General features: G+C 36.6%; 13 protein-coding genes, 1 long non-coding RNA gene and 1 pseudogene across 15 annotated transcripts; 11 read left to right on the top strand and 4 right to left on the bottom strand.

Annotated features, from left to right (window-relative positions):
• Positions 1-5,367: 5,367 nt before the first annotated feature.
• LOC137711167 (NAC domain-containing protein 100) lies at positions 5,368-7,477 on the top strand. The gene is made up of 3 exons (XM_068450375.2): positions 5,368-5,935; positions 6,059-6,336; positions 6,610-7,477. Exons 1-3 carry the CDS (start codon positions 5,746-5,748, stop codon positions 7,225-7,227), a joined length of 1,086 nt encoding a protein of 361 aa, XP_068306476.2. The 5' UTR covers positions 5,368-5,745; the 3' UTR covers positions 7,228-7,477.
• Positions 7,478-34,258: 26,781 nt separating this feature from the next.
• Positions 34,259-36,171, bottom strand: LOC148696117 (uncharacterized). The gene is made up of 5 exons (XR_015963250.1): positions 36,029-36,171; positions 35,791-35,934; positions 35,529-35,690; positions 35,354-35,427; positions 34,259-34,441 (listed from the first exon to the last, which is right to left on the bottom strand). It is a non-coding gene; the product is annotated as an uncharacterized LOC148696117 (long non-coding RNA).
• A 6,064-nt stretch (positions 36,172-42,235) lies between these two features.
• On the top strand, positions 42,236-44,289 carry LOC137710215 (transcription factor MYB106-like). Its single transcript, XM_068449155.2, has 3 exons — positions 42,236-42,502; positions 42,710-42,839; positions 43,306-44,289. The coding sequence occupies exons 1-3, from the start codon at positions 42,367-42,369 to the stop codon at positions 44,009-44,011; spliced, it is 972 nt and encodes a 323-aa protein (XP_068305256.2). The 5' UTR covers positions 42,236-42,366; the 3' UTR covers positions 44,012-44,289.
• A 6,615-nt stretch (positions 44,290-50,904) lies between these two features.
• LOC137710216 (uncharacterized) lies at positions 50,905-51,354 on the bottom strand. The gene has a single exon (XM_068449156.2). It carries the CDS (start codon positions 51,352-51,354, stop codon positions 50,905-50,907), a length of 450 nt encoding a protein of 149 aa, XP_068305257.2.
• An 8,458-nt stretch (positions 51,355-59,812) lies between these two features.
• Positions 59,813-61,623, top strand: LOC137710217 (transcription factor MYB106-like). The gene is made up of 3 exons (XM_068449157.2): positions 59,813-60,042; positions 60,240-60,369; positions 60,706-61,623. Exons 1-3 carry the CDS (start codon positions 59,910-59,912, stop codon positions 61,421-61,423), a joined length of 981 nt encoding a protein of 326 aa, XP_068305258.2. The 5' UTR covers positions 59,813-59,909; the 3' UTR covers positions 61,424-61,623.
• A 2,569-nt stretch (positions 61,624-64,192) lies between these two features.
• LOC137710331 (DNAJ heat shock N-terminal domain-containing protein) lies at positions 64,193-70,778 on the top strand. The gene is made up of 20 exons (XM_068449279.2): positions 64,193-64,726; positions 64,835-64,904; positions 65,036-65,078; positions 65,477-65,554; positions 65,687-65,771; positions 65,897-65,979; positions 66,279-66,336; positions 66,608-66,718; positions 67,115-67,172; positions 67,381-67,477; positions 67,724-67,759; positions 67,900-68,036; positions 68,264-68,334; positions 68,421-68,474; positions 68,775-68,917; positions 69,176-69,316; positions 69,410-69,643; positions 69,774-69,833; positions 69,916-70,167; positions 70,277-70,778. Exons 1-20 carry the CDS (start codon positions 64,582-64,584, stop codon positions 70,403-70,405), a joined length of 2,085 nt encoding a protein of 694 aa, XP_068305380.2. The 5' UTR covers positions 64,193-64,581; the 3' UTR covers positions 70,406-70,778.
• Positions 70,779-71,682: 904 nt separating this feature from the next.
• LOC137710356 (ribulose-phosphate 3-epimerase, chloroplastic) lies at positions 71,683-75,064 on the top strand. Its single transcript, XM_068449309.2, has 10 exons — positions 71,683-72,054; positions 72,487-72,601; positions 72,808-72,948; positions 73,033-73,146; positions 73,472-73,550; positions 73,885-73,994; positions 74,115-74,171; positions 74,376-74,445; positions 74,540-74,633; positions 74,858-75,064. The coding sequence occupies exons 1-9, from the start codon at positions 71,936-71,938 to the stop codon at positions 74,587-74,589; spliced, it is 855 nt and encodes a 284-aa protein (XP_068305410.1). The 5' UTR covers positions 71,683-71,935; the 3' UTR covers positions 74,590-74,633; positions 74,858-75,064.
• Positions 75,065-76,468: 1,404 nt separating this feature from the next.
• On the bottom strand, positions 76,469-78,474 carry LOC137710218 (putative pentatricopeptide repeat-containing protein At1g74400 pseudogene; annotated as a pseudogene).
• A 107-nt stretch (positions 78,475-78,581) lies between these two features.
• Positions 78,582-80,742, top strand: LOC137711704 (pentatricopeptide repeat-containing protein At5g66520). The gene has a single exon (XM_068450966.2). It carries the CDS (start codon positions 78,601-78,603, stop codon positions 80,287-80,289), a length of 1,689 nt encoding a protein of 562 aa, XP_068307067.2. The 5' UTR covers positions 78,582-78,600; the 3' UTR covers positions 80,290-80,742.
• A 332-nt stretch (positions 80,743-81,074) lies between these two features.
• Positions 81,075-84,208, top strand: LOC137710945 (protein NEN1). The gene is made up of 6 exons (XM_068450115.2): positions 81,075-81,549; positions 81,930-82,087; positions 82,257-82,303; positions 82,396-82,459; positions 82,823-83,553; positions 83,737-84,208. Exons 1-6 carry the CDS (start codon positions 81,267-81,269, stop codon positions 83,969-83,971), a joined length of 1,518 nt encoding a protein of 505 aa, XP_068306216.2. The 5' UTR covers positions 81,075-81,266; the 3' UTR covers positions 83,972-84,208.
• A 4,235-nt stretch (positions 84,209-88,443) lies between these two features.
• LOC137710905 (two-component response regulator-like APRR1) lies at positions 88,444-93,135 on the top strand. The gene is made up of 6 exons (XM_068450063.2): positions 88,444-89,141; positions 89,652-89,813; positions 89,916-90,049; positions 90,505-90,660; positions 91,352-91,442; positions 91,679-93,135. The coding sequence occupies exons 1-6, from the start codon at positions 88,946-88,948 to the stop codon at positions 92,629-92,631; spliced, it is 1,692 nt and encodes a 563-aa protein (XP_068306164.2). The 5' UTR covers positions 88,444-88,945; the 3' UTR covers positions 92,632-93,135.
• A 1,971-nt stretch (positions 93,136-95,106) lies between these two features.
• On the top strand, positions 95,107-97,377 carry LOC137711567 (pentatricopeptide repeat-containing protein At5g61370, mitochondrial-like). Its single transcript, XM_068450820.2, has one exon. The coding sequence runs from the start codon at positions 95,635-95,637 to the stop codon at positions 97,138-97,140; it is 1,506 nt and encodes a 501-aa protein (XP_068306921.2). The 5' UTR covers positions 95,107-95,634; the 3' UTR covers positions 97,141-97,377.
• Positions 97,378-98,893: 1,516 nt separating this feature from the next.
• LOC137710483 (putative xyloglucan 6-xylosyltransferase 5) lies at positions 98,894-100,804 on the top strand. The gene has a single exon (XM_068449515.2). The coding sequence runs from the start codon at positions 99,174-99,176 to the stop codon at positions 100,554-100,556; it is 1,383 nt and encodes a 460-aa protein (XP_068305616.2). The 5' UTR covers positions 98,894-99,173; the 3' UTR covers positions 100,557-100,804.
• A 1,670-nt stretch (positions 100,805-102,474) lies between these two features.
• On the top strand, positions 102,475-103,909 carry LOC137711577 (uncharacterized). Its single transcript, XM_068450828.2, has 2 exons — positions 102,475-103,121; positions 103,373-103,909. The coding sequence occupies exons 1-2, from the start codon at positions 102,588-102,590 to the stop codon at positions 103,460-103,462; spliced, it is 624 nt and encodes a 207-aa protein (XP_068306929.2). The 5' UTR covers positions 102,475-102,587; the 3' UTR covers positions 103,463-103,909.
• Positions 103,910-104,934: 1,025 nt separating this feature from the next.
• On the bottom strand, positions 104,935-110,842 carry LOC137711657 (uncharacterized). 2 transcript variants are annotated; one of them, XM_068450912.2, is made up of 18 exons: positions 110,557-110,842; positions 109,616-109,717; positions 108,712-108,794; positions 108,481-108,565; positions 108,292-108,378; positions 107,984-108,045; positions 107,661-107,854; positions 107,508-107,568; positions 106,998-107,175; positions 106,757-106,795; positions 106,579-106,640; positions 106,397-106,433; positions 106,246-106,295; positions 106,100-106,166; positions 105,913-105,988; positions 105,722-105,801; positions 105,564-105,632; positions 104,935-105,349 (listed from the first exon to the last, which is right to left on the bottom strand). In XM_068450912.2, the coding sequence occupies exons 1-18, from the start codon at positions 110,629-110,631 to the stop codon at positions 105,290-105,292; spliced, it is 1,467 nt and encodes a 488-aa protein (XP_068307013.2). In that variant the 5' UTR covers positions 110,632-110,842; the 3' UTR covers positions 104,935-105,289. The 2 variants fall into 2 exon arrangements, with proteins under 2 accessions (XP_068307013.2, XP_088551536.1); XM_088695410.1 differs by lacking the exon at positions 108,712-108,794 and having other exon boundaries at positions 110,557-110,839.
• Between the last annotated feature and the right edge of the window lie 9,179 nt (positions 110,843-120,021).

Below are 120,021 nucleotides of genomic sequence, written 5' to 3'. Positions count from 1 at the left end.
GTTGCTAACTGATATTTTTCAATGAGTTGTACATTTAAAAGTTTATTTTTTCAATTAGCATTTGTTAATTGCATGAGTTTTATTTCTTTTCCTTTGTCTCTTGCCTCTTTTTCTCAACTACTTCCCTAGCCCCTACTTAAATATGATTTATTTACATAATTAAATAAGCTGCCAGTACTACATAATAATATTTTAAGACTGTCTGTTTAACAACTTAATTACAATATTTAATTTGTGGCTTTCAAACAAAATATTTTAGTTTGTGGAATGTTTATTCTTCTTCTTTATTTGCTTCAACTTTTGCATACAGAAGCAGACACGTCTGCAATAGCTTACTTCATATCAGATTCTTGCGGGTCTTGCTTTCTGGTCATCAAAATCTGCTGAATATAATGTGAAAACAACACATTATTTTGCGTAATGATCTTCTCTTGATTACTTTACTAGCTTGCTTCTATTTGACTGTCGGTCGGTCAGTAAGTTGATATAAGGATGGCTTAGACTAATTAGCTGCTGCTCAGTTAATTTAATTTCTTCAAGATGATTTGTTCGTTAAACTAATGAATAGCGAGTCAAATGAAAATTGTCAAGCATCATAATCTCTCCCTAATACGAGGAATTTGGATCAAACCAAATCATCTTAGAAATCTATATAACACTACAATTTTTTATCTTTCTAATTACTAGCCAACTTTTTTTTTTCCTTCTTTTTTCTCATTTTGTAAGGGATGACAACAGGATTACGAGAGTATATTTATGAATCGGACAAGGAATATATATACAGGGGAAATGTTGTACTGCACTTAGGTCATTCTCACACACTCTTTCACGTGCATCAATGACAAATCAAACACACAGGATGACGTGGATATGTAGGCGAACACGCATACTCTTATACCATAAAAGAAGTTGAGGTTGCACTTCAAAAACAAAGGAATTATCTTGCCTCTGCAATGGATAAGGATGGGTTCCTCCTTAAGTCACTCAGATCCGATTTGATGGAACTTCAAGTCTATAGATTAAATTCCTTTCATATTATAAAGCACTTTTTAAAAATCATCTTTGTAAAAAATTAATAAAATTTGAGATCATTTAGTCATCAAACTGTATAAAAACTAATGGATGTATTCTATTTGCTACAATTGATTGACTAAACAATCTCAGTTTTAATTAATGTTTTGTGAAGATGATCTTTACAGAGAGCTAGATTTATTATATTAATGGTTTCAATTATAAATATAAAATTCTATGAATCAGTCACTAAACGAATTGAGAGGAAACTCTTCAATCTTGAAAATCCCATCATTGCTAAAAAAACAAATTGACAATAAAAGAAATTATAAACTCCTGCAAGATTTTTATCCATCAACCCCGGCATGATCTCCACATCCTCACAAGTAGTTGGGTGCATTATATACAAAACAAAATTTCTATCCATCAATCCACAACTCCTTTAATTTCTGCCTTAATATTAGCCAACACGGACTGCTTATTAATTCTGAATCCACTACTTTTAAAATTAGATGAATCCAATGATCAGAAAATGGCAAGTTTGAACCACAATTTAGGTCAGCTTCAACATATATATATATATATATATATATATATATATATATATATAATCACTGCAATCACATTCCAAGTTAGGCAGATCGAGCCATGAAATAGTCAATCATCCACAGCTTGACAGCTTCAAAATAGAACCGCTGATAGTATAAATGGAGATCTTCATCTTCATACCTCTCAAAGCAAAAGTTTACTTGCATATATATTGGTCTTTAATAATTTCAATCAATTCAGCCGACCTTTGCCTAACTCAATATTTCTTATATGGTGATATAATTCTCTCATCCTGGCTTCTGGACCAACCCGTCCTTGCCACATATGTGTTTCTTTTCACTACCACATGTTGCAACGAAGGCAACCGGACCCACGTAAACAGTCAAACCCTGGAGATGATTAATTAAACGAATCCAGTTTTATTATTCTTGTTCTAAAATTAGGGCAACAATTTTCAAAAGAGAGAGATACCTTATTCGTGGTTGGTTTTGTGATCAGGTGCGGCAGTGTCCATTCTTTCATTCTTGGCACATACGTGGCATGATGTGCACACCCATGATTGGTCCATTTTTTGAGGTGACCTACATGATTGAAATACCACGGACAAGCTAAGGGCATGCGTGTCCAGTCGTGGTTGGAAGTTTGGAATTGTTTCCTGAAAAGGAAAGGCCAGTTTCGCTAATCGTGCAAAAGTTGAAAGTGAACGTGGGCGTGCATGCATTCGATATACAGATTGAGATTTTTATTTTTTGAGAAGAGAAAAATAAATAAATAGTCTGGGGAAACAAATACTTCAGAGACTTCCTAAAAAAATAATAATCCAATAATTGGAAATATTTTAGCACCTCAAAATAATGCTCAATCTCTCATTTCTCACTTATTTTGTTTGTTAGAAAAAACCGTAAGATTACTATTTAGAAGTGTTAACGACAAGTTACATTATAATTCTACAAATTAAATGATTATAGGTATGTTGGATTCGTCTAATTAGTCAACTGTAGAAAGTAAAACAAAGATATATAGGCCTTTTAAGTTGATTAAGATTGAAATTGACAAAGAATGCGAGTTAATTAAGAGTCCCTCAACATGAGTGATCAAACAATTACATAAATCCAGATGGCCTCCAGAGTCAAACTCCATTAACCAATTGGTTTTAGGTAGACAACATGAAATTATCATGATATTTTTGCTGATTTGATTTCAACCTTAGAAAGGCCATAATATTTGACCTAGTCTTAAATTAAATATGGTGATTAATAGTTAAGAAACGAATAAGTCAATTTCACTTCCTGAATTGCCATCAAAATGGGGAACTAGATCCTCTCCTGAGCTCAGGATGGGGATCCTTCTGAGCAGCCCATCCGGGCCGTTGAATTTTGATTCAACGGTTCCAAACAGGGGGCCCTCTAAAAATTATAATAATTGCAGCCGTTGGATCAAGTTTGAAAAGCCCGGATGGGTTGCTCATGAGGATCCCCATCCTAAGCTCAGGAGAGGATCCAATTCCTCAAAATGGAGCTATATTTGAGCTAAATTGTAGACTGTTTGCAAGTATTATGTAGTGATCCCTATCAAATAGGGAAATGTTTTGGGGAGTGTGCAAGGAACACGGGGTGGTATTTCACATGTCATTATATAAATAGAGGAAAGCTTTATTTAAAGTTTACCACCACTTGTGTAATGACATGTGGTGTACCATCCCATGTTCTAGACACTTTAAAAAATCTCTGTAAAATATGTGATCATATTAAATTAACATACATGCATCACTTGTACAAATTAATTAAGCATTATTCAAGATTTTTATGAAATAAAGTCAAATCAGAATTCAAAAAGCAGGTTTTCATTTAACCATAAAGGAAAAATTACAAACGTTTAAAGGTTCATATAGTTGAAATTGCACTAATCTTCTTAAGAGAGAGGACAAATTAGCTTAATTAGATACATTAACAAATTCATTCAAAAATTTCTTTCACCTAACCACTAACCACTTAATGGCTTTAATCACTTCAACTTTTACATGCATCACCCTTGCAACAAGTTGGAACTTTGATTAATTAATATTATTGTTGCCAAGGAGACATCGTATAGTAGTTGTTTTTTTAACGAGAAAACTGTCATAATATGATCAATCTATCATTAATTAAGGGAGCAACTTGATCATATTTTACACGAACTCACTTAAATATGAATCTGAAATCTCGTTCGACACTAATACATTAGTATCTTTAGGCAATGAACTAGTTGGCAAATAAATTAGGATTTTGATTACAAATAATGCAATTTAATATTTAACAGATTAAAAATCATTCACGTCTTGACTACATGGCTCAAATTTGAATTCTGATATTTGACTTAACCTAATTGTTATCATTTTCAGTGATAATTGCATGAAAGTTCTTGCAGTGTCTGTTTCGGCCGGAACATATTCCCTCTGGATCCGAACCATCCGGATCCTCCAGACCTCATAATTTTGGTCGTTCCCGTAAAATCGTGCGGCTGAGGTCACTCTTCCTCTTCAACTTTTCATCATCTCTTTCCCTTCAACATCGTTGCCTTCTTCTTCAACGGCGATCAACGAAGCAAAACTGTAGAAGGAGAAAGAAGAAGAAGAAAATGGAAAGGGGATGGGGAGGGGGAGAGGGAAGTGAGTGATTGTAGGGAGGTCCGCATTATACGGATGGTTCGGATCCGAAGAACTATTCCCGTTTCGACCTTATCTTCATCTGTTTTTTTTTATTTTAATTTTTTTAATTATATATATATATATATATATATATATATATATATATATATATGCTTTGGAAAAAAAGGGTCATAGAGGTCCTTTTTGCGTGAATATAGTGTGCTTTGTCTAATTTTTGAGAGCTGGACACAGCAAAACTTTTGTAATCTTCTATGCATTCACACAGCTGGTATCACTATATTTGCATAAAATATGTATTTATTTTTGTGAATGCCCTAATTTTATTTCAGCAAAAATAGATTATATTCCAATCTTCTTCTAAGTGCTTCACACTTTATTTATTTATTTTTGTCACTCTCTTTGTGACGTGTGCTGATGATTCAGGTATGCAAATATGGAACTGGATGCTCTTCTGAGCTCAGGATAGGGATCCTCCAGAGCAGCCCATACGGACTGTTGAAATTTGATCAAACGGCTCCAAACAAGAGGTCCCTCTAAAAGTTATAATAATTATAACCGTTGGATCAAGTTTGAACGCCTCGGATGGGCTGTTCATCCTTAGCTCAGGAGAGGATCCAGTTCTTGCAAATACAAACAAACATCCAGTAACATCCGAGTCCTATCCACTCATCACAATGAATATAATTGGTTGAATTAAAATATAGTACAATTTATTAAAAAAACATACAATTGAAATTTTAATAACTTTTTAATTTGCCAAGTAAATTAATATTAAAATCAAAATAAAGTATTCACAAAACTGAAACATTGTAAATTGGTGAATCAAAACAGAGTTTTAAACTGTTAGATTTTTGAACTTTTGATAAAATAAAAAAATGAAAATCTTGACCTTTCATTATTCGGTGCAGACTATACACCGTATGTCTGGAGCATAGTAAAATTTTTGTAAACTACAAAACCAAAACATATTAAATTGGTGGTAATGAAATCAAAACTACATGCATAGTATTTGAATGGGTTGTTTGTTTAAATGGTCCAATTTTTAAGATGGGGGTAGAATTATTGCAGAAAAAGTTAAAGAGAAGCTAAAACGGCCTACCTAAGTTGCCTTCCATTCCACGTTTCTTGCTCTTCAAAAGCACCAGTATTTAGGGGCTTCTGCTTCCCATAGTGCTTTTCTTTCTCTTAACATCTGAATCCATCTTTCAGCTTATACAACAACTTGTTCCCATGGCTTCTTTTCTTTTATTCCTCTGTATCCAATTACCCGTTCCCTTTCCTTAAGCTTTATTTCTCTTTTGCTCCTTAGAAAAGCACGTTTTGCATGAGTCTTTTCTGGTTCTGCTTTCTATATAAGGTGTTTTAAGATCTGGGAGTTGAAGCTGTTGGTTGGAAGAAGCCATAGAAGTTTGAGAGTTTGTGAGGAGTCTACCGAGGGTGGATTGCGAAAATACTTACTTTTCAATCGGAACCAAGATTTCGAATCAAGGGTTTTAGAGAAGAATCATTGGGGTTTTAGGGTATCATAAAAGGAAGAAATGGAAAACGTTCCAGCTGGGATTGTTGAGGAGGATGATCAGATCGATTTGCCGCCGGGATTTCGATTCCATCCAACCAATGAAGAGCTTATTTCTCACTACTTGCACAAGAAGGTGATCGATACCAGCTTCTCTTGTAAAGCAATTGGGGAGGTGGACTTGAACAAGTCGGAGCCTTGGGAATTGCCTTGTAAGCTTCCTAGAACAAAACCTCTAATTTTGTTTTGTTTCTATAACACAATCCTTTTTTTATCAAATTTGTTTGGATTTTGTTTGTTTCGATTTGATTTACTTTTTATTTTTTCAAATGAAGGGAAAGCGAAAATGGGAGAAAAGGAGTGGTACTTTTTTTGTGTGAGAGACAGAAAGTACCCAACTGGTCTGAGGACAAACAGGGCGACAGAAGCCGGATACTGGAAAGCTACAGGGAAGGATAAGGAGATTTACAGAGGAAAATCTCTGGTTGGGATGAAGAAAACCTTGGTTTTCTACAAAGGAAGAGCTCCCAAAGGAGAAAAAAGTAACTGGGTGATGCATGAATATAGATTGGATGGTAAATTCTCTGTCCACAACCTCCCCAAAACTGCAAAGGTATGGTCATTCCCCTGTTTTCCCCTATTTTCTCCTGTTTTATGGAGTTGGATCTCCCTGCAACGGGGATGTCACTGTGACGGTATCTCAATTCGAGCATGTGTTGTTGTATTCGAAAATTAAAACGCATGGCAGTATATAATTGACTTGGAATAGTACCGTAGTAACATCCCTGGTGTAGGTAAGTTTCTCTCTGGATTTTGCTTTTTTTAATTTGTTCATGTATTTTGATGGTAATGGTATTTGTGCCTTTTTTTGTCTTGCACTTCGCAGAATGAATGGGTGATCTGCAGGGTTTTTGAAAAGAATTCTGGTGGCAAGAAAACCCATTTTTCTGGATTTGTGAGTTTGGGTTCTCTCGGAAATGAAATCGGTCCTTCTGGCTTACCGCCATTGATGGATTCTTCGCCCTATAGCGCCGCCAAGGCCAAACCTGCTTCCGAGTCCCATTACGTGCCCTGCTTCTCCAACCCTGATCCCACTGATGTTCAAGGAAACCAAGGGAATATTGTTGATTACATGAACAACAATACTCTCTTTGGTGTTTCTTCAAACACTTCAAACTCTTTCCCAATAATCCCATTTCCCAATTCATTCTACTCTGCTGATAATGCTCCGATTTCACCGAATTTTCAGTTCCCGTGTTCAAATTTACTGCAAGATCAGTCCATCCTGCGGGCCTTGTTTGAAAACAATGCAGCGAACATGAGGCAGCCTAGCTTCAAAACAGAGAGAAAAATGGTGAGTGTGTCCCAAGAAACCGGCCTCACAAGCGATATGAACACTGAAATCTCTTCAGTCATGTCAAATCTTAACATGGCAAGAAGGCCATTTGGTGTTCAAGATCCTCCAGCTGCAGCAGCAGGGCTGGATAATTTTTGGAATTATTAATAATTTCAAACCAGCAAAATAAGGCTAATATATAGTTTTATTATTAAAAAAAAAAAAATGCAGCTTCAGCTAGTATTATTGGTGTGAGTTGATAGTGTACAGATATTCTGAATTTAAAGTGAATATTGAATGAAAGTGAAGCATATAATTATGTAATGCAAGAAATTATATGGTGTATTTGTTTTTCTATTTAATTTTTGTGTAAAAACAATGTTGGTGACATATGAGAATTAGATTCAGTTGGTGGTAATGATTTTATTCGTGTATTTTAGTCATTAAAAGTTTGTATCCTTTCTTAAAGTTTTCTGGATTTTAATGAACGCTTACATCACGATTTTATAATCTAATTTTTTTTTTAAACTACAGAAGAAATATTTCAATTTGAACACAAATAAATGAGCATACTACCTTAATTAACTTCGCTACGTCAAATCAAGATTTGAACTTAAATATAAATAAATAAGTATACTGCCCTAATTCGCTACATCGAATCTCCCTAATGAGTTTTAGTATTCTATTCCATGAGTTTATAGTGGGGACTCAGGTAAGTATGCTATTGACAATTTCATTGTCTTTCTTTCAAACTCTCCTTCTCTCTATCACACACACATGTGCATGTCACACTCAAACACAACCATGGTATTTATAAAATTAAAATGTTAGTTAACCAGGTAAAATCATTGGACTAAGGCTTGACATAAAGTAATTCTGTCATTTTATAAATTATAACTTTCTTTGATTAATTAACTTTGACTTGCATGCTATAAAATTTGAATTCATATATTTTGTGATGTTGAAATGTCAAAAATCCTAATCCTCTATTTTATTGACCATGTTTTCTAAACAACTTCATTAGAAAATAAAGCATAATCAGTTCATAAACAAAATTTGGGATGCTTATATATAGGGTAGTGCTATCACACATGTCTCAATTTTCGATCGTCGAATCGAATGAAATAAAGAAGATTAATGGCAAAAAATTAACAAGGGTGTGTGGAAGGTAAAATTGTGTGTCAATAGAATAGTACTACTCTCTCTCTCTCTCTCTCTCTCTCTCTCTCTCTCTCTCTCTCTCTCTCTCTATATATATATATATATATATATATATTCACACAACCATTTTTACCTCCCACATATCTTTGTTAAGTTTTTGCTATTGATTTCTTCAACTCATTCGATAGTTGAAAATTGAGAAGAATGTGTGAAAAGTAAAAAAGAGTGTCGATAGCACTACCTAATATATTATTGTTGAACTGCTAATTTGAAACACACATTTTAAACAAAAAATCCTCTAATACGTAATTTAGGTTGATAATGTCACAACAAAGGATAAAGTACGATATTTAGTCAAAATGATCTCTGAGATTGAGATAACTTTTTACTTGTCCTTGATAAAGAAAATTGATAGATAGAATGGTCCATGAATTTGTCTAACGTGAATCATTATGGTTTTTTCATGAAAAATCTGTCAATATCTTTATTAAGTGATTGGTTTGATAAAAATTATCCTTAAAAAGGTGGTCACGTGGTCGTTCATGTGACAATTTAACGAGAATATTTACAGATTTTTCATGAAATGACCATAATGATTTATGGTGAACAAAGTAAGAAGTTACCTCAATCTCATGAACTATTTTAGCTAAGAAGGCAATAACCATGTCAAATTGTTTGATGAAAGAACAATAATCCTCTTAATTAGTCGGTGATTAAGAGATGTTGAATTATTAATTCCATGACTATTTGACTAATCAAATTTCTTACTTTCTTGCTCAAGAGATATTGAACCAAACTGCAGGAAATATGCAATTAAATGAAGTATTGAATTGACAAATATTGCAAGAGAACAAACTTACTCACTACCCTTAATTGTTATGGATTACCACCAAGTCATAGTAGTGAGATTTAATTTACCCGCACCTGAACCTTGAAATTTAAATTCACCGAATGCACATAATGTAATGGTAGCTCACTCCCAAATTAGAGACGATGAACAAATTTATTCTATGAATTAAAATCATGGAAGTCTAGTGGAAAATGGACATTGAAGAAACTATTGTGGATTCGTTTGGATGTGCTTTTAGAATGACTGAAAAATGGACATTGGAGAAACTATTGTGGACTTGTTTGGATGTGCTTTTAGAATGACTGAAAGTGTTTTTAGAAAAAATTGTTTTAGGTTTGCAAGAAGCATTAGTTATGTGCTTCTTCCAAGAAGCACTTTAAGTATTTTTTCAGAATTCACTTGTATTTTTACTAAAGATTAGTTCTAAAAACATTTTCATCAAAAACACTTTTAGTCATTTTAAAAGCAAATCCAAACAAGCTCTGTAGCTCATTTAGAAGTGCTTTTGAAATGATTAAAAGTGCTTTTTGTGGAAATGCTTTTGAAACTAATTCTTAGTTAAAATCCAAGTGGATCTTTAAAAAACACTTTAAGTACTTTTTATAAGAAACACATATTTGATATTTTTTCAAAAAATCATTTAAAGTGATTTAAATATTTTGAAATCCAACATCAATTTCACCAAACACACTTTTAATTATTTTAAAATTACATCCGAACCATCCCTTTAATTATAGGAAAATAAAAAGGAAAACAGCTGTCCAGATTCATCAAGTTCATATCTCAGGATAAGAATTCTAAAAATCCAGAAAAGTCTTGTTACAAATATACTTTTTGGTAACAAAATCTTATTATAATAATATGAAGGAAATCTACGTCTTATGTAAATATTTATTATCTTTCGTTTTCGTGGAGTCTTTCAACCGCAGAATTCGTTAATATTGGACTAATCTTCAAATCTGTCTTTTCAAATATTTTATGAATTGTGATGCATGCAATCAGTTTATCAAGCTGTAAACCCTGACGTATTAATGTACGAACGTTTACCATTATTATTTATTTATTATTAAGTAATATTTTTGTAACATGTGAAGTTTTATTTTTATCACTTACGCACGAGCAAATCTCCAACCACGAATGAATTTGAGTCCTGCACGACAAGTTTCATTCTCATCAGTAAATTTGTATTTTTATATATAAAAAATGGAGCTATTCCCAAAAGTAATCATCCAATAGAATCAGGTTCCCCCATATACTGAACAATATTTTCTCAGGCTACCCCTTCATCGACACAATGTTATTATCATACTTTCAAAGTGTCATATAAACTCATTATCCAAATATATTAATCAACACGGAGTGGTTCAGTAGTTGATGGTGAATTTCAGGCTCATATTCTATACGGCACGTCTTGAGTCGATTTTTGACTCTGGTGAATCACACGATAGTAGCCAAGAAAAGCTGAAATGTATCTGTGAGTTTTTTTTGTCCCAAAAAAGTGGATTGGTATGATGAAACCACGATCTAACTCTTTATTTATTTATTTATTTTAAAAGGCCTATTGAATTGGATTATTATCATTCATGCGGTTAACCATTTAATTTATATATACACATCAAGTATTGAGCTCCTATAAGAAATATAATCTTTAGGGCCTATTTGATGGGCTGGTTGAGATAGATTGTAACAAATTAAAATGGAATTGTCTGATCCGTTGTTTGTTATGTCAAAATGTGAGATGGATGAGATTGGACATAATGAGTTATGAATATGGAGTAGGTTATCTAACCTATGGATATGCACAGGTTACAAGTCTTGCCTAACCAATCCCAGCAAATCCAATCATATCCCTAAGGCCAAATCTCATCCAGCATACTAAACAGGCTCTTAAAGAACAAGAAATTTAAATTACAATTAATTACACTTGTGGGGCAAGATATCGCAACTAGAATTGTATGTGTATATGTGTGTATTTTGTTTTCTAGATCTAGACGTGGATCTAGCCACAAAGATTGAGGCTTTGGTAAGGTTTGCGACGAGATTAGGCTAAGGATTAATATATTATTGGAGATATTTTCAAATATAGAATCGCATGTAGCATATTCCAGTTAAAATTAGCATACTTATACCAATTAAAAAAAAGGAACCTTGGCATCTCTTCGTATCCTTAATGTGTATTAAGGGAAAGATTTCTATATTTTTATGTTAGTTAACCTAGTTTTTTTAGATCGAATATATTTGATTGTTAATTATTAATTAGTTTGTCTACCCAAACATTTGATAATTGAACCTTGTGAAATGAACCCATATTTCTAGGGCATTTTGTACCATGCCACCTAGGCACTATTTTCTAATCGTGTACATCATGATGGGGTGGTGGTTTTTTCTTCATGAAAGTATTTTGGATGCGTTTGTTGTATCGAACTATCTCGAATTGGACTTGCTCTAGGGACTAAGCTGAATTGGCTTAGAATAGACTAAGTTAGACTAACTTAATAAAACATTTGGTACAGTGTCGGACTAAGAAACGAGACTAACTTCTAATTCTAGTTCAATTCCTAGCCTTCCAATTAAATTAACAAATTTCCTCTATCTTTGCACAAAATTTTCCACAAATTTCTTGAAGATTTCAATATTCAAACAAGAACAAATTTTTGCATAAGATGATAATGAAGCAGGGATCAAAAACATTGACAAACATTTCTATCATTGTCGTTCGCTGGAAACCTCAATATTCAAATTGATGGAGAGATTAGCCAATCTTGAGTGGCATCTCTTCTGCGCAGGACAATCAGTTACCCAGATTTGGTTCAGACAAGGAAATGGCAGGGCATTGTCAATTTGTCACATATACTCTTCAACACCGATAGTGATTGCAAACACAAATCTGTGATTATTTTCCTCCAAATCAATTATTTTCTCCATTTCAGAGCATTCGGATACACTTAAGCGGCCGAGATTGGGCGCCGAAATCAGCAACTTCACGAAGCTGCAGACAAAAAGAAGAACAAAAATTGAATTTAATATCCATTAAGATTTAGAATCCAGTCGTTCAATTTCTGCTTCTGCAAAGTTATAAACTTTTGATTGAATTTGTTTTGAATCAGAAAAAGAAGAAGAGGTGGAAGAGATAACCTTGAGTCGAAGATAGGCAGGACTGGAGAAAGAGAGCTTGTTCTTTGCCGTCGATCGAGCGAGGCGAGGAGTCGAGCGGGACGACGCGAGAGAGAGGTAGTCTTAGCAGTCCGCTGGTATTTGGGGGGCTTCACTAAGACCAGCTAGAGAGCCCCTTAGTCCATGCGAGTGAAGTTTAATCCCGCTAAAGCTAGTCCATTCCTTTAACAAACATGAGACTACACTAATTCTTAATCCAGTTTAATCCAGTGAGACCTAGTGAAGGCAAACAAATAGATTTTGTAAAAACCGTATTTAAATTTAAGGGCTTAAATAAGATTAGTTTTTTATTATAACCTGGATGGTTTTATAAATCTGATTTTAAGTTCAAAATTTATAATTCATTACCACATCATGTTCAATGCATTTGCCCATGTTTATTACTTTTGAATTTTTCCATCTAGAATTCAGTACTTAATCAAATCAAATTCAGCAATTTAAATTGGAAAATTTTAAATGAACATTATTAATGAGAAACTATATATAGCATACAGATACAATCAACTATAAAATATTTATAAGTACATAAATATATATATATATATATATATGTTCATGTGGATAGCAGTATAGGTACACAAAGTATATACATAGGTGCAATATATCAGTACATAAATATATACAGGTTCATAGTGTAGGTACTCAACTATATGTGAAAATAGAAGTGTAGAGATAAAAAGAGGATCTTAGATTGGTTCAAAGAAAAAAAAAAAAAAAAAAAAAAAGATCTTAGACAAAAATATTGCAATGTAAATCATTACTATGGTACCGGTATACACGTTAATGTAATTATTTATCGAATTTGAATACAAATTAAAGTAAAAATCTTCTTTCATTTCATACTCAATTTTTTTTTTTTTTAACAAATGATATTATCTACATTAAAGGGGAGGGAGGGGGGGGGGGTGGGCTAAGCCTTACAATGTGCTAACAATAATGAGGTTCAAATTCGTCTTTAGCGATAATCGAACCTAAAACCTCTTACTTACAAGTGAAAAAGAATACTACTAGACTATAATACTAAATGATTTTTTTTATACACAAAACTATACAAAACAAGTCAATGACACTAGTAGCTAGATTTTAGGTGGTATATAGAAAAAGTTGAGTTGGATATAAAGGCAAATGACCAAAATCAATATTTAATCTTATCCCTAACTTTTGTGAAAAAATTGATCTTAATTAAGGATTATTAGCCTCTTGCCACACAATCACCTATGTGATTTGGATAGTTTGATATCTTCTTTGGAGTTTCTATCCCTTTACCTATTGTTGACCCTAAAAATTACAAAGCCTACGAGGCACGTAGGCCGAGTAACTAATAAATTAACTACGTCATTCGGTTGAATGCGGGGCGTGCCAACTCGTCGGCTGAGCTCGGCCGAGGAGTAAAATTTGTTGATGTTGCGTTGAGTGCGTTGCTGACTTCTTTATCTTGCGACTGCGGCTGAGGAAGGAACAAATCTCGGCCTTTGGATTCTCGAGCCTGAAGACAAGGTTGCTAGTTCTGCGAAGTTCACAAATCGCCGGCGCCGGATTCGGTCACAGTGATTATATTTGTGTGAATATAAGCACATTGAATCGACACCAGACTGTACGGACACAAGTATTCAAAGGTGATGTATGTCTTGATGGTGAATGTGGTTCGCCCGTCAGAATGCCGAACTTTGAAAATCACTTGTGAGTATCCAATCATAAAATCACTCGGCGTTCAATGCGCCGAATGTCGTAACTCGTAACACCTTATTTCGCTGAGAAGGCTAATAAGATGACCTCTGTCAATAAGGATTTGGAAACCTTTCTCAACGGAGACTTGGATAGGTAACCAGTCGGCCTCGACACAGTGTTGTTTATCCAAACTGAAGGTGCTCATCGGTCGGCTGATTCCACAGCAATAGTGCTGTTTATCCAAACTGAAGATGTGTCGGTGGGAGAAATAAAAAAAAAAAAATATCGAGATGTTGGAGAGGTTTTGCACAGAGCAATTGTGTGTTGAATTAGAGGTCTTTAAATTGCACCCTCATTTCTCTATTTATAACAGCAAAAACCCAATCCTAACCATACTCAAACTAGGACTCCTTACCCCAATCCATCTTATCTCGGCCAATCCCACTTCTATTAGGACTTTTAACTCACCCCCTTTTGAGGTCATATTCATTGTTGGTCGAGAATCCAAATTGCACTAGGACTTAACCACTTCATTCATCTGCTTCGCAATAGGGCCCATCTACTTCCTTCATCTGGAATATTCTTTTCCAAACAGGGCTTGGTCGACTTTTAGCTAGGCGGCCCATGAACCGGCTGGTTTGTAGCAATCCTCGAACAGAGCTTCTGGGCCGAGAACAATTCCATACTCGGCCCAACCTAATAATTTTAGGTCCAAACACCTATATATAATATAGATAAACTAATTTCATGCAATAAAAAACAGCCATGGGAAACAACGTTGGCAGAATATCATGGTAATTCTTGAAGAACACAGCAGGTATTTGTGTCAATCTAAAACTTGAAGCACGTCTCAGCCACTATAAGTGCATCACGTGGCATTAGGTGTTGTAAGGCCGTCTAACAGTACGATTCGGCCACTTAGTACAACGATTTAGTAGTATTCTTTTTTATTTGTAAGGAGTAGGTTTTATGTTCGATTCTCACCAAAGACGAATTTGAATCACATTATTGCTAACCCATTGTGAAGCTAAATTCACCCATTCCCCCTTAGTGCAGATAATATCATTTACTCTCCTAAATTCACCACAATCCCCCATTCCCCATCACACACTCAAAACAAAATTGTATATATAGTATTTAGATGTGTAATGGTATAAATTAATTAATTTTCTGCTTTCCATTTTGTTAAATAAAAAGTTAGTTGTCCCATATCTAAACTATGTATTAATAGAACTTTAGTTGTCGACTAAAATCTCAAGAAATTATCATTCTAACCCTGTAACTAAAAATGAACAGAAATAAAAATTATGGGCAATTTAGTAATTACAACAACATAAAATTTTAATTTTTTTTTATTAAAGCATCCGACACATGTGATATATTAAAAAAAAAAAAAAGCCTATCTCCCCTCTCTCCCAACTCCCATGTTCTCACTCACTCTCTCCCTCTCTTTCTCTCCTTCCCATTTAAAAAAATAATAATATTCAGACACACAAAGTGTGTAGGCATATGCTATTTATTATTTATCAAGTCATGATGTTAATTATATTCCTAATATTGATCAATTTTAATATGTCGTACACTTAAACAGTAAAAGTTGAATTAGTTCATATTAGCATTTGCCTACACACTTTATGTGTATGAACATATTTTTTTAGAAAATGAGAAGGAGAGAGGGGGAGAGAGAGAGAGAGAGAGAGAGAGAGATAACGTGGAGGGGGAGTGGGAGGTTTTTGTTTTTTGTTTTTTTTTATTTTTTATAAATGTTGGAGGTATTTTAACATCACCTGTAGATGATGCTTCAATAAAAACAGTAAAATTTGGACATGTGAAATTACATTATTGCCCATCGTTTTTTTTTTTTTTTTTTTTTTTGTGATAGAAGACTAAGTAATATTTTCACCATCTTTTGGTTGACAAAAATAGTTTCATTAATTAATAGAGATACAGTTACGTTGCCTACAAACTCTTGGTTTGTTGGACAAAAATTGGTCACCTCATAGACTATATCATAAATATGGTAAGGACTTCTGGAAGGAAAAAAATTGTAAAAGTGATTAGGGATGAATGGCAAAAAAAAAAAAAAAAAAGCAGTAATTTATTTGGATAGTGTTATCCACGCACTTATTTTTACTTTTCACACAACCCTCTCAATTTCTAGTTGTCCAATCAAATGATTTGAAGAATAATAACAAAAAATTAACAAACGTGTATAGAACGTAAAAATGACTACGTGAATAGTACTATTTATTTTTTTTTTGGTACATAAAATGGGTGATATATGCCCTGTTGGGTTCTCAAAATAGTAACCAGTTTGTGATGTGGTTAATGGGGGAATGAATTTGGAGACGATTTACGGTTGGTTCGGATAGGGTATGATGCGGGTCGATCTTATCCTTATTAACCTTTTATGCAAGGTCCAGTGTTTTGCTCCCAAGCTAGATAAAGAATTAGAGATAAGATGGAGGCTTTCGTACTATTTATGCTTTGGTTTACTTTTTAAGAACGGGTTTGGAGTCATTATTCTTTTCTGTTTTGTTTGAAATTTCACTGCCTTAATATTTGCAGTTCTTGTGAAATTGCGATTGGCAATTGTTCTAACGCTCACAATAGAAGGCCTAAGTTGAATGCAAAATTATAGCCCACATTTGGCTAATTTAACTGCATGAGCCAACCCAAAACCCTAGTAGGGATATGGAACATATTTGTTGGGTTTGGCATATTTGACAGTGTTGCTTTCTCTTGGTTAAAATGTCAACATATTTTTGGATGGGTTCGGTTCAATATTTTTTATTTTATTGCATAATTTCACAAAAGAAGTAACCATCTTCGTAGAAAAAAAACATAAACTAAAAAACAAAAAATAATTACAATAATAATGCAACCCAAAAATTTGATTAACCACCACCGGATGACCTAGTGGTTAGAGATGAATTCCACGCCTATATTCTACATGGCACATCCTGTGATGGATTCTTGGTTCTAGTAAATCAAAGGATGGTGAACAAGGGGTGGATGAAATGTTTTTGTAAGTCTTTCCAGTCCCCAGAAGGATAGACAGCCATGGCGAAGCCACCAACTAGTTCTTTCTTCTTCTTTTTATTTTTTATTTTTTATTTTTTTATTTTTATAAATTGATTTTTATTTTTCCATAATTCTTATTCTTGTGATCATTTAAATAAGCATAGATGGAATCACTTAATCAAATAGTGAAATGAAACCCTTTTGAATAATGTGGCTAACAATTTAATTGTGTGTCTGGAGTCTGCTTTTTAATGCTTGCAAGTATTTAATATAATTATCTTGATGTATTAAGGGATAACTTGATATAGATCTAATTTTGTGAGCCATTAGTAGAATTAGTCCACTTCATTGAAATAGGTTCAATAATTGAGATTTCATGTATGTTTATTTGTGGTTTGTACCACATTTACCCCTTAGGCTTACGAATTGTAGTAAATACACAAAATTTCTTAATTATGAGATAATTGTGGTTTAAGTTGCAGAGAACAATCCGAACTGAGGCAATCTTTCCGGATTCGCTCTGCCTTACATCCTTGCTTCCCATTGTAATTGCCATTGTAGCACGTGTGTGGCCCAGCCCATAAGGGCCATGCGGACTTGATGTCACATCCCGGCTCGGGGGGCACCACTTCCCGGGCCCGCTTCACCATCGTAGCACGATATTGTTCGCTTTGGGCCCCAACCACGCCCTCACGGTTTTGATTCTGGGAACTCACACGAGAACTTCCCGATGGGTCACCCATCCTGGGAATGCTCTCGCGCGCTACTCGCTTAACTTCGGAGTTCCCATGGAACCCGAAGCCAGTGAGCTCCCAAAAGGCCTCGTGCTAGATAGGGATGGGAATATACATTTTAAGGATCACCCCCTGGGCGATGTGGGATGTCACAATCCACCCCCCTTAGGGGCCCGACGTCCTCGTCGGCACGCACGCGACCAGGGTTAGGCTCTGATACCAAATTGTCACATCCCGGCCCGGGGGGCACCACTTCCCGGGCCCGCTCCACCACCGTAGCACGATATTGTCCGCTTTGGGCCCCAACCACACCCTCACGGTTTTGATTATGGGAACTCACATGAGAACTTCCCGATGGGTCACCCATCCTGGGAATGCTCTCGCGCGCTACTCGCTTAACTTCGGAGTTCCCATGGAACCCGAAGCCAGTGAGCTCCCAAAAGACCTCGTGCTAGGTAGGGATGGGAATATACATTTTAAGGATCACCCCCTGGGCGATGTGGGATGTCACACTTGACGTCATCCCCACCTTCCTCCCTAATCCCTTAATTGTAGGATTAGTTATAGCCATATAATCACCTCAACCCCCATTCTATTTCATCCCTCCTTTTTTCCTTCTTCCAAACAATTCCCTCTATCAATTCTCCTCTTTTTTGTCTCTTCTTTTCATGGGTGATATTTTTGTTTTTCTCTCCAAATTCGTTCCTTAATGGAGGTATATTATATAATATTTTTATTTTTATGTTCCGCCATATAGGTTCCCAGCATTTTTCTTCCAATACAATAAGTAGTTTATTTTTGTTTTGCGGGTAGATTATATCTGCTTTGTAGGTATAAAGTATTTTCTTCCTATACAATAGGTAGGTAGTTACTAGATTATATCGGTCTTGTTTTCTTCATAAATAGTAGGTAGTTACTGGATAATATTTTAGTTTGAGTATTTAAATATTCAAAATTTAAAAACTGAATAAATGATAATAAAAAAAAAATTAAAGAAATTTAAATATTTTTATCTGAAGGGGCAAAATTGATATCAAAATATGTAATTAGATAACTGGACTCGGTCCCAAAAACTATCTAAATTTTTGAACGTAGATCCAAAAGCCTCTTGTATCAAATATATGTACGTTTTGTAGTCAAATTCGTGACAAATTTTCATGATTATATTTTAGTGATTACCATTAACTGAAGTCCATTTAAAGGAACTAACCCATTTCATTTTTTGTTTCATTTTCTTTTCGAGGATTAAGACAACTCAACCATTAAAGGAATGTCTGGTACGTGCATGTCACGGTCAAAGAATGCAACAAACGACCTCAAAACATTGCGTTAATGAACTCTTCAACTGAGAATGCATGGGCAGGTAGCCACATACATATTATCATACTTCAACAACATGGATCGAGCATTAATCAATTAGTAGTTTAGCCTAATCACTAATCCCCTCAAGAACAAAGGGTTGAGTTTCTTTTCAATTTTTTTCATAATTAACTTTAGAAAATTTGGTTTAGGTCAATGAATAATTTCTTATTTCAACATATGCCAATTGTCATTTATTTACTAGCATATATAGGTCAATAGAAACAATTACTCCCAAAAATAGCTTTGCATTTCTCTTTATCGTGTAAGTGCGATTATGTCTATGTTTATGAGAGAAAGATGATATACCATCTTGAGTGTTTAAGTTGATGCTGTTATTTAGAATTAGGTTTATCCAAGTTAATTAAAGTAGTATTACTAAAAAAATAAAAAGTTAATTAAAGTAATGTGTTCCTTCCGTGCATTAAATTTGAATTTCCCTTCTCATAATTTATTAAAATAGTGTAAAATACTATTTGCGTCAAAAAACAAAAACAAAACAAAGTTTCATGTTTCGCATATTTCACTACAACTAGAGAAAAGCCCAAATCATATAATATATAAATAGCAAGGTCCATCCACTTATTGGTACATGATATCTTGGACTGGCAATACAAATTCAAATAAAAATTTAAAAATTCATTGAAAATTAAAAAAGATAAACGTGTTGTAAACTTCCTATTAAAGTATGATTGTGTAAATCATAGATTAGATTTGATTCTAGTTATCATTTCCTATGTGATCTTGTATTCCTTGGAGATAAAGGATTTCTTATCTCCCTTATTACTATAAATAAAGGCACTATGTAAGGGGGATAACAACACATTCCCATACATCCCTACAAACACATCTCTCTCTAATCTCTCCTTGCCGCCGGCCCTCTCTCTCCCTGTCAGTTAAATATAGGCCACAACACGTTATCAGCACGTTTCTATAGTTACACTTAGGAATCTGACGAGAAAGTTTTCTGCACCACAACACGTTAATCAGGTTCTTCCAAAACAACAGTTTTTATCTCGATATTTTTGCAGCCCTGATAGCATGAACATTTACCATAATGCATGACCCAACTTACGTTTTTTGAATTTTAGATTCTACATAAATTGTATATGCATTATATTCATTATTGTTAAATTATGTGAATTTGATATTGCTATGAATTGCATCAAATACATGTTCATCCATTCAAATTATATGTGCATTGAATTAATTGAAAAAGAAAATAAATTGAAAACTGTTTGGGTTCTTCTAACCCATGACTTGAACCGTGCAAGCCACCAACACCAGGCCAACAACTTGCATCAGCTTGGCAAGCCCAACCCAGCCACGGATCTCAAGGCAACAAGCCCATAACCGAACGGTGCATTTAGGCACCATAGTCCCAAATCTGGAACCCTCAGCCTGAAGCCCAATTCCCTCCCCCCCCACCCCGCGGTTAATTTTTTCGACGACAACACGACCGACAATCGTGTGATTTGGACAAAACTCATCGTTTTCACCAACAATCTTCGACATTTCACAAGAATTTTATGATTTTTAGGTAGGATTCACTCGAACCATTTTGGTCTTCACCACCCCCAACGTTGAAGCTCAACCTCTGTCGACAAATATTGGTTCTCTGATGAACCATGGCTTGCACCGACCATGGAACACCGCTTGAAGCAGCGCCGTTGACCATCTTCGATGGATCCCCACACCCAGCGCTATTGGGGTGGCCTGAAGATCCAAACCCAAGCCTTCTCATGCCTCAGATTCCTTTGGTCCATCATGCACATCACCTTTTTATTGGGCTTGCTTGTGCCTATTGCCTTAACCTACATCACCAGCCCTTTGGGCTTTGGTAATAACCCGGCCCGAGAACCAGTTGAGCCCTTATAGGCTTCTGTGTTTCTCCCATGTAGTGCGTCACACAGGATCCCAGCCTTTGTTGGTGTATATGTGTGTGCCGCACTGGATCCTAGCTTTGCTAGAGTATTTGTGCTCCCTACCACATCTGATCGGTGCCTATATGGATCTCTATTTTGGACCCTACTCTTGCAGCCTGTTTACTGCTATTAGGCCTGCAACCCAAATACTGTTTAGGGCATGATCAACGCGTGCTTAACCCAGCCCAGTTTTAGGCCTGGACCTCATGGCACTAGTTTACTCAGCCCACCCGTGGGTTTTGGTCCAAGTTTTTTGACCCCGAGTTTAAATCTCTAATTTTTTTAGGCCCTATTGGTTTTTTCTTTTTCACCCACACTTTAAATTTGGCTGGAAATCCAAATAATTAATTCAATTATAATTATAGACCTAAAGTTCTATTTGCACAATTCTTTTTGTTGCATACTTATGTTTATATATTTGTATTTGTTTGCAGGAACATATGAACCTAAAGTTCATAATTATTTCAAAACCTGAAGTTTCTAATAACATGCCTTGTTTGAAAACCTGAAGTTTTCCTTAAAAACATCACCAATGAAAACTCGAAGTTTTTCATGCAAATTTAAACCAATACATGTCTATTAGAATATGAATGTTCTATTCCTATGTGAATGTATTGATTTTTTCTCCATTACACTAACCACATCTTGTCCATCTATTTTGTGATAAGAACATGTTGAATTTGAACAAACTCGGCTTCATTGCCTTGGAGGTCTCTAAAATGAACTACCTCAAGTGGATCAAAGATGTGAAGCTCCGCCTCACTGAAAGAACTTGCGTCCCACCATTGACGATGAGACGGACAATTCGGTTGGCGAAGTTAAGAAAGCCACTGCTATGATCTTCATCCGAAGACGTATTAATGACGCCCTGCAAACCGAGTACCTTGATAAGGAAGATCCACGAGCATTATGGGTCACTTTTGGCTAATCACTTTGATCACCAAAACGACATATTCTTGCCTGAAGCAAGACATGACTGGCAGCATTTGCGCTTCCAAGACTTTAAGTCTGTGAATGAATATAATTTTGAAATTTGTCGAATTTGATCACTTCTCAAGTTTTGTAACAAAACTTTGACCGAAGAAGATCTCTTGTAAAAGACTTATTCGACATTCTCTACTACTAATATTGTCCTACAACAACAATATAGAGCTCATAACTTTACTAAGTTTTCGGATTTGATCTCTGTTTTACTTCTCGCTGAAAAGCAGAATCAGTTGTTGATGAAGAATCATCAAGCTCGAAGACCACCCAAAGGAGGAAACAGTGCCTCGAAGCGCCCTAACCTTACTCTCAAGTTCCCAAACTTCAAGAATAAGGGAAAAGCACATGAAACCATGGATGTGGATATGTGTTATCACTGTGGTTCAAATGACCATTGGTCCTGTGTTTGCTGAGCTCTTCAAAAGGTTATAGTTGAATATCATTCTCTTCGTAAGAAGACTGAATCAAACTTTATATAAGTGGACGAACTGGAAAGTACAAAGATGGAGACTTTCAAGAGGTCATTACCCCTATGGAAGATTAGAATCTTAGACATAAACTTTTTTTTTTAGTTGAATTAGACACTGGGGCCTAATTCCACAGTAATGGCTGAACCCCTCTTTGTTTTTTGATTAAATTTTGAAAATTTTTCTTTTATGTTTAGATTATTTGTTGGTGATTTGTTTTTGGATATTAAGTTTTAATTAATTACCAACCTTGAATACTTAAATTACTTTGAATTGATATTTGTTTAAAGAACTTTTATGCATGTGATCGATTCAAATTAATTTTTCATTCTAGGTATGACTAGTGGGGAAGTTAGTTGTCTAGCAGATAGTGCAACCACATACACCGTTTTGCGTAAACGCATATATTTCACTAACTTCATACCTAAGAATGCACCTCTGACAACCCTCTCAGGCCCATCCAACCTGATCGAATGATACGGTAAGGCACGTATAATGTTGTCAAATAGTACACTTTTGACCATTGATGAGGCACTCTACTCTCCGCGTTCCAGAATAGCGTTGTTGAGTTTCAAGGACATTAGAGATAATAATCACCAAGATGAAACCTATGTAGAAAACGGAGTTGAATTTGTATGCATAACTTTCTACGAAGATGGCCAGAAGCGTATTCTAGAGAAGATGGAGCGTACCCCGAGTGGTTTGTATACAAAGACCATACGCCCTATAGAGAGCCACTATGTGGCCGACCCTAACTATGGGTTGCGCAAAAAATTACACTTTGGCATGATCATTTGGGACACCCTGGATAAACAACGATGTGCCGTATCCTCAAATCATCACACGGGCATCCACGAACCCAAAATTTAGGTTCGATTTAAGGAATTGCATGTCAAACCTGCTATATGGGAAAGCTTATCATTTAGCCTTTTAATGACAAAATTTGTTCGAATCTTCCCATTTTTCTACAAAGAATTTAGGGGGACATTTGTGGACCAATTCACCATCCATGCAGACCATTTAGATATTTTATGGTTTTGGTTGATGCTTCTACACATTGGTCACACGTATGCTTGTGTTGGCTCAAGTTATCAAGCTTAGGGCTCACCACTTTGATTATCCACTCAAATATATATAATTGGATAATGTTGGAGAATTCACATCTAAAACTTTTGATAACTATTGCATGTCAGTTGGGGTTGAAGTTGAACATTCAGTACCCTATGTTCACACCTAGAACGGCTTGGCATATGTATTCATTAATCGCTTACAAATGATTGCTCGATCGTTGGTTATACGTACCAAGCTCCCGATCGCTGGTCGGGGCCATGCAATATTGAACACAGCTATATTGGTCTGGCTGAGGCTTGTTGTGACCCAACCATATAGCGTCCTTCAGTTGGTTATCGGATACGAACCCGACATATCGCATCTATGCGTTTTTGGTTGTGCAGTCTATGTGCTGATTTCACCGCTTTATGTACAACAATGGGGCCTCAACGAAGGATGGGAATTTATGTCGGATGTGATTCTCCTTCGATTATTCGTTACTTAAAACCTTTAACAGATGATCTTTTTACCACTCGTTTCGCGGATTGTCACTTCTATGAGATAATCTTCCCGTCGTTAAGGGGAGATAAGAACATCAACGTTCTTGAAGAACGACGCGAATTATCATGGACGACTCCCACTTTGTCTCATTTAGATCCTCGAACCGTTCAGTCTGAAACCGAAGTGCAGCGCATATTAAATCTACAGAGCATAACTTAGAGCATGTCATATGCTTTCACCGATCTAGTGCGAGTGACAAGATCACATATTCCAACTACGAATGTGCCTGCAAAGATGGATGTACCAAATGTATGATGGACTTCCCTCCTGGAAGCCTAGGACTCTATTTTGGCCAATCCACGTATATTAGTGGCTAGCCAATCATCTGCCCTTACATATAAGCGTGGCAGACCACTTGATTCAAAGGATTCACACCGTGAAGAGGTTATCGTGAATCTAAATGTCGCTTACTCATTCTATCCAACTTATGAAGAAATTCTAGATTACAGAAGCGTCCTTGAAGAGACGAATCCACCTCTCGAGAATCGTGAGATTTTAGTCTATTATGCTAGCTTAGATAATGTGTGGTGTAGAAATGAGATGATCATCAATGATACATTAGCATATATAGTAGCTACTGAGATCATGTTGAGCGATGACATTGAAGGAAGTTTCGTTGATGAACGTCGATGTAGAATCGATTGGTCAAACTGGAAACAAGCAATCCAAGTTGAACTCAATTCACTTGTGAAACATAAGGTGTTTGGACCTGTAACTCCTACTCTTCCACATGTGAAGCCCATTGGCTACAAAAGGGTTTTTGTTCGGAAGTGTAATGAGAAGAATGAAATTATGCGTTACAAAGCTAATCTTGTTGCGCAAGTCTTTTCATAACGCTCCGGGATTGACTATCATGAAACTTATTCACCCGTTATGGATGTGATTACTTTTCGCTATCTTATAAGTTTAGTAGTTTCCAAAAAACTAAGTATGCAACTAATTGACGTAGTAACCGCGTATCTCTATGGGGATCTTGATACGGAAATTTATATGACAGTTCCTGAATGACTTACATTGATTGGATCAAATATTTTCAAACCCCGGAACACGCTCTCAATTCGGCTTAAGCATTTACTCTATGGTTTAAAGCAATCCGGAAGAATGTGTTATAACCATGTGAGTGAGTATTTGACTAGTCAGGGATATGTGAACAACAAATTATGCCCTTGTGTGTTCATTAAGAAGTCACATTCCGGTTTTGCAATTGTTATAGTATATGTCGATGACATGAATCTCATCGGAACTCCTGAAGAGCTCACGAAGACTGTCGCGCACCTAAAGTCGGAATTTGAGATGAAAGATTTAGGAAATACTTGATAGTGTCTCGATCTCGAGATAGAGCATCATTCAGATGAAATCTTAGTTCATCAATTGAACTACACCCAGAAGGTGTTGCGCTGCTTTAACGAGGATAAAGTAAAACCTTCGAGTACTCCTATGGTCATTCTATCACTAGATACAAAATGAGATCCCTTCAGTCCGAAGGAGGATGATGAAGAGATTTTAGAGCCTGAAGTTCCTTATCTAAGTGCGATAGATGCTTTATTGTACTTAGCTCAATACACTAGACCTGGCATCTCATTTGCTGTTAATCTTTTGGCAAGATACAGTAATACACCAACACATAGACACTGAATTGGTGCTAGAGAAATCTTTTGTTACCTTAAGGGTACTACGGATTTGGGCTTGTTCTATCTCTACGGATCCTCGAGTGATGCCGCACCCTCGCTTTTCGAGTCGATTCTCGCCTTGTTGGTTATGCCGACGCAAGATACTTATATAATCCGCACAAGGCCCACTCTCAAACGGGTTATGTCTTTATCGTTAGAGGCATCACAATTTCTTGGAGGTTAACTAAACAGACCTCAGTTGCCACTTTGTCTAACTATGCTGAAATTCACACATTACATGAAGCAACTCAGGAAGGCTTTTGGTTAAGAGCAATTGTGGACCATATTTGAAGCTCCTACGATCTTGACCCACGTCGTTGTTATCTCAACGACGATCTACGAAGACAACGCAGCTTGCATTGAGCAGCTCAATAAGGGTTACATCAAAGGAGACAACACAAAACACATTGCGCCAAAGTTCTTCTTTTCACATCAATAACAAGAGCATCAAAATATTGAAGTCACGCAAATCCGGTCACAAGACAATCTGGCCGACCTTTTCACCAAATCACTACCGAAGACGACGTTTCAGAAGCTTATTCAAGGAATTGGTATGCGTAAACTTTCTGAGTTGTAACATTGCTAGTTCTCTTTGGAATTATGTCAAACTCAGGGGGAGTATCCTGAAGTATACTTGTTTGATCTTAATGTACTATTTTCCCTATGATTAGGAACATTTTTCCCACTAGGTTTTTGCTACCTAACTATGTTTTAACGAGGCACCCACCTTGAGTCGACTTCCTCAACTTCTATATGATGCCGAATCTACCTTAAGTATTTATACACTCAAGGGGTAGTGCATAAGTGATCTATAAATTTGTTTTATGATTCCTGAATGTAGTTCGTAATCTATAAGGTTCATGAACCTAAAGGTATTTTAATGCAAGTGGGATCGTTAAATTTGTTGTCTCCTCTGCTTGTAAAAGTAATGCAATTATTGCTTAGAATTATCAGAGAGACACGCTAAAGATTCACTTCCAATAATATCAATGTTGTCCCCAACTTCTTAACTTTTCCTAAATTGATTTTTGATGTGTTATCTTAAATTTTTCTTATGAACTTGTCAATCTAAAAAATTCAAATTATGAAAAAAATTAGATTTCGTCACTTATGCACCGTTAGATCAGATTTTTTATTTCAATCTCATCCATTGGTTTGTTTCTATGAAAGCATAGAAGATAAGATTTCATTTCATAACAACCATTGGTTTTGATTGTTTATGCTTTCAAATAACAAAATTATAATGCCCTCAAATTTTTATGTTGTTTATTTGTGTTTTCGGTTTAGGTCTCTAATCTACTAATGTAAAATTTCATCACTTTTTATGAACTTTTCAATCTAGAAAATTGAACACAAATCACAATATATTTTTCTTAATCAATAACACAAAAAATAGCTGCTTGTTTATGTTTTTTTTAATCAAACAAATGGTTAAAAAATAAATCTTTAAAATCATGTTTTGGAATTAGAAATAGGGCCCACCCATTTCTAAATTGAGAAAAAAAAAATGAAGATTGGGTCTTCAATTTGGTGCGGGTCCTCTGCTTTTTTAGGCTAGATGTAGTTTAATTTTTGCTACCCAATAAATGAAGTTGCTAGCCCATGTAGTGGATGTAACCCTATTTTTCGACTTATTGGGAATGAAATTTTTCATTAGAGCTACAAATGTAGTAGCCTCAAAAAGGATAAAATCCCCATTAGAGATGCTCTAACACACATTAGTTTCAGTAAGTGTGATACCTATATATAGGTATCAAACAATCTGAGTTTGATACCTATAACACTGCTGCTATACTAGCATAAACTCAATATATTGGTATCACACTCATGAGTTCAAAATGTAAATTCAATATATTAAACTCATGAATATATTTATAGCATCACACTCATTTGCAGCCCACAAAATTTCTACATGAATTCAATATAATGATATCACACTCTCCTTCTTCTTTCTTGTTTTTTTTTTTTTTTTTTTTTTTTTTTTTTTTTTTTTTTTTTTTTTTTTCAGTCTACTGTGAAAAGACTTAGGGTGGTGGTCAATGGTCTTTTTATATAGTAATGTCTTCCATAATTAATCAATACAAACAAATTACAATTGTTGCCGGCGAGATTTCATGTCATGAAAGCATTGCATAATAGGCTCATTATCAATAAAGCAAATTATTCGATAAATCAAAATTCAATTCAACTAATCATATGAATACAACTAATAATCAAGAATTCAAATTTTTTTCACCCTAAAAAATAATTTCATATCAATAATCATAAAATCATATCAATAATCAATAACCAATAACCATATTAGTGCATTACCATATGATTCTATACTAATTAAACGAAATTCGTATTAAATAATTAATTAAGGTTAGGGATTATAAATTTAGGAAATAAAAAATTTACCTTTGATTAAAGGCTGGAAGCCGGCGGCTCAGACCTCAGTGGCTAAAGAGTGGTTGGTGATGGCTGCAAAAAACCAACGGGAATCAACCTTCCTAACTTTTCCGTTCCGTTGGACGTTGGCTGCTAGGATTTAGGGGGCAAAGTTGCTCTCTCTCTCTCTCTCTCTCTCTCTCTCTCTCTCTCTCTCTCTCTCTCTCTCTGATTGGTGAATGGGAACGTTGAAACAATAAAGGGGGCACAGGGCTGAAGGGAACGAGGGAAGGGGACACGCGGTCCCCCATATAGATATATATGTATTTTTATTCAAACACCCAAAACGGCACCATTTTATTTTAAAATATAAAAAAATATTTACCAAGACTCGTTTTGGCATGGATGTTTAAAAAAAAAAAAAATTCAAATTTGCAGCTGCTGCGCACAAACAAAACACCGAAAACAGAGGGTTGCACCAATCGGTTTTCCGGTAAGGGGAGGGGCTGAACCCAACTCTCCTGCTGAACGGAGTGGCGGCCGCCACTCCTCGCTCTCATGTGGCTTCGCCACTGGCAGTGGTGGTTGATTTTCCATTTATAACTTTCTAACTGGTACGTAACCACTATATCTATGATACTAAATTTAAATAATAGCATGATGATGTAGGTGGAGGAAGTTAGCTGCATTTTCCATTTCTTCCGTCTCTGATTCTGAGTACTCGTACTATGTAGCAATACTTTTCAGTAGACGTTACATTCGTATTAAATATAGGAATAGGATTCTCTTCGAATTCTCTTTACGAGGATGTAGATGATTAATTAATCATGTTTATTTATCGTACATCGTGCGGTTAAAAATTATTAAAAATTAAAAATTAAATATAAATATATAGTACCTAATGCTGATTGCACGATGTATGATAAACAGACACGATTAATTGATTTCCGGATCCTCACAAAAAGGATTCAAAAAGGATTCGGAAAGGATCCTTGTTCTTAAATATAGATCACTCCCCCAGAATTAATCAGTCACTGATCATGTTTTCTGAGACTAACATATGCATGAGAAAGGAAAAAAAGAAAAAAAAGAGAGGCTAACAAATGCATTGAAGAATGTAAATACTGACACAAAATCAACTTCTTTAACTTGTTGGTAATTAGTACAAACTAATTAAGAAATTGATGAAGCATTGTACGAGATAGCAGCATGTATAGACACATATATTCATGTTGTGGCCAACCGCCAAGGTCCCCAATTATTTCCAGTTATGATGCGGGATAAGTTAAAGGCCATCATTACTGTAATAAATGAGTTTTTAGTCGGGTGAAAATTTATGGTGTATGGTAAAGAAAAAATCTATGATCATATATTGTTCTATAGAAGGCAACTGGCAACTGGCAACTCACAAGCGTTTTGATGTGATGCATGCGTGCATGGTTTTGTGTATATATATTTGGGGATTAGGCATCAAGCAACAATCGTAACACGAATATATTTAGGGTTTAGGCAACTAGCAACAATGGTTGAATTTTTCTAGGAGACTTGGGTTTGACAAAGTTGGTTAAAATTGTTGAGAGTTGTCCCACATCGGTGAGGGATAAGGTTTGCTATGTACTTATATGGTTTTGAGCTACTTCTCATATTGCCGATTGGTTTTATGGTGGAACCTCAATTTCATAAAAAATAATGGGCTTTACTTTTTGCACTCAAATTAAAATTTTTTTTTCCATAGATGAATTTAGTGTCCTATTGTTAATATAAATAAATAACTCACTAGCCATTTAGTACTACGGTCTAATGGTATTTTTCTTTACTTCTAAGTGAGAGGTCTGAAGTTTGATTCTCACCGAAGATGAATTTAAACCATATTATTGCTAGCCCATCGTGAAGCTCAGTCATCCCCTCTCTTGTTTAGATAATATTGTTTATTTTTAAAAAAAATCACTTTGTATATTTCATTGAACGAAAATAGGCTTTGTACGGTTTTTGTAGAATTTTGCAAAACCAATAAAAAAAAAAAAAGAAGCGTGTGTAACATGTTTGTGAAAATTAAATGCAATAATCACTACAGGAAAATGAATCATTAGGGGCAGATTAAAATGAATTATAACTTTAGATTTTTTTTAGGGTAAGATATCTCAGGAATTAACACAATTAGTTGCTGCCAATGATGAAGAGACACCGAGTTAAAACAAAAAGCATATGTAATGGTGATGGGATTTGAGAGACTTGATAGAGTTCGTGGTTATGGAGCGGGGGTAACATTGGATATGGTACCTTGGGTTGAACAAACTTAACCAGCATCTTCATCACGTCGTTAATCACGTAAGGGACGAGATTATGCTTGTTTGGAATCTTAATTTTTACAGCTTCAATCAAATTATGCTCAACAACAATGAAGAGTAGTCTCAGCAAGATCGAAAAGAGGTTCAGAATTTGAAGCAGGTTATATCTTCATTAGAGAAACGTCTTCTTCCACACTCACAACATGAGTCTTCTTCACAACAACAGTCTCCTTCTGAACGTCAATCTCCTTTTCCGCAACAGTCATCTCATCAAAATATACTTTATCAACACTTCTATATTGTATTATGTACTCTGAGACAAGTTTGATACCTTCGTTTTATGTATATATTTAATGTTAAAATTTCAATAATAATGCACTTAGCTTTAATAATATGAATTTAAATTTGGTTATTAAAATTATGAATGAAAAAATTGGTTATTAAAATCAATTATAAATAATATTGACGCTTTATTAATTTAAATTTTATTTGGAGTGAATCGCCAAATTGTAAAAAATCAAATATAATTAAATGATATATTTAAATACATATAATAAAGGAGGGGCATTATAAATCGCTCCTCATTCTATAAACATTCACATCAATATGTTTTTCACGCCAGATTAGCTTACATGGCAAAAAATGTATTAGGGACGGAATAGGTTGCCCCTATTTACTAATAGCAACGCCACTTTTAGGTGCAAATTTAATATCTGCCACTCCTAACTATAGGTGCGGAAAACCTCATTATTTGCCGCTAATTTAAACTCATAGGTGCAAATATTTTTGCCTCTACTTGTTCTCAGTTTTGTAGTGAGTTGAGTTTCTGCAAGATACTTTCATGCTCGGTAAGAAAATAATATAAATTATTTGAAATCGGTCTTATCATTTATTAAGTCACACAATCAACACTAGATCAATAATATGATACAAATATAAAAGATATTCTTATCAAGTTTGTGCACCCAATTAGCAGAAAGTCTTGAGTGACGTTGTCTTATGGAGCACACACTACTAAAGTTGTGGGATTAGAGAACATGTTTCCATGCTACTGCATTCATGAAGAAAAACTTCTTTTCCATGGAGGTAATACGTTCATTTCTTAGGATCTCTCTTCACGCTAAGTCAGGCATAATGATGAGATGCAGAAACATCAGTGTGTACCCTCAGTGACATGCATGGAAGTTTATATCGCAGTCATGGTACGATCGAACTGAAGGGTGTTAAGAAATTACGGTATATGAAAAAGGATTACAATACCATAAGATAGAGAGACTCTGAATTGCATGCAAGGATGCCCTAGTACAATAATACATAATACTATTTGATCTCGGATCTCGCCATCGGGATTATTCAGGACTGGCACTTAGCTATGCTACTGGCCTGTTAAAAGCTTAAAATTGAAAGTACTCCACAGCAGCTAGATTGTGATAGTGTGCTCTGATCTAACACTATTTCACTGTTGATTAAGAAGAGTTCCTTTGGTACTGAAAACTTGGAGATTTGAGATCATGAATCACGATATATAATTATATATGGTGCTGTGTCTGCGTGCTAGCTTAGTCAGGACATGAATAGCATTTCTTCAACCCGACCCCACTTATTTCGCATCATTTGCAAACCCGAATGATTAATATTTCTGTTATGAGTTATCACCCAAAGTGGCTCAGGAATTCATCATCAAGGTTACAGATTGGTGATAGCACACTTTTGCTACAGTGTTACACTATTAATAGTCTCTCATCCATCAAACCAAAGTGGAAATCAATGTGGTAACACGTACGTTTGCTCAGACTTGGAGTTTAGTCGTAACAATACTTGTGCGAAAAATAAAGATGATGTGGAAAAAACTTGCAGAGTTGGCCAAGTATGATACAGATCAGAACTTATGGTTCACAATGCATGCTTCTTCAATGTTGACAAAATTCTTAAATACGCTAGATAGCGTTTGAATTCGTTGTTGGGACACAAAACTCTATCACATGGTCATCAATTTATGGGTTGTTTTGATTACCATTTTATTTTTAACTATCAGTGTTGTTTAGTGACTACTTTCAATTAAAAAAATGAAAACAAATAACTAAAATCTGAAAATTATTACTTGTAAGTTTTCAAAATTTTGTGGGAATAATTTTCAAATTTATAAGAAAAATTAAAAACTGAAATGGCTATCAAATGTACATTAAAATTTCCATATAGCCTGTCCTTAGTCCTTCCCCATCAACATCAAGTACCCTCTCAATCGTTGATGGTCTTTCCAAAATTAAGCTAAATGTCCACATTGGTATGGCTGTGTATGCATTGGACATACTCACACTAACATTTTTAAACAGTAATAAAAAGGGATATGGACATATTTATCAAGAAATTAACACTTTGGTAAGAAATTGAAAAAGGTGCGGGTTGATGTCATTTGTGGTTCATAAAGTTGCTAGAAAGGGTAATTGAGTCATTTGCACTATAGATTGGTTAGTACAGAAGGTTGTTGAAAGATTCATTTACTGCATATTGTAATAGTTGCTCTATCAAAATATACAAAGCTTTCTCTCCATCTTTCTTGCTATTCAATCCTTCTGCCTTCATTGTCCTTTTCATTTCTTCATATCTTCATAGGTTAAAATGATGAGTCGATTTTACACTATATAGTATTTCCTATTCTTAGTATGTTTTGGTTATTATTTTGGTGAGATTTTGATGATTTGCTATGTGTTTTTAATGTAGGACATGCGAACTTGTTTGGAGCATAAAGTAACCAAACGGTGGAATTTTTTAGTGATTCCAATTGGAGTGGATTCCTAAATCTGTCAAATAGGTTGTGTTAAAATTTCATAATTTTATTCCGAAGCATCTGATCGTGACAGATTAATTTATGCCCATCGTGCAGTTCTGACAGATTGGACTGCAGAGCTTATTTGTGATTTTTGGGCTGGAAGATGATGGATTTTAGATTTGGGCTCTTCTTGGAACTTGAAGAGGAGGTCTTAATCTTTAATTTGATTCGTTTTGGGCCTGTTTTGGAGCCTTAAATGTCCAGAAACGTGGCTATTACTGCGTTGAGCAAATTTCCTAGTCATAATGGGAATGTAATTCTTAGTTATCCTTTTATTATTTTATTTCCTAGTTTTTAGAAAACCTTTTTCTAGGATGGTTTTAATTTGGGGTTGTATAAATAAGGTTTTTAGCCATTAGGATTCTAAACGTGACATTGAGAGAATTTAGCACAGCTTTGGAGAATTTCATACTTTTTACCTACAAGGTGTTTTCATTCTTTTTCTAGTTAATGATATTTTCTTTGATTTTTATTATGAGTATGCGTAACTAGTTCATTTTGCTAGGGCGAAGCCTTGAACCTTAGCATGAATATGTAATTTTTATTTAATTGCTTATGATTGATTGCAAGCATACTTTGAATTATATATCACCGTGATTAAAACTATCTAATTGTCTTAATGCCTCATCACCATTAGGATCTTAAGAAAAGTAATTTGATGTAATTTTGGTTGAAAGGTTCCCTGAAATTGGAGCTGGCTTCTTGTGATTAATAATTGTAATTTCACTTAAGACGAACACCATGTCTTAAGGGTTGCATGGTTTTTCAAAGGGTTTTTATAAAGCATAATGAGTCTTTCATGTTCATATTTGATCCGAACGTCCGAATGGATTGCATGTTAGATATACGTTTTATGTTGGAGGTTCCAAGTAGGATATATATTAGGAAAACCTAACCTTCAAAGTGGCATGTGTAGATCATAAGTAATTGGTTAAAAATGCATAGGATTGCTAGGTGATGGTGAAACCCTAGTACTTTTATAACTTGGTATTTAAAAAACAGTTTCCTTTTTCTTTAGCTTTAATATTGCATATTGTTTTATTTTTATTAATTAAATTCGTTTTATTAGATTAGGTGACACACCCCGTCCCGAAGGAGGGCATGCTGGCCGTCACGTGAGAGTGACGTAACCATTTGCACAGTTCGGAAGCTTTAAAATATACAACTTCTAAAATGAAACACCCGAAGGTGAGTCCTTATTTGGTCCATTCTGTCAGAACACCGTTGAACTTCCTCGTAGTCACCACACCTTTGCATTTCCTTAAACCTGGAGGGGCGCAAAACAAAGTTGAGTGGGTCAGTAAAACAATTCTTTTCCAATTCCAAACACTTCTCAAAACTTTGTAACCCCTCGCCGTAAAACAAGTATAATTTCCCAGAAAATAAACATATATACGTATGTATAGATATGTCAATCATGTTCCATGATATGCCATTCATGCTCACAATATGCCATTCATGCTTGAGAATATGCCACAATAGAATCTCAATATAAATGTAAATGCTCAAGCGTAATCACATCACAATATATAATCTGGCAGCCGGGAGTCACCTAACGTGACATGTACCGCTGCACTTAGAGCTCCACGCTCAACTCAATCACTGAATCTGCACACGAGTCGGAACCACCTAACGTGGTCTGCACGACAAGCTGGGTGTAATATATATGTATGCTCTAGTGCTACGATCACGTGAAGCTGTGCGATAAATCGCGGGTCACCTACAAGTCGGAACCACCTAATGTGATCTCTACGACAGGCTTGCACCTAACTTGGATCCAAGACGAGCATGCGGTGCTGGTGAACATACACGTGAAGGCTGTGCCCTGGCCCTGGACGGGAGCACTAACACCAGGGGTGCAGATTATGAGCTCTCTAATCCTCTCAACCTACTACTGCATAACAACATGAATACCACTTACCTGGCACTTACCTGTGCGTCCACAGCACCAATACACATATATAAATGTATGCCACTACTAATGCATGTGATGATAGTATTTCAATCGTAGCTTACCTGGGCCTCCTCAGCACCATGCAACAGTATGCATAATTATGGTAATGCACATATTAAAATATGATGCATATATGACAGGATAATTAATTCGTATTTCTTTTAAAATACGTTTCTGGGAAATACGTCAAGATATATATATACTGAAAAATAACTGCCCACTCACTGATCACATCGACGTCTCATAGGTCCCTGAACCTCCCCTAGCTTGGTTACATTCTTCCTCTGTATAATTTTCACCTATACAAAAAGTAACCAAATTGACGTTATTTAACGCACATACACCAAACATTCGTCCATAACTTTCTCATACGTTGCTCAATTTGGGTGTATGAATATACCACGGTGATCTACACGACGTCACGAACGCGTGACAATTTTCAGAACTCAATTTGGAGCTCTCACGCGCCCCCACGCGCACTGTTCACGCGCTGCCCACGCGCGCGTCTTCTTCCTCGCGTCGCCGGACTGGTTTCGCCGGAGTTGGTGTTTTGCCGGAATTTCTGGGAAAATTTCAAAGTGTCATAACTTCTTCATTTCTTAACCATTTTCGACGTACTATATATCAAATTGAAGGTATTGACGAGACGAACACATCCATACCTGTCTCGACCCCTGAATCGCCGTGGTTTCGCCGGAAAACCCCTCGAAAGCTCCGGCCAACTTTGACCACGATGATCCCGACGTCCAAACTTCTCCAACGAAGTACTCCGAGGCTCCTTGGGACCTCACTAACACATCTACAAGCTTCAAAATCCCAAAAACACGCTAGTTTAAGTTTGCATGAACAGTATCGAAATCGGAATACCTCGAATCGACACGAAAACGAAGGATTTCTCACCTGAAAATGGTATGGTTGCACTCGTACGAGCTTCACGAGTTCGATGGTGTCCTTAGTTCCTTCGATCCATCAAGGTTTGGGTGATTTGGGTGTCGTCCGTACGTTTTTGAAGAAAGAAGAAGGAAAAACGGAGCTTGGGAGAGAGAGAGAGAGAGAGACAGAAAAGAGACAGAGGGAGAAGAAAACACGGGAGAGTGAGACGGGGTGTATGAGTGTGTGTGTGGTCCTACAACACCACACAACACAAAACTACACGTAAAATAACGAACTAGGGGTAAAATTGTAATTTCAAATGTACGTTTCGATATTTCCGGGACGGGATGTCACATTAGGTCATAAAAATCAATCATCTCAAATTTCTATTTTAAAATAATTAATTGGAATTTGGTTTGCTTCAAATTATTTAATAATCCATGTGGAAAACGACCGTGCAAGATCCATTTATACTACAATAACCTTGTCATTCTTGCAAGTATCATGGAGTTTTTAGCCCGTTTGCGTGTGTGGTGAAATTCCTATCATAATACACACGTGCTAACAATGTTCTTCTATCGGTTTATACGCATTAAAAAAGTTACAATGCCGAATTAGAAGTATTATATATAATTATGTGTGCAATGTACGCAACACCATATACACTACTACTTTATATAGTGTACATAATCCTAATAGGAAACACTCATTTTAAGCTAATTAGAAGCCCTTATATATTTATTAGTTAATTAGCTTAATCTAGCTGTATAACGGTAGCAAACAGTTCTTTTCTTCACCTGAGTACAATCATTTACAGTTTGGTTCAGGTAAGATAGTGTAAATTAGCATCTAGGTTTGGTTTAAATTGGTTCCATCTCCTAAATTTATTAGTGTTGGAAAACTATTTATCTATATTATTGTTTGGGTATGAGCCTAACTCATCTGAAATAAAGTTTATTAGTTTTTGCCTCTATAAATATAGCTTATAGTTTAGTATGAGAAAGAAGTCCATCAAGTTGTAGTTTCTTTGTTTTATGTAGCCTTCTTGACAATTATGTAGTTCTTTCTTTAATAAAGTTTTATATTCCAATAGTTCGTATTCTGGTTTCAATTATTTTAATAGAATACAGAATAATTAGGTTTAGTTACCTCTAAGAACCAAATCAAATCTGCTCGAGTTGCATGTATATGCACCTCATTAGCCATAAGCACATCGCCGAATTCATTGTACTATAGTAGATTAACCCATACTTTGAGTTTAAGGGGCATATATACATATTCCACATCATCCAATTTTATTATATAAGTATTAGGCTTAAAAACCCCCCCACATATAAGGAGCATATGAGAATGTGAAAAGTTGCTTCACATCAAAAATTTATCAAACCTTCTAGTTAATTAGTTTTATAATGGATAGAAATCTCAACTCTTTCAAAATCACCCTTCGACGCCCTGTTGGTATATGGATTCGATCGAACTAAACTTAAGGAAATAAAACATGCGTCTTTAGACTTTAGGCATAATGAATCGGGAATATGGAGTTGGCAAAGTAAATATGAAGGGACCTTGTGGGACCTAGACTGATCTTGGCTTGCGCCCTGTTTAGTACTGTCGTCCTTTGCCATAAATCCATTGATGAAGACCTGAGATTCTTCAACGCCCTCCTTCCCCAACCGTTAAAGGTCAGGATCGATTCTATTTCATATATTTATTTATCGTCGATGTAGAAGGTTGGTTTGAACCAACCTATTTGTTACTATGAAGAGTGATAACGTACTGCTGTGGAAGAAGAATCCAGAGTGAGAAGTGAAAGAAGACAAAGGTGAGAAGTGAAAGAAGACAAAGGTGAACTCTGTATACTTTGTATTATATATTTGAACATCATCAACTTGTTCTTCAATAGTATTCAAAAGGCACATATCAAACAAGTGTTGGATTTGTTCAATATGAATAAACCATAAATGGTTTACTATATGTAATAGGAATGTATAAGTTGGAAATCAGTAAAGATGTGATTTGATTCTCATGTATCAAACATACATTTAGGGCTGGTTTGGTATTTCTATGCTTTGAAAAAAAACTGCTTTTATTGTGTTGTGAGAATAAGTAACCGTAAAATAAAGTAGCAGAGTGTTTGGTAAACTTTTTTGTAAAAGTGCTTTTGGAAAAGAAAAAAAAATAGTATTACGGTGTTTGGTAAACTTTTATGTAAAACAACTGTGACTGTGTGAAATGACCAAAAAGGGTATAATACTAGATGTGTCATTAATTTAATTTTCTTAACAAATAAAGGTGATTTACTAAATATACTTATTTTTAAAAGAAAAATATTTATAAACTTTATCTTAAACATATAATCCAACATTTAACAAGAAATCATAATCCAACATTCAACATATAATCCAACATTTATGCTGCTTCACGTTTTCAGTTTTTTTTCAAAGCTCATTTTTGCTGCTTCATGTTTTCAACTTTTTTCACCCAAAACTATAAAAATAAGCTGTTTTTAAGTGTTTACCAAACACCTTTTTGAGTTCAGCTTTTTTTTATGCCCACTTTTTATAAAAACACCTCAATACCAAACCAGTACTAAGTGTCTTCCATTCTAAGTAGGTTTTCATTAAGTCCTATTAATAATACATGATTATGATACTTTACTTGACAACAAAGAAACAAAATTTTTAGCTTTCCCTTATGGACGAAATTTAAAGCTTTTGGCTGGTATAAAATCACCGATCCCTGCAAATTCCCTAGACACAACAACTAAGGCTTCCCATAGAGCATTGTCGTCAAGCTAGGAGTTCGCCAAAGAGTTGGTGTTTTGTCATTCTCGGTTCTTAACAAGATCATTGCTTCCGTGGCTGCAGCTGCACCTTCTTCAGGTAAGAGTTTTATATTTGCTCTTGTCAATTATTCAGCAAGTGTTTTGATCATATAAACACTATGGCTAACAACAAGGACATCCCTATTTCACGAACAAATGGATTAGAGCTTAGGCCAAGTCAGAAAGGTTATCACGTTGAAGTAAAGGTGGTTCAGATAAGAACACATGCATGAAGGTCGCGCAACATCTGTATGATCCAATAAACTATAGAAGCAATGTTCGGCAAATGAAATTGTTAAACGCCGAAGAATTCATACACTGACACGCATGGTTCATCGAAAACGCTGTCTGGCATGATGAAGGTGAGGTATTGAACTTCTTCCACTAAGCTCCTATAAAGTGTACAGGGTTTGGTAAAAGAACTCCTCCATTTTTTAATAAATTACATATATATGAGGTGTATTACATATCCATGCAAGCTCTGGAAAGCAAATCCTTAACATGTAAGCCTACCTTGATTAGGGAAAATGTCCCCATTTGATGCATAAGAAACCTGAATTTTTAGAAATAGTTACATATGGCCATGTCTTTCACAACAAAAACAACACCCAAATCATCTATTACACTTTGAGCCAAGGACATATATAGAAGATCCTATTAATATAATGTTATCAACATATAATAACAATCTAACCACATCAGCAACAGGTTGTTTAACAAAGAGACATATGGGTCAGTTTGAGAAACTGTTAAACTGAGAGTAAATTTGATTTTCCATGCTCTTAGTGTAGAGTTATCAGAGAGACGAGCTTAATGTCTACTTCCAACAACACCGATATTATCCCTAATATGGTAATTACCTATTGCACCATCCGTCAAGTATGAGGTTTTATCACAAAATACCTTGGTATTAATTGGAGTGGGGTTTTTAGGATATTTAAACTCTTCTTTTCTTAGAGGAACGGTTGATGTCACGTGAGACTCAATTAGTGGGTTACACGTGAAAGATACACACATTGACAACCACGTGGAGCCTAGAGGACTCACCTACATGTGGGGCCAAGGGACCCACCATTATCGCAGAGGGCCAAGGGACCCACCCATCATGTGGTAGTATGGATCTGCTCCTTTACTCTGATACCATGTTTTTTTTTTTTTTTTGTCTAATACTTTAATACCATGTTGAAAATATGTGAATTGTGAGAGAATTTCTCCTGTATTGATTGGTCAATAAACAAGATGTAGAGCTATATTTATACAATCTATAATGATCTATTCTAGGCGCAACTATATACAAATTGTCAATTACAATCAATCTTAATAGCTAATTGATACGTCGCTACAATCAAGCAATCTTGCTTTCTTTCCGTTAATACTTAGTGCTTGTTTCAACTTAAAAATTTCAACAATTTACGTACAAAATCCAGATGAGCAAAATCTTCAAAACCCTAGTCTAACTAATACAACTTATATTAGATCCCAGGCCCTTTAAGGGAAAGGATCCTCATTTTTCAAAAAAAATGGGAACACCCTCTTGACCATTAGATTTGAGTTTAATGAAATTATGTGGTTGAGATTAAATCACAGACCACAGAATCTCAACTACAGGATTTCATTAAAACCAAATCTAACAATTAAAAGGATGTCTCCTTTTTTTTTTTTGAAAAATAGAAATCTCTTCTTTTAAAGGCTTCCTATCAGATCCAAAAGTACAAATCATATGTGGTCATGGTAAGCGAAATAAAGGACTTAATATTAGGCCGAATCCCTCTCTCTCCTTTATACTCGGTGAATACATTTGTTGCTTTTCTTTTCGAATATAAGAAAGGTTATTTTCAGATTTGGAACCGACATATAATACCAGTACATTGACTGAGTGGCATTAAAATCGTTAATGTAGAAGAAGTTCAATCTGCACGTGTTTTTTACAATTTCATTTAAACCCCACCATAAATTTCAGTAAATATTTCACCAAAGAAAAATGAGGAATTAGTACCGAAGTATAAGTGCAGAGAAAAAGGGTTTGATGGCTTGACCTAAAAACAGTTTAAAATGCATATATTGGATAATATAATTAAATGAGTATTTGAAAGAAAAGAAAGAAAAAGAATAATATCTATACTCCTGCTACAGTAGTATAGAAGTTTTCGTGTTCTCTCTCTTTAGCCCAAACTACAATGCAGGTTTTTTTAATGCGGATTCAAAAGCACACACGTTAATGCATATATAACAAACACACGCAAAAGGGATAAAACGCAAAGAATCCTTGGCGCTCAAAGAGTAAATAATATTCCAAAAATCTTCCCTAAACTCTAAATTACATAGCTTATATAGAAGGAAAAAAAAAAAAAAACCCAAAGCCTTAATAAGAAATAAAAATACAATAACATAAATAACATAATTTGTTACAGAAAAAGAAATAATGATTTCCCCTGCATCACTTCTTTAACTTTTTTTGTTTCTTATTTGAAAATAAAGATTAATTGCACATTCAATTCACTATAGCTAAAAGGCCGAAATCAAACTTTGGATCATCATAAATGATGATCAATTGTTTTATAACTTGGCTATAAGATTTAGGGTTGCTTTTCCCAATTAGTACGTCGTTCTAACAATACTGTAAACCTAATTGATCCATGCAATATCTTGTTAGATGCATAGTAATACTTCGTAATGTTTGGTGCGTGATTCTCTTTAGTTGAAAGCTCCATTAAAATTTTAAATGAGGTCACAATTTCCTGCACCCTAAAAATACCAAATTCACATCTACATTCGCTAACCCTAAGCGATGTATTTTAAACAGAAATTGTGACCTCATTTAAAATTTTAATGACATCGTAAACTTGAATCATTTTTTAAATGAGGTCACAATTATAATTACTTCTTAGATTTATGATTTTTTTTTAATAACCAAACTTTTTTGTTATAATTTTAAAGTTTTGGTGGGCCAAGGGTCTGCCAAGCCATTCTTTAACAGAGAATTTAACTGATAAAATAACGGACATATGATTTTGAGAGCAAAACGTAACTTTAGGTATAAAAGTGATACAAAAGAAGTAAAGTGTTAATTTTGATAAACTTAAGGGTAATAAAGTATAAATCATCCACAAATTAATTATTGGAAAATAAACTTTAAGGGTAGCTCGGTCCGATATGATGTTTTCAGCTAGAAGTGGAACACAAATTTTTACTTCTTGAACTGCATGTATATAATACTCATCAATAATCACAACGGTTCTAATCCTGGCCTCTGGCCTAGTAAATATAGTAATCCAATCTATATTAATTTTTACAGAGAGAAAGGGTAGTCTGGATAAATAGATTTCCATGTTGGTGTTAAAAAAACAAATAAATAAATAAACCCATTTGTGCCCGATATAAATAGTAATGCAATGTGGCCGTTCTAGGTCGTGCCAAAAATCCCAACACAATATCTTACAGAAAAGGAAAGTCTCTAATTGCTGGCAAATTAGCTACCACTCTAGTCTTACCATCACCATTTCCACCAAGATATAAATACTAAATCCTTCAAGCTAGACAGATGGGAAAATCTAGTTGCTATGCAGCGGCGTCAGGGATAAAGAGAGGTCCATGGACTCCTGAGGAGGACAGAAAGCTTTTAGCTTACATTCAACTACACGGCCATGGAAGCTGGCGTTCCTTGCCCCAGAAAGCTGGTACGTATGATGGGTTGAGTTTAGAGTTGTGGTTATTTTGGGTTGTACGGCCTGTAGACGTCTTTGATGTACGGTTATCTAATATCTAATAAAAATATTGTTTCCTTATAAGAAACCCTACATATCTTCCTCTTCTTTCATGAAGTAATTAATTTGTTGATCATAGCTATCCCTTCTTAACTTGGCCTTCTGTTTATGTACATACAGGTCTCAAAAGATGCGGGAAGAGCTGTAGGCTAAGGTGGAGAAACTACCTCAGACCTGATATTAAGAGGGGAAATTTCAGCTTGCACGAAGACCAAACCATCATTCAACTCCATGCACTTCTTGGCAACAGGTAAAATATATTATTAAAGTTGATATTCTCTTAAACATTCATATACAGCATATAACTTTGATTCAAAAGATTCCTTATATATGTGGTTCATGCAAGCATATATACTATTGTAGAACTTAATTTGTTGGGTCTCCTTTTGTTTTTGTTTTTGGTTTTGTAATTTTTCTTTTGTGGACAAAATTTACAAACTAAATTATCTGTCCCAATAGGAAATGAGCATATTTATCAACGCTTAAACAATAATTCATTCATCAACTTTCATGTCATTTCATTTATAAAATTTTATCTACAAATTTGGTCGTCATTACTCTATCAATAAAACTCACAACACAGAAACATTACCTTTCAGAAAATTAAAATAATGATAGTGCAAATGCTTATGGTGTATAGTTTTCCTTCACTCTTATACCGTATATAGTACTTCCATGCGAGCTAATATATATAAATATCCATGTACGGTATGTAGGTGGTCGGCCATAGCTGCCCATTTGCCAAGGAGAACAGATAACGAGGTCAAGAACTATTGGAACTCACATCTGAAGAAAAGGTTGGCAAAGATAGGGTTTGACCCTGTAACCCACAAGCCCAAGGCTGCCATTCTTGGCTCTGCAAATGGCGACCCCAAAAACTGGTCAAATCTTAGCCACATTGCTCAATGGGAAAGTGCCAGGCTTCAAGCCGAAGCAAGATCTGTCAAAGAATCCAAACTGCGTATGCATGAATCTGCGCCAGCGCCGTCGCTTTACGATGATCATCATCAGTTTGCTCCACCACTAGTTCCACAGTGCCTTGACATACTACGAGCATCCGCATGGGAAAGCCTAATATCCATGTCAAGGTCATCGTCAAGATCGGCTGCCCAAACCAATATGAACGGCCAGGGTAATGTCTCATTTGGTGATCATCACCATGTTCATGATCATGGTATTAATATGAACGCCCAAGATTATGGCTCTAATTTTGAGGCTCCAACATCTGATCAACAATTATCAAGCCTGATGGGATATGATGATGCAACGCTCATGTCATCAGTAGCCACTGGATCGATGGATATTAATGAACTGTTCGGTGAATACTGTGGTGATGAATGCAGTGAATTATTGGCGGCACTCCCCCACGATACTGGGTTTGAATTCGGGGATGCTTGGACCAGTTTGGAACAATTAATGTAAGAAGCAGTGAACAACATCATGACGACGTGAACGATCAGTAGTCAGATTTTAACTTGACGGAGGGATTAATAAACGTGTATCTAATGTTATGGTTATTTCTTATGAATAATTCTCCACCAGTATCATCTGCAAGAAATTGTAGAACTAGCTACTAAAGTTGGCGATGGTTTAGTTAGGGTTTACGAAATAATATTACGTATTGGACAATTGTAGACCATCTATTAATGATGTATAATATTGAACACCAGTTTTATAGTTGATGTGTCTCTTCCACTCTAGTTTTACTAATATAATTATGGTCAGCCTCAGCCTCATACCGCCAAGAAACAAAAAAAAAAGGAATGGAAAAAGAACATGAAAAGAAATATATAACAAAATACTTTGTTTGGACCTCCCCCTAATCTTATCAAATAAACATTTATTTATATTATTAAGGTTAGTTTTGTAAGGATGTGATGGTGAAAGAGTCCTACAATGATAAAAAGAAAAACCGTACACAATAAATGTAAAGGTAAAATATTCTTACGTCGCTGCAAGTGTTTCTTAAAGATGTTTCTCTGAAAATAAGAACTTTGGGCTACTTGTGGGCAAACACTGCTATATATACTATGTTTTTGGTTAGTTCAAATTTCTTTTAGCATTATTAAAAAACATTTTCAAACATATCCTTAATTTTCTAGAAATTTTATGAATTCCATATTTATTTTCTTATCTTCATTTAAAAGCTAGAGATCTATTGTACATCAACGTATAATACACACACACACTCTTTTAAGTGGTTCAGATTCCTTTGCTAGGTTAATTGTAATCCACCACATCCCAGGCTCGACTTCACTTTAGTACGATATTATCCTCTTTGGGCCCCGACCATGCCCTCACGGTTTTGTTTCTGGGAACTCACACGAGAACTTCCCAGTGGGTCACATGAGAAATTGGGAATGTGTGATTTGAAGCACATATACTGGGAGAAGTATTATATGACGAATCAGCTGGCAAACTAGAGTAATCATATGGATATTGTCCTTCATGTGTTTCATAATTGATCCTCCTACTTAGATTGGATCACCTCTAATCAGAGGGAGTGTTAGGGTGTGCAAAAAGTGCAGCGGCACAGGCCCCGAATTTTTTTGGGGCCCCAAAATTTTTGGTCCTCCTATATATTACTAATATAAAAAATTTTGATGGAAAAGAAAAATCATGACCATATGATTTTATCTATATTACAAGTGATTAAGTGGAGCTTAAAGTTACTATATTAATTTTTCACTTTTCTCTAGCATAAAAAAAAACTTGTGTATTACTTTCTTCCGCTTTTCTTTAGCAATACAAAACTAACTTTTTTATTACTTTCTCCACAAAGCGTACTTCCACATCTCTCTTGTAGTTGTGCTCCATTCTTTCATGGATGAACCCTAAATCATAATTTTATGGCAATTGGAGATTATTCAATTAGTAAGAGTGAGACACTGATTTTGATTAAGTTTGAATATCAATTGTTGAATTCTGTATAAATATGTTGTCCAAAAAATATTATTTTTTAAATAAACAAGGTCGTTTCATTTAATCTGCATAAAGCCACTAAAATGTTAGAAACGACCCTACCTCTCATAAATTAAAGTTTGGGGTGTCTCGGACTTCTTTTGTTTTCTCTGGTGTGTCGAGTTAGTTGTTGGGTTGTTTTCCTCATTCTTTACACCAAAAAAGAAAAACAATGAAGAACAATTTGAAACTTGAACTTTCTACATTAGAAAGAGGAATAACACTAAAGGGAGAAGGCTCTTTCGGTTATGTAAAAAAAAAAACACTATTATACTGCACTTGGTTGACCAAAATATTAGACAAAAAGCACTGTATCTTAAACATTATAATAGGAAAGAAGCATCTAAAAATTGTAAAAGCCAGTTCTACGATTGAATAAAACAAAGGGGAAACACAAAAAAGGACAGTTGTAGTAGGCAAGAAGCAAACATTTGAAGGGCTTGTATTGCTTGATTGATGTTGGTGGGAATTAGATTTGGGTTGCTCAATACTTTGAGAAATTTTTTAATAGCTGAGAACACGGACTGGTATACTAAGTGTCATAATATAAATGGTTAAATATTTTTTTCAACCATCCAACTACTGTTATTATGACAATAAACCGTGTTTCCGGTATACTGAAATATCTTCCAATACTTTTGAAGATTAATGCTAGTTTTGTGTTCATTTTGAGCTTTTGGACCACAAAAGTGTTCGTAGAGTCTTTTAACTTCTGGAACTGTCTCATACTACATCGTACACGTTATGTGGACCCTAAGCTTATATAATCACTTTAATGTCTTCATTATTTCTAGAACACGGCCATTCACAATCTAATAATTCACTGTCCATAACTCCATATCCATATTATAATAATTGGTTGGAATTAATAGATTTTAAGTAATTTAGCAGGTGAACTTGGCCCACTTAAAAGACTATATAGCATATACTGATACAATAGGACTCCACAATTTGATACATAAGCAAAAGTAATGCATTAAAATTACAAAACGAATAAAATTTATATTTACGTGTCAAACTATTTTTTACAAGTAGTAGATTTCTTAGTCCTTACACGTAATTAAGAAGCCAAGTATGTTCCATTATGGATTGAAATCTTCTTCGGGTCTCACACTCTAGTGTTTGTGGACTGAGTAAGTCGAATTGTTCCATTTAATTAAATTTTGCAATCCTCATTAGCGCATTTCATTGGCCTACCTCACATACAATCTTTCTTTTCAACACCCAAATATCTCTCTTTTAAACGTTGCGGATTATCTGATCCGTGGACTCCGGAGTTGAGATTTAGAGGTCCTCAATCCTTCCCCTATGATCATGTTATGACAAGTAAACACTGTAGGCCATGCATGAAACAGAACTTGACAAGACATAATAAGCCTAAGCATTAATGATCGTGAATTGTTTAACAATACAGGCCCAATTTGATAAAAAAAATTACATAGGCCCAAATAGTTTTTAGTTTTTAATTAAAATCTAAAATTTGGACAATTTTAAAATTTTAAATACATTAAATTTAATGATTGAGATCAAATATAAACAAATTTAATAGTAAAATAAAAGATCTAATAGTCCAAAATCAAATCCATCGGCTAAAATAATTTAAAAAAATATTTAAATCAAAATTCAACCAAAAACTCTATAAATACATATTTCATGGGGTCGGTTTAGTAATTATCATAATCTACGTAAATATTTTAAGGTTAAAATGTTATAAAAATAAATTATGATAATCTACACAAATTTTATTTTGAAAAACAAGTTACCGAAAATAAAAATTTAACCAAAATTTATTCTTTAATAGTTTCAGGTTAAAATTTACTCAAAATCATTGGAGCAAAAAAAAAATTGTTTTTAGGTTAAACTCTAAACTAGGTTTAAAAATTTAGGTTTGAACCCAAGAGATGGAAAGGGTCTAAACCGATCGCTATCCACTAATGCATGTATTCCATGCGGCACATCCTGAGTTAGATTCACGACGTTAGTGAACCACACGATGGTGAAATGCCTCTTTGAGTCTTCCTAGCCCCTAAAAGGATAGATTACCATGGTGAAGCCACCAACTGATCCCTTTTAAACAATATATATATTTATTTATTTATTTTTCATGATTCTTATTTTCGTGATCATTTAAATAAGCTTAGATGGGATCACTTAATCAGATAGTGAAAGGAAACCCTTTTGAATACTAATATTGCTAAAAATTTAATTATAAGGTAAATGTGGGTCTGATTATATAATACTTACATATATTTAATATAAAATATCATATTGTGTTATATTAAATATATGTATGTATTGAGTCAAAATTCGTGACGAATTTTCGTGATTATATTTTAGTGATTGCCATTAACTGTAGCTGTATTCCATTTAAAGGAACTAACACATTTCATTTTCTGTTTCATTTTCTTTTAGAGGATTAAGATAAGTCAACCATTAAAGGAATGTCTAGTACGTGCATGTCACGATCGAATGCAACAAACGACCCCAAAATACTGCGTTAATGAATTCAACTAGGAATGCACGGGCAGGTAGTCACATACATATTACATACTTAAGCCTAAACACTAATCACTAATCCCCTCAAGAACAAAGGGTTGAGTTTCTTTTCAATATTTTTTCATAATATAACTTTAGAAAATTTGGTTTAGGCCAATGAATAAATTCTTATTTCAAACATATGTCAATTAACATTTTATTTAGTAGCATATATAGGTCAGTAGAAACAATTTATCCCCCAAACCAGCTTTGTACTTCTCTTTATTGGGTAAGTGGGATTCTATCTGTGTTTATGAGAGATAAATGAGACACGAACTCGAGTTTTAAGTTGACACTGTTATTTAGAATTAGGTTTAGCCAAATTAATTCAAGTAGCGTGCTCCTCCAGTGCACAAAATCTAAATTTTCTTCCCATAATTTATAAAGTTAATGGAAAATACTGTTTGCGTCAAAACCAAAAAAAAAAAACAAAAAAAAAACAAAAACAAAACAAAAAAACAACAACAAAGTTGGATGTTTTCGCCCATTTTACTACAACTTAATAAAAACCCAAATCGTGTAACTAGCAAGGTCCATCCAGTTATAGGTCCATGAATATCTTGGAATATCAGTCCAAATTTAAATAAAAATTAAAAAATTCATTGAAAAATAAAAAAGATAAACATGATTTTATTTGAATTTTTAGGAACATAATAGTAATGAGAAAGGACAAGGGTAGCTTTTTGATCATAAATTTCCCAATAGGCTCCTCTTCTGATATTTTTAGTGAAAATCTTGGAAATTCGTAAATCGTATTTATTCATCGTACATCGTGTGATCAGTTTTTGTCAGATACGGTTTGTATTTAATTTTAAATAAAAATATTTAAAATAATTTATAACCGCACGATATACAATGAACATATATGATTCGCGGATCTCTAGAATCCTCACAAAGAGAATCCGGATTCATAATTTCAAGTTGAAAACTTACACAATCATAAAGTGAATCGTCCGTATAAATGGTGGTCCTTAATCCATACGGTTCATGAACCTAAAGTTATTTTAATGTACGTAGGATCGTTAAATTTGTTTTCCCCTTTGCATGCAAACGTAATGCAATTATTGCCATCCACGAAAAATAAGCTTTCAAATTAAGCATCAAATTTTCTGCCCTCTCCTGGATGCCCCCGACCATAAGTCTTTTTTTTTTTTTTCATTATGAGATTCATACTCTCAACACATCTCTTACATGTGGCAAATTTTTAAGCCTAATATGTGGACAACCTGCTTTGATACTATGACGAAAGTTGATATTCCACCATAAAATCAATAGGCAATATGAGGAGTAACCCAATTACGTATAAGCAATGCAATTTCCCTTCTTTTTCCGATGTAAGTTTCATACTCTCAACAACTATATATGGCCTTATACCACAAAGGCATGCATGCATTTTTAATTTATTTCACCTTTTATATATATGTTCTAGTTTCGACTCACTGAAGTCTCAGGACTGACCCTGAAATATGCATGTACATGCTATAATAAGGCCTTACACAGTGTTGGGGCTTATTTAAGAAGGCTTTGTTCTAGACAGAAAACATCCCAAAGGAGAAGTAGATCCTCGGGAATACTTTGTTGTTCCTCTAGCAGCTCCAAAGTGTTGGGTCGATCTTATGTTGAAATGCTCCCAGCGGTTCAGTTCTTCTGGTTGTTGTTGGCGCTTCCTAAGACTTTTGAGGTGGTGAGTTAATGTCAAAAAGGGCTTGGCATAAGAGCTTGAAGTGTGGGAGCCAAAGATCCACAAGTTTATTAAACCGTCTCCAAACAAGGGCTAGGCCAAAGGGCTCGTGGGCCGCACTAGACAAAAAAAGGCGAAAGGGCCAACCGGTCGGCCTAAACCAGCCAGCTAGCTGGCCCTGGGCGGGGTTGAAATTCAAATTTGCAACTGCTAGCTGCTGACATCAGCTAGCCCTTTTTTTTTTTTTTTTTTTTTTTATCAAAATTTGTTTTAAAAATTGTAAATATATATATATATATATATATATATATATTTTCCATATAACTTCTTAAACCATTAAACATTACATAACATTAAGTAACATGAAACAACATTAAACAATATTAAACAACGTTAAATAACATTAAACAACATAAAAATTATACAACATAAAAATAAAACATTTAACAACATAAAACTTAAACAACATTTTTAAAAACATTTAACAACAGAAAACTTAAACACCTACTTCATGCTTATTTTGGCCCAAAGATGTGCAACAAGATCCTGTCGTAGGTACTTGCTTGTGGCACGAGAATGAATTATTCTATAGCACCTCATGTACTCATTTAAAGAGATACTACCAGTTCTTGGATTGAAAGGCAAATTAGGCCTATCATATATTTTTGCACGAGCGCTTCTTGACTTATTTGGACCATATTGGTCGTCATCGAAGTCTCCATCAATATACCTATCTCGCTCATCCTCCATAATCATGTTGTGTAATATGATGCAAGACATCATGATGGAGTCCAAATTTTCTCGACTCCACCCTATTGATGGTTCACTGATGATATTCCATCGTGCATGTAGAATACCGAAAGCTCTCTCAACATCTTTCTGATATGCCTCTTGGTGTAAGGTAAACAACTTTTTGGCATCATTCATAGGGTTTAGAATTGATTGGACAAGTGTTGCCCACTTTGGGTAGATGTCATCTGCCAAGTAATACCCCATATTGTACTGACGGTCGTTCATGTAGTAGTCAAGTTGAGGTGCTTTACCCTCTGTCAGGGTGTTGAAGAGGGGTGAACGCCCAAGAATTGTAATGTCATGTTGGGATCTAAGGACTCCAAAGAAAGCATGCCAGATCTATGTGTCATACGAGGTAACCGCCTCTAACACAACAGTTAGCTGTTGGCTTTCTCAACCTTCTGCATAAGCCTTCTTGCCATCTGGTGGGACAGTTCTTCCAATCCCAATGCATGCAGTCTAATGACCCTATCATGCCTGGAAACCCATGGTCCTCAGAATTATGAAGGAAACAATCCAGATCTTCTTGATTTGGCTCGCAGAGGTACTCATCTTTGTAAAGCTGAACAATTGTGTCACAGAATTCAACAAGATTATCAAGGCATGTAGACTTAGACATACTATAGGCTTCATCCATCAAATCAGTTGGGGAGCCATAGGCCATCATTCGAAATGCAACAGTAACCTTCTGATGAGGTGAGAAACCAGGACGGCCTGTTCTGTCCTGCTTCTGTCGAAAGTATGGATTGACCTGCTGGACATGATGAAGTAAACACTCGAAGACATGACCCCTCATCCAAAAGCGACGTCTAAAATCCTCTTATGTGTACACCAAGTTGGGGTTGAAGTAGTTATTCATCATATTGGCATGTGTCATCGCTCTATTTCATGGTTTGTAAGAGCAACCAGCAACAAAGCCACCCCATTGAGGTTGTTCCTGAGTTAGCTGACACACCATGGTTGTTGCTCTGTTTTGTGTGTTGTACCATGCTTCATCTTCTTCATCAGACTCCTCATCTTCTCATCTCATATGCATCCATTTTTCTTCTAATTTGGAATTGGATAAGGACCCTCAGTTGGAATTTGAAGAGAATCCAAAGTTGGAATTCATTGCAAACTTGAGTTGAAAGAGATTGAATTCAAAGGTGTGTGAATTATAACCCAATATCCACCCTATTTATAGCCAAAAAAAATTTCAAATCCAACGGCTAGCTAACGTCACACCCTTTTAACTACATGGCACTAAGCTGAATTCATTGCAAACATATATCGTGGCACATGAAAGGAGAATGTATATGTCTTAGGTGGATAAGCTGAATTAGGTTATTGTCATGGACAATGCACGCCTAAAAAGGTGTTGGAAATTATCTCATTTGCTTATCCGGTGTGAGATCACTCCAATTATGGCTTGGACTTTGGTGCTCCCAAATTGACCAAAGTCTCCATTATCGTAGAGTTTCTATGGGCCTTGTTGACCACCGTAACCTTCCACACCTCAACCCTTTTAGCAAGCCCTGAAACCACATGTCTTGGGTCATGTGAGCTTGATAGGTGTCGGGTTTAAACGAATGTGCTCGGCATGGCGTGATATATATCTTTGTTTGGCGTGACATGATAATTAATTAAAACTTGTGTAAAACTTTGCTTAACTACTAATTTTCAAATAAATTATGATATAACTGGAATTAGCATGAGGCCGTACAACTGTAAAAAACAATGGGCCCTTAATCCACTTGGCCCTTCCGTGAAATTTTTTAGCCTTAACACACAGTAGTTTGAGCGAGTGTGATATATACAAACAACATGAGTTTGATAATTATAACATTATTGCTAAACTAGCTTGAGCTCAATATATTGGCATCACACCTATGAATTTAATATATTGCACTCATGATCAGTACATTGGTATCACTTTCAAATTTTCTGCCTTATTATAAGAGTGTGATTTTTATATCAATCCAATATATTGGTATCACACTTTTTTTTTTTTTTTTGGGTATAATGTAAAAAGCGTAAGGGCACTGGTGGTAGGTTCACCATTTATAACTTTCTGACTGGAACGTAACCACTGTATCTATGATATTAAATCATAAAATGATGATGGAGATGTAGGTAGCTAGCTGCATTTTCCCTTTCTTCCTCCTCTGATGAAGAGTTCTAATACTATGACCAATACTTTTCAGTCGACCTTATGTTCGTATTAAATATAGATCGATTCCCCAGAATTAATCAGTCTCTCCGCAATGTTTCTGAGGCTAACAAATGCATTGAAGAAAGGAAATAATGACACAAAATCTTCTTTAACTTGTTGGTAGTTAGTTAATTAAGAATTTGATGAAGCATTGCGTGAAGAATATGTATGAGATAGTAGCATGTATAGAGACATATATTCATATTCTGGCCAAACGCCAAGGTCCCCAACCATTTCCAATTATGATGCGCAATAAGTCAAAGGCCATCATGACAGTAATAAATGAATGATAGTCCAGTGAAATTTATGGTGTATGGTAAAGAAATTCTATAATCATATATTGTTGTATACTTGCATGGATGGCTACTAGCAACTGAAAGCGTTTTGATGTGATGCATGCATGCATGGTTTTGTGTATATATATTTAGGGTTTAGGCAACAAGCAACAATCGTAATATGAATATATTTAGGGTCAACTACGGTTAAATTTTGGTTGGAATTGGCTAAATAATGTGCTTTGCTTTCTGCACTCCAGTTAATTTATTTTTGCGTAGATGTCCCGTCGTTTAATTGAACGAAAATAGGTTTGGTACCAGTTTCGTAGAATTTTGCAAAACCATTAAAAACGTATGTAACATGTTTGTGAAAATTGAATGCAATGGTTCAGTTTCTGCAAGATGTTTTCATGCTCGGTAAGAAAATAATGTAAATCATTTGAAATTGGTCTTATCATTTTTTAAGTCTCATAATCAACTCTAGGTCAATAAAATGAATATCTCTATTAATTAATGAAATCCTCTTTATCAACAAAAAAAAAAAGGTGAAAAAACTAATTAGTCTTCTATTACAAAAAAAAAAAAATGATTGGCAATAATGTAATTTCATAGATCCAAATTTTACTATTTTTTATTAAAGCATCACCTACAGGTGATGTTAAAATATCTCCAATATTTAAATAAATAAAAAAACCAAAAACAAAAACCTCCCACCCCCCCCATTCTCTCTCTCCCCCTTTTATTTTCTAAAAAAATATGCTTATACACACAAAGTGTGTAGGCAAATGATAGTAAATATAAAAGCTATTCAACCTATTCTTATCAAGTTTGTGCACCCAATTAGGAGAAAGTAGGGATGACAAGGGTTCGGTTTGGGGACTGAAATGCTATATTCATCTTCATAACCACGAAAACTAACCATATCCATAACCGTCAATTAACCATCGGGTAACGGATTCCCCATCGGTTAATGGTTATAACCATATCCAAAATCATAACCGGATATTATTCATGATTTTTCCCCATATCCAAAATATACCCGAATATTCATACCCAAATCCAATTCATTCGGACGGTTATCCACGGTTATCAGTTTTAACGGTTAGAATTGTCATCCTTAAAAGAAAGTCTTGAGTGATACTGTCGTATGGGGCACACACTCCTAAAGTTGTGGGATTAGAGAACATGTTACCATGCTACTGCATTCATGAAGAAAAACTTCTTTTCAATGGAGGTAATAAGTTCTTCTCTTTGTAAATCTCTTCACATTAAGTCATATAATTAAGAGAACATGGGTGTTTACCTCGGTGATATGGAAAGCTTATAAGCATTCATGGTACGGATTGAAAGGTGTTTTGAGTTACAGTGTATGAAAAAGGATTACATTTACCACAAGATCGAGAGACTCTGCAATGCATGCAAGATGCCCTAGTACAGTAATACTTGTAATATTATTTGATCTCTGGTCTCTCCATCAGGATTATTCAGGACTGGTACTTAAATATGCTTCTGGCCTGTTAAAAACTTAATATTGATAGTACTCCACAGCAGCTATTGTGATAGTCTGCTCTGATCTTTCCCCTATACTTCACTGTTGATTAAGAAGAGTTTCTTTGGCACTGAAACCTGGAGATTTGAGTTCTCTCATAATCATGATATATATGGTGCTGTGTCTGCGTGCTAGCTTAGCCAGTGTGAAGAAAATTGAGGTTTCAATATGGAGAGTAGCACAAAAGCTCTTATAAGCTTTTAAAAAGTTTCTCTTTTAACTGATGTGAGATTCTTTTACCTTCACATTCTTACACGCTTTGTCATGTGTGACAGATTTTCAAGCCAAATACATGGACAAAGTGAATTGGGTGACGTGGAGCATGTGTGGCCATTGGGCTTCACACGTGAGCCAGTCTGCTCTGATACCATGAAGAAAGTTGAGGTTCTATAAGACCAATTGGCAATATGGGGAGTACCCAACCTCTTATAATCCTTTGCAAGGTTTCTCATTTTACCGATATAAGACTATGTTACCTTCACATCTTTAGATAATGTACGTGACTAATAATGGTAATAATGGGGTAGCTAGAACTTGGAGTATGGGAAAAATCACAAGTACCATAACTCTCTGCTATGAGTTATCACCCAAAGTGGATCAGGAATTCATCATCAAAGTTACAGATTGTGGTTGCACTTTTGCCACTGTTACACTATTATACTATAGTCTCTCAACCATCAAATCAAAGTGGAAATTATTGTGGTAAACTAGAGCACGAACGTTTGATCAGACTTGGAGTTGAGTCGTAACAATATTGTACTTAAAGATGATGCATGGAAAAACTTGCAAACTTGGCCATGTTTGATACAGAGAAGTTATAGTTCACAATGCAATATGCATGCATGTTGACAAACTTCTCTTCTTATATACGCTGGCTAGCTTTTTAATTCATTTTTGGGACATAAAACTCTATCATGCATGATGGTCAACAAGTTAATTAGTTATCAGTTTTTGTTTAGTGATTGCTTTTAGTTAGGAAAAATGAAAACTAAAAATTACTTTTTAAGTTTTCAAAATTTGGAGTGAATAAATTTCATTTTTTTAAGAAAAAAGTTAAAAACAAAACTGAAATAGTTATTAGTATGATTATCAAAAGGCTCTTGGACAAAAAAAAAAAAAAAATTTAGCTTAATTATAATAATGGTCCCTGAAAACATTTACTTTAATGTGAAAGTGACCAACTATTCATATTCTAAAACCATCGATCTTAAACAGAAAATGCATGCATAATTGCGTATGAATCCATTTACTATTGAATTAATTTTTTTATACAATCAACCAACAGAAAAGGGATCCTCTTCGGATCCCTTTCACCAAATCCACCCAATCACTCAATTCGAACATTTAAAATTTGATCCAATTGCTAAAAACAGGGATCCTTTTAAAAGTTATAATGACTTTAGTAGTTTGATCAAATTTCAAGAGTCCAGATTGAGTGGATTTGATGAAAAAGATCTGAAAAGTATCCCCTTCCCAACCAACGTGGTATCATAACATTAATACGTATATTATATACTATATATATAAATTAAACGGAATTTTTACTTTATCATCTTCAAATTTATCAAAATTCGTTTTTTACTACACTTTTTTTTCGTCTTATTTTTATATTTAAAGTTACAATTTCTTGTCAAAATCATACTTTTCTTAGTCTTTTTGTTAAGTTCTCCATTAAACAATAACGTGACAGGTTTTTGACCCATCAAAAAGTTTAAAATTATCCAAAACTCATAAATCCTTTTTTATTACTTAAAAGAATCATAAATATTGGAATTTTTTTTAAAAAATTAAAATACAAAAAATAAAAAATATTTTCTCTGCCACTCCCATTATCTCATCCTCACTCGTGCAACCTCCTACACAACATTCCCACCGCCACCGGACTCTCCCCCACCCCATACCAACCTGACCCACTCCAACTCTACACCAACGCAACCGCAACCCCCTTATCCTTATCCCGGCGGGTACTCGTCCCACTTGTGTTTATCTTCCCGTCGAACATGTTCGTGTAGTCCTCTGTCGCGTTGTCCAAAACGTCATCGCTTGGCATTGTGTAGCTGAGTCTTGGTACGAATTGATTATAAATGAGAATTTGGTTTGGCGGTGAATTTGAGAATTGGAGTTACAATGACTTGTCGTAGGCGGTCTAGAATCGACTTTGACTTGGTGGACGCATGTTGGGGGCTTGAGCGCTGAGAGCAGATGTGCGATGCTCTGTCTCAAAAGTCCAATCTCAGCCCTTGTGGACGAGAAATTTTTAGTTGTGGTGAGAACACAAGTGATACACCACGTGTTTTAATAAGAATAGATGAAAATTTTATTTTTTAAGTTATTAACTTTTTAGCACACATATCCCACTATTTGTTTAGTCACACGTGATGTACCACCTCGTGTACCGGTCACACTTGTGGACAGCCTACGCCCCAGGTTAAACGCTCCCACTCGCCACTCCTCATAAGAGATGAGAGATTTTTCGGTGTGACCGTCACACGAGGTGGTACACCATGTGTTCCTATATAAATGGTGGAATATGTGTGTTAAAAAGTTAATAACTTAAAAATTAAAATTTTCCACCACTTACATAAAAACACGTGATGTACCATCCATGTTTCCATCACAACTAAAAATTTCTCATAAGAGACAAAGGAAGAGGGTGAGATTGTAGTATTGTACTGGTATTCGAAAAGTGCAGGCAAAGATTTTAATTTTTTTTTCCAATTTTGCAGGTTTTCGAAATATTTTTTGGTAAATAACTAATTGAGTTTATTTGTTGACTTCTTTGATTTTTTTTTTTTTTTAATTTTTATGTCACACCATCTGTTGATTCTAAAAACTACAAAACTTATGTGGCGCATAGGCCGAATAACTAATGAGCTAACTACGTCCTTCGGTTAATGCGGGACGTGCCAACTCGTCAGCCGATGAGTAAAATTTGTTGATATTGCGTTGAACGCGCTACTGACTTCTTGATCTTGCAACTGTGAGCGAGGAAGGAACACGTCTCGGCTTTCGGGTTCTCGAGCCTGAAGACAAGGCTGCTAGTTCTGTGAAGTTCATGAATCGTCAGCGCCGGGTTCGGTTTGAGTGATTATATTCGTAAGAGTATATGCACGTCGAACCAGTTCCAAACTATACGGACACAAGTACTCAAAAGAGATGTATGTCTTGATGGTAAATGTGGTTTGACCGTTAGAATGCCGAACTGTGAAATTCACTTGTGAGTATCCAATCATAAAATCACTCGGTGCTCAATGTGCCAAATGTAATAACTTGTAACACCTTACTTCGCCGAGAAGGCTAATAATATGACTTCTGCTAATAAGGATTCAGAAACCCTTCTCGACCGATACTTGGATAGGTAACCAGTCGAGCTCGATGCAGTGTTGTTTATCCAAACTGAAGGTGCTCATTGGTCGGCTGATTCTACAGCAACAATGCCCAAACTGAAGGTGCTCATTGGTCGGCTGATTCTACGGCAACAATGCTGTTTATCCAAACTAAAGGTGTGTTGGCGGAAAAAATAAAAAATAAAAAATCTCAAGATGTTTGAAAGATTTGCGCAGGGCAATTTGTGTGTTGAATTGGAGGGGCTTTAGTTGTTTGCCGTTTGGTATTTATAGAGATTTGCATGCCAAGTCGCGAAAACCCAATCCTAGTTGCACAGTGTCTCCGAGTCTTTATTGGTTGCTAACCTCACGTTTTTGTCAATCAAAACTTGCTGTCATCTTGCAACCTGATGCAATCTTGTTTTGATGTTTTGACTAAATTATTGGCATAATTCCAAGGATATCCAATGGTACTTTTATCTCATCATCATAACCTTTATCCACACATGCATAATAACCTTATGCCCATGTGCATGCATGATGACTCATTTACCAACTTAAACTCTTAAAAAGTAATTCTAATTGATAAAGTATAATCACCAATTCCTAGATAAGACCACGTGCACCAATCCCATCCATGAATTCCAAGTCAATTTGAACTGCACCACCTACTTCTATATCAGAAAATAGGACTTAAGTTTTGGTAATAATTAGCCACGCAGGAGACTGCATGCACTTGGAGTCTGATATGATGAGCCAATTCGAATGTCTCCACACAAGAAGACATATCACATCATCTTTTCCAAAACAATATATCAAAAATTAGGTTTTAACTATCCTAGTTAATATTAACAGATAATATTATGATTAAAATTATAATATTACTTCTCAATAATAACTAAAAATCATTTCAACCACCTTATCATCCAACGGTCTAATATCTGCTTATTCAACAGCCTCGATTGCTCGAGCCAATGGTGTAATTGTCGGCCCAAACACCATCATTTAATGGAAGACTTAATCGACAGACTAACAGAAATATGATTTTGGAAGAAACACGTACTTTAAATATGAATGTAAAACAACAAAAAATAAGTATAGTAAAGTGAGAATTTTGATAAACTTAAGAATAACAAAGTGTAAATTACCCATAAATTAATTATGGAAAAAGAAACTTTAAGCGTAGCTGCTGTCTGATATGATGTTTTCAACTAGACGTATGTGGGACACAAATAGGGATGGGCAATGGTTATGGTGGACGGGTAATCGCAGTTATTTACCTATAACCGTTTATACTCATACTCGCATAACTGTTTACCTGTTGGGTAATTGCCTAAACGATTATACTCATACCCATAACCTTTTATAAATGGTTAACCATACCCATAATTGCATACTCATTTAACCGTAACCATATACCCGTTTATCCTTACTCATTTATCTATTTTTTTAACCCATTTACCCCTTTTTGCGCCTATTTACATTTTTTTTTAACCATAACCATGTACAATTCCAATAATTGAAATAATAAAGACGAACGATAGTTTTAATCAATCAAGGAAATATAATATATTTGCTAATAATTGATTTTTTTAGTAACAAAATACCTCTCATTACTTGAGCAAGCATATTGCAAAGAAAATTCATGTATTTTCGACATATTTTTCTTCTATACCCAAGCAAGTATTCAATTATAACATTAAAAAAAAAAAAAAATCAGAACGGCTCTAACCATGGCCTAGTAAATATAGCAGTCCAAATATTAGTTCTCAGAGAAAGAAAGGATAGTTGGACAAATAGATCATAAATTCCACATTGGTGTTAAAAAAAATAAAAACGCATTTGTTCCCGATATAAATAGTCACGCAATGTTGCCATTCTAGGTCCCAACACAATAGTAACGCAATGTTACAGAAAAGGAAATTCTAGTTGCTGGCTAACTAGCTACCTCTCTAATCTTAACATCACCATTTCCACCAAGATATATACTAAATCCGTCAAGCTAGACAGATGAGAAAGTCTGGTTCCTGTGCAGCGTCAGGGATAAAGAGAGGTGCATGGACTCCTGAAGAGGACAGAAAGCTTTTAGCTTACATTCAACTACACGGCCATGGAAGCTGGCGTTCCTTGTCCCAGAAAGCTGGTATGTACTTGTGGGATGATTTTAGGGTTGTGGTTATTGCGAGTTGTACGGCCTGCAGACGTTTTTGATGTACCGTTATCTAACATCTAATGAATGTTGTTTCCTTAAAAGAGCCTAAATATCCTCCTCATCTTGCATGTAGTTAATTTGCTGATTATACCCTCAATTAACTTGGTCTTCTGTTTACATCCATACAGGTCTAAAAAGATGCGGGAAGAGCTGTAGGCTAAGGTGGATAAACTACCTCAGACCTGATATTAAGAGGGGAAATTTCAGTTTGCACGAAGACCAAACCATCATTCAACTCCACGCACTTCTTGGCAACAGGTAAAATATATTATTAACATTAATATTATTCTTAAACATTTACATACAATAACTTTGATTCAAGAGAGCCTTTTTATATTAAATATTTAGGGCATGCATGCATATTATCGTAGAACTTAATTTGTTGGTTTTCCTTTATTTTTGTTTTTTTTTGGTTCATTTTTCTTTTGTGATATCAATAAAACATACAAAACATTCTTGAAATAGTTACCTTCAGAAAATTAGAATGATAGTGAAAATGCTTATGTGCCTTGGTTTTCCTTCACTCTTATACTATATATCGTACTTCCATGCGAGCTAATCGTGGATGTATAAATATCCATGTATGATCTGTAGGTGGTCGGCCATAGCTACATACTTACCAAAAAGAACAGACAACGAGATCAAGAATTACTGGAACACACATCTGAAGAAAAGGTTGGCAAAGATAGGGTTAGACCCTGCAACCCATAAGCCCAAGGCTGCCATTCTTGGCTCTGCAAATGGCGACCCGAAAAACTTGTCAAATCTCAGCCACATTGCTCAGTGGGAAAGTGCCAGGATTCAAGCCGAAGCAAGATTTGTCAATGAATCCAAACCACGTATGCATGCATCTGCACCAGCGGCGTCGCTTTCCGATGAGCACCATCAGTTTGCTCCACCACTAGTTCCACAGTGCCTGGACATTCTACGAGCATCCGCATGGGAAAGCCTAATATCCATGTCAAAGTCATCGTCAAGATCGGCTGCCCTAATCGACGATACAAACGGCCAGGGTAATGTTTCATTCGGTGATCATCATCATGTTCATGATCATGGTGTTAATATGGACGGCCAAGATTATGGTCCTAATTTTGAGGCTCCAACATATATTCCAACATCTGACCAGCAATTATCAAGCCTGATGGGATATGATGATGCAACGCTCATGTCAGTACCCACTGGATCGATGGATATTTATGAACTTTTCGGTCAGTACTGTGGTAATGAATGCAGTGAATCATTGGTGGCACTCCACCACAATATCGGGTCTGAATTCGAGGATGCTTGGAATAGTTTGGAACAAATTATATAAGAAGCAGGTGACATTTCTGATGATTAATTCTCCACGGCACCACTTGCAAGAAATTGTAGAACTAGCTACTAAAGTTGGCGATGGTTTTATTAGGGTTTACGATGTAATATAAGTACTTATTGGAGAATTGAAGATCATCCAATTAATGATGCATTAATATTGATCACCAGCTTTATAATTGATGTATCTCTTCTACTCTAGTTTAACTAATAATATTATTATTTTCAGCCTCTTACCGCCAAGAAACAAAAAAGAGGGAATGGAAAAAGAACATGAAAATAAATATATAACAAAATACTTCGTTTGGACCTCTTCCTAATCTTAACAAATAAACATTTATTTACTTAAGGTTAGTTTTGTAAGGGTGATGGTAAATTAAAGAGTCTTACTATGCTTTTCCAGAAATTTTATGAATTTCATAATTAGTTTCTTATCTTCATTTAGAAGCTAGAGTTCTATTGTACATATATACATACTATTTTTAAGTGGTTGAAATTCATTTGTTAAGTTTCATTGTAATCTTTACTCTTGAGATAGAACGTCCAACCTTAAAATTTCTACACTACATATTTGCTATACATTTGTATATCGTAGAAGGCAGAAAGAGATCCTCTCCAGATCTCTTCCACCAAGACCACCGGATCAAGTGATCCAAGCCTTTGAAATTTCATCTAACGGTAAAAAATTATTATAACTTTTAAGGAATCAAAACAGATGGGTTGTTGGATGAAATTTCAAGGGCTTGGATTACTTGATCTGGTAGCCTTGGTGGAAGAGACCCGGAGAGAATCTCTTTATGTAGAAGGCAACCCAAGCGTACCCCTGCACATTAATTTGGTGATGTGCCAAAACTTGAATGTATCATCATGTATATATGGACCGTGGCCTATATTTAAAAACTGTAAACAAATATAGTCGGCTATATATAATATATAATTCTATATATTTAGATTGACCGCACGATATATGACAATATATAAAATCACATGCATCTGTGGATATTTTCATGTATTAATGTTGTCTTTCACCCCAGATACATATGGACCATGTTAGCTATGACTTGTGACATGCATATGTGAGCTAACTACGAGTTTGTTTGGATGTGCTTTCAAAATAACTGAAAGCGCTTTTAAATAAAATGTTTTTGGGTTCCAAAAGCACTTTAAGTGTTTTCTCCAAAAAGCACCATTTATATGCTTCTTTCAGAAAACACTATAAGTGCTTTTCAAGGATTTACTAACATTTTTTCTAAGGATTGCTTTCAAAAATATTTTCACCAAAAGCACCTTCAGTCATGTTTTAAAAGCACATCCAAATGAGCCGGACATCGTTGATTATTTGTTCAACATTATGCACTTGTGTCCCGCCATGCATGCCCTAAAATGGTAAACTGTTTTATTTGTTTAGTTAAGTTCTGCCTTGGCCTTCACAAACTTCAAAATTAAAGCCTTCATATTGATAAGTTATCTTCATGTAACTTTGGCGTACGTAGGGTTCCCACACCATCAAATCGCCAAAAATATAACACCAACAGGCAAGCACTGTGTCGGCCTATTACATTGTGATGGGTACAGTTAATTAGTTAATCTTCTTGTGAAATATTATATGGCGGATCAGTTGGCAAACTAGCTAAAATAATAATATAGATATTGGCCTTCACGTGTTCGATAATTAATCCCCTATTTGGATTGGATCACCTCTTAGAGATGATAATTTTGGGGTGTCTCAGACCTTGTGTTTTCTGTGATGTTTTGAGTTAGTTGTTGGGTTGTTTCTCCTCGTTCTTTACCCCCAAAAGAGAAAAACAATCAAGAAAAATTGAAACTTGAACTTTCAACATAGAAAGAGGAATAACACTAATGGGAGAAGGCTCTTTCGGTTATGTATTCAATAACCAAAATATTAGACAAAAAGAACTTTATCTTACAAGATTATAATAGTAAAGAAGCATCTAAAAACTGTAAAAACAAAAGAGATACATAAAAGAGACAATTGTAAAAGGCAAGAAGCACACAGTTGATGTAGCTGGGAATTAGATTGAAAATCACATAGTACATAGTAATATACATAAATATATATGTGCGTGTGTGTGTGTGTGTGTATATATATATTGAATATAATCACCGGTTTAGTGGTTGTGCGTTACAGCTTTTCAAGAATTTCAGCGGGTGATCCTGAGCCGCTTTAAAGGCTATATATTATACTAATATGCAATAGAACTCGACAATCTGATACACAAGCAAACGTAATGCATTAAAATTACAAAGCAAATAAAGTTTATACGCATGCACCAAACTATTGCTTACAAGTAGTAGATTTCTTAGTCCTTACACGTTAAGAAGCCAAGTATGTTCTGTTATGGATTGAAATCCTTTCCGGATCTCACACTCTAGAGCCTGCGGACAGTTTAATTTAAATCTTGCGGTCCCCATTAACGCTTCTCACTGGCCTACTTTACAATTACACACAATCTCTATATTCAATGCCTATATATCTCTTTCTTGAACGTTATGAATTGCCTGATCTGTGAACTCCAAAATATGAGATCTAGAGATAATCTCAATGCTTCAGTTATGTTAATTAGTTATGGCAAGTAAATACACTAGGCCATGCATGAAAATTGAATTAGAGAAGACATTATGGGCCTAAGCATTATTAGTCTTGATCTGTTTAACAATATAGGCCCTAATAGTTTAGTTTTAAGCCCAAAAGATTTGTGGTTCTATTTTTTGTTGAAATATATTTCCATACTTAGCGTGTATTACAAACATTCCAAACGTGTTATTCAATCCGGAACGGGATCCCCTCTGTACCCTTTGAAACTGAGTCTCCTAATCAAGGAATTCAGATCGTTGGATCAAATTTCAGCTGTTCAGATTCCTTGATCAGAGGCTCAGTTTACAAAGATCCGGAGGAGATCCGGTTTCCTTCAACCCCAAATTCCGTTGACTCTCCGTCAAAATACCAATCACATCCTCACACGTGTCAAGTTCCCGTAAGCCGATCGCTCTCCACCAATGCGCGAGTAGAAGTAGACTCTCCTGTTTGTCGTCACTTGCGCCATAATATTGGGCTCACCGCTACTCGCAGACGGCAGTCTCTTCGTCACTCTCTTCTCTGCAACCGGAACCAGAAATTTTCCGCTGCGGTTGAGCTCCATGGTAAAGCCTGCGTCTCCGGCCGCGACGAAGTCGACGGCGTCGGTAATCAAAGCCTACTCTTTGCCTCTGATTCTCTTCGCTGCCGCCATGTTCTTCCAGCTCTTCGTTATTCCCAAATCCTTCCCTCCCTCTCATTACGATAGTAACTCTCTCTCTCTCTCTCCCTCTCCCTCTCTCTCCACACACACATATACACATATTGTATGAATATGGATTGTGAATGATTGCTTGGTTGATTGAATTGTTGCAGTTCTTGGTATAAGGAGCTATAGCTCCATTGAAGAAGTGAAAGAGGCCTATGAAAATATTTCTTCAGTCTGGTATGTCGTTTTAATGGCTGAAATTGCTCAATTTGATTGGTTTTGGTAATTTCCGGAAGCAGAAGAAGGCTCTGTGTGTCAAGGTTTGAAAAAACACAATCTGAAATGCTTCAATTTTTCATGCTTTTCAGGAATTCAGACGGGCAGGCTCCGGATACTTCCGATTTGATCAAGGTTAGTGAACTCGGTGGTTTCTCCGCGGGGCGGAGTTTTATTGTTAACATGTAGATGAAAAACTTCATGTGACGTGATTTATCAAATATGCAATCAGATGATAAAATTATATGGCTTTACCAAAGAATGAGAGAAAATATGTTGAATTGGGCATTTTTTATTACTAATATTTTGAATACATTACGCGAAAATGGTCGTTTTCTATATAACAAGGAAAAGATGCATCTTTTACTTAAAAAGTATGAGTTTTTTGTTCACTATTTTCGAATAGAAATAATAAGATAACTGCTGTGTCAATGCTTTTAGAATGAGTAGTTTTCGTAGTCAGTATTTTGGCTTGCTCTCTGTTCTTTCGTTTATACTATTGATCTAAGTATGACATCGGGATGTAAGTGCAGATTCAATATGCTTATGAGTTGCTGGCAAATCCAGTGTGGAAAAGAAACTATGACATATTCGGCATTGATGAGCAAATAGTGAGTTCTCCCTCCCATTCCAAGGCTTATCGACATCTTACGTGTCCAGCTTGTAGTTCCATCCATGTTCTTTTTTCACTAACCTCTGCGGCATGCTCAACTGTCCTATTAATTTCCCTTTTTTGACCTTAGGATGTGGTTGAGAAGGTCACAGAGCAATATAAAGGAGAAAGCTTTTCGAAGATAGACCTTCCTTTGCTAGAGTCTGTTGCTTATGGTTGGAACTTAATCTTTTCATCATGTTAACATTTCAGTTACATTAACGTTGTTTTTTTTTTTTTTTATTTCCTTAGAACAATTATTAAAGGATTTCCATTATTTCTACACTGATTAATTTAATAGAAACTGAAGACCATGATGGTACAGTCATGACCTCCAAGGATTTTCAGACTATGTTCGAGGGTAACAAACCATGGCTGATTCAGGTAAAGCCACGTTATAAACGATGCTTTGCATGCCATGTCCGGCATATGCTTATATCTTCTCTTTGGTTTACCTCCCCTTCCATTAGATTTTTACTTTAAATTAATGAGGTACATGCATAACCGGACAGACTAACCTATTTTGTTATAAAGTTCTAGCCAACACATAACTAGAATGTGCTTACATGTTCTGTCATAAAATAGCCTTATATATATTTCTTGTCGTATTTTGTTATCAAGATAACTTCTTTTATTTATCTTTTAAAAGTTACTGACTCTGTGCTTGTTGGGATTTGGACCAGGTGTGCTCATTTGGGAGCAAAAGCTGCTATCAGTTTTCTGATGTGTGGAAGAAAATTGGTACGATTTCAGTTTGGAGAACCTGATTTAAGATTCTTTACCTGTATTTGAAATGGTTTCGTGAAAGGTGAACACATGTTTAGTGGCTAATTCATGCACTAAACAGAGTGGAGACCGTGTTTTACCAATTGATTAGTTGGTTTTGTCTCCATAAGTTTAACCATTCAGATTTGACTCACTCTTTAAATTCCAATATTTGACTCAAAATATTATTTTTATTTATGACAATTTTTGTTTGAGAATATGATCATTTTGTTTTGTTACCCTCTAGCTGTTTTTCTGAATGGTGTGGCAAATACTGGTATGTTGGAACTTGGAGAGCTTCAGCTAGCGACACATTTTGCTGAGAGAAAACCAACTGGACAACCTTTCTTCAGGAATGGTAAGTGGTTTGATAATGATCAATATTACCTGCTGTTATTTTCCAAAGATTCAATTCGTATTTAATTGCAGGTCTTGGAATTTGTGAATGTGAACTAAAAAACTGCTCAAGAATATGCATATTTTGATAAATAAATGGTTGGAAATAGACGAAGTTAGGGGCATAAGCTTTAGAAATAAGATCTTGAAACTTAAGGGATATTCATTACACATAATACTGCATCTTTTATCCCTGGGCATTGTATCTATTGTGCCAACTGGTACCAGGACTATGGGGCTGCTGAACTACTAAGCAATCGTAAATTTGACTCTGAATTTTTTGGCACGGAAACTGTTTCGTGATGAAGTCTTTTCATTTCTTGTTTCATGTTTCTAACTGCATATCAATCTCTTACAGGCATTCCTTCTCTTGTTGCTTTTCCGCCGGGGTGTAAAACTGCCAATTGTTTTATTAGGTGAGGTTTTCAGTAAGCTGTAAGATTAACAATATTGTAAAGATTGATTTTTTATTTCCATGGCAGAAGAGTTTAGATACTCTGCTATATCTATATATAAGGGCAAGTATTTCTTTCTGTCTTTTCCTTCTTGCTTGATATGATCAAGCACATCATGTTTCCTTCGTTAGTTATGGAATGACATCTTAGTCTGAGTCTTTTGTCTCAGGTATGAAGGAGATCTCTCTGTTGATTCAATCACAGATTGGTTTGCAACAACCATACTTGGTTTGCCTCGTATTCTTTACTACTCAAAGGAGACACTGGTAATTCTATGAGAAGATTTCTTTCCTTCTCCTCTATAACTTAAGATTAAATACAACTTTGTTCAAAATATAAGTTTGATGCAGTATAAGGTTATCCAATCTGCTTTTGTCATCTAATTTTACTTTTGCTTCGCTGATTTAGGCGTATTATTAATTCACCTTTCATTTTTTTCCACTTTTCTGCTCTTTATTTTCCGTCACCCAAACATACCCCAAAATGATATGAATGCGTACTTCAATTTTCAGGGGCAGAAGTTTCTAGCAAAAGTTAGTCTTCATAAGGTACACTTGCAGATTCAATATTTTTCTAATGCATTTAAATTGATTAACGTATAAATAGATGCCTCCACAACATGCTGCTATCTATTGTTAATACTTTTGACCTGTCACTTGGATAATGGTTTTGTTCTTCTGGCTCATAGGTAAGAGTCATTTTCTTCTCAAAAACGGGGGTGCGTGCTGCTCCATTCATACGCCAAGCTGCTAAAAATTATTGGGCTCATGCTTCTTTTGCATTCGTGTTGTGGCAAGAAGAGGAATCTTCCTTTTGGTTTAATTCGTGAGTGGCTAATCTAATTATTATTTTTTTTTTTTGGTGAAGAGTGGCTAATCTAATATTAATCCTCCTGAAAGAGTACAGTTTCAGATTTTCAAAATTTTTATGTGAACTGAGTCTATAATAACACAAACACCACTATTGTCAGTTGGAACTTGAACTATTACCATAAGTTGGATACCAAAATTTATGCATCTGTGATTCAGAAGAACTCTTATGTTTTCCAACAGGTTTGAGGTGGAATCTGCACCTGCTATAGTGATTTTGAAAGATCCTGGTGTCAAACCTGTTGTGTACCACGGTACATAACTCTCTTAACCCTCTAGAACAATTTTATAAACATTTGTGCTTCATGTGATAACCAAAGCCGTATGTTTTGACTTGCAGGATCTTTTGACTACTCACAGTTCTTAAATATTATGGAGCAAAATAAACAACAAGGTACTGTTATCTTCTTGCGACATTCTTCATTTAATATGAAAGAGTGCATTACAAAGCTTACATAGGTTGGCCTTGACCTTAACCTATTAGCAATATACCTGGACTCTCAAAAAAGTAGGTCAGACCATACAGTATATTCAATAAGCTGCTTTGGATTCCCTATTCATTTACTAGTGGATCTATGTAACAAAAAATAATGCATCAAATTTTCTGGTGGTAGTGAAGTGTACTTTTGAACTTTTTGTAGTAATTTGCAGTAAGACTAATTAATTCCCATTTATTTCTCACACGTTCTTTCAGAGCTACCTCAGTTGAGGAGTACGACATCCATGGAATTGGGTTGTGATTCTCGAGGTTATTCTCGTGCTGGATATGATACCGTTACTTGGTACTGTGCTGTTGTAGCAGGGAGGCATAGCCCAGAACTCAGTAACATGCGTGGAGTAAGCGTCTTTCCTGTCATTTTTTTTTCCCACAATATTGCTCTAATTTTTGGTTTGTGTCGATTGTTTAGAGTTGTTTCAGATAGCTGTAGATCAACAAGTTATGTCAGAGAAATCCTAAACCCAATGTGCATCCATTCTAAAAATTACTATATTCAGAGAAGCAATCAAAACTTCTGACTTTATGAGTTTTCTATGCAATCTAACATTAAGTTTTTCAAAACTTAGCAATTGGTGTGAATGACATAAGTTTGATAGGCCATTCGCAGGGTTCAAGAGAAATTGTCAAATGAAGTTGAGTCAAGGTCAGCTGATGAAGTGCAATCTATAGCACCAGCAGCAGAAGCGCTTAAAAGCAAACGACTGACATTTGCTTGGCTTGACGGAGAATCCCAAAAGGTGAACCTTTGTGTGTTGTTTGCCTTTTAACTGTTATATCATTGAGTGTGGTCTTGAAACTTTTGTCTGACCAAAGATTTAATTTTTGTTCAGAAATATTGCCTCTTCTTCCTCCAATCTGAAAACAGCCATGAAACTTGTGGAGAAAGGACAGATATGACCGATGTTCCTCAGTTATTTATTGTACGCTATAAGAGGAATGTGACAGAAGAGAGTGAGAAGCCCGAGAAGAAGCCAAAAAGCATATGGGATGCAGTGCAAGACCAGGAATTAGATCCTGCATCACAGCTTGTGGCAAAGTACAACGGTTCAGATGATACTCAGGAGGTATCTAACTCGGTTTTGAGAATTTCTTGACTTTGCATCACAATACTTTAAGATACAATCAATGCCTCAGACGTCACAGAATACAAATTTTCTCTAAGTTGGTTGCTTCATTTTCACCTTTCTCATGCAGATTACTAAATGGATCTCGCAAATAATCAACGATGGCGACTCCAGAGATCTTCCTCATTATGTAAATAAACTTGGCCTTCTCATACAAGCAGTTTCATGAACTACTTTTTTTTCAGGAGCTTTACTTTATGTTTTCGTTGCAGAGAACAAGAACTCCTCATTTGGTTCCTGAGGATTCAGAGCCAATATGGTCAGCCGGTGTCCAAAGAATTCCTTCAACAAACACGCTCATGCAGAGCATCCGTGGAATGTTACGTGGAGTCTATGATCGCGTTGGAGATCCAAGGCTTGGTCCAATGCTGCTTCTAGCTGCATTGATGTCTTTCGGTACCATCTGGCTTCGGAGGAGTCAAGCAACTCCAGTGTCTAGTCAACCAAATCAGCCAAATTCCAAGGTGAGCATTAAGAGCAAAAATATAGCAGACCAACTTAGTACTTTAGTACACTTCACCCATGTTTTTGGTCTAGATCATTCCAATGACATGTTTAATCTCCGTCTTACAGGATGAAAGTAGACGAAGAAGGAGAGACCGGGCTAGAAACGTGCTTAATCAAGACCTACCCCCTTCCATCACCGATATGGAACCAAGAGACTCTTATGAAATGCCACTGTCAGGTTCCGACTCCGAGTAGCGGATGCTGCTAGCTTTTTGAAGGTTTGAAAGAAACCAAATCCCTGCTGATGTTGAAGGGTTCAGGTGCAAACATAATCGTTGAACCAAGCTGTCGCGAAATACATGGGAACCATGGCTTGTGATTCTCAAATGCAGGCGCGGAACCTCCCTTAAACAGAGCCTGCAAGTTATAAGGAAAAAACTCGTAGGTTGGCAAGTAAGCAAAAATAATATTTCCTCAATTCAATTTAGATTGTTTATTTTCTGTACTACTAGTTAGTACGGACTAGACTTTGAGAAGAGATATGATGTGACTGTGGGATGCAGTGGGTTAAAAGAAGATGAAGGCCTATAAACCACTTGCTTGTTTATTTTAACATTTGTATTCTCTCTTTTTTTGTTTATTTTAATTATTTTTTTATTTTTTGTTATTTTATTATGGAGGGAACGGTGGTTCAAACTTTAAACTTAAGAGAAAGAGACACACTGCTCCTCACCGGATGGTGCAACCCACAACTGCAACATTAGATACTAAACTCGTTATCTCTGAGAGCCGAACATGACCCCTATTAGCTTCAAGTGGATAATAGTGCTAGTGGCTCGATTACTTAGGCAATGTTTGATGCCAAGTTTTGAACTAATAGATCATGAAGTGTTATGAAGAGAGGATTAGAAAAGCCTGCATGATCAAGGCATGTGAGCGAGATTTGTAGATAACACCTCCCAAGTGGGGTATGAATTAGAAAATTCCTCTTATATGTATGCACGTAATTATATTTGGTGGAGGAAATTGGCCAACAAATTTAATTTGAGTCTTTAATTTTCTAAATAAGAAGTTCAGAGGAAAAATCGGATAAATTTTGACAGTTTACTCTTCCATTAAACTCAAAAATTTATAACACAAACTACAACCCTATAACTCGATGTAATTGAAATGGTCAAGTCCAAATTGACATGCGAAACAGTTATGAAACAACCTAAGAAATGAGTGGACTAATGTTAACAAACTAGGAATGAGATTCACTTTGGATCTTTGTGTCTGGAATCCTGGACCGAGATCGTCGGTCATTCATTTTTTCAAAATGTGGGCTGGTGAGATGTGTTAATAGGAACAGTAAATTTGAAATTGAGTGGTCTGAATCTCTCAGTTCACAAGCTCCAAACACAGAATTCCAAAGTACATCTCGCTCCAATAAACTAAGCTATAAATCCCCACGTAGGCAAAAAGGCCTCTACTTTACTTCAAGAGCCACTTTAACAAACGTTAACAAACTGCCTTTGCCCACTTGCAAGTTTACACAATCACACGCAAGCACAATAGAGCGCCAACCATTGCAGATAAGAAAATCCCCAACAAAAACCGCGAACTACACGTGTCGGCCACACGTTTTTTCTTCCTAAATTTCTCCGAGATTTTTCAATCCTCTCTGCTGAAAGATCGGTGGGAAGGAAATTGAACACAGAAAAACAAAAGACCAAACCTTTCTCTCTCACTGCGCCACCAGCTGACCGTTGAAGCCAGAGAGACAGAGATTCGGAGAAGGGAAGGATGTCGGCTGCTTCACTTTGTTCGTCAACTCTCAAGTCCCAGCAGATCAGCGGACTCGGCGGAGGTCTTAAGCTTCAAAAACCATCTGTTTCTGAACCCACTTCTCTTACCTTCACAAGGTATTGTCTTTTTTATTTGGTTAACGTTGTTTCGTTTGAATTCCATTTGGGTTTGGTTTTGTTTACCGGGTTTTCAGTTCTAGGATAGAAAAATTTGTGCTTTCGGATGAAACCCAGCTGAGGAAAGTAGTACAACGTTAAGAAATTGTTGGAAATTTGAGATGGGAAATCGTGGGAGTGTATTCATTTGACTTTGTTTGTGAAAAGCAGAGTTCTTTGCTCGAATGGATGTTGACTTTGTTTGTGAAAAGCAGAGTTCTTTGCTCGAATGGATGTTATGGTCATTGAATTTAGTGAATTGGTTTTTGAAATTTGTGCCTGATGTGTTGCAATTAAGCTTGGCTGAACTTGAAGTGCAAATAATTATCCGGAAGAAGGAAAAGAATGATATTTGCATTTCTGATGTTGCTTCTGTTATCGTTTCGGTTTTAGGAGGAGATGTAGGACTGTGGTGAAGGCTTCATCTCGGGTTGATAAATTCTCGAAAAGTGACATCATTGTTTCACCATCTATTCTTTCTGCTAACTTTGCCAAGTTGGGAGAGCAGGTTCTATTTTTTTCGATCTTTGTCAGCATATATTGCTTTTTCGGTTTCTGGATTATAGGTGAAAACATAGATTATGTAAACCTTGAAATGTTTGTATTATGTTTTACTGCAAAAACGTCGTTTAAAAATTGTTGCATCAGATTTTCCATTGTTGAAATATAAGATTGAAACTCTTAGCATTTGAGTTTGACTCTCACTTTATCTAGGTAAAAGCTGTAGAGTTGGCAGGTTGTGACTGGATTCATGTCGATGTGATGGATGGCCGTTTTGTTCCAAATATTACCATTGGACCTCTTGTGGTTGATGCTTTGCGCCCTGTGACAGACCTTCCTTTGGACGTGCATCTGGTATTTTTCGTTCTCCTGTTTTGGTATCTATTAGATAGGCTTTGAATAAAGAGCAATGGCTAATGTGAAATTGAAGCGCTGCAGATGATCGTGGAGCCTGACCAGCGAGTGCCAGATTTTATCAAAGCTGGAGCAGACATAGTCAGTGTTCATGCTGAACAATCTTCCACCATCCATTTACACCGTTCAGTTAATCAGGTAAGGTTTCCCTCATATCCTTGTGATGGCATACTTGTTAAAGAACTGATGCAGCTGCGTTACTGTTCTGAATTTGGTTTGTGTCATCTTGTCTCTACTTCGAATTCATGGGATGTAATATTCCCGTGGTTGTGAGAAGTGAAGAAGTATGATATACATAGATGGTGAAGCAAAGCGAGGGCTACACGATCCAATTTAGTTGTTTTTCCTTTTTCAAGAGAATGCATTTAAGCTTATCCCTGCAATCATGAAAGTGTTACCAGAAAATAGTATGGTTTGTACCACGAGTTCATTTTTGTAATCCTATACTTTTGTTGTAATTCAGATAAAGAGTCTGGGAGCTAAAGCTGGAGTTGTGCTGAACCCTGGCACCCCTCTAACGGCAATTGAATATATTCTCGATGGTGAGTTTATCTTTTGGATATTATATACGTTCTGATTCATTTGGGGAATATAATCATGGTAGTGCTTTATAAAATTGATTCTTAGTGATATTATATGGTCAAGGATCGTCCCCTTATGTGGTGTATTTTACTTGTATGGGATCACAAAGGCCAACTTATATTTGAAACTCTGCCAGAATACTCCTGTTCTCAATCAATTTTGCATTTTACATGATGAGTTAATGCATGGGAAGGGAGAGTACAAAAAGAAAAGACGATTGTTGCTTATTATTAACTCATCTGATATATCATCTCGTGAAATGGGGTGATATTGACTTTCTTTTTCATGATTCAGTGGTCGATCTGGTCTTGATTATGTCGGTAAACCCCGGCTTTGGTGGGCAGAGCTTCATAGAAAGCCAAGTGAAGAAAATTGCAGACTTGAGAAGAATGTGTGTGGAGAAAGTATAATCCCAATTCACCTTGATTCAATCTCTCTCTCCCTCTCTCCCGCTGTGGGATTCCGTTCAGACACTTTATCTGAACCCGAGAAGGTATTCACAGTTTTGTTTGTTATTACTGCAGGGAGTGAACCCATGGATTGAAGTGGATGGCGGAGTTGGTCCAGCAAATGCGTACAAGGTATGGGGACCAAGTTTCAATGTACCCGTTATAAATAATTTGACATGTGTCGTGCTGAGAGCTTTCCTAGGATGTAACTATATCAACAAAAAGAACAAATTAGTCGTGTTGATTAATGGAACCCGAACACATTTGTTGAGTGTGAAAATAGTTGCATGATTTAGGATGTAAGAATCCGGTTTCAAATATTTTCTGTCGTGGCAGGTTATTGAGGCCGGAGCTAATGCTCTTGTTGCTGGTTCTGCTGTCTTTGGAGCTAAAGATTACGCTGAAGGTACGGATCACACAGATTTCAGAACCTATATTATTAGTCCAGACGAGCTAATTAACTTGCATCTTAACATTGGCTTTTATTTTCAATATTGCAGCTATTAAAGGAATCAAGACCAGCAAAAGGCCTGTAGCAGTTGCAGTGTGAAATGACCTCCAAATGATCGTGTTGTTTCTTTTCATCATTGCCATGTAAGCCAGCTTCTTGCTCATTCGAGTTTCTGATATACGAAAACCTACTAGCATTTTCTTTTGAGTCATTTCACCGACGAGCTGCATAAGTTGCCTTCTTAAAATTCATCTGGTTGATGGACTTGAATTTCCGCACATGATGAACGGCTATTTGAAGCACGAGTTTGGTTTTGTTCTGAAAATTTTTACGACTAACTCAACTAAGTTAATCTACATCTTTGCAGAAATTTACGTACGACCTAGGAAGCATACTCATCACATCTTCTCCTCGGATGTCCTTTCGGTACGTGCAATATCTCTTGTATTAAAGAATGCAGAGAAACTGATAACCAACAAGTCTGCGGTTCGCCTGGGACACATAGGTTCTGTACCATTTCCTTGGCTATGTATGTAACAGATCATTCCAATCTTAATGAAGCATTTTTCTTGTCTTCCTTCGCTGTTCTTGCTTTGATCGTTTTCCTTATCCAGTCTAAAATCAAACAAATCGTTGTTTAAATATTTGGGCTTATTTGGAAGTGCTTTTAAAATGACTGAAAACGCTTTTGATGAAATTGTTTAAAAGCAGTTTCGGTTATTATTTGCAAGAGTTTGTAGCTCAGGTAATTAAGAGGAGTATCCTTGCCCCGAAGTCCAGTGCTCGAGTCCTCCCTCCTTTAATGTACATAAACCGTTCAGTAGGAGATGTTCTTTGGTCCGGATGTCCGTACCACGTGATTGTTCAATCACGACTCATCACGCTAGATCAAGGAGTGGGTGGGACGGAGTGAGGTGGTATGGTCACCCGTACTTCAGAATATTTTATATAATAAAATTGAACAAGAAAATTTTAGAAAGATAATCAACTGAATGTTTTGGCATGTGATGAATATCCCTTTTCTGATCGTTAAATTGAATCGAGAACGAGATCCTGTGTTTGATTCTTTCGAGGTTGTGTGTTTGATTCTGTTAGATCAGGGTATCAATTACATGTTAGGGAATCTCAGATGGATGCAGCAACAAACAAGTTTATCATATAATAGAGATAGAGAAGATACCCTAATCTAACAGGATCAAACACAGGACCTCGAGAGAATCAAACACAGGATCTCGTTCTCGATTCAATTCAACGATCAGAAAAGGAATATTCATCACACATGCCAAAAGATTCAGTTTATTATATTTCTAAAATTTTCTTGTTCAATTTTCTTCGAAACACCTTCGTGATAAAAATCAACCTGCGTTTCGTTCACAAATCTCGCCGGCATAAAGGGCACGAACCGTGTCTGCCGAGCCACTTGTCCACGCACGCCAAGTGAAACGTATGCTGTCACAGGGGCAGCGTCCTCTCAATTTCTCCTTCTTCAACATCCTGCAGAAACCACATTATTGTTGTTATGATTTCAGATAGTGTCCTTTTGAGTTGAAAACAAGTGATTTTTTTCGTTAACAAACGATAGCGTTAGTGAGTTAAATTATTAGTTTTTAGGAGGCAGGGGGATTGAACCCACACCCCGATTCATAAACATGATTGCTTTCCGCCATCAGCAAAAACAATATTAAGATTTGAGTATTGATTAACCAGTTACCACAGTTTAATCTTCCAAATATGTGAATGTATCCATCTATTTTATCACAAACACTTTCAAACTAAAACGGACAAATAGTTCAAGTCGCCTTAGAAAGAGTTACGACCTGCAAACATATCGTACAACAGCAACCCCGAGCTGCCTTGGTATCCTTCAAGATCACACGAGATGGTAGTTTCTTCAGAACATCCCTTGGCAGCCCTCTGGTTTCCGCTCCTCCATGGACATCACGACGAAGATTAGCAAGGGTAACCTGCTCATTCCAGCTTCATATGGTATTATAGTACAAATGCTTTAAACCTTTGTTCTCTCCCTTCAACACTCGTTTAGGCTCGAAAGCTCCGGATAGTAGCCATAACCTTTTATACTTGCAATCAACTGCCGAAGAATCTGATAAATTTCAGTCCTTAAAGGGTGATCGACATTGGCCGAAACGAATTCATTGATACTCCTTCCCACCTCAATCAAACTGCAACCCGGCGACCTTCGTTGCTTCATTTGATCTCTAACAATCATCTTCCTATCCCACATGCCTTTGGCAGCATAGATGTTGGACAAAGCAACATCATCGCCAACACAACTAGGCTCTAACTCAAGCAACTTTACCCTAACTTGCGAGCCAAGTTTAATGTCTCCTTGGAGGCTGCACACGCCGAACAATGTCCTCCACACCACTGCATTTAAAGGCCCTGCCATCTTCAGGGTAAAGTCATAAGCTTCTTGTAAGAGCCCGGCTCGGCAGAACAGATCCACCATGCACCCAAAATGAGCTTCGCAGGGTTTCAAACCGTATTCTTGGCTCATGCTTCTGAAATGCCGCTTCCCTTCCTCCATCATCCTTGCGTGGCTGCAAGCCATCAAAACTCCTATGAAAGTAACATCGTTAGGGACAACTAAAGCGCTTCCAAACTCACTATTCTTCTTGTTCTTCCTGGTGTTTTTACTTGCTTCTTTCATTCGTCCGAAAAGGGTAAGCGCTTCTTCTGCTTGTCCATGTAGTGCATGCCCCCACGATCATCGATGTCCATGTCATAACATCCTTCTCTCGTATGTTATCGAACAATCTCCTTCCAATGTCCCCACATTTTGCATACATGTTGACAAGCGCATTGTTCAAGCATAAATCTGTATCAAACCCATACTTATGACAGACATAAGCGTTAATCCACTCTCCCATTTCTAACGCTCCAAGATCAGCGCACGCTGAGACAGCGACCATCAATGTAACTTGATCGGGTTCCACATTGTGCATCTGCATCTGCTTGAACAGCTGAAGATCTTCGTTAGGCCTCTGGTTGTCGACATAAGCAGAAACCATTGTGGTCCAGCAAACTACATTCTTGGAGGGTATTTCATCAAACACCAGGCGTGCATTCACAGCATCACCTGCAGCAGAATACATGTTCGTAAGAGATGTTTGCAGGTAAAATATGGATTTTAATCCATATTTAAGCACAAGGGCATGCAGTTGCTTTCCCTCGAGACGGACTTTTGGGTGCAAGCTTTGATGACAAACAAGAGAGCGTAGCTATCCGTTGTGGACGGACTTTTACGGAAGATGAAACTGCGGAGATGGATTCGCTACCCTTGTTTTTCCGCGGCAGAGTTGAAGAGCTCCAGTGATCGGGTTGCAAATGGTGCTCCTGGAATCGGATGCCGGAGAAGACGAGGAAGAAGAAAATGGCCTTGATATGGTGGTAGTGGAAGTGGAAGTGGAGGAGGTGAAGACGAGTGTGTGTTTTGGACGGAAGAATTGCTTCATGAGAGTGTCGCTTCGTCCCTATAGTTTCAAGTGTTGAACAATATTCTTAAGACTAACGGCAGGGAAAATTGAACTTACGGATGTGGGAGATTTGAACTTAGGTGCAAGAGATCTTCGAGATATTGATCTTGTTAAGTGACTTATTCACGTATGCTTAGAGTCGAAGTTAAAGGTTTTTCGGTTATGAGTATTACATTTTAAATATCACAATTTACAATGAACTTGTAACTTGAGTAATTATGAATATTTATCCTGCATTGAGATTGAAGTGCTAATTTTATGCCAATTACATGCTAATTTGTTGGATATACTGATGTAATCAAATAAACTACAAACTTTAAATTGACACAATTGAAACTACAATGACGAAAAAGGAGCTTCACATATATTACTCTTGTGCTAATTTTGTTGTGTGTATTGACGTAACTAGATAAATAACAATACAACATGGTCTAAATGACATGAAAGTTGATGATTAGATCATTACTTAAACGTTGATAAACGTGCTCATTTCTATTTGTGACACTCATTTAATTTGTAAATTTTATCTACAAATTTAGTCTACCTAATATTACCATTATGTTGTAACATGTTTTTGCATGCAGAACGGAAAAGTATTTTGCAAAATGTTAATTACATGCCCTTGTTTTGCTTTGCTTTCACAAAAACGGAAGGGTTTCAAATGTCAGTTGAGGAACCCCTTCCCGCCAACCCCACAACCCTCAGAGCTCTGCAACAACGCCTCTTCTCTCTACTACAGAGCTGCAACTCGATCAAAAAACTTACCCAAATTCACACCCAAATAACAATTCACGGACTCACACAAAAAAGCTACATTCTTGTTCGGATTTTATCACTCTACGTTGCTTCTGGGTGTCTCGATCACGCCCACAAAGTTTTCAAAAATGTCGAAAACCCAAGTACTACTGTGTGGAACCAGATGATAAGAGGCCACGCTCGGAGCGAAACTCCGCGGAAATCTGTTGAATTGTATAAACGGCTGGTGGGTTCCGAGGCGGAGGCTGATGGGTTTACTTATTCGTATGTTCTTAGTGCTTGTGCGAGGTCGGGGTTGGTGAGAGAAGGGGAACAGGTGCATGTGAGGGTTTTGGGAAGTGGGTTTGTTTCCAATTTGTTTGTTCAGACGAGTTTGGTTAATTTGTATGCGACGGGTGGAGGGTCAGGTGGTGGTGTCGAGTATGCACGCCGGGTGTTTGATGGTATGCGTGAGAGGAGTGTTGTGAGTTGGAATTCGCTGCTTGTGGGGTATATAAGGTGTCGGGATGTGGACGGGGCGCGGAGGATTTTTGACGAGATGCCGGAGAGGAATGTTGTTTCATGGACCACCATGATTGCGGGGTGTGCTCAGAATGGGAGGTGTAAGCAAGCTTTGTCTTTGTTTGGTCAGATGAGGAGGGCCGGTGTGGAACTGGATCAGGTGGCGCTAGTGGCAGCATTATCAGCCTGTGCCGAAATAGGGGACTTGAAACTGGGAAGGTGGATTCACTGGTACATCGAAGAGCAATTGTGGATGAAGTCACAGCCGCGGTTGGTGACTCTGTACAATGCACTCATACACATGTATGCCAGCTGCGGTTTAATTGATGATGCCTATAAGTTATTCAAGCAGATGCCAAGAAGAAGCACTGTCTCATGGACCAGCATCATCGTTGGATTTGCAAAACAAGGTCGCGGGCAGGAAGCTCTTCGTATCTTTCAGTTGATGCTAAGCTCGGGAATTGATTATGTAAGACCTGATGAAATCACTTTCATTGGTGTCCTGTGTGCTTGTAGCCATGCTGGATTAGTTGAGGAGGGCCGCCAGCTTTTCAAGTTCATGACCCAGTCTTGCGGACTCACCCCAAGGATTGAGCACTATGGGTGCATGGTTGATCTCTTGAGCCGAGCAGGTTTTCTAGATGAAGCGCATACGCTTGTGGAGAGTATGCCTATGAATCCAAACGAAGCTGTTTGGGGTGCGCTCCTTGGCGGTTGTAGGCTTCACAAGCACGCTGAACTTGCATCAAAAGTGGCTCAAAAATTAACAGTTACACTTGACCTTGACCAGGCTGCAGGATATCTTGTGCTCTTGTCAAACGTGTATGCCTCCGCTAAAAGATGGCTAGATGTTGCTTATGTGAGACAGAAAATGGTTAAGATGGGCGCGAAAAAGCCCCCGGGTCGAAGTTGGGTTCAAGTGAATGGAGCTGTTCATAGTTTTGTGGCAGGTGATAGGACCCATAAGGATGAATCTTTGATTTACGAGATGCTTGGTGAGATCACCAAACCAGACATATCAGATGTGCTTTTCCATATTGAAGAATAGGAAAAGAGAAAATCCTTAGCTTCCCTAAGACTAGAAGGGTAAATCCGACAGAAGCTCAAAGGGCTTGCATGAAACGGGAGGACTGCATGGAAAACTTAAAACACATGACGATGCATGATAGATTTGAGGCATTGCCACCTTGATGTCCCGTTTCTCAGAACAGAAGCATGTCCTCAACTTTCTCTAGAGCTTTTTACCCTATAAAGTTAAAACTCTTTGTAAATTAAATAGATTTACCATTCTTTGTATTTGTAATTAGTGGGGTTGCAGTACAAAGAATGCAACTAGACGTGGGAGATGGGACAAGGCTACCTGTGGCTTTGCAATTAGGGTTTTGTATCAAGCTTTGGTCACACACCAAGGCAAGGAATTAGATACCAAACCTGCATTCCCCTATTGCTTCTTTACTCATATTACCTACCTTTATTCATGCATGCAAGACCAAAGTTTTTACTTGTTATGTGCAAATCGTAGTCGGACACGTATACAAATGAATTTCATTAAAATCGTAAAAACAAAACTTTATATACATAAGGAGTTGAGATCCTCTTCCTACCTTACTATCTGGAGCCTAAGAACCATCAAATCTGAACTGTTCAAGAAAAAGAGATTTGAACCCTTGATTTGTGTGAGGTAGCCCAGTGGAATGAGTTAATGAGACTATCGAATTTAATTTGAACATTTTAAATTTACTGATCCTTGAACTATGGACAATAAGTTTCGAAAATGGTCTCAACTCAAAAAAACCTTTTAGCATATGTAGATAAATGGATGAAGTAATCCTCTGAACGGAGAGAAGAATTTCTCCCCGTGTCACTTTTTAGATTTGCCCAAACTTCAATAAAACCAAAACTTAGCAAGGAAGCAAGGGCCTTGTTGTACAGCTAGTTTATATACGAGCGGGGGGCTTGGGTTTTGGCTTGGCGGGTTATTATTTGCACACCAAATCAAAACCCTTGAACCGCTGAAGATAAAAAATGGCGAGTCGGAGCGAGGACCGGTTCGAAATAGCCTTCTTCGACGTGGAGACGACGGTGCCGACCCGACCCCGGCAGGGCTTCGCCATCTTGGAATTCGGGTCGATTCTCGTTTGCCCTAGGAAGCTGGTGGAGCTCGACAGCTACTCCACCCTGGTCCGACCCGCCGACCTCTCCGCCATCAACTCCTTGTCCGTACGCTGCAACGGCATTACCCGCGACGCCGTCGTCGCCGCCCCTTCTTTTCAAGACATCGCCGATAAGGTCTACGACATTCTCCACGGTTAGTTCCTTGCCTTTAGTTTTTGTTTTCTCATTTTAACTCTATGCGTTTGGGTGTTTGGCTGCCGAGAAAATTGAGGGAAGAAAAGAAGCTAAATTTTGGACTTTTATTTTAATTTTGTACGAATGATTTGAATTTTAACATGAAAGTTTGATATTTATGGTTGATTGTGTGTTTGGTTGCCGAGAAATGGAAGGAAATTAGCTGCAATGCAAGTAAATTAGCTCAATTTGATTTTTGTGGGTTGCTTTGGATTTCATTTCTGTGGCTGTTGGCGATGATGGATAATTTGAGATTCATATTTCATTAATGGTATGAAGAATTTTGGTTGATTTTCAGTTTTGATGAGTGGAATTTGATTTTATGGTTTTCTTGTATAGGACGTATATGGGCTGGTCACAACATTCTGAGGTTTGATTGTGCTCGGATTCGGGAGGCTTTCGCACAAATTGGTCGGCCTGCTCCAGAACCGAAGGGTACAATTGATTCCTTGGCATTGTTGACACAGCGGTTCGGAAGGAGAGCTGGTAACATGAAGGTATTTATTTTCTCTCCATCTGTTGGTAAATGTTACTGGTTAGATTTTGATCCGAATAAGTTCGTTAAATTATTCAAATCCATATTTAAAGGACAAAAAGAAATATGGAATTGTGATTTTGGTGAATGTTAATCGTTTATACATACATGACATGTATTATTTTGCGTAGATGGCCACTCTTGCAACCTATTTCGGGCTTGGACAGCAGAAACACAGGTATTTCTGGAAACGTACTTCGAGTTTAAACTAATTACTCTTGCCTTCAATTTGGTTTCCTTGAACTAATCTTTTATGTAATGGTATGTCAGGAGTTTGGATGATGTTCGAATGAATCTTGAAGTTCTGAAATACTGTGCAACCGTTTTATTCTTGGTAATGATTTGATTTTGAAAGGAATGGTGAACCCATTCATTCTTGAATAATAAAGCATTTATATTGAATTTCATGTTGGTTTTCTAATGGTGGTGAGGAGCTCACACGAGAAGGGGCGGGGTGTTACCATGTTAGATTATAAATCAGTTGTATTTTATTTTCAATTTTGGAATGTGTAGTTTCTCTATTTATAAGGGTCATAATGCACGGTATGAGGCTCGAAATTAGACATAAGACTAGTATTCTTAAAACAGTATTTGGCTCACATCCTTAGAGTTAGACCTTTTGAAGCTCAAGTTGAGCTGCTCACTCAACAAAATATATCAAAAGTAAGAACTTAACTATAGTCTGATCTACTCACAGGAGTCGAGCCTCCCAGACGTATTCACGGAGAACAGTTGGGTTTCTCCAAATGCTATCACAAGAAGTCGTAGTGATGGGAAATCTTCTGCTGAGGGGGCTCGCATAAACATGAATACTCAGCATGAGAATGGTCAGATGTTATCCTCTACAAATCAAAGAACAGGGGAGAATCATCCAATAACATCTCTTAGGGATAACAATACCGAAGAAGTCTCTGATCTAGTTGAATCGAGCACAGCTCGACCAGATCTCTTTGACATGGGCCCACTTAGAGATGAAGTGATGAAAGAGTTGAATCATCCAGACATCACATTGAGAGAAATACGTGTGCAAGAGTCTGTTGAGAGTTCTCCACCTGCTGCATTGGGGAGCTCCAATGGCACTGTGGAGTTTTTACAGCCTGATGAAGTTTCCATTCCTTCTATATGTGCTTCCCTTGTTCCGTTGTATCGCGGTAGTCAGAGGATAAAGTTGTTACACAAAGATGTAACTTTGCAGATTTGCTGTAGGCATATGAAATTGCGGTTTGGAATCAATGAAAAGTATTTTGATCAAGCTGGCCGGCCACGTTTGAATATTGTTGGTTACGCATCACCAAGTTTGTGCAAAGTTCTTGATGCATGTGATGGCATTGCACAAAAGTTGTCTATGGATTCTGGCAGCAGCTCCGAATGGAGGCCTGCTGTGATCCGAAACGAGGGTTTCTATAACTGTCCTACAGTGAGATTACAGTAAGTTTCTCTCTCTCCCTCTCTCTCTCTCTCTCTCTCTCTCTCTCTCTCTCTCTCTCTCTCTCACTCTCTCACACACACACACACACATAAGAAAACACAATATTACTGCAGTTTATTGGCTACTCAAAAGGAGGACTCATCTGATTATGTACTGTTTCTTTGTATAATTTGTTTCTGCAGTATACCGACAGCAGTATGTGGGGATATTGCATTATACGCCACAGAGATATATCAGAAAGAGCCTTCGGGCACCGAGCAGAGGCTCGTCTTCACCAAGTTTGATGCTTCGGAACTTAGCACCCTTTTCAAACCGGGGACTTTTATGGATGCGTTCTTCTCCTTGGATCCCTACGACTATCAGCAGAGAGCAGGCATTAGGTTGGTGGCAAAGAAATTGATTCTTCATTCCAATTGACAGATGAATTTGGATCTCCGATTTGTTTGATGTGGGGAAGTTGCTCTGTAAATCTGGCCAGGTAGATTGACATATTCAGAAGATTAGTTTTTCAATTTCATAAACAAAAGTGGAAATTAGGGGATGCTGATGATTGTGACATGTAATTCAAGCATGTGTTAAAGTTAATTCTTTGTTATTAAAAATTTATGCTACTATATATGTTCTTTGACTATGCAATCTGATCAAGTTATCTTATTAGTATGAAGTTATTATTACGGAAAATATGATTTCCGCACTCAACTTTTCTCAGTATGCAATCCTTCGATTTGTCCTAGCATTCAAGAATTTGGCTATAATACTTACATGTATTTAATACAATTACCATCACGATTGTCAGATGGTGATTGTATTAATATATATGAATGCTTGAGTTATGCTGATCGTTAGATCATAATTGTATCAAATACATGCAAGTATTGTAATCGGTCTCAGCATTCAAATTCAATAATTTAAGCATAATCAAACAACCAAAACATCGGAAATAAGTGCAGTAAGAGAAAACGGGATGTGAAAATGACAACTCTCTTATTATTGTAAACAAAGTGAAATGATGGGGCCCACTTTGAGATTTAAGATTGTGAGCAAGGAAATGGTAAACTTTTATACTGATAAAGCCAAAAACGACCTTTTAACCTTCAAAATTCATAATCCTTGTTCTTTAGCATGATCACCAGATTATGAGATGGCTCCTCCTGCATGCAGGCCCTGCCCTGTTTTAAGCATGTTTTTTGCATGGCTCTATTCATATTCATATGCTTAATTTGATGAGGTAAATGGCAAATCAACCTATTGGATTGTTACAGCGTACTCGTTAAGACCCGTTTAATTTCTTATCACAATAATATAGAAGGAAGATTGATACTGGTGATGAAGGTGTAAGTTAAAATCAAACTAAATGGGTCTTAACAGGTATCTATTAACAATCCAATATTTTGATTTGCCTACTCTAGTTTTAGGGACGGAGGCCGCTGATAATAATATAGATCCGAAGCAGCCAGAGGACAATTTCGAGCATGCCGTGGCCACTGTGAAGGAGGAGGAGTTAGATGAAGCGACTCTTCTTGCTACGAAAAGGAGGATTCTCTCTCTCTCTCTAGCTTAACTCAAGCAGGGACCAATTTCTTTTGGACGTTCAAAAAAGGGTGAAATAAAGAATGGAGAGTCATCAGCTTTCGATAGTCATACTAAATCAAGCACACTTCAAATCAACTTCCAAGTGATTGCCCGCAGTGGAGACATTGTAGCTGAACATTCAAGGATGGAAGAGAAACATCAAGCATTTGGTTACCAAGTGGTTGATGATCTGCAAGTACAAGGAAGTGGAGAGGCATGGGAACCCAATTCAGAAGGAGATGACTTGCCGAGCAGTACCAGTGTCGACCTAGATTCTCTTTCGCTGGAGAGATCTTGTTCCCCACCCGTATCAATGAAACTTTAACGTCAAAAGAATTTCGAGGAAGACTGATACTCACAGCTGCGTTTGCATCCAAGAAGAGAAATTCGACATGATGTTTCCAGCTTACCTCGCCAAGCTGCCTAATAAGCAGCTGCATAGTAAGTGCCTGAATGTTTACATATAAGCATCGTCAGTTCATCGTCTTAAAACTTGCTCATGATTTTTTATCTATGGACTAGTTGAAATCGGCTACAAATTTAGCAGATCTTTAGACTTATGAGTTGTGAGCAGTGTTTTAAAAAACTCAGCTCGGGGCGTGCCTGGGCAGTCTTGGAGGTGGGACTTTAATATTTTTGTCTCTGTGGGAGCCGGCGAAATACTTGTTTAGGCTTCGTGGGGCACGCCTAAGGCAACATCTTTTCATTTTTAAGTTGCAGAAATCTAGAATTTTTTGAGTTATTGAGTTTGCCTAGCGAATAAGATGAAGATAGCTTGGGTTTTTTTTTTCTTTTTTTCTTTTTTTTCTTTTTTGGCCTTTTCATTTTTCTAAACTTTTCATTACCCGCTTTGCTGTCATGACTCATTTATTACCCCTTCTTTGCTGGTATTTATGACTTCACTATCTTCCTTTATCTTTACTTTTCATTTTTCTATACTTTTTATTAGCCCATTTTCATGACATTTATTATCTCACTTTGCTGATAATTATTACCCCACTATCTTCCTTTCTGTTCACTTTTTATAAGAGTTTTTTGCAAGATTTTCATATAGGCGGGGTTATGCATGAAACATCTCGCTCACACCTTCACATAGGCGGGGTTATTCATGAAATGTCTTACTCACGCCTTTGTCTTTTAAAACATTGGCTGTGAGCAAATTCGTCAATGTCCGTCACATATTCGCCCGCTTTCAATAGTATAATTTTGGTTGGACAAAGAGACCGATAACATGTGCTATCAGAATGTTGAGAAGTAGAGAGTTCATTGACCGATAACCATAGATACTTCGACAACGCCCTTAACAAACCTTTCCTTACATGTTCGAACCAGGGACTTATCGCTCAAATGGTAAAGCACATATCTCCTACATTTAGCGTAAATGTCCGATTAATCTTATCTTTCTTGGAGTAAAATGGCAAGATATTTTGGTGCTCTTAGTGGACGAGGGACTGAACTCCCGATAAATAGGAAGGAAACTGAGCAATTCTAGCAAGATCAACTTCTGATCATGTACGGTAACATATCGCGTTAGCTTTGTCGATGGACAGGGAAAGTAGGAAAGCTAGCTACAAATGTGACTGGTTAGGCAATCGCAGCAGCTCAGCTTCGTCCATGTCATGGTACTGTAAGATGGTCCCAGTCCCCCCTAATTCTCAACGTGCGAAAGATTTACGTACGTTGGTTCTGGAATATATCATGTCCTTTGTAATTTCAACTTTTTAGATGGAAATCCATGTGCTTAATGTGCTTGAAATTTGATGTGGCAAGGGATGCGACAGACACCCTCTTGTGATATCAGTTTGGTAAAATAGCATGTGGAGATAAAATCTTGGAGAAGAAGAGTATAGGCTAGCAGCTACATCCCCTCCCATAAAGTTGTATGATTCTTTTTCTACTGGTTTCCAGCAATACACATGCAGACATTCTGCTTATGTTTTCTATGATTCCAGCGATGGTCTACATTTAAATAACCTTACTACGGAGAGAGGATTTAAATTATTGTGCACTCTATTGATTGAGTCAATCTTAGACCAGCTTAGATCTGATAGTAAAATCATACAAACACAAGAACACACAAGATATATCGTGATTCACCTTAAGTTGGGACTACGTCCACGTTGGTGTGGATCTGATTTCACTAAATAAGAGTTACATGGAGACTTGTTGCCTTTAAGAGAGTAGAGAAACTAGGATTTCCTGGAGAGGCTAGAGTTTTTGAATGAGAGCTCTCCTACGACAAAGGTGACGGATACTCTCTAGGATTAGGGTTTCCCTCCCCTTTACATGGTTCATGGACTAAAGAGTAAGGCCCAAATAAGGTACAACATACTCTCTACAAGTATATTTTTCTTTCTAAATATAGAAATTTTACAGTACATAATGAGAATATTCGAGTGCTAATAATAATTCCACTTCTAAATTTCTAATTGTTAAATGTTTCTTTTGTTTGCAACAAATAGGTAGTGCAAGCTCTACCCCTTCATCATTCCATCCCAATATTCGGGGTTTGTTTTGGTTCGGTTTAGGCCTTAGACCGCGCTAAACCAATATAAGATTACAGTTCATGCGTTAAACTAGCTGTATGACAGAACCAGACTATTCATTCAATTAGTTTTGTTCTGCTGGCGTAAACAATTTAGACAATTTTAGATCCATCTTAATCAATTGTTATACGATCCGACAATTTATCTTATAATGTAATCTAATTATCTATAATCTAGTTTGATTATCCACTTTCTAAACTTAAAACTACATGATTGTATTGGAGCTTAATCCCCACCATAACTCAAGCAGTTATCAATTCATTGCCAATTTAATGCATGGACAATAAAAGCCAAACATATGCCAAATTTCATGTGTTTCACTTTCCCGAAATGGAATAAAAACAGTTTAAGAAATGCTAAAAATAAAAACAGCTTTAACATATTTTTTCTCTTGGAAAAGCCAAAAAATAAGAAAAACAACAACAAAATTTTATCTTGAGGTCGGTTTTATGAATCTTAGAACATTACTAAGTTAGATTTTATATCAAGTTTTCCGTCAATTTCAAATGCTCTATATCTTTTCTTAGAGACGTCTTTCTTTGCTCCTTTTACCTTAAACTTCTATATCATAATCGCATTTTTTAATCACATCATCTGTAAATCTTCAGTCCACATGTCCACGCTGTAAGTAAAAGATAAAAAGTGAGTCCTAGTGTCTTCACCAAATAGTCCTAATCCGAGATACGCCTGCCTTTTTGCACTTTTCTTTTCTGTCGCCCAATCGTCCACGTCTCTCCTCATCTTTATCCTACGCCCACTACACCCCCACTTGCACGCTAGCTGGCCTTACGTGTATCCTCCACCATTTTGATATAGAAGGAGAGGGAAGCCATAGGTGGACTGAGAGTTTATTTAAAAGTCCACTTTTTCTGCTAACTTTTCTTTTTCGGGTTTTTCTCTCCTTTTCGGAGGCCGAGTCGGGACCGATTTCGGCTAGTGCTAACGTGCGCCGCGGTGGCCGGTGATCCGAACTCGGAACTCCTTTTACTATTTAATTATCTCGTTCTATCAGCTTCTTCCGCGTTCGTCTCAAATTCCGAACCTTCCGATCATCTGACAGTCTCAGCTCGCTTGGAGTCTGCGGTTGTACGGACGGGCGTTTGGGGGTTTTGACTAAGAAATGGAGTCAGCGCTCGGAGTTGGGGATTGGGGACCGGAGAACCCCTAATTTGGGACTCTGATTGCAGCCTTGGAGATGGAGCGGTGAGTGTTTTGATTGGAATTGTGGAGGTTTTGTAGAATCGGAGTGTTTTTGGGGGCTTTTGCGTTTGATATGGAGCCGAAGGAGCTGAATTTGAACAGGGACTTTGAAACTGGTAGCAGTGGCGGCGGGGGTGGAGGTTGTGGTGGCGGTGGTGGTGGTGCTGATGGGTTCATCGACAGGAGTAGAGTGAGGATTTTACTGTGCGATAACAACGAGTCCAGTTCGGAAGAGGTTTTCACGCTTCTTGTGAAATGTTCTTACCAGGGTATGAACATATTTTATTTATTTTATTATTTTTGTAAAAGTTCATTACTTTGATCGTATCTTCTGTTTTCGAAGTTTGGAAATGGTTAAAGCTTATCACTTGTTTGGCTGCTAAGAAAATGGAGGGAAAATTCTGTGAAAGAAAGTAAATGAATTGATCCGAAATTTAACTTTTTGATGACCTGAGAAAGAAAAAAATGTTTTCAATCTACAAAGATAAGGTGCACTGAGTTGATGCCAATTACCATATGTGAATTGATTGTCGTTGTGGATGTTTGATCGTTTCTAACTTTCTCGAGTTTCCAAATGAATCCTTAGAGTTTAGGTGAAAGATGGTGTGAATTTATTCGAATAAGTAAATTTTTTGTGAAGATTGATGCTAAACATGCCACCTGAACAGTGCGACAAGGTTTAGGAAGGCCAAGATGAGAAGCCAACGCTTGAAGATGTTGTGTATGTTCAATTCCGACTCTTGATTTGTTTGCTGATTCTTAATTTCTTTGCTTTACAGTTATTTCCGTGAAGTCTCCTCGACAGGTGATTGATGCATTGAATGCAGAGGGACCTGATATCGATCTTATACTTGCCGAAGTTGACCTTCCAATGCGCAAAGGCATGAAATTGTTGAAGTACATCACACGGGACAGAGAGTTACGGCGCATTCCTGTAATCAGTAAGCATGTCTTTTCTTAATACTATTTTCACTTAATGTTAAATGCTTCCTATCAGGGAAAATTGTAGTCTTAACTTCACTGCTGAACCTTTTTTTGGCCAGTGATGTCGGCACAAGATGAGGTCTCTACTGTTGTTAAGTGCTTGAAGCTTGGAGCAGCAGACTATCTTGTGAAGCCTTTACGAACTAATGAACTTCTGAACTTGTGGACACACATGTGGAGAAGAAGGCGCATGGTTTGTTTGCATGACTTTGATGCTTTTGTTTCTGAGCTGTTCTTGTAATTACCCGCACAGCCCTCTTCCATACCAGTCAATCTTCTCTTGCCCCTTGCTTTATCAAAATCCTTGTTGATAGAAATAAACACAATAGGGGTGCCTAGCAAGCTAGCAAGTCAGTAAGTGATCGTCATGTAGGAGTTGATGTTTCTTTTGGGCTGTTAGTATCTTTATATATCCTCTTAGGTGCATCTACTATCTTGGATAGTTCAGAAGAAAGCATGCAACCAAATTACCTGCCTTCTCACTTCTGAAGCTAAAGTTCGTAACCTTTATTTCAAAGGGCCACGTCTGTTCATCAGTAATACCTCTTTTTTCAAGTTCCTCATCACTAACTGATGCATGTGCACTAGGATACTACCATATCCTCTCAAATTAGTAACTAATCATTTTTTATTTACTGTATTTGGCAGCTTGGGCTGGCAGAGAAGAACCTTATAAATTATGTTGATCTGGTGATATCAGACCCGAGCGGATCCAATACAAACAGTACTACTTTATTCTCGGATGACACAGATGATAAATCTGGCAATCCAGAGACGGGAACCTCAACTCCTGAGGAAGATAAGGTGACCGTATACTAATTATTTTCTTTTTAAAGATGAGTTTTTCTGGTCGTCATGTAAGATATTTATTAAATATAGAGTTAAGCTTGATTGTTAAAGTGTATGCACCTTAAAAAATCTGTTCACTCATCACTGTGAGCCCATTAGCTCCACTGACGCCTGATCTGTGTTAAGTCTTTACCGTTGTATTGGTCTGGGAGGGATCTAATATGTAACACATGCAAAATGTCAAATGTCTACTTTATATGTTGTTTGGAGTTTCATTTGGGAGCTACGGAAACGGTTTTACATGGAATTAGAAGAGTGCATAATTCTAAATGAAGTACTTGTCAGAGAATAGAACTGTAGATTAAGCATAATACCGAAGCATACATATATGAAGTTATGTGAGGTGTGCGATCCCACTGTTTTAGGGCCGTGTTATCTGGGAAAGCACATTTGAGATGTTGTTTTAACCAATCACAAACATTTAGAATGTACTTTAATGGCTTGAAATATAAATTTAACACATTACAAATCTTTTCAGTTGTTATTCTATTTTCCTCTACGTCATATACTCTGGAACAACCGACTCATGCTAAACTAGATTTGAGATGAAACCGATATTAGAATCTGAAAACTCACTTAGGGCTCAAGATGAATCTTTTCTTCTTCTTTATCATCTTCTTGTTAATTAATTAATTGTATTTTTTAGTCTGATGCTGTTGCTGCTGCGATGGAGCTTCCAGTAAAGAATATATCAGAATTTCGGCCTGATGTTCCAGGAATAAGTGACCGCCAAACTGGTGAGCCACTTGTGACATTGAGAAATTTTGTTTATCATATGTTTTGAACATTTGTTCAGTAGAAACACCATCATGTATGGCTAGGACTTTATTGTGTCTTAGCTGCATCATTAATTCAACTTCACTAATCTGAGTAAAGCAAAAACTATCTTTAAGAAGAATAGTTTTTCAGTATGACATTTTTCATCTTTTCCGCTTAAGTAACCTTTTCCATTTTCTCTGATTATATTATTCAGGAAAGTTTTTATCTGCCCCAAGAAAGAGCGAGCTAAAGATTGGCATTGGCGAGTCATCTGCCTTCTTTACCTATGTCAAATCAAGCAAACTTAAAATCAACTCCCAGGTGGTTGCCGATGTTGAAGACATTGCCACTGAACATTTGAGGATAGAAGAGAAACATCAAGAATATGTTTCCCACCAAGTGGTTGATGATGATCCCCAAGTACATGGAAATGGAGAGGCGTGGGAAAGCAACTCACAGGGAGATGACTTGCCAAGCAGTAATAGTATCCCAGATTCTCTTTCGTTGGAGAGGTCTAGTACCCCGTCTGGATCAATGGAACTTCAACATCAGAGAAGTTTTGAGGAAGACAGATCCTCTCAAGTGCCTGCACATCCAAGAAATGAACTTCAACATGATTTTTCTGGCTTACCTGCCCAAGCCACCTATCAATATTATATGCCGGGGGCTGTCAATCAAGTTATGATGTCATCGTCACCCCAAGTTTATCAAAATAATCTGCAAGACATGCAAAATCATGCTATGATGCCACAATACAATCATCTTCCACACTGCCCTCCACACATGAATGGGATGGCTTCGTTCCCCTATTATAGTATATGCTTGCATCCTGGTCAGCAAATGCCGAATGCTCAGCCGTGGCCCTCATTTGGAAGTTCAGCTTCCACTGAAGTGAATCTAAATAAGGTTGACAGAAGGGAGGCAGCATTGATTAAATTTAGGCAAAAAAGAAAGGAGCGGTGTTTTGATAAAAAGATCAGGTATGTAAATCGAAAGAAACTTGCCGAAAGGAGGCCTCGTGTTCGGGGACAGTTTGTGAGGAAGTTAAATGGTGTAAATGTGGATCTTAATGGCGAGCCTGCATCTGTTGAAGATGACGAGGAGGATGAAAGGGATGACGAGGAGCTTGCATCAAGGGATTCCTCCCCGGAAGATGGTGGTCCTTGATAGAAAGTTGTCATATCTGGTTACATGGGAGAATTATCTAATTCATAGGATGCGTTAAATCCCTTTCATTTCGAAAGTTCCTGCATAATGTATACTGGGTGCATCGTCGTATGGGTTGAAGGCCATTGATTCAGGGTTCAAGCTACTGATTCTATTTCGGTAAAATCAAAGATCAGATCATCGTAAGGTATCCCTGTGTCCATCTTCCTGAGGTACAGCATAGCCGAAAAGACACCCGATGTAGAACTGTTGAGGTCGGGAAGCTTTCGTCCATGGTTCATCTCCATGTCCAAAATCCAAACGGGAAATGGGTTCAACTTCCGAATCTTTCTGTCAAGAAGTTTGAGATTTTGAACTATGTGTCAATGGAGAAGTTTTAAACAATGACTTAAAAGGAGGAATGGTGTTTTCTCTTATTACTATGGAATTTTATGAGGATTGAGATATCAATACTTCTCTACTGTTTCCTTAATTTTTGTGAAATTTTGAAGATTTTTTTGTGCCTCTTTCTTTCTTCGATGTAAAAAGCTTAGTTTGCAGAACAAAAGACATCCGTGACTTGCCGGAAGGAGGCATCTCTGCTCTCCCCTGTCCTTCTGGCAATCTCCGCCTAGCGCTTAATCTTAAGATAAAGGATAAACAAGACTGCAACGGCAAAGACTCCGATGATGGAGCCGACAATCCATTTGTTCCTGCTCGGTACTCGTTGTCATGGCAGTCAACACCTTGCTCTTGCTGAAACTTTCATCCACCCCGTGGAGCTGCTAATACAAATAAACGAAATTAGGGTTACCACCTCGACGATCTCATATTCTCATGACCCTAATTCAACGGAGAGTATCTAATGTAACCGTGGATATATATCTCCCTCTATATCTCTCGTCACGTAAGCAACAAGCATATGCTTTCCGTGGCAAATGACACGTAAAGCAGAGTAAGTAAAGAAGGTACAAGGCATAATTCATACTGCATTAGGTGCATGCAGAAGTGACTCGCGTTGCTGATGCAAATCTTTGGTTTCCAGCATTGCTCTTCTACTCTCCTTGATTCTGTCCGTCGACTGATTCAACCTCAATCGTCATCAACAATCTTCCTCGTTGATCGTTCGATGTCTGTCACAAAACCAAAACTTCCTATGAACAACAAATCTTGACATGCTGACATGCATATAGAGAGGTAAGGTGTAGAGGTAATGCATTACCGTCAAGGAATCTGCAGTTCCGGGCTCCAACAACACATACCGGGTTGCAAACTTCGCAACAGGTGATGTGATTCTCTTCACTTCGGTCTTCAAACTGTTCAAATCAGTTTTGTATTCTCTTAGCTTGGCAAGAAAAGCTGCCTTCACAGTTGGCTGCAAACCCCTTGCTCACGCTCCATTTTCCTAAGCTAGATATTTTTTCGACACGGTATAATCATTAATCTAATATCATAGACAGAAAGAAAAACCTGGGTAAAGGTGTCCGTTCATGTTATTTGTAGAGCATTTTTTACAAAAACATGGGACCCATGTTCACCTAGTGTGAGAGAGTCCTAATTAGGCAACCCTACCGAAATTTCTCTTTGTAAGCAACAAACATCTAATCCATGGAAATTAATCTAAGCTGGATATTTTGTTGACACGGTATAATCATTAATCTAACATCATAAACAGAAAGATAAACTCGGTTATAGGTTCCGACCATGCCATTCGTAAAGCATTTTTTACAAAAACGTAGGACTCCAGTCCATTCAATGTGAGAATTGTCCTAATCAGACAATTTTATCTTTGAAATCAACAAACATCTAAACAATGGAAATTAAGTGGAGTTAGTGCCATACCATAGCATCTGCATCCTCTAATCCAGCTTTTACCTCTGCAATTATCTGCTTGTTTTGGCTCTGCAGAGCAAGAATTCACATTGCCAGTTACCACCACCTTTTATGCACCTTCTAGAGTCTCTCTGATTTGCCTAACCTATAACCAATACCTCATGCTTCAATTCACAATTCAACGTTTTTTATTGCACCTGACATTAACAGTTGACCGCTGAGAGACCGAGAAATCGACAAAAAAAAAAAAAAGTAGAAAAACGAATGCAACCTTTGTTTAGGAATTTACTGCTTTAACCACTATTCTAATCTTTCTAGAAATGCATATCCAACTTAGTAAAAAAAAGTTTAAAATTACTGTTTTAACCAACTGATATACTTCACGTCTGAAAATGTACGGCTCATTTAAAAGTTCTTCTAAAATAGTTAAAGACGTTTTTGGTAAAATTATTTTTGGGACCAATTCTTTATAAAAATACAAGTAAATCCGAAAAAATGCTAATGCAATGCTTTTTACAAGAAGCATCAACGAAACAAGCCTGTAATTATTATGTTTCTAAAAACATTTTTATCATTTTAAAAACATTTTCAAACTCCTCGGTAGTTATCATGCATTCTACTCACCTATCAATACTCCAATAACCCCTTGAAACAAAAGAAAGGGAGAATTAAAAAAAAAATAAAAAAAATAAAAAACAAGTCAATTGCTTTTCATTATTCAGAGATTTTAAATTTGAATACCTCCTCCATCCCCGGCGGTGGCAGCCGTGCACTTGCTTGAGAGATTGGCTGAGAGCTCGCAGTATTGGCGCTCGTACCCCTCAAACACCTCACTCATCCTTCTCGATCTTAATTCCACCACCGACCCAATACTCCTGAATCCGATTAGTGCCTAAATTAATCAATTTTTTTGTTAATCAAACTTTGAATTCTGCATTAGAGGTTGAATCAGTGGATCAATCTCGGACAAACTGATGGATTTTTAGGCTTGCAGCTGCAGGTCTGGGAGTTTGCTAGTGTTCCATCATGCCCTTGGTTGTTGCGTTGAATTACACACAAAGGGGCGGGTATTGAACGTGTCGTTACATACATGGGTTAAGTAATATTCTGTTTACTGTCAGCTAGCAGGCCATGTAGGGTTTGAGCTTTTTATAGTGCACTCCAAGTGTTCGACGAATTTCCTCAGAGAAAATGCGTTCTGTATTTCTATCGAAATGGCAGAGGCTTTTGCTGCAAAATGCAGTCAGTACTCAGATATCTCAATGCTTTTCGTGTTTTTACTACTCTACCATGTTGCCTGCGTCTTCGCCACCCGAGCTGCAGGAGCTGTGTACCATTGTTTCGAGTGCAATTGGCGGTCTGGATGATTTGGAATTGAGTCTAAATGAGTTTTCGGCTTCCTTAACATCGTCTCTTGTGACCCAAGTAATCGATTCTTGCAAAAGCGAAGCACCCACTAGAAGGTTGCTCAGGTTCTTCTCCTGGTGTCATAAGAATTTGGGTTATGGTTTGCAAGACAAGGACTACAACTATGGCATTCGGGTTTTCGCAGAGAAGAAGGACCACACGGCAATGAACATTGTACTCTCTGATCTTGTGAAGGCGGGCCGGGTGATGGAAGCTCAAACGTTTGGTCTTGTTACTGAGGCATTGGTCAAGTTGGGGAAGGAAGATGAGGCGTTGGGTATGTTTAAGAACTTGGACAAGTACAAGTGCCCTCAAGACGGTGTTACAGTCACTGCCATTGTCAAGGCACTTTGTGCTCAAGGGCATGCTAAAAGAGCAGAAGGGGTTGTTTTGCACCACAGGGATAAGATTGCCGGTATAGAGCCTTGTATTTACAAAAGTCTTTTGTATGGATGGTCTGTGCAGGAGAATGTGAAGGAAGCAAGAAGAATCATCAAAGAAATGAAGTCGATTGGGATTATGCCAGACTTGTTTTGCTACAACACATTCCTTCGGGGCCTTTGCGAGAGAAACCTTAAGCTCAATCCATCTGGACTAGTTCCTGAAGCTTTAAATGTGATGATTGAGATGAGGTCTTATAGAATTTCTCCCAATTCCATTAGTTACAATATATTGCTTTCTTGTTTGGGAAGAACGAGAAGAGTCAAGGAATCTTGTAACATTCTTGAGACTATGAAGAAGACGGGTTGCTCTCCAGATTGCATTAGCTATTACCTTGTTGTAAGAGTGTTGTATTTATCCGGAAGATTTGGGAAAGGAAATAAGATGGTGGACGAGATGCTTGAACAGGGCCTGCAACCGAATTGTAAGTTCTACTATGACTTGATTGGTGTACTTGTTGGCAAGGAGAGACCACATTTTGCTGTGGAGCTGCTTCAAAAGATGAAGGCAAGCGCATTAGGAGGTTATGGGCCGGTTTATGATGTGCTGATTCCCAAGTTTTGTAGGGGAGGGGACTTTGAAAAGGGTAGAGAGCTCTGGGATGAAGCCGTGGCTATGGGCGTCACTCTTCGCTGCTCGAGCAATTTGTTGGACCCCTCGATCACTGAGGTTTTCAAGCCAACAAGGAATGAGGAAAAACTCCGCCTTATAGAATGCGCCAATGCAAAGGCTGAAGAGAAAGTTAGAAGGAGGACGGGAAAGACAAAGCAGACGAAGAAGAAGAAGAAGATTCTAAGGAGGATGCTGAAGAAGAAAATGAAGAAGAAAAAGAAATCTGCCGCAACTTAATTGGTAATTTGATCTGGGAAACAGAGATTCGAACTTTAGACCTCTTCTAACATTGAAGAAAAGTATCACCAGACTAATCGCTGGTCAATTAAAGTTGACGAGGTTGTTTCAGTGACCAAAACTTATGGTGAAAGCTAAGACAAATTTAGGAGATTTGACAAGGATGTGAATCCAAATGTAAAAAATTTGGTCCAAAATGTTACATTTGAATTGAGTAAAGATGATTTTTTTTTTTTTTTTTTTTTGAACAAAAAGTAAAGATGATTTGGTTGAATTAATTATTAACCTTTTATTTAGTTGGTTGCCTACTTTTGTTTGCCTGCTTATACAAACACAATTTTTCAATCCAAATTCCACTTCTTTCCACCTAACTGAGAGAGCACCACTGCAAGATTGTACAAAGTCGTATGTGGGGTTGGCTTATCAATGTTACTCGTGTGGTAAAAATTTCATGACCATACCTTTCATTTTCGACCAAATGTGCACATCACTTACAGCGGCAACAAAAGATTCTCTCATGTACTTAATTTACTATGCAACAATCATCTATTGTACAAGTTTTAAACAAGTGACAAACAGTATCAAATGGTACTATTATTATGATTAAAACTTAGTTGCATAAAAGAATTTCAAAGTGAACCTCGGTACCATTGGATTTAATTCGGATAAAAATTTCAATTAAATTGAGACTAAGTTTGTACCACAAGAGCATGATTAACATCATTTTCTTCTTTTTAATTATAAAGGGATCAGCTGGTGGTTTCGTCGCGGTAATCTACTTTTTTAAAGGTAAAAAAGACTCAACCTTCTCTTTACCACCATCAGATAATTCATTAACGTCAAAAATCGAACTCAAAACATACCGTCTGATACACTGTCTTGAAATTCATGGTCCCCTTCAAGAGAAGGACAATTTGTGCAACTGCCAGAAAGCCTGCAACGATCAGTTGGTTGAACACATGGCACATGGTCCATGTGGATGAAGACAATGAGCACTGACATGCCTGTTGAGATGGGATATTGTGGGCCCCCCGATCCCGAATCTTGCTCCAGCCTCACATGTCTCCGGAGTCTCCGACGACATGTAACTCAGTAACTCCAAGGTGGTTGGTTGTTTTCCACGCGCTTTGAGCTGGCGTGGCAGCGAGTGGACATTCTCCATGCAAAGTACGAGAGGGAAGCCGGCTTCCACTTTCTGATCGCCGACACGCCTTTTCGTGCTGATGTACAACAGGAGTCTGAAGATCACGCGGCAATGCCAATGCCAGCAGTGGCGCGTGGAGGCGCGGTGCATAACAGGCGGGAGACAGCTGAGACAGGCTCCATCTGGACCGTTCCCACAAAGACGCGCGTTTTATTATTATATAATAAGACAATTCTTTTTTTTTTTTAGTCATTGTTAATAAGACAATTCATAATTAAGTATAAAATTGAGTGTGTGCACCACTGAAAAAATTATTTCAAATTTTGACGAAAAATATTAAAGAGGTTCTCTTAAAAGTAGACTTTGACATTTTGTCACTTCTGACACACTGTTTAGTAATATTAATACGTAAATTAATGTTAAATTATGAGGTGTCACATAATTAATAAAGAGTTCTATTTGTAAGAGAATTCTCTTAACATTTATTATTTAGAAATCCAGCTCAGACAATAAAATACGAGGAATGTTAAAAAAACTCTCTCAGAAGTATGACTTTCTCATTCTCAGTACAATCATAATATTTTATAATATTAACACCAAAATTAACGTTAAACTTCCTGTTCATAGAAAGTACGGCATCCCCATAGCTTCTCTCGTAAAATATAAAGACAGAGCCCTACGACAGTCGGTGTTGGGCACGTCTTTCACACTTCCTCCATTTTTCTAAGAGTAATCTCCAAACAATCAGACACCAACCCTCCGCCATGCCCTCCTCACTCTCTCCGGCTAGGGTTTTACACCTCCTCACAGCCCTATAAACTCCCCATACAAATTTACAAATACAATCCCAGAAAACACCAAAGACACTCGACGCACAGAGCAACTGGATATGGGGCAAGACAGTCCTTTCGCAGCTCAGAAGCGAACCAGCTCGGGCGGGCTTCCGACAACCACCACTGGAACCTCGGCCAACGGCCGTGCGGGCCGCGGTTACGGAGCCCTGCCACGTGGACGACAGATCCAGAAGACATTCAACAACATCAAAATCACCATCCTCTGCGGCTTCGTCACCATCCTCGTCCTCCGCGGCACGATCGGCGTCGGCAGCCTCGGCAGCTCCGAGGCCGACGCCGTCAACCAGAATCTGATTGAAGAGACGAACCGGATCCTCGCCGAGATCCGGTCCGATTCCGACCCCAACGACCCGGACGAGCTCACCGAGACCGAGATCAACCCCAACATCACATACACGCTCGGACCCAAGATCGCGAATTGGGACACGGAGCGGAAGGATTGGCTCCGGTCGAACCCAGATTTTCCGAGCTTGGTCAACGGTAAGCCCCGTGTTCTTCTCGTTACTGGGTCTCCCCCTAAGCCTTGTGATAACCCAATTGGGGATCATTACTTGTTGAAAGTAATCAAGAACAAAATTGATTACTGTAGACTTCATGGGATTGAAATTGTGTATAATTTAGCTCATTTGGATAAGGAACTCGCCGGGTATTGGGCGAAATTGCCGTTGATTCGGAGGCTGATGCTTTCGCATCCGGAGGTTGAGTGGATTTGGTGGATGGATAGTGATGCATTGTTTACTGACATGGCGTTTGAGATTCCGCTGTCGAAGTATGCTAGTCATAATCTAGTGATTCACGGGTACCCCGATTTGTTGTTTGATCAGAAGTCGTGGATTGCGCTGAACACCGGGAGTTTTCTGTTTAGGAATTGCCAGTGGTCTTTGGATTTGCTTGATGCTTGGGCTCCGATGGGTCCTAAGGGTCCGATAAGGGAGGAGGCCGGGAAGATTTTGACGGCTAATTTGAAGGGGAGGCCGGCATTTGAGGCGGATGATCAGTCTGCATTGATATACTTGTTGCTTTCGCAGAAGGATCAGTGGATGGAGAAGGTGTACGTTGAGAATTCGTATTATTTGCATGGTTACTGGGCTGGATTGGTGGATCGGTATGAGGAGATGATCGAGAAGTATCATCCCGGTTTGGGTGATGAAAGGTGGCCGTTTGTGACCCATTTCGTGGGTTGCAAGCCCTGTGGAAGCTACGGAGATTACCCCGTGGAGAGGTGCTTGAGCAGCATGGAGAGGGCATTTAATTTTGCAGATAACCAGGTGCTTAAGCTCTACGGGTTTAGGCACAGGGGTTTGTTGAGCCCTAAGATCAAGAGGATCAGGAACGAGACAGCAGCCCCTCTAGAGTTTGTTGATCAGTATGATATTCGGCGGCATCCAGTGCAAGGGGGCAGTGGATCACACAGCTAGTGAGTAAAACATCCTCATCGCCTCGAATGTTTGATTATTTGGTAGGTCACGATGTAATACATGAGTTACAGAAGAAGATTTTAAACTCGATTACAGTTCGCGTTTTCTTTGTATTTTGTTTGTTCAGTTGTCTTTCTACTTGTTTCCAACTTTCGAGAACAATAGAACAGAATTCTTTTACAATCTTGATATCATTTTGTACTGTGTTCTAGTAATCGTTGAAGTATCGACTGCATTATACTTCCCCATGTTCTTGTTGTCCCGAGTTATTTTTGAATACTATTTGTCTGAGATTTATAGGATACCTCGGAGCGTAGTAGAATTGTCGTTGTTCGGTCTCCTTGTAAGTCGATCCATCGTAAGCATGTTTTAGGTCTAGGGTTTGTCAACTTAGGTTCTAGTAGTCAGTACTTGGAAGTTAATTTGGAAGGAACACTAGTTGTATTCCAGGGAGGTAAACGCTGAAATTCTATGTTAAAGAGAGAAGCCTTGTTGTGATATGTATGTTGTGCCACTTCAAGTTTTAAGGCTCATTTGGAGGTATTTTCAAAATGGCTGAAAACGCTTTTAGAAAAACTATTTTTGGGTTCCAAAAGCACTTGAAATGCTTTCCACAAGAAGCATCAATTATGAGTTTCTTGCAAAAATCACTTTAAGTACATTTTATAGGAAAGAGATCCTCTTCAAATTCCTTTCCACCTAATCCACGAAGTTCATGATCTGGGCTTTTAAAATTTGATCAAACGACTACAAACAGGGATCTCTTTAAAAGTTATAATAACGGTAGCCGTTAGATCAAATTTCAACAGTCTGGATCATGGACTTGATGGATTAGGTAGAAAGGGATCCGAAGAGGATCATTTTCCCTTTTTATAGGATTCATTTGCAGTCAGGGAGCATTTTGAAACAAAGATTTTTTTATGTACGGAGAACAAGTCATAATATAAGTGAAAAAAATAATATATACTTTAATGTTATTTGACTTATATGACAAATGGTGCACCGGTACATGCTCAAAAAACAATTAAAATCTCTCATACAAAAAGATGTCAAACACGTATTAAAAAAGAGAACTTTAACGAACAGTTTCCGGTATTATTCACTTTAACGAAAAATCATATTTTTACACTAAAAAATCAATCATAGTACTATTTATTTTACTTTTTATTTTATCCTTATCGTTAAAACTCAAAATTTTCAAATAATTTTCATTAGTTTTTCTATTAAAAAAAACCGCGGGAATCAACCGACTTGTTTTGTTTTTTGTCTGTCAATTTTTGACAGCAATGTCTTTTTATTATTTAATTGTTTTCCCCAAACCATGAGGTACTGATGATGCTTCCTTTGCCGTTGATTTTGTTATTACCGATGAGCCACTATTTTCTTTAACGATATAAAAAACATTTATTTTTTTACATATAGGTGGGTGGTGGAGTAGATAGTTTAGCAACAAGTCAAATTGTCACGATAAATTTTAGAATTTCAAGATTTGTATAATTTATAGATGAATTTTAAAATTTAAATGCATTTAATGGTAGTAAAGTTATGATGATTACTGATTGCTGATAAATTAATAATAAAAAATTAACTAAAATAACAAAAACAAATTTCAATTATTAAACTAATTAAAATTAGTGATCTTTATGTCATTTCACCAATTGAAATTAAGAAAAGAAAAAAAAAGTGATTGCACAGAAATCATTTTACTTAATTATATTTTATAGATCATGTAACGATTAATTATTGAGTTTCTTTTTAAATAATTAAAAACAAATCAACACTAAAATGGTGTCCCATTTAGAAAATAATAATTTTAGGCAATATCTCAAAATTATTACCACACCTTTCTACAAGATCTGAGCCGTTGATAGCCAAAGCCGTTCGGATCCATGTTCTACTGATTAACAAAATTTAAAAGGATAATAAAATACAACAATTTGCCAATTGATCAAGCTGATATCACCACCGTTGGAAGACACGGCGGCGATCCAGAGAGCTTCCATGGAGTTTTCTCGAGGCCCGGCTTAAAAAATGGCGGGCGAGCACTTCGATTCAGCGAGCTTCATATTCAAACGCATCCCTGAAATCCAATTCAAAGAATGGTCCATGGTCGCCATCAGAGACTCTCCCTCACCCAACGCTGACTCCTCCGTCTTCCCTCCAATCAACCACGAAAATCTCCACCGTCCATCACAACCTGATCAAAAGCACCCAGACCCATTATCGCCATCCCCGTCGTCTCCGTTGCTATCGTCGTCTTCGTCGTCGTCGCTGTCGTCATTCTCACCGTCCGATTCCGATGAACCGGGCCCGGTTTCGCCGCTTCCGTCCGTTGCCCAGGTCCGGAAACCCGGCGAATTCTCCACCTGGGTAGGAATTGGATTTGGGTTACTGCGTTCCAAGCTTTCTGCTATGGCTTTCTCATCCGGGTTCGATAAAGTTTGGAGCTTTGCCTCCGGCGCAGGAATGGCGGGTGCGGTGTTCGTGTTATGGTCCTTGTTCTTGCGGGCTCGGCGAAGGCGGTATCGGAATCGTTTGATGTTGATTGGCAAAGAGAAAGACGAGGTTAGTTTATCATCCAACGGCTTGAATTTAGCTGCTGCCTACCAACTGTTTGATGAATTGCTTCAAATTTGATTGACTTTTATGTGTTCGACGAAATGCCAATGTGGGTGCCGAAAACTTTACACCGGAAGCGGTTTTCGAGCTTCCTTTTGTTTCTTGTTGGTGTGATTACTTGAAGCAAATGTCTCGTTTATTACTGTGAATGTAGCCTCCTTTTGTGTACTGAATTGTTTGAGTTGATGGATTTGCAGAAAATAAATAAACTGCTGCACCAAATCGCTCAGATGAACGAAGTTCTAGTCGCTCGGCATAGGGTTCTGGCTTCGAAACTGGCTAATTGAATAGAGAAATATAACATCTTTAGGTACTAGCTTGCTATGAATTTGTGAAATTAGGATTGACAGCGCAATAACAGAGCTGCGAAACATTGCAGTAGACTTGCAATGGCGATCTGATGCTCCAGTCATCTCTGAGGAGAGAGGACCGATCTCAAGTTGAAGATCGTATAACGGAAATGCCAGCACAAGTTTGAGCTCTGCAAACTATTTCGGGGTGGAGAAAGCAAGTCTGGCATCCGATATTCGAAGTTTCGAAGAAATTGCGGAGAGACTTTGATGCACAATATTCTTTTATCTATGGAAGTCAGTCAGTCTTATTAGTTTGCTTACATTTTAGTTCATGGTTTATGAACCCAGTTGAAATATCTTAGCTTGTGTATATCTCTGGTTTGGGATCTTTATGTGCATATGTATTGACAGGTTTTCGGATTAGATAAAAGTTCAAGCTCACGAGTTCATCTCGTTTAATTTTCCGTTACGATGTAGTTTAATTTTCCCGAAAAAATCACGGTGTTTTTCCATTAAGAAACATGTTGAAACTTATATTAAGAACCATAGTAAGTGCTTCATGAAAAAAACACCTAAAAGTGCTTCATGAAAAAGCATCTGACATAAAGCATCTGACATGTGCTTCTCTAAAAAATGCTCCCATTATCCATGAACACTTCTTTGTTTTGTCATAAGTTAATAAAAAGCGTTTTTGATTATCGGAAAACATCTTACTGACTCTAAAATGATTGCAGGCAAACCAAACTATGCATGACTGTTTCCCATGTAGATAACTAAATGAATAGTAAATCACGTTTAAAAGGAACAAACCAATAGCATGACGACAGAAATGGACGGCTTCCCAGTTCCAAGAAGTCAGCATCTAAACAAATTAAAATGTAGGCCAGTGTTCGCTTCGGATCTAATTTAAAGTCAACTCTTCAACTTGGTACAATAAAACAGGATTTGTCCGACTTCTTATTCATTAGATTGGTAAGCTAGAATAAATAATATTTTCTAATTGGGTTTTTAGCTAAATAATATATGAGATTGTCATAACTTTTCACTTTGATACTGAAATTTAAAATCGATAGAAGTGATCTTTGGGTTTGTACACCGCCAATCAGTTTGGTCATTCCCTGAAAAAACTCTGTTAAATAAAACCTAAATAAAAAAAATAAAAAAAATAAAAAATAAAAAAAAAACCCCTCAAATTTTGTCAATTCATTTTGCTCATTGTTTCATAAATTGAGAGCATTTTGTCATTTTGCTCATTATTTAATTTCTACCGATTTCAAATCTCAAGAACAAAGAAAGGAGTGCCAATCTTATGGATCATTTTGACTAAAATACCCTTCCTAATTCAATGTTGATCATTAATTTCCGTACTATCAAGTAGTCCGGACTATTGAAGAAAAATTAATAAGGGAAGTTAAAATTTATGAATTCAAGAATTAAGAGAAGAACAAAGTTGCACAATAAAAAAATAAAACAGAATTTTTATTTTATTTATGGTATTATTAATAGGGGTCAAACCCAAAGTTACAACAAATAAAAAGGGGTGTGCTATCCTCACTTTTTTTTTACTTCTCACACACCCTTTGTTAATTTTTATCCTTTGATCTTCTTCAATCCATCCGATCCTACGGCCGAAATTTAGAAGGGTGTGTGAGAAGTAAAAATGGGAGTACGGATATCATATACCATAAACAAATTATCCACCAACATTTTGTGGATCAAAGAATGTTGAATTTTCAGAGTACGTAATTTTGCTTGTATAACAATTTAATCTGTAAACTGTATTCAATTAAGAATATGAACTAAACCCACTTACAGCTCTCGTCATTGCACTTGACAAGCCCGCTCTTCCGCTCGAAGATATCTCAGTCCCCGGTGTATTCTCTGCAGACCCAAAAATGGATAAGAAACCGTCTAACGACACAAAAACCAGAGCTTCGCAGCTCTGTAGTTCAAACGCCATGGCGTTGATGTATGGAACTTATTCGAAACGAGATCTCAAGGAGCATGTGTTTGTTCTTTGTTGAGAGGTATAATTCATCGCTAGGCCTTACGCGTCCATGAAATCGCTAATGCAGATGGGAGAAAAGTAAATTACCTCTTTTGTATCTTGCAAGCGTAGAAGATCCAACCTTTCATGAGGACGCCGGTTTGATAAGGAGGCAAGCTGCATCGAATCATACATTAATGCCGTTGATAACACGATTGTGTGCTCAATATACTAACTAGTAGATGAACAGAAAATTATAAGATTACCCAGAAGCTGAAGCGTTCAGGATCTTGTAGTGAAGGCATCATCGCTTCCACACCGAGAAGTCTCTCAAGTCGTCTTCGATCTGCAAATAGAAAGAGGGGCAGAAACCATTCTCATGTGCACTGGCATCACATGTATACTAAAAACTTTCATGGCTTCAATAAAGACTAGACATCATCCCTGAGTGTTTTACCTTGACGTGCTGCTCTCTTACCCCGCGCTATCCATGATCGAGCATCCACTGCTGCATTACTTGCCAATTCCTGCAACTGTACGGATACAGAAGTTAAACCAATATGCATAACCAAAATGACAGGAAAACAAGAGACGAAATTATCTCTATCTTCCCATTTCCGGAAACCAAATTATCATAAACTTACTTCTTCTCTCGCTTCACGTCCTTCTGGTGGAGTGTCTTGTACCCATTCAATCTCTGCAACACGGTACCTGCATTAAAAAGACAAAAATACTGAGCAAGATGCCAAGAACAGTTACTGGAGATTGAATGAATAGCTAGACAACTCACCCATCTTGGTCCCAAGATCGAATTATGCGAAACCTTCGCCGACTTTCAATCTGGATGAAATTTTATTATTATAAATATATGACTGGCTCTTTGAAAAAAGAAAATCACAAAATGCAGTACAGTTTTAAGTAAAACGGCACTGGTATCTAACCTCTAAATATAAACGCCCATCCGGAAGTGGCTCACACCTACATAGATAGTACTTGGTAAAGTAATTATAAGAAAAAATCTATAAAATAGAAGTATTAAGAGGCAGCATTCATGGTGGAGTTTACAAATGACATTCTGCATACTACAAAATTAAGAAGGAAAGAAGGATGATGAAAGACATACTCAGTAATTTCCACTTCGCAAGCAAATTCAGCTATTGAACCTGTTGATGAATCAATGATAACCTATAAAATACAAGAAAGCCACAATCGGTGAAAGTTATACTTCGGCGTCAAACTTTATATACGTAAAAAAAAAAAAAGTTAAAAGGGAAAGAAAAGGACCAGTGACAATAATCTACCATTCCCATCCGACGATTGCCTTCCATTATCCTCCTTACCTGTTGTTTGTCAGTAACAAGTTAAAAACAAATTCTATAATTATTCAATACAAAACACATGGACCATACAAATGTACCAAATCGATACACAAAAACTTAGCCAGATAAGTTTTTCAAATAGTTCTTTTGCATAAAATGTCAATCCAAGTCTCAATATTTTATGAATGTCATACGTGGAAAGTATAAATGCTAAGCAACTTACCATAAGTCTATACCGTGGTTCAAAAATGTGCAGCGGAAACTTCTGGAATGGGAGGACAACATCCATTACAAAGAGTGGCATCAAATCAACACCAAAGTTTGTCATTTGGTCATTCTCTAACTTCCTTTCGGCAAATTCCTCTGGGAAGTTCTTCTGTATAATGTCATTGAGTGTAACGCTGGCAAAAATGAAAATAAAACATTCCATGATGAACATAACAATTTGAACTGCTCCAACAATGATTTCCTAAATACAGATTGACATTATTAATTTCATAGTACTTGAATTATTTTTTTCGTTTATTGGACAATCTAGAACCATAAATTTACTAATTGTTATGCCCTGTATTAGGCACAATGCCAGACTCAATATTATACAAGGTGAAACCCTGAACCATTGCCTAGATGTGCCATTCCCCAATAAACAAAACATGGGTAGAAAAACCCATAAAGCAATAATTCCAATGTCAAATGATACAACTCATTCAAATATTATAAATCAGCACTTTACCTGATTGCACACGTTCTAGGACTAATGAAAAGAATTGTGCGGCACAAAGGACATTTGTTACCTAAGATAATTAACAAAAGGCAGAGAAAGAATAAGGGAAAAGAAGATATATACAAGCGCAATTAAATAGAATAATACCAGCAAAATACTCACCTCGATCCATTGACTGAAATAGGCATGAACGACAAAAGGAATGTCCACAAGGAGTTGTGACAGGTTCGTATAGTAATTTTAAGCATAGTGTGCAATCAAAGTCATCACTGCGTTCTGCTTTTCTATGGCTTCTCCTCCCTGTGAAATTAGATTGTATTCTCTCTAAATTCTGGAAAGATTCCCGAAGATAATTGCTACAGAATACCACATAAAAACAAATTAGAAATTCACAAACAGAATCTCGTACAGCCAGTGGGTATTGAATAACATATAGTTATATCCATTTATTTAGTAATCAGAAAAATGAAAAGCATTATATTTACCTAAAAGGATTAACCTGAAGTCCCGAAAGAATAACATCACGGGCCATTTCATATTTCTCCAACTGCCAATTCAAACGAATGCACACTTTAAACTGATGGACAATCAATCACAAGTAAAAAGGTGCAGGGGGAAAATAGTCATTACAGATAAAAATAAAAATAAATGGTTGTAACCTCATATTCAATATTTCAATACGATAAAAATTATGAAAAGGAGCCACATAGCGTGACCAATTTACAAGTAATAGACCCCTGGGTGCCTCGTCCTAAAAGAATAAAGGTAAAAACAAATAGCAACATGTCCTCACCAAAATGAGAGCTTCGGCATTTAATATGTACGCCTTTTCTGAATTACTTCGAAGGTTGATTAGCTTTTCTGCATCCTTTAACGCAAGCTGAAGAATTTTTTTAAAGTTCTTTAGAATGATACCAACGGCTATCAGGTTCAAAAAGACTCTGGTTTCCTAATACGTAAGCAGTGAGCCAATAAGACATACTTCAGCATGTGTTGTGGGATCCAATCCAGTCCGTGCTCTATATTCAGAAGCTGATGCCGGTATGCGTTTAAGGAATTTACTGATCCTGCTTGAAATAAGTTTAACAAAACATATTACAAATAGTGTACAAAATTAGGTCAAAATTCATCTCGAAGATGCTTGAGAAGAGCACAGCCTAGACAGTGAATGGCATAAAAATTAAGGTTCAAGAATATAATTGATAAAAGTAACCTGATATAAGCAGCACATCGGTTGGCAAGAATAATTGGATCACATGGTTTAATGTTATTGGCTCTGGAGTAACAATTAATTGCCTGATGAAATTAACTTACTAATCAGCAATGAATAAACAAGATTCAGAGAAGCTAACCGAAAATATTTCAGCCAAAAACTTAAAACTCATGAAATTACACAAAATATTAAGCAGAATGATAAAGTGCTAATAATCATTCCAGTCAGCAAGAAAAATTTATCACTTGATTGTAACATATTTTATTTCCTAAAGAAATAAGCATGGCAATAGTGGCAACACAGTATCAAGGAATCCGATGATAATAACGACAACCACAATAATATTACCAAAATAATCTTTCCCAAACCGACAACCTTTGGTGACCCTTAACACTAAACACGGCAAGAAGGAAACCCCCAAAACAAAAAGATTTAAAAAGCAAATGTTACATGTCCCTTCAGTTGTTGATGGAAGAATGACACTGATTGAAAATTGAAATACCGTGTCTTCTTTTGTCAAAACTTGTACAACATATAATTACCTCTTAAAGAATATAATCAATAAACACTGGCTCTCTGCTTCTCTTATACTCCTCTAAGAATCTCATATCAACAACATCTACCTGATCACAATCACCATTTCCAATAAAACTAAGGTTACTAAAAGCCTTGGTCACCTAAGGAAATCCACAAATACAATGGAAGAAAATTACAGTCATCCCTCATAATGGTCCGTACAACTCAAACAGTTAGGCAACAACTACTAGGTAACTCCAAAGACAAGGTTTCTTAGGATAGCTGCAGCAAATTAAGAACACTAATAAAAGATATCGTGCGGATTTTAAAATTTAGAAGCTCGCAAAAGAAGATAATATGCACACAGTGATTGATGCTAAATTATCACCTCCTCAAAGCGATTCTCTCTAAATGCCTGATTTCCATTCTTCACAAGGTCAAAAACGTGACCAAAAATGTCCCAGGGCAATGATGGCTCTCCTTCATTCGCCTGCATTTCAGACATTGCCATACCATCAGATTCACAAGCACGGTCTTAAAGTGTCAACAGAAAAATGTTCTCTCACTTAACAAAACTTAACACTTGCATTGGTTTTGGACAAATTTATAGCAGTAAAACTAGTAAACACAATGACAACGAAACTCAATCTCATAACCTCTTGACTTGACTTACATAAAATAGGAACTCCACCGAGCTAAATCAGAAAACTTTATTATATCATTAGAGCTCAAAATAGATTGCCGTTTATTCTTTATTTTGCTACAAATACTGCACCGAATGAAGCAAGCTATAAGCCAAGATGAAGTTAAATACACAGGCTCCGGTTCAAGTTCTAACACTCCGATATACAAAAACTTTAACATGGCTAATGTTCCACAGTTTAAATTAAGCTCAAAAGATCGAAAAAAAAAAAACGAACAACCAATCAAATGCACCAGCTATATAAAAGAATGTGAATTTGACATGATACTTTATCCAATCGATGGTGAAAACTCCGTTCTTCGAATTCGTTGGCAAAGAAAATGCCGGGAAAACACAAGAAACTTCAATGTCTCCACCGAACTCAGTTCCCAAATTACATCTACCAAGCAGATTTCAACCAAAAGTTTCTTGTTTCCTCCAATCCTACAGCTTTAAATTATTGAAAGAAATCATTTTTCCCACATGTTCTTGTTCCATCGATCAAATTATCAACAGAAGTCACGTTTTCATCAGAAAAATAATCATAATTCCAACAACAAATTACTCAAATTCTCCTCATTTCCAACATTTTCTCAGCAACCAAACAGGCCAAACAAAACTAACAAAAAAAAAAATCGCACACTCACCGAAATGTAGTCCTCGACGTCGCTAGGCACGTCGGTGCCGAACCCGGGCGGCGACGGCTCGGCCTCGCTGGACATGAAGGAAGCCGATTCCAAGAATCCGCGGAAAGAAGCTTGAAAGTTGGAAGCTTTGAGAAGACCGAGGCTTTGAAAGCTTCGGGGGAAGCGGAAGCGCTTATAGAGAAGCCAAACGGGTGAGAGTGTGAGCGTGAGTGCGAGTCCTGCACGCTTCGTGTTCGTTTCTGTATCGCTTCATTTCACTCGCGGACCACATTCCACTACGTCCTCTACGCGGCTTTTCGCCAGAAGCGCTTTTATACTACCTGCTTTTCTGCTTCTTGGTTCCGGATCCTCTGTGGCCCGTTCTATCTGCGCGCGCAATGGCATCCCATTCTATCCAGCTGGATTTAAGTGAGGGAGACGAGTTGTCACCATTTCAACACCTGTCTTGAATCCATTAGTTAAATGCAGGGGTGGCCACTTGAACCTAAAAACCTAAATCGAAACACGAGCCAAACCAAACCATACGGGATTGTCGATTTTTTACGTTTTGGATGGTTTTGGTTTGAAACCAAACCGTAGTGGAAAAAACCCAACAGTTTGGTTTCAATGGACACGGTTCAATTCAGTGCGATTTTGAGTGAAATCAAAACCGAAAGATTTTGCAGTTTGATTTTGAAGCTAAAACAAACATGGAACCAAACTATTTGATTTTGGTTCACTTGGGTTTCAAACTGTTTTGGTTTGGCTTCAAACCATTTGCAAACTAGATGAATATAGCTTCAGTTTTAGATGGCCAAAATCGAAAGTTTTTGCGTTTGGTTTGGCGTGGCTTTGAATTTATAACCGAAATAGAATCAAACCATGTGATTTTAATTCAGTTCAATATCAAACGATTTTGGTTTAGTTTTAAACCATTTGCAAACAAAACGAATATAGCTTCGGCTTTAGATGGCCAAAACCAAAACCAAATGATTAGATCATTGTGAGTAGTTATGTTTGAAACGATTGGAGGAATATATAAAAGCCGTCTTGGACCTCTTGGTCTTGATACCGTTGGTTGGTTGAAACGGCAACCGTCTTAAGAGCCCGAAGAAGTTTGCTTACAAATAACATGAGACAAAACTCGTGTTTAAGTCCACGAAATCTTAATCCTGAATCATTTTATTAGTTAATGTGAATCCATGTGAGTTGGAAAGATGACCAAGAATTTAAAAACTAATAAAAAAAATATAGGTCAAAATGTAAATATCAAAATAAAAATTAATTAAAAAAGATGCCCAAGAAGAACGAGGAGTACGGCCTACGGCAAATTTGGCTAGGAGTGATTGAGATAATGCCACGTTGACTTGGTTATGCCCACATTATTTATTTTAAGTCGCTTTGGTTTTATTACACGTACATAAATTTTTTAATGTGCCAAAAACATGTCATATATGTAATTATATAAGAGGAGGGGCACTTGAAAATAAATTTTTGACACTTATATGATGACATAATTGCTCTGTTCCGAACACATAAAAAAAATTGATATGCAACTAAACATTTGTCATTGTCTTAATTCTCGCCTGTTTTTTTTTTCACTCCAAACACACATTTTGGGTTGGCTTGAAACTGTTATATTGAAAGCACTACTGTTTATAATTGTTTTTCGATGGTAAAAGAGTTTTCAAGGTTTTTGTTGTTGTTGTTAAGTATATTCAAAGAATCAAAAGTACTTTTAAGTTTTCTTAAAGCCGTTCCAAAGGTCTTAATTAGTTAATTAGTTACGGTTCAAATGGCATTTGGGTAAATAATGTGGTAAAGATCCCTAGATCAAGGAGAAGAATCCAGAGTAGAGGATTCTATCTGATTTGTATTCACAAGTGATCATTTGTTCTAGCAGTATCCAGTTTTTCGTTTTGTTTGTGAATGTTTTAAGTTTAAATCTCATGATAGATCGTTATTTAGTAGTTACACACTTAGAAAAGTAAGCAATAAACATTGAATTTGAGCAAGATTGGAAGCCTGTGGGTTCCTCTCAGGTATTCTGCATAATTTTAACAAAAAATCACTATAGAAACAAAACGAATCAAAACCAATATTGAACGCTTTGGTTCGGTTTGATTTGAGCCTCGTTAAAAAATCTGAAAATTGCATACAGTTCGACTTTTTAATCTAAATGGTCTTTGAGATTGCTATAACTTATTACTTTGGTTACTAATAAAAATCGATAGAAGTGATCCCTGAGTTTGTCCATCGTAGCTCATTTTGTGAAAAATATGTCTATATTATTGTTATATTGTCACGTGAATGAGGAGATTGAGAAATTTTTTACGAAATGACTAAAATGATTTACGGTTGAAAAATTCAGAGACCACTTCTATCAACTTGCACTGTATTTTATTATGACACATATTGTCAGTGGTGGAGCTACTAAGGGATCGGAATGGTCCCTAGCCCATCTTGCCTTTTTTTCTTCTTACTACTATAATAGATGATGGTGCTGCATATATTAATCTAATTCCCTAAAATTCAAGTGTGTTCTAAATCCAAACATTTTTTCGTTCCAGGTCAGACCTCATTTTTCTCACCATCTCTCTTATTGCGGTGCATTCTTCATTTCCCCTCCTTATTCTATCAACTTTTCTTGGGCTTTAAATTATATTTTAAAATTTATTGCTTATTCTTTACCTCATATTCAGGTTTATGGGTTTATACACTGTTTTTAATTCTCTCTACCGAATTTAGGATCTTTCGATTTTTATGCAATTACTCCAATCTCTCATGTTTTGAGTTCAAATTATCTATGTATGTAGAGACCCTCCCACACATGAAATCTTGATTCCATCACTGCATTTTGTATCGGATACATTGAAATATTTCTCCTCTCTTAAGAGGATCACTCGCGCGAGATGCCCATGTGAAAAAAAAAAAAAATAATAAATAAATAAATCTGAAGTAGAAGAATTGGCAGATTGGATTAAGAGTGGAATTGATGATTCAAACTGCACCAAGTATTGTTGCAAGCATATTTATTGGTGACCCAAGTAGCGTTGCAAGCCCATTTATTAGTCCTTTGAAATTAAATTTAACCTCACCTAACGATCTGAAAATCAACCATCTCAGGATAACTTAATGGTTAAGAACGAATTTTAGGCCCGTATTTCACACAATACGTTTTGAGTTCTATTCCTAACGTTGGTGAATCACACGATGGTAGTCAGAAGGAGGCTGATATGCCCCTGTGAATCTTTTTAGCCTCAAAAATGATGAATTGCCGTGACAAATCCACTAGCTAGTCCCATTTTTTAAGAAATGATAATAAAAGAAAAATTCTAAAAATCGAATCCCATTGGACAACATTTTTTCACAAAGCCGAATCCACGTAAGGTGACAAGGGGGAGGCATACCAAGGCCGACCCTGAGAATTTGGGGGCCCTAGGCGAACCTTCAAATTGGGGCCCTAATATACTATGACCTCTGGTTCTTTATACATTGATATGTATAAAAGGAATTCACTAAATACATAAAAAATTCTATTTTCACGTCAAATATCATCAAAATTAATATCGAAACTCAAAAGAAGATAAATATACAAATTTTAAATGTCTCATGTTTTTAGATGCAAATGTACTAAATGTTTGCAATCAAAAGTCTAAGACTGAGAGTGAAGAACAATAAAACTTGATTGACGAGTATAATAACTTCAACAACGCCAATTGTTTCTCTTTGTTTTTTTTCTTTTCTTAAATCAACATCACACTAACGAATCGAATATTAAAATAATACATTGAATAAAAAATTATTGAAAAGCAACATATAAATTCATAGTTTTGATTACCTTAAAGTACAAACTTCAAGACCATGTGATAGTTGATTTAAACATTCGATAGAAATGGAGAGTATGGAAAGTTGAAATAAAAAAAATTGCAAGGGGACTTAAGTAAATTGGGAGTTAGACAGATGGGTTGAAAGTAAATTTGAAAAACAAGAAAAAACTAGTGACTAAAAAGGTAGTTCCATGTTTCGAACTCAAGGCCCAAAAAAAAAAAAAAAAAAAAAAAGAGCCGAACATTTCGGCTACACCAACGAATAAATTATGATATTTTTTACTTTTTCTGTATTTATATGTTAATTGCAGGATATAAAAAAAAAAAAATTTAAAGGCCCTTCCGAAGTAGGGACTCTAGGCGGACGCTTACTTGGGCTACCCTTAGGGCCGGCGTTGAGGCATACGCATGGATGCATGCATGCCATAAAGACACGTCCATCTCCCATGCAAATATAGAGTAGTTCGGGCCTAACCCAAAAGCTACCTGGGTATGTCATTATCAGCCCAATAATCAGTCAGAGGCCTTGAAATCATCTAAATTTGCTCATCAGGCTTTGGTCCGTGACTCACTAATATTCCTCTTGAGCCCACTTCTTTCATTCAGGCAAATAAATCTCCGACGGCGTAGTGCCATGGCAGATGAATTTAACGCTCTTCTCTGAGTCGGCACGTGGACCCTTGTTCCCCGAACTCCCTCCATGAATGTCTTGCCTAACAAATGGGTCTTTCGTATCAAATGAAATTAATTTCTGATGGTTTCCTTCAGCGTTACTGCGTCAGACTCTAATTTGATGATTTTTTTTTTAGGATTTGAACTATATGAATTATTGTCATTTTGTTTAGAAGCTATTAGTAGATTAGTTTTTTTACTTTCTGCAGAATCAGTTTATTACTTTGTGCAGAATCAGAGATTTTGTTCTCCATATATCATCAAAATTTTCTGTCAACTGAAAAAGTAGTGAAAGCTTTACTCCCGCTAAAAAGTTGGAACATTTTCATCATATTTCAATTTGAAGAATCAGAAATTATTTGATTGGGAAAGAGGCAAAAGGACGTGTACAGGATTATTGTTACCATGGAGGTTTTAAAAGTTTATTTCTTCATGCACTTTGGTAATGACAGAGAAAAGATTAAGAATTCTCAAAGGAATAGTGCGAGGCTGAAATGTTTTTATGATTTTTTCGACTTCCGAAAAGATAAATTATCATAACGAAGCCAACAACTGATTCATTTTTTAAGAAGAAAAAGTCTGTTGATTTAATCCATTGACACTTAAGTTCCAACTAATCTAATCAGTTAGCTAGATCTAATCAGTTAGCTAGATTAGCATACCTAACCACCAAGATTATTTAGACACGTCAAATCCTCTTCAATTTTTTAAGGAAAAATTAACGAAAAGTCCTAAAAAAAACTTTAGTTTTAATGAAAATGACAAAATAAAGGTGTAAATGAATAGTACCAGAAGTAACTTTTCAAGGTAAAAATGTCATTTTCGTTAAAAGCAAACAGAACATGAAGTGTTTCATTAAGATTCTCATTTTTTAAGGTACTTTAAGATATTTGGCAAGGTGTGTGGATAGGTCTCAATGGACTTGGATCCCATCCATATTCAAATTGTGGGAATCCTAGGAATCCTCACATTTTAGTCATTCATTGTACGTCGTGCGGTCATAAATCATTTTTTTTTTTTAATTTAAAACTAAACACAAATAGTACATGACGAAAACTGATCACACGATGTACGATGAATGATTAGGATGTGAGGATTCCTAGGATTACACAAAATGGATCCGATGAGACTCCTCTTCTGGTCCCAATAATAACGAACGTAATAAAATAATTAAAAATAAAGGTGGTGCAGTTTCTAGGTGGGTAATGTAAAAACAAAAGACAATAGGAATAAGTCAAAATAATCTTCCTCCTGATCTGGGTTTAAAGGTCTTGAGGCATAAAGGTTAGAGGAGGGGGTAAATTTATTCTCACAATAAGCTAATAATAATATGATTCAAATTCGTCTTTAACGAGAATTAATCTTAAAACTTCTCTTACAAATGAAGATGAATACACCTAGACTGTAGTACTAACTACTAAGTGGCTATATTTACACTTTTTAACAAACCCATTCAAATTTAGGAAAACTAATGAAAATGGTTTGAAAGTTTTGAGTTTTAATGATAAGGACAAAATAAAGGGTAAAGTGAATAGTACCATGATTGACTTTTTAGTGTAAAAATGTGATTTTTTTATTAAAGTAAACAGTACCGTAGGCTTTTCGTTAAAACTCCATATTTTTACCTTTTTTTTTCCTTGGTGCAATTTTCGTCATTTGATTATATATGTATATTTAGGGGCAGATTCACTTTGAGGCAAGGTGGGCAATTGACTCCCACCCAAGCTCATAAATCTTCTATGGAAGAGTTGGGTGCTGCTTTTTGAAAATCTGAGATGCCCTTGAAAGCTATCCTCCAATTGTTCGACAAATTGCCTCTATGGACATTGGGCAGGGTAGCTGCTAGCTTCACATCTTTGTATGCATTGCTATGTGCATCTTTTAATAGGCTCACTCGATATATATTGGTTCTCGGCATGCTCGGTTAAAAGCTGACATTAGTTGATATGCTTGTTCAAAAGTTGTTAGCATCTGTTGACAGGTGTGCAATATGACTTGATAAATGACTTCAGGCCCATCAAGACATGATAAAAATGTCAATTTGAATGCTATTCCGTCCAATAAATTTTGCACGATATACGTACTATTCTTGCTGACCCCCCGATATTTTTTTCTAGATCCGCCACTGTTATTATTCATATAATCATTAGATGATGAAACTAATACATTCTATTATTGAAGAACCAAATATCAATAATAGGGCTGTCTTGCTGAATTACAATTTTGACCAAAAAAATACACAGATTACAACCATATGGGGTCTTTAATATTTCACAATAATAAAATGAAACAGGAATTGAACCAATAATTTGGTATATCCAACAGCTCCAGGCAAATAAAGTTCAGAATCAAAATCATTAAAAACAGTCACTTGGTGTGTATTCTTGATTAATGGAATAATTAGATAAAAGGACCAATTATGTGGTCATTTATTAGGTTTAATCTTTGAGATTTCGTTTCAGTATTGGTCCATTTATTTTGAATACAATTAAATAACTTTTCTATTTTATAGTGATGAGATCAGCCAATTTTTTAAAATGTATGTTTACAATTTTTACTGAGGAGACTCTCTTAAAATAGAACTATCTGCCACTTTATGTTTGGAACACAATGTTTTATAATATTGATACAGAAATTCGCCTTAAATTGTAAAATGGCAAAAACTCAATAAAAAATCTCACTTTGAAAGAGTCTCGTTAATATTTCTCTTTTTTTTCGGAATATCGTGTGTACCCTCTCCACAATAATGCACTCTTAATTTTAGGTATGTTTCCATATTACACCATTGACCGTTACTTTTATTTCTCTATTTGCTTTTGAGAAGGTATATGTATTGGTTTGTGTAGATTTATAAACCACATGGATAAATTCATAAACCAGCATAGGTTTGTTGACATTACAAAGTTACAAACAGTTGCGAAGTCATGAACCGCTAAAGGGAGGGGCGAAATTTAAAATGGTCAAAAGGTCTCAATAAAATTTAGACAAGCAAATCATTTATTAAAGATATTAACCAAATTACTAACCGTCTTAAAAAAATAAAAAAAAATAAAAAAAATAAAAAAAATAAAAAAAGTGGCAACATCCTCAACAACGTTGTTTTGGCCTGAGTTTAAAAAATAATAATTGACCGTGCGCAGAGTGCAATGCAGCATCGACAACAAGCTTGAGCTTCATTCAAGCATTTTTGTCAAACACCTTTCTTGCAAGTTCAGAGGAATGGATTCCTCACTTTTCATGTAGTTTCCAACGACTGGAGGGCGCGGCCACCCCTCCTTTCTCTTATGTGGCTTCACCATTTACGAACCTAGTTAACTAAAGATTCACCACCCTTCATCAGAGGTTCATTAACATCTTAAAGCCATATATTTGTGGTGAAGGTTCACCACCCTTCAAACCTGTGGTGAAGGTTCATTACCCTACAGACGGTAAAGGTTCAAGAAGGGAACCAATCTCCAACAAACGAATAATATACCAACGATGAAGATTAAGCTTGAGGGAGAAATGCATTAAAACTCGAAAGCTTACGTATACCGACGATGAAGATCAAAATCCTATATATTAAAAGGGATTTTACTATTGTGGACCAAAGGTGCATAGTCTGATTAAAAGTGCTTTTAGACAAAATTTTATTCGGTTCTAATTTTCAATAGCACTTAAAGTGCTTCTGCAAGCCTTATATAATTATGAAGATAAACCCAAATCCTATATAATTCTGAAGATAAACCCAAATATAATGGTATAAGAATTGAAATATTACTAGTTTTCGTATTTTCCACGATTTTCTTGCATTTTTACCAAGGACATGATTTCAAAAGTATTTTCTCTAAAAGCGTTTTCCGTCATTTAAAAACACTTACCAAATGAGTTATTAAATTAATTAAATTTGTTACTAATAGTCCTTTTAAGTATACAGCATATTTTGGTTTAAATATTTTTCAGTTGGAAGGTCACCATAAACAGAGACACTTCACCTAAGCAACGACCACCTTTTATATTTCATTGAAACTAAATTAAAAATTGGAATATTGCCATATACAGAACTCTCTAAGCTTATGAGTGAGCAGGCAAGTAAGCACCCAAGTCCCAACCAAGTCAAAAGTCTGCGCACAAACCGCATCATGAAGATGATAATCCCTCGTCATCTTTGTATTTATTGGACCATGGGATTAGGGTTCCTCACCTAAATATACCTAATCATATTGATTAACTTAAGCAGAATTTCACTAATATTATCTCCACAAAACTTTAGTAAAATTGTGCTTGAGTTAATCAAAGTACATATAATATTAGTGAAATTATGCTGATTAAGTACATATAATATTAGTGAAATTCTGCTGAGTTAATCAAAAGCGGGTGAAAAAACCATTCTACTCCTATCAACAAAACTAAAGATAAATAATTAAAATAAAGGTTATGAGCAACATAGTAAATTACACACAAAATAATTTTTTTTAATTTTTTTTTTATCTCCCTCATAACCATGTAACAATATCAGTTGGCCCCATTTTTCTTTCACCTCCCTCTCCCTTTTACCTTTTTCTCCCAAATAAAAAAAGTTTTTAGCAACGAAATAGTTACTCAGAAATAATCGTTAAATATATGAACAACCTCTCCAATGACCGAAAATCGTTTGAAGGTCGTCACCAAAAAGTTTAGCGACTAACTATTTATATTTTTTCTCCTTTTGTAAACTTTATTTTCAAAATTTTAATAACCATGCATGTGTACAATTGCTATGTTCATTTAATTAATTAAATCTTAAATCAATCGATTTTTAAAAACCACTTGCTCTCACAGTAACACAAATTGTCCATTAAGATTAACAACATTTATTTCAAAAAGTCAAGTCAAGTTTATCAACAATATATTCATAACATATTTTATATATACAATTGAGAAGTTGAGTTATAGACAATATCAATAATATTTAGGACATATTAGGGAAAAATTTATTATGCTAATGTGGATGTAAACGTGCAGA

Source organism: Pyrus communis, chromosome 6 (assembly GCF_041283825.1).
Source record: "Pyrus communis isolate YQ-2024b chromosome 6, ASM4128382v1, whole genome shotgun sequence".
NCBI classification, from domain to species: domain Eukaryota; kingdom Viridiplantae; phylum Streptophyta; class Magnoliopsida; order Rosales; family Rosaceae; genus Pyrus; species Pyrus communis.
This window is presented reverse-complemented; position numbering and strand designations above follow the sequence as displayed.

Bases quoted from the DNA above. Each gene is read 5' to 3' on its own strand.
- LOC137710217 (XM_068449157.2), top strand. From the start codon at position 59,910: ATGAGAAAGTCTGGTTCCTGTGCAGCGTCAGGGATAAAGAGAGGTGCA. The intron at 60,043-60,239 runs GTATGTACTTGT...ACATCCATACAG, and splicing joins TTCCTTGTCCCAGAAAGCTG to GTCTAAAAAGATGCGGGAAG. The intron at 60,370-60,705 runs GTAAAATATATT...TATGATCTGTAG, and splicing joins CACGCACTTCTTGGCAACAG to GTGGTCGGCCATAGCTACAT.
- LOC137710483 (XM_068449515.2), top strand. From the start codon at position 99,174: ATGGGGCAAGACAGTCCTTTCGCAGCTCAGAAGCGAACCAGCTCGGGC.
- LOC137710331 (XM_068449279.2), top strand. From the start codon at position 64,582: ATGGTAAAGCCTGCGTCTCCGGCCGCGACGAAGTCGACGGCGTCGGTA. The intron at 67,173-67,380 runs GTGAGGTTTTCA...CTTTTGTCTCAG, and splicing joins ACTGCCAATTGTTTTATTAG to GTATGAAGGAGATCTCTCTG. The intron at 68,037-68,263 runs GTGAGTGGCTAA...GTTTTCCAACAG, and splicing joins TCTTCCTTTTGGTTTAATTC to GTTTGAGGTGGAATCTGCAC.
- LOC137710215 (XM_068449155.2), top strand. From the start codon at position 42,367: ATGGGAAAATCTAGTTGCTATGCAGCGGCGTCAGGGATAAAGAGAGGT. The intron at 42,503-42,709 runs GTACGTATGATG...ATGTACATACAG, and splicing joins TTCCTTGCCCCAGAAAGCTG to GTCTCAAAAGATGCGGGAAG. The intron at 42,840-43,305 runs GTAAAATATATT...TACGGTATGTAG, and splicing joins CATGCACTTCTTGGCAACAG to GTGGTCGGCCATAGCTGCCC.
- LOC137710945 (XM_068450115.2), top strand. From the start codon at position 81,267: ATGGCGAGTCGGAGCGAGGACCGGTTCGAAATAGCCTTCTTCGACGTG. The intron at 82,460-82,822 runs GTAATGATTTGA...ATCTACTCACAG, and splicing joins GTGCAACCGTTTTATTCTTG to GAGTCGAGCCTCCCAGACGT. The intron at 83,554-83,736 runs GTAAGTTTCTCT...TTGTTTCTGCAG, and splicing joins TGTCCTACAGTGAGATTACA to TATACCGACAGCAGTATGTG.
- LOC137711704 (XM_068450966.2), top strand. From the start codon at position 78,601: ATGCCCTTGTTTTGCTTTGCTTTCACAAAAACGGAAGGGTTTCAAATG.
- LOC137710905 (XM_068450063.2), top strand. From the start codon at position 88,946: ATGGAGCCGAAGGAGCTGAATTTGAACAGGGACTTTGAAACTGGTAGC. The intron at 90,050-90,504 runs GTTTGTTTGCAT...TGTATTTGGCAG, and splicing joins TGTGGAGAAGAAGGCGCATG to CTTGGGCTGGCAGAGAAGAA. The intron at 90,661-91,351 runs GTGACCGTATAC...TGTATTTTTTAG, and splicing joins CAACTCCTGAGGAAGATAAG to TCTGATGCTGTTGCTGCTGC.
- LOC137710356 (XM_068449309.2), top strand. From the start codon at position 71,936: ATGTCGGCTGCTTCACTTTGTTCGTCAACTCTCAAGTCCCAGCAGATC. The intron at 72,949-73,032 runs GTATTTTTCGTT...GAAGCGCTGCAG, and splicing joins TTCCTTTGGACGTGCATCTG to ATGATCGTGGAGCCTGACCA. The intron at 73,551-73,884 runs GTGAGTTTATCT...TTCATGATTCAG, and splicing joins AATTGAATATATTCTCGATG to TGGTCGATCTGGTCTTGATT.
- LOC137711167 (XM_068450375.2), top strand. From the start codon at position 5,746: ATGGAAAACGTTCCAGCTGGGATTGTTGAGGAGGATGATCAGATCGAT. The intron at 5,936-6,058 runs GTAAGCTTCCTA...TTTCAAATGAAG, and splicing joins GGAGCCTTGGGAATTGCCTT to GGAAAGCGAAAATGGGAGAA. The intron at 6,337-6,609 runs GTATGGTCATTC...TGCACTTCGCAG, and splicing joins ACCTCCCCAAAACTGCAAAG to AATGAATGGGTGATCTGCAG.
- LOC137710216 (XM_068449156.2), bottom strand. From the start codon at position 51,354: ATGAGGGGTCATGTCTTCGAGTGTTTACTTCATCATGTCCAGCAGGTC.
- LOC137711577 (XM_068450828.2), top strand. From the start codon at position 102,588: ATGGCGGGCGAGCACTTCGATTCAGCGAGCTTCATATTCAAACGCATC. The intron at 103,122-103,372 runs GTTAGTTTATCA...ATGGATTTGCAG, and splicing joins TTGGCAAAGAGAAAGACGAG to AAAATAAATAAACTGCTGCA.
- LOC137711567 (XM_068450820.2), top strand. From the start codon at position 95,635: ATGCGTTCTGTATTTCTATCGAAATGGCAGAGGCTTTTGCTGCAAAAT.
- LOC137711657 (XM_068450912.2), bottom strand. From the start codon at position 110,631: ATGTCCAGCGAGGCCGAGCCGTCGCCGCCCGGGTTCGGCACCGACGTG. The intron at 108,566-108,711 runs GTTACTTTTATC...TATTTCAAGCAG, and splicing joins CGATGTGCTGCTTATATCAG to GATCAGTAAATTCCTTAAAC. The intron at 105,989-106,099 runs GTAAGTTTATGA...GTATCCGTACAG, and splicing joins GACGTGAAGCGAGAGAAGAA to TTGCAGGAATTGGCAAGTAA.